General features: G+C 42.4%; 4 protein-coding genes across 9 annotated transcripts; 2 read left to right on the top strand and 2 right to left on the bottom strand.

The window, feature by feature from the left end:
- Positions 1 to 32,959: 32,959 nt before the first annotated feature.
- On the top strand, positions 32,960 to 46,612 carry nmu (neuromedin U). The gene is made up of 8 exons (XM_021598405.2): positions 32,960 to 33,114; positions 35,257 to 35,312; positions 35,463 to 35,510; positions 35,740 to 35,793; positions 35,970 to 35,996; positions 45,945 to 45,998; positions 46,093 to 46,130; positions 46,389 to 46,612. Exons 1-7 carry the CDS (start codon positions 32,967 to 32,969, stop codon positions 46,126 to 46,128), a joined length of 423 nt encoding a protein of 140 aa, XP_021454080.1. The 5' UTR covers positions 32,960 to 32,966; the 3' UTR covers positions 46,129 to 46,130; positions 46,389 to 46,612.
- Positions 46,613 to 58,664: 12,052 nt separating this feature from the next.
- clocka (clock circadian regulator a) lies at positions 58,665 to 124,221 on the top strand. 2 transcript variants are annotated; one of them, XM_021599417.2, is made up of 23 exons: positions 58,665 to 58,732; positions 74,896 to 74,985; positions 95,884 to 95,948; positions 96,196 to 96,440; positions 96,550 to 96,641; positions 102,321 to 102,383; positions 102,515 to 102,663; positions 105,949 to 106,040; positions 107,648 to 107,737; positions 107,908 to 108,028; positions 109,425 to 109,538; positions 109,688 to 109,806; positions 109,965 to 110,047; positions 110,419 to 110,525; positions 113,871 to 114,018; positions 114,154 to 114,235; positions 119,362 to 119,506; positions 119,614 to 119,708; positions 119,803 to 120,072; positions 120,176 to 120,334; positions 120,535 to 120,953; positions 121,110 to 121,356; positions 121,442 to 124,221. In XM_021599417.2, exons 5-23 carry the CDS (start codon positions 96,622 to 96,624, stop codon positions 121,715 to 121,717), a joined length of 2,799 nt encoding a protein of 932 aa, XP_021455092.2. In that variant the 5' UTR covers positions 58,665 to 58,732; positions 74,896 to 74,985; positions 95,884 to 95,948; positions 96,196 to 96,440; positions 96,550 to 96,621; the 3' UTR covers positions 121,718 to 124,221. The 2 variants fall into 2 exon arrangements, with proteins under 2 accessions (XP_021455092.2, XP_036825284.1); XM_036969389.1 differs by lacking the exons at positions 58,665 to 58,732; positions 74,896 to 74,985; positions 95,884 to 95,948; positions 96,196 to 96,440; positions 105,949 to 106,040 and having other exon boundaries at positions 96,548 to 96,641.
- A 4,134-nt stretch (positions 124,222 to 128,355) lies between these two features.
- Positions 128,356 to 133,290, bottom strand: tmem165 (transmembrane protein 165). Of its 5 annotated transcripts, none has more exons than XM_021599415.2 (7): positions 133,148 to 133,290; positions 132,867 to 132,990; positions 130,608 to 130,836; positions 130,284 to 130,459; positions 129,986 to 130,168; positions 129,578 to 129,683; positions 128,356 to 129,260 (listed from the first exon to the last, which is right to left on the bottom strand). In XM_021599415.2, exons 2-7 carry the CDS (start codon positions 132,966 to 132,968, stop codon positions 129,184 to 129,186), a joined length of 873 nt encoding a protein of 290 aa, XP_021455090.2. In that variant the 5' UTR covers positions 132,969 to 132,990; positions 133,148 to 133,290; the 3' UTR covers positions 128,356 to 129,183. The 5 variants fall into 5 exon arrangements, with proteins under 5 accessions (XP_021455090.2, XP_036825282.1, XP_036825283.1 ...); XM_036969387.1 differs by having other exon boundaries at positions 132,867 to 132,993; positions 133,265 to 133,283; XM_036969388.1 differs by having other exon boundaries at positions 133,265 to 133,283.
- A 606-nt stretch (positions 133,291 to 133,896) lies between these two features.
- On the bottom strand, positions 133,897 to 137,159 carry srd5a3 (steroid 5 alpha-reductase 3). The gene is made up of 5 exons (XM_021599413.2): positions 136,886 to 137,159; positions 136,501 to 136,655; positions 136,177 to 136,368; positions 135,118 to 135,249; positions 133,897 to 134,240 (listed from the first exon to the last, which is right to left on the bottom strand). Exons 1-5 carry the CDS (start codon positions 137,104 to 137,106, stop codon positions 133,981 to 133,983), a joined length of 960 nt encoding a protein of 319 aa, XP_021455088.1. The 5' UTR covers positions 137,107 to 137,159; the 3' UTR covers positions 133,897 to 133,980.
- Positions 137,160 to 144,049: the final 6,890 nt, after the last annotated feature.

Below are 144,049 nucleotides of genomic sequence, written 5' to 3'. Positions count from 1 at the left end.
ACATTACTCTCACCTCTCTACCTACACCTCTGATAACTCACAACAGGACCCAATTACCATCTAAGAACACCAGGTGGCAACATTCATCTGTTTCCGCACTCCTATTGGGTACAGATGTCAATTCAATGTCCATTCCACATTGGTTCAATGTATGTCATTTAATTGAAATGGAACGTGGAAACAATGTTGATTCAACCAGTGTGTGTGCCCAGTGGGTTATGTCATATTGTTAACTATCTACAATAACAAATGTCTTATTAATTATCTATAATTTCAAATAGCTGAATATGAATATTGAAATATCTCAAAAACACATTATTTTGTCTCTGTGCCCAGGATACACTAGACAAGTTATTATATATATATACCAAATCAAAGTGGGTGGTCTGCATCATCTTTAGTTTTGGGGGGGGGGATCTGTAAACCCCATCCACATACTGTACTTGTCCCTCAGAGACATCGCTTGATTCAATCAGTTGTGTGGGTTGGTCAGATAGAGAGTGTAATATAGCAAGGTAGTGCAGAGGTTGCTGCTATGTTTTATTTTCTACAGACACAATTGTGTCTTGTCTCTGTCATTGTTTCATCGGTGCCCATTATCAATATTCACCATAAGCAAGGTGGCTGAATGGGTTCATTTTGTACAAAAATACGTTTTAGATGATTTTGTCATTTGGTGTAATGCTGCTATGAGCGTGTTTTTTGCTCTTTCACAGTCATTCGTTTAGAAGTTGTATTAAACATGTCCCATCTGTCATGGCGTTGCCCTCTTTGGTTATAGCAAGCCCCATCTCCCTCTCCCTGCCTCCCCCTTGCCTCCTTCAACTAGGCTGCTGTGGTCAGAGAGAGGTCGTAAATTCCTGAGAAGACCCTGCCTGAGAAGACCCTCCCACATGGCCCCACAGTATAAGAGTACATTTTCATAGAGCACAAAGGAATTTCTTCCACCTCACAGAACTTGAGGTACGAACAAATTTCATGTTCCGGACAAAGTATAAAAGATCGGTGAAGAATTCAGCTACGAACTGGTCTGTTTGTTACAACTTGGGGAAGCTCATGTGAGACGGTGTGGCCACATTATCATAACACTGTTTATATAATAGCCTCAGATATGAGGTTTACATCTAATTGTTGTATAATATGAATGAGTGAGTATGATACTGTTTACACAATTTTACAATGTGATTTTGGACTGTTTAATGAAGGAAAACTCAAAAAGGGAATTGGAGTTAACTAAATCAGAGGACCGCCCCTGATCCCTAGGGTCAGGCATCCTCGGACAGCCCTTTTCTGCAATTCCGAATAAAACCCAACTTTGAGAAATTATCAGCAGACCATGTTTTTCTCCATTAGGAGAGGACAAAGGTTGTAGACCATTGCTGAATCTTTTAACCATACCACGTGGTTAAACTCTTAGACTATCGATACCGACAGAATAAGAACAAGTCTTTGATATTAATTACTAGTCTGCAGCTAGGAATTCGGTATCATTGAACGCGAAGAATGACAACTGCCGAAACATCCATTCTATAACAAATTAATGTCACTGAACTATCCCCTCTAACCAAGACAGAGGGAGAGAGAGAGAGCGAGAGAGAGAGAGAGAGAGAGAGAGAGAGAGAGAGAGAGAGAGAGAGAGGGGGGGGGGGGGGGAGAGAGAGAGAGAGAGAGAGAGAGAGAGAGAACTAAACTCTCCAACAGAAACAAACTTTTCAACAAAGATCCCGAGGACACACTGAGCGTAAATATATATATTGATTGCAATTGTTCCCGAATGAGTGAGTGTTCATATGCAAAGGATTAGCATTTTAATTGTTATAATGATCAACTTTGTAGTGTCTCATCTCAGTTGACCCCCACTTCCCCTTTTGTCTAACAAGCCGCGATGCCGGTTTAGCCCACTAGGACACATTCCCCTATCATTTCTTGTAACCACATTTACCTTGTTTGTTTGTTTATGCATTTCTGTGAATTACTTAGTTAGTAATACATAAATGATTTAAGACAATTGATGTATGGATGACTCATAGTGAAGACTGGGTTCGTGCAGATAACCAACAATTTACGACGTTTGGAATGAGACTAACGTGAGGTAAAGTAAATAATTCATTAATCAGAAGACTATGGATCAAATATGAAAATATCTGAAAGGTTATATTAGGAAATTATAACCTTGTAATCTGAATATTTTTCCTTGGTGCCCCGACTTCCTAGTTAATTACAGTTACATGATTAATCAGTTGATTGTGTAATACTAATTACAGAGAATCTTTGATAAAAAACTAGAAGTCTTCAATTTAATGATAGTAAAGACACAACATATCTAAAACATAGATATGTGTCCTTATAGATCCCGACAGTGATCTAAGGATTTGCACTTCTCACATGTTGACCCAGAAGGTTATGTTTACATCTGTTTCTTTGGTTACATGTACATATTACCTCAATTACATGTACATATTACCTCAATTACTAACCGGTGCCCCCGCATATTGACTCTGTACCGATACCCCCTGTAAATAGCCTCGCTACTGTTATTTTAAAGCTGCTCTTTAATTATTTGAAACTTTTATTTTGAATTTGTTTCTTATCTATTTTTTACTTAACACTTATTTTTCTTAAAATGCATTGTTGGTTAAGGGCTTGTAAGTAAGCATTTCACTGTAAGGTTGAAACCTGTTGAATTCGGCGCAAATTAGATTTTATTAGATTTAATTAGAGATACATAGACATAGGAGATAACAAGCTGATAGCCCCAAAGGACTGAAGCAGATTCAGGGAGGTGAGTAATTCAGAAGTGTGTGAGAGAGGTCAAGACTCTAGGGTAAGGGTTTTTAAAGGGAACAACCACCCTTTAAGCAGCAGTTTTTACCATGGTGCCTGTGTATACTGTGTGTTTTCTCGACAAGTCATTTTCAGCTTTCTGGCATCGTTCTGGCCCCAGGGTACCCATGACTCTCCTGGAGCCTTTAGAATGACTGTTTGAGATAACTGGATGTTAGAGTTGGCAGTGTTGGAGATTTGATTATGGGAGTGCACTGATATGTACATTCTCACATCCCACAGCAAGGCTTGGAGAACAGTTATTGCTTTAATATGAAAATAAACATTTTGTGTGATATAACATTTTCTTCCGAGAAGAAGTGAAGTAGAACAGTGTTTATACAGTAGCCTATGCGCGTTTATCATGTAAAGTGCCTTCAGAAAGTATTCAGACCCCTTTACTTTTCCACATTTTGTTACATTAAGCCATATTCTAAAATGGGTTAAATTCAACATTTTCCTCATCAATCTACAAACAATACCCCACAATGACAAAGCGAAAACAGGTTTTTAGACATTTTTGCAAATGTATAGAAAATAAAAAAAGATGTACATAAGTATTTAGACCCTTTGCTATAAGACTCGAAATTGAGCTCAGGTGCATCCTGTTTCCATTGATCATCCTTGAGATGTTTTTACAACTTGATTGGAGTCCACCTGTGGTAAATTCAATTGATTGGACATGATTTGGAAAGGCACAGTCCTGTCTATATAAGGTCCCACAGTTGACAGTTTATGTCAGAGCAAAAACCAAGCCATGATGTTGAAGGAATTGTCCGTAGAGCTCCGAGACAGGATTGTGTCAAGGCACAGATCTTGGGAAGAGTACCAAAACATTTCTGCAGCATTGAAGGTCCCCAAGAACACAGTGGCTTCCATCATTCTTAAATGGAAGAAGTTTGGAACCACAAGACTCTTCCTAGAGCTTCCAGGACAACCATCTCTGCAGCACTCTACCAATCAATCCTTAATGATAGAATGGCCAGACAGAAGCCACTCCTCAGTAAAAGGCACATGACAGCCCACTTGGAGATTGCCAAAAGGCACCTAAAGGACTCTCAGACCATGAGAAACAAGATTCTCTGGTCTAATGAAACCAAGATTGAACTCTTTGGACTGAATGCCAAGCATCACGTCTGGAGGAAGCCAGGCACCGCTCATCACCCGCTCATCACCTGGCCAATAGATGAACAGAGCAAAGTACAGAGAGATCCTTGATGAAAACCTGCTCTAGAGCGCTCAGTACCTCAGACTGGGCCAAAGGTTCACCTTCCAACAGGATAATGACCCTAAGCACACAGCCAAGACAACGTAGGAGTAACTTCGAGACAAGTCTCTGAATGTATTGAGTGGCCCAGCCAGAGCACGGACTTGAACCCGATTAAACATCTCTGGAGAGACCTGAAAATAGCTGTGCAGCGACGCTCCCCATCCAACCTGACAGGGCTTGAGAGGATCTGCAGAGAAGATGGGAGAAACTCCCCAAATACAGGTGTGCCAAGCTTGTAGCGTCATACCCAAGAAGACTTGAGGCTGTAATCACTGCCAAAGGTGCTTCAACAAAGTACTGAGTAAAGGATCTGAATACTTATTTAAATGTGATATTTAAAAAAATAAAACATTTTCAAAAGATTCTAACTACCTGTTTTTGCTTTGTCATTTGGGGTGTTGTGTGTAGATTTTAGAATAAGTCTGTAATGTAATAAAAGGTGAAGTGGTCTAAATACTTTCTGAAGGCACTGTAAATACCGCTACACAATCATTTATTGTACAAATAAATCTCCCTACAATGATGAAGAGATTGCAGTAATTGCATAAAGGACGTGTGCATGCGTCAAATGAGCAGCTGAATAGGTTGTCCTAAATATTCTGCATGCCTGATGATCATATTTGGCGGTGTCACTTTACATGGTCTTGACTGGTTCAATGTGACATGCTGACGTGTGTGTTTGGCTCAGAGCTTTCGAGGAAAATGAGCCTGTTTTAGCCCAACATGTTTAATGTGTATCCTGTGGTATTGACAGCCCACACATACACAGCCATTAGCTTTTACCAACGCACATGTCTTGTATTCCACAAACTCTGCTTGCCTTTGGTCATGATTCACTCACTGGTCCTGCTATTTTGGTGCTTAATCTCACTTGTCCACATATTTATTTATTTTGAGAAAGTCAAAGGAAGATGTTAGTGCCCACGTAGACAATCTGTCGATCTAAGTGTTGACACAAAAACAAAACCCCAGGTGGCTAGAGGTTACAATAAATGCGTAACACCAGCTAGCTCCACTCCATTTTCCCATCATTAAGAGTGTGATAAGGAACTTCCCACAGTGGGCTCGACCACCACGACTCCGGGGACAAGAGGTGTCTCTAGTAAGTGAACCTGTCAGGAGTGTACTACGGTGCTGAGGGAGCCCCCTACGACACGCACAGAAAATGACGTGCAGATGTGACCTGCAAACAAAAGAGCTTTTCACACCAGAACTGCAGCATCGAGGGAGAATGGCGGCATCTGTGTAATCTACATTGACATTCACAATGGTGATGAAATCATTGACAGCCTTTCAATATTTGATAAAGAATCAGAAAGGTCTCTAAATATGCATTTTAAGCAGGTTGACATTTTGGGTAGCCTTGTTTTAGCATGCTTAGAGACAAATCTGTTTCACCCATGTCTTGTTCTATTGCCAGGACTAACATAGGGGGTAGTAAACCAAATGATCTTAATAATTATAATTAATAACCCTAATAATATGAGTACTCTGATACTATGCTGCAGACCTAAAAGAAGAGCATTTACAATTGTTCAAGAGACCAGCACAAGATTCATTAGATGTGTGAAAGTTGTCCAAAACATGTACTTTCTGTGTAGGAAATGCAATGAGTAGAGCATAAAATCAAGTCTAAAAAAATAATTACACTCACAAAATAGGAAAGCAAGTGTAAGTACCATTGGCGCCTGTGGTCTTGGCTTCATGGGTGATTAGTAAAGATTTTTGTTGATTATATGAATCTCCACTTCACATTCTGGATGGAAAGTGATCTGGCAGATATAATAGTGGACTTGTATCTCCTCTCATCATTCATATTGAAACTGTTGCTTCTCGAACAAAATGTTCTGTTGAGGGTCTATTTGTGATCCAAAACACTGTTGAATGTTGTAGCTTCAGAATTACATTCATGTGGTGCATTTTTGACCTGATGGAGGGTTAAAAACGTGCTACTTTTGCAGCTCTGTTGACCATGGGTTCTTATTGCTCTCTTCAATCAACAGGTATATTAAAATCATAGTTGTTTGGGGAAAATTAATATTATACCAGTGCAATTACTCTATAATTAAGTGAGACCAAGATAAAGGATATTAGTCTGACCATTAACAATGATTTCAAAACAATGAATGTCTCTATCCTGGAGTCAAGAATGCCCTATGGAAAATCTTAGAGCTAAAATAATATTTAAGGTATAATATCCCCTGTTGTTAGTAGGATGAACTCGTAAATGGAGATCAGCGGGTAAAGGATGAACTAGTGTTGATATCTTATTATAGTGATAATAATCAATCATATTCTATGAGAGTGAAATCTGTTATTTCTCTGTTCTTTGGGTTCTTTGTATTGAAATCCCTCATCAGTCAAATGGCTCTTGATAACAGCCTTCTCACCCCAAAGAGACAATGAGGGCTAAATTATCAGTGTTGAACATCAGTATTTACTGGCTCACAAGGAGGGGCTTTTCCACAGATCACTAAAGACGGAAACAGACGATAATTGCAGATACTCACAGGATACTGGTACATGAGCTATGAACAGAGGTTTTCTAAGCATTGATTTTCCTGATTTGCACAATGTGAAAAAACACAGTGACTTGCCATATGCACTCTTCTTTCTATGAAGACAAGACCCGTCTGTGGCCGATTTTTTCATCGCGTGTATTTATCCTTGTATTTATTGTTTCTAATTGTAAACAAGAGGTCAGGGAAAATGGGTTGAATGGAAACATCTCTGCTTGTTGTAGAATCATTGCAGAGTAAAATTATATTTTTATTTGATTGAGAAAATCACCTTTCTGTATCCTATGATGGCAATTTACTGGCTTACTGCTTATAAAAGCAACATGTCTGCATATAAAAAGTTTTGGTTCACTTTATGACAATCTCTCCCATGTGGTTGTCCTCTTTAATACTGAGGTAAACCATGTTAAGCCCAGGCCTAAATTGAGCAAGCCTAATTACTCCAGTGATACAAGCATTTCGCTAAACCCGCAATAACATTTGGTAAATATGTGTATGCTAACCATTAAAATGTGATTTGATACGTCACAGGGACAGTAACCTTCCCACAATACCTCTGGGTCCCGTCTCAAACAAGCCAATTAGGCCTGGGCATGCAAATGCCAATCTAGATCCCCCTACCATCCCCAAACTCAGACTGCAGTGTGATCTAAAAGGTCATGACATTTCACCACTTCTTCCATGAATGGTTAGCCAAAGGCATCTGTCTCAGACAAAAACAGGTTTTACAAGTCAGGTTTGGATGAAACAAAAACTGTAGGCCTCCACATCAATATCACATCCAGATACAGTGTAAAGAAGTCTATGGTCATTGTATCAAATTTGTGCCACTGAGTGTTATTCATTTTAAAAAAGGTTAATTATATGAATTTACGAGGTAAATACTTAGTAACAACAACTAAATACGTAGAAACAATTTAATCTTAAACAGACTCACTAGGAACTAAGAAAGTAAGTACTACATACTTATTTAGTAATAATATAGGTAAGTACAAGTAAGAAGGTAAGTAGTAAGTACCAGCACAATACTATATAAATACATGGTCACTCCAGTCTCTTTTAAAGTATACCTAAGAAACACAACAACATGCATGGTCATTTATCATTAATTACCAAATAAATACCTCCAAGCCATCCTCTGGTGTTGATATTCTCTCCCATTGTTTCTATGCAATTTCCTTTTAGTTACTGTGTATGTTCATAGTAACAGGGCTATAAAATTAAGTGGTGTCTGTTTCCCCTTAGACCCCTTGACTATTTTCAAATTTTGTTCATTTACAGCCTTATTCTAAAATGGATTACATTTATTTTTTACCTCATCAACCAGAAGGGTGCAAGTTCAAACCCCCGAGCTGACAAGGTACAAATCTGTTGTTCTGCCCCTGAACAGGCAGTTAACCCACTGTTCCTAGGCCGTCATTGAAAATAAGAATTTGTTCACCTGTTGGGGCTAGGTTAATTTAAAACCTGTTGGGGCTAGGGGGGCACAAGGAGTGTTCCCTGAAGGGAACACGCCCTCCCATTCAGCTGATAAAAATGTTATTTCGAAATATTTAACTTTCACACATTAACAAGTCCAATACAGCAAATGAAAGATAAACATCTTTTAAAATGTTTTACAGCGAAAACACAACATATGTTAGATGACCACCAAATTCAAAAACACACAGAGCGGTATTTCACAGTCACAAAAGCATAAATATAGACAAAATGAATCACTAACCTTTGATTATCTCCATCAGATGACACTCATAGGACATCATGTTATACATGTATTGTGTGTTTTGTTCGATAATGTGCATATATATATATATATATATATATATATATATATATTTAGAATAAGGCTGTATATATATATATATAAAATCTCAGTTTACATTGGCGTTTTGATTCCAAAACATCCGCTGATTTTGCAGAAATACTCACAATAAACATTGATAAAAGATGCAAGTGTTATTCACAGAATTAAAGATAAATGTATCCTCTATGCAACCGCTGTGTCAGATTATTTTTTTTAACTTTACAGAAAAATAATAATCTGAGAACGGCGTTCAGAACCCAAAGAAATAGCTGCCATTTTGCCGTCAACAGAAGCTACAAAAAACACTATAAATATTAACTTACCTTTGAATATCTTCATCAGAAGGCAGTTCCAGGAATTCAGTAGGCAGTTCCACAGTTGACAGTGCATGTCAGAGAAAAAAATCAAGCCACGAGGTCGATGGAATTGTCCTTAGAGCTCTGAGACAGGATTGTGTTGAGGTATAGATGTGGGGAAGGGTACCAAAACATGTCTGCAGCATTGAAGGTCCCCAAGATCACAGGGGCCTCCATCATTCTTAAATGGAAGAAGTTTGGAACCATCAAGACCCTTTCTAGAGCTGGCAGCCCGACCAAGCTGAGCGATCGGGGGAGAAGGGCCTTGGTCACGGAGGTGACCAAGAACCCGATGGTCACTCTGATAGAGCTCCAAAGTTCCTCTGTGGAGATGGGAGAACCTTCCAGAACAACCATCTCTGCAGCACTCCACCAACCAGGCCTTTAAGGTAGAGTGGCCAAATGGAAGCCAGTCCTAAGTAAAAGGCACATAACAGTCCGCTTTGAGTTTTCCAAAAGGCACTTAAAGTCTCTCAGACCATAAGAAACACGATTCTCTGGTCTAATGAAACCAAGATTGAACTCTTTGGCCTGAATGCCAAGTGTCACGTCTGGATGAAACTTGGCATCCTCCCTTCGAAGCAGGGTGGTGGAAGCATGCTGTGGATATATTTTTCAGCGGCAGGGACTGGGAGACTAATCAGGATCCAGGGAAAGATGAACAGAGCAAAGTACAGAGAGATCATTGATGGAAACCTGCTGCAGAATGCTCAGGACCTCAGACTGGGGCAACGTTTCATCTTCCAACAGGACAATGACCATAAGCACACAGCCAAGACAATGCAGGAGTGGCTTCGGGACAAGTCTCTGAATGTCCTTGAGTGGCCCAACCAGAGCCCGGACTCAAACATCTCTGGAGAGACCTGAAAATATCTCTGCAGTGACGCTCCCCATCCAACCTGACAGAGCTTGAGAGGATTTTTACAGCTATGTCTTCAGATACAGCTATCGTGTTTCGCATTTCACAAGCTGCTCTTTGGTAGTAACACTGATCAGGAAAATGACAATCACAATGACCTCCACTGATGGACCCATTTTACACTAATAAAGCAAGGAGGAGGGAGTATAAGTTAGAGAGCGAGTTACAGATTAGCATAGGAAGTGCAGAAGGCTGTGGAAGAGTGTGGGCACTGACAGGAAATAGTACTGGTTCATCACTGCACCCCTCTGCCACGCCTCTGAGCTAAGGGTCAGTCTCAGGTTAATATGACAAAAGATAATGGGACAGCTGGACCCCAGAAAAAGGAGATGTGTTTTGGCTCAGTAAGCGGATGACTGCAACTCTTAACCAACTGTGCTATTTTCTGTGTTTTTTTTGTTGTTGTTTGTAACATATTTTGTACAGAATGTTGCTGCTACCATCTCTTATTATCGAAAAGAGCCCGCAGGAAATACTGTTTCTCAGAGACCAGGCCCAAATCCCCATCATTCGCGTAAAGAAAAGACGGAGGTACAGGGGGCGGAGATAGCCCCAAATTGTGAGAATTTGTTGGCGAGTGGGTATCCCACCTCTACCATCTGTTCTATTGGCCAACGTGCAATCACTGGAGAATTTACTGGATAAGCTCTGTTCGAGACTATCCTACCAGCGGGACATTAAAAACTGTGAAATCTTGTGTTTCACTGAGCCGTGGCTGAACAACGACACGGATAATGTTGGCTGGGTTTTCCATGCATTGGCAGGACGGAACTGCTACGTCCGGTAAGACGAGGAGTGGTGGTGTGTGTCTATTTGTCAATAACAGCTGGTGCGCAATGTCTAACATTAAGTAAGTCTCAAGGTATTGCTCGCCTGAGGTAGAGTACCTCATCAAATCAAATCAAATTTATTTATATAGCCCTTCGTACATCAGCTGATATCTCAAAGTGCTGTACAGAAACCCAGCCTAAAACCCCAAACAGCAAGCAATGCAGGTGTAGAAGCACGGTGGCTAGGAAAAACTCCATAGAAAGGCCAAAACCTAGGAAAAAACCTAGAGAGAAACCAGGCTATGTGGGGTGGCCAGTCCTCTTCTGGCTGTGCCGGGTGGAGAGTATAACAGAACATGGCCAAGATGTTCAAATGTTCATAAATGACCAGCATGGTCCAATAATAATAAGGCAGAACAGTTGAAACTGGAGCAGCAGCACGGCCAGGTGGACTGGGCACAGCAAGGAGTCATCATGTCAGGTAGTCCTGAGGCATGGTCCTAGGGCTCAGGTCCTCCGAAAGAGAGAAAGAAAGAGAGAATTAGAGAGAGCACACTTAAATTCACACAGGACACCGAATAGGACAGGAGAAGTACTCCAGATATAACAAACTGACCCTAGCCCCCCGACACATAAACTACTGCAGCATAAATACTGGAGGCTGAGACAGGAGGGGTCAGGAGACACTGTGGCCCCATCCGAGGACACCCCCGGACAGGGCCAAACAGGAAGGATATAACCCCACCCAAATTGCCAACGCACAGCCCCCACACCACTAGAGGGATATCTTCAACCACCAACTTACCATCCTGAGACAAGGCCAAGTATAGCCCACAAAGATCTCTGCCACGGCACAACCCAAGGGGGGGGGGGGGGGGGGGGGGGGGCGCCAACCCAGACAGGAAGATCACATCAGTGACTCAACCCACTCAAGTGACGCACCCCTCCCAGGGACGGTATGAAAGAGCCCCAGTAAGCCAGTGACTCAGACCCTGTAATAGGGTTAGAGGCAGAGAATCCCAGTGGAAAGAGGGGAACCGGCCAGGCAGAGACAGCAAGGGCGGTTCGTTGCTCCAGAGCCTTTCCGTTCACCTTCCCACTCCTGGGCCAGACTACACTCAATCATTTGACCCACTGAAGCGATGAGTCTTCAGTAAAGACTTAAAGGTTGAGACCGAGTTTGCCTCTCTTACATGGGTAGGCAGACCATTCCATAAAAATGGAGCTCTATAGGAGAAAGCCCTGCCTCCAGCTGTTTGCTTAGAAATTCTAGGGACAATTAGGAGGCCTGCATATTGTGACTGTAGCGTACGTGTAGGTATGTACGGCAGGACCAAATCATAGAGATAGGTAGGAGCAAGCCCATGTAATGCTTTGTAGGTTAGCAGTAAAACCTTGAAATCAGCCGTTGCCTTGACAGGAAGCCAGTGTAGGGAGGCTAGCACTGGAGTAATATGATCACATTTTTTGGTTCTAGTCAGGATTCTAGCAGCCGTATTTAGCACTAACTGAAGTTTATTTAGTACTTTATCCGGGTAGCCGGAAAGTAGAGCATTGCAGTAGTCTAACCTAGAAGTGAGAAAAGCATGGATTAAGAGCATGATAAACTGTAAACCACACTATCTACCAAGATAATTTTCATTTCTACATTTCGTGGCCATCTATTTACCACAACAAACCGATTCAGGCACTAAGGCCACACTCAACGAGCTGTAAAAGGTCATAAGCAAACAAGGAAATGCTCATCCAGAAGTGGCGCTCCTAGTAGCCGAGCTGCCTCTCTAGCCTTTAGTGGGACATTAATCTGGACGCTTATAAGAAAACCCGCTATGCCCTCAGACGCAAGGCCAGACGGATTACCAGGATGTGTACTCAGAGCATGCGTGGACCAACTAGCAAGTGTCTTCACTGACATTTTCGAACTCTCCCTGACCGAGTCTGTGATATCTACATGTTTCAAGCAGACCACCAGTCCCTGTGCCCAAGAAAGCGAAGGTAACCTGCTTAAATGACTACCGCTGTCACATTGTATAAATTATTGGAGACAGGCGCAGGAATTCATAATAGGGGGGTTTAATACTCCACCCAAAATATACAACATGCCATGGAAAGGCACGGGGAGGAAGCCCAAAACAAACACGTACACAAAAACACAGGGATGTAAGCCAAACAAAAGAGCGAGGTAAAACCTCTAATAAATACACAGGATGAGCCCCACAATACACTACACGGGGCGAAACCTGTAATAACAAATGCACAACAATATATGGGACGAGACCCGTAATAACAAGTGCACGCAGCACGAAAGCCGAAATAACAAAGCATAGGTACTCACAGGCCAATGGACATGGGAACAATAACCGACAAGACAACAGTGAACAGAGGGCACATATATACGGTTACTATCAGTGGAATTGGAATCAGTCGTGCATAATGAGACAGTTCAGTGATGCCTAGAGGCCTGTGGCATAGACCTCTGGAACTGATGCACAGAATGAGCAGCATTACCGGGGGAATCTGTGACAACCGCCCCTTAGGAAAAGAAGGGCTGAACACGCCCCCATTCACATCAACGATGCTGTAGTGGAGCGAGTCGAGAGTTTCAAGATCCTTGGTGTCCACATCAGCAGCAAACTATCATGGTCCAAACACACCAAGGGTGTCGTGAAGAGGGCATGACAACGCCTTTTCCCCCTCGGGAGATTGAAAATATATGGCATGGGTCCCCAGATCCTGAAAAAGTTCTACAGCTAAACGATGGAGAGCATCCTGACCATAAAGCGCTATAGAAGGTAATGTGTACAGCCCAGTAAATCACTGGAGCCAAGATTCCAGCCATCCAGGACCTACACTACCGTTCAAAAGTGTGGGGTCACTTAGAAATGTCCTTGTTATTGAAAGATAAACACATTTTTTGTCCATTAAAATAACATAAAATTGATCATAAATACAGTGTAGACATTGTTAATGTTGTAAATGACTATTGTAGCTGGAAACGGCAGATTTTTTAATGGAATATCTGCATAGGCGTACAGAGGCCCATTATCAGCAACCATCACTCCTGTGTTCCAATGGCACGTTGCGTTAGCTAATCCAAGTTTATAATTTTAAACGGCTAATTGACCATTAGAAAACCCTTTGCAATTAATTATGTTAGCACAGCTGGAAATTGTTGTGCTGATTAAAGAAGCAATAAATATGGCCTTCTATAGACTAGTTGAGTATCAGTATTTGTGGGTTCAATTACAGGCTCAAAATGGCTGAAACAAATAACTTTATTCTGAAACTTGTCAGTCTATTCTTGTACTGAGAAATGAAGGCTATTCCATGCGAGAAATTGGTTAGGATTTGAAGATCTCGTACAACGCTGTGTACTTGTATGGTCTTGTATGTAAACATTTCACGGTAATACTTGTTGTATTCAGCGCATGTGACATTTTTGATTTGATTTGATGTATTTGGATGGATGCTCTAGTAATCTAATGGCACGTCCAAAGTGTTCCCGTGTAATACACTCAGGTAGGCCATTTTGATTCACTTTCTATTGTTTATTTTGGGATTGAGTGCTGAAGTGTTGCAGAATAGTATATTTTTTTAAGTGCTCCTAGATGCCAGTGGGGAAGTTAGATCTTCTTAAAGAGTCATTGGTTGAAACAAACAAACAAACATTTAAATCATATTTTTCTTTGATTTTCTTTAACTACCTCTTATTCTTCTTGATCAATATCTCCTTCCTTCATCCTTATCAGTTATAAACGCAAATCATCAATGTGACCTATTACAGCTCAAGCAATAATCCTCTTTTAAGGGTTCTTCTCATATTTATTAATTCATTTGACATTTGAGCTGTATTTCCCTGTGGCTCTGAACATATTGTGTGTATCAGATATTGTTCCCACGTGTGTCAGTTACTGTATAACTGCAGTGAGACAGTGAACACACACACACAGACACACACAGACGTAAATGCCTTAATCTTGTTTGGACTCCGGGAAGAGTAGCTGCTGCCTAGGCAGCAGCGAATGGGGATCCTAAATAAATACAAAATACACACGCACACACGCACGCGCACAAACAAACAAAGGTTAGAAATGTTCGCATCATTAGTCACCTGAAATATTTAACAAGGATAGCATTGATGAGTTGTAGTTTAGTTTGACATGTGGCATCTACAGTATATGCATAGGGGTTCTTTAGACCACTGTGAGCCCAACATCCAGAAGAGATCATACTAATGCATCTGATTGCACATTTTTCCCTCATGATCTCCTGAGGCATCTGACACCAATTAAATATTAAATCACTATGCAACAGTGTTGTGAAGATGAACATTTCTGGTCTGTCCTTTTCCAGTAGTTGTAGCATACTATTCAGTTGGTCAATGACGCGCAGTGGGGTCGGTGGCTGGGTAAGCACAGGCTATTATCAAAGACAGATTTATTCACAAACAAACCTTGATGAAGCCAAAGTTCACCATACAAGCGATAGCCTCTGATGGCAGCATATTTCATATCATCCAGCAAAATGGCACACTTCTCAACTCAGCTCAGCCATAGATCGATGTAGCATCCACAGTTACAACTGATAGGTGGCACTAAAGACCAATATATGGACACATTTCATCTGAATAATTTGCTATGCAAACTCCATAGCCTTTCACAATGGATTTACAATTCTTACAGCGCAAACACACACACACACCACATAACATTAACAGCTAGCAGTGAGGGAATTGGTGGTTGCCTTGCCTGTCATGAATAATGTCATGTTTTGTATGCTGTATGCTGCTCTGTCTGGTCTTAACTTTCATTATAGTTGACGTTCCACTCTTTGAATCCTCCAAATGGTGCATTACATTATTTCAGGTGCAGTATAGTAGTGTCCATTTGTCAGATTGTTTTTGTTAGCTAGCTTTGTTCACTTCAAGGGAATGCAATGGCAAATTATGTAGACACAACATTGCCCTGGGGACTTGCTTCCATTCAGCCACAAGAGCATTAGTGAGGTCGGGAACTGATGTTGTGCAATTAGGCTTGGCTCGCAGTCGGAGTTCCAATTCATCCCAAATGTGTTTGATGGGGTTGAGATCAATGCTCTGTGTAGGCCAGTCAAGTTCTTCCACATTTATCTCGACAAACAATTTCTGTATGGGCCTTGCTTTGTGCACGGGGGGCATTGTCATGCTGAAACAGGAAAGGGTCTTCCCTAAACTGTTGTCACAAAGTTGGAAGCACAGAATAGTCTAGAATGTCATTGTATGCTGTAGCATTAAGATTTCCCTTTGATTGGAACTAAGGGTCCTAGCCCAAACCATAAAAAACAGCCCCAGACCATTATACCAACTCCACCAAACTTTACAGCGGGCACTATGCATTGGGGCAGGTAGCATTCTCCTAGTATCCACCAAAACCCGATTAATGGACGCTTCCAGATGGTGAAGCGTGCGTGATTCATCATGCCAGAGAACGAGTTGCCACTGCTCCAGAGTCCAATGACGGCGAGCTTTACACCTCTCCAGCCAACGCTTGGCATTGTGCATGGTTATCTTAGGCTTGTGTGTGTCTGCTCAGCCATGGAAACCCATTTCATGACGCTCCCAATAAACAGTTCTTATGCTGACATTGCTTCCAGAGGCAGTTTGGAACTGAGTGTTGCAACCGAGGACAGACGATTTTGACACGCTACGCTCTTCAGCACTCTGCAGTTCCGTTCTGTGAGCTTATGGCCTACCACTTCGTGGCTGAGCCATTGTTGCTCCTAGACATTTCCACTTCACAATAAAAGCACTTACATTCGACCGGATAGCTCTAGCAGGGAAGAAATTTGACAAACTGACTTCTTGGAAAGCTGGCATCCTATGACTGTGCCAGGTTGAATGTCACTGAGCTCTTCAGTAAGGCCATTCTTCTGCCAATGTTTGTCTATGATGATTACACGGCTGTGTGCTCGATTTTATACACCTGTCAGCAACAGGTGTGGCTGAAATAACCAAACCCACCAAGTGTATGTATTAAACCTAACCCTAGCCCTAAACTTAACCTTTATCCTAACCCTAAACCCTTACCCTAACCCTCTAACCTTAACCCTTACCCTTATTCTAAACCTCACCCTAACCGTAACCTTAGCATTCAGTTGCTTACTAACAGATAGTTGGACCATCTGTAGAGTAAATTTTCCAGATGGACTATCCGTGACATAAAGTTATCTTACACAGGTCAACCATAACCTCTCACATTAACTTACAGTAATATACAATACATGGCTATGTCCTGGTGACCCTTGGGTGGTGGTATGTGAGAGCAAATGCATATTAGCTTATCTACCTGTGTTTAATTACCTTCTCTGTTCACCTGGCTGCCTTGTTATTTGGGTTCCTCAGTTGGCCTGTATCTTTGCTTAGGTCTCATGTTTTATTAGTGTGCGGTTGGCTTGTTTCTGTTAAGACTCCAAGGAAATGTTCTAGATTTTCCCTTATCTCTGCTTGCTGTGTTTCTCTGCGCTTGGGGACTATATCGCACTAGCGTTATTGTTACAGTATACCGAAGCCAACAATGGACCCAGCAGAGATTGCTCAGTCATCCAAGGAACATTCCGAAAACCACCATTTATGGTCGGCTCTCACCCACCATGGATCTGTGATTAATCGCCATGAGGCGCGGCTGCAGACATTGTCAGATTATTTAAGAACTATTGTGTCCGCTCTGCAGGCAGGACAGATGGGAGCAACAGCTGCTGTGGCTGTTCCTAATCCTCCACTCCCTACCAGCTCAGTGTTTTCCTCCCTTCGGAAGCCTCATCTCCCGGCACCAGAGTGAGGGAAATCCTGGGAGGGGCATCCTGGGAGGTGTCGTGGGTTCCTGCTCCAATGCTCGCTGAAGCAATTCACGGTGAAGCAGCGCTCGGTGAAGCAACTCACCATGCCTATTCAGCTATGGGTTCTGGATTATCATGTGGAGTTTTTCCAGTTACATTTGGTAGACTCTCCTGAGCTTCCCCTGGTTCATGGATATCTGTGGCTTTCTATCCATAATCCTCAAATTGACTGGCCCTCGGGAAGAGTTCTGGGATGGAATCCTTCATGCCAGTCCACCTGCCAGCAACTCTCTCCACATCTTTCTGGCCCTGCTTGTCTGGAGGCTTCCGATTCTCCTGTTCCCCCGGCTGAGGATAACAAGCCTGATCTTTCACACGTACCTCGGGATTACTGGGATGTGGGTCAGGTCTTCAGCAAATTAAGGGCCAGCGAACGACCTCCTCACAGGTCCTACGATTGTGCCATCGACCTCCTGCCGGGCACCACTCCTCTGAGAGGAGGGCTGTATTCTCTCTCAGGTCCAGAGACTGCAGCCATGAACAGTTATATTAAGGGGGGGGGGGCTGGCGGCTGGTTTTATTCGGCTGACCACTTCACTTGCAGAAGCAAGGGTTTTTCTTTGTTGGAAATAGGGATGGGGGATTACATCCCTGTATTGATTATCGGAGTTTAAATAACATTACCATCAAGAACCGTTACCCTCTTCCTCTTATGTCGTCAGCCTTTGAGAGACTCCTGGTTTTCTCAAAATTGTATTTACAGAACACGTTTAATCTGGTGCACATCAGACAGGGAGACGAGTGGAGACAGCGTTCAACACCCCAAATGGACATTATGAGTACCATTTGGTACTCATTAACCAGGGCCTGCCATTTGGACATACAAATGCTCCAGACGTTTTCCAGACCCTGGTTAATGATGTGTTGCGCGACTTCCTTCACCAGTTTGTGTACCTGGGTGACATCATCTTCTCCGGGTCCATGGTTGAACACATCCAACATGTTTGCCAGGTTCTTCAAAGACTCCTCTCTCCCCACTTGTTCGTGAAGACCGAAAACTGTGAGTTTCACGTTCCTCAGATCTCCTTCCTGGGGTACATCGTGCCTCAGGACTGTGTACGGATGGACTCCCAAAAGGTAGAAGCGGTGGTCAACTGGCCGCGGCCCAGCACAGCCAAGCAAGTCCAGCATTTTTGGGGTTTTGCTCATTTCTACCAGAGATTTGTGAAAGACTTTAGTTCTGTGGCTGCGCCATTGACAGCGCCCACCAAGGTCTCGGCTGGGCATGTAAGCTGGGCCACTGCTACTGAGAAGGCGTTCCAGGACCTGAAACGTCTTTTTTCTTCTGCACCCATTCTAGTTCATGCGGATCCTTCTCTTTCCTTCGTGGTAGAGGTGGATGCCTCTGATATTGACGTTGGCGCTGTTCTGTCTCTGCACTCGGCTGAAGACCAAAAGCTTCATCCCTGTGCCTTCTTCTCCGGGCGTCTCACTCCAGCTGAGAGGAACAATGAAATCAATGAAATCGGGAGCTTCTTGCGGTCAAACTGACTTTGGAGGAGTGGCGGCATTGTTTGGAGGGTTCGGAATATCCCTTTACAGTTTAGACTGACCTGGCTTTTTTCCTCTTGAGGCACGGTCCAAGGTACTTCAGTGGGCTCTGTTACGGTGCGTGAATGAGGACCCAAAAGCGAATTAACGTAAACAGAGCTTCTTTAATAACAAAACAAAACGTAGGCTCAGATGGACCGGCAGGTTCCGACAGGACAGGACAAGGTTGCAGCAAACATGACGATAGTCTGGTTCCGGCATGAACAACACAAACAAGAATCCGACAAGGACAGGAGCAGGAACAGAGAGAGATATAGAGACCTAATCAGAGGGAAAAAGGGAACAGGTGGGAAAAGGGGTGACGAGGTAGTTAGGAGGAGACAAGGCACAGCTGGGGAAAAGAGGGGGAGAAAAGGTAACCTAACAACGACCAGCAGAGGGAGACAGGGTGAAGGGAAAGGACAGAAACAAGACACAACATGACAGTACATGACAGTACCCCCCCACTCACCGAGCGCCTCCTGGCGCACTCGAGGAGGAAACCTGGCGGCAACGGAGGAAATCATCGATCAGCGCACGGTCCAGCACGTCCCGAGAGGGAACCCAACTCCTCTCCTCAGGACCGTACCCCTCCCAATCTACTAGGTACTGATGACCACGGCCCCGAGGACGCATGTCCAAAATCCTACGGACCCTGTAGATGGGTGCGCCCTCGACAAGGATGGGGGGGGGGGGGGAAGACGAGCGGGGGCGCGAAGAACGGGCTTGATACAGGAGACATGGAAGACCGGGTGGACGCGACGAAGGTATCGCGGAAGAAGAAGTCGAACTGCGACAGGATTAATGACCTGAGAAATACGGAACGGACCAATGAACCGCGGGGTCAACTTGCGAGAAGTGGTCTTAAGGGGAAGGTTCTGAGTGGAGAGCCAAACTCTCTGACCGCGACAATATCTAGGACTCTTAGTTCTACGCTTATTAGCAGCCCTCACAGTCTGCGCCCTATAACGGCAAAGTGCAGACCTGACCCTCTTCCAGGTGCGCTCGCAACGTTGGACAAAAGCCTGAGCGGAGGGGACGCTGGACTCGGCGAACTGAGATGAGAACAGCGGAGGCTGGTACCCGAGGCTACTCTGAAAAGGAGATAGCCCGGTCGCAGACGAAGGAAGCGAGTTGTGGGCGTATTCTGCCCAGGGGAGCTGTTCTGACCAAGAAGCAGGGTTGCGAAAAGAAAGACTGCGTAAGATGCGACCAATAGTCTGATTGGCCCGTTCTGCTTGACCGTTAGACTGGGGGTGAAAGCCGGAAGAGAGACTGACGGAAGCCCCAATCAAACGGCAAAACTCCCTCCAAAATTGAGACGTGAATTGCGGACCTCTGTCCGAAACGACGTCTGACGGAAGGCCATGAATTCTGAAAACATTCTCGATGATGATTTGTGCCGTCTCTTTAGCAGAAGGAAGCTTAGCAAGGGGAATAAAATGAGCCGCCTTAGAGAACCTGTCGACAACCGTAAGAATAACAGTCTTCCCCGCTGACGAAGGCAGTCCGGTGACAAAATCTAAGGCGATGTGAGACCACGGTCGAGAGGGAATGGGAAGCGGCCTGAGACGGCCGGCAGGAGGAGAGTTACCGGACTTAGTCTGCGCGCAGACCGAACAAGCAGCCACGAAGCGACGCGTGTCATGCTCCCGGGTGGGCCACCAAAAGCGCTGGCGAATGGAAGCAAGCGTACCCCGAACGCCAGGGTGGCCGGCTAACTTGGCAGAGTGAGCCCACTGAAGAACGGCCAGACGAGTAGGAACGGGAACGAAAAGAAGGTTCCTGGGACAAGCGCGCGGCGACGGAGTTTGAGTGAGTGCTTGCTTTACCTGCCTCTCAATTCCCCAGACAGTCAACCCGACAACACGCCCCTCAGGGAGAATCCCCTCGGGGTCAGTGGAGGCTACTGAAGAACTGAAGAGACGAGATAAAGCATCAGGCTTGGTGTTCTTAGAGCCCGGACGATAAGAAATCACGAACTCGAAACGAGCGAAAAACAGCGCCCAGCGCGCCTGACGCGCATTAAGTCGTTTGGCAGAACGGATGTACTCAAGGTTCCTATGGTCAGTCCAAACGACAAAAGGAACGGTCGCCCCCTCCAACCACTGTCGCCATTCGCCTAGGGCTAAGCGGATGGCGAGCAGTTCGCGGTTTCCCACATCATAGTTACGTTCCGACGGCGACAGGCGATGAGAAAAATACGCGCAAGGGTGGACCTTGTCGTCAGAGAAGGAGCGCTGAGAAAGAATGGCTCCCACGCCCACCTCTGACGCGTCAACCTCGACAATGAACTGTCTAGAGACGTCAGGTGTAACAAGGATAGGTGCGGATGTAAAACGATTCTTGAGGAGATCAAAAGCTCCCTGGGCGGAAACGGACCACTTAAAGCACGTCTTGACAGAAGTAAGGGCTGTGAGAGGGGCTGCCACCTGACCGAAATTACGGATGAAACGACGATAGAAGTTCGCGAAGCCGAGAAAGCGCTGCAACTCGACGCGTGACTTAGGGACGGGCCAATCAATGACAGCTTGGACCTTAGCGGGATCCATCTTAATGCCTTCAGCGGAAATAACAGAACCGAGAAATGTGACGGAGGAAGCATGAAAAGAGCACTTCTCAGCCTTCACAAAAAGACAATTCTCTAAAAGGCGCTGGAGGACACGTCGAACGTGCTGAACATGAATCTGGAGTGACGGTGAAAAAATCAGGATATCGTCAAGGTAAACGAAAACAAAGATGTTCAGCATGTCTCTCAGGACATCATTGACTAATGCCTGAAAGACAGCTGGAGCGTTAGCGAGGCCGAAAGGAAGAACCCGGTATTCAAAGTGCCCTAACGGAGTGTTAAACGCCGTCTTCCACTCGTCCCCCTCCCTGATGCGCACGAGATGGTAAGCGTTACGAAGGTCCAACTTAGTGAAAAACCTGGCTCCCTGCAGGATCTCGAAGGCTGAAGACATAAGAGGAAGCGGATAACGATTCTTCACTGTTATGTCATTCAGCCCTCGATAATCTATGCAGGGGCGCAGGGACCCGTCCTTCTTCTTAACAAAAAAAAACCCCGCTCCGGCGGGAGAGGAGGAGGGGACTATGGTACCGGCGGCAAGAGCTACAGACAAATAATCTTCGAGAGCCTTACGTTCGGGAGCCGACAGAGAGTATAGTCTACCCCGGGGGGGAGTGGTTCCCGGAAGGAGATCAATACTACAATCATACGACCGGTGTGGAGGAAGAGAGGTGGCCCTGGACCGACTGAACACCGTGCGCAGATCGTGATATTCCTCCGGCACCCCTGTCAAATCACCAGGCTCCTCCTGTGAAGAAGAGACAGAGGAAACAGGAGGGATAGCAGACATTAAACATTTCACATGACAAGAGACGTTCCAGGAGAGGATAGAATTACTAGACCAATTAATGGAAGGATTATGACAAACTAGCCAGGGATGGCCCAAAACAACAGGTGTAAAAGGTGAACGAAACATTAAAAAAGAAATGGTTTCGCTATGATTACCAGAAACAGTGAGGGTTAAAGGTAGCGTCTCACGCTGAATCCTGGGGAGAGGACTACCATCCAGGGCGAACAAGGCCGTGGACTCCCTTAACTGTCTGAGAGGAATGTCATGTTCCCGAGCCCAGGTCTCGTCCATAAAACAGCCCTCCGCCCCAGAGTCTATTAAGGCACTGCAGGAAGCTGACGAACCGGTCCAGCGTAGATGGACCGACAAGGTAGTGCAGGATCTTGAAGGAGAGACAGGAGTAGTAGCGCTCACCAGTAGCCCTCCGCTTACTGATGAGCTCTGGCTTTTACTGGACATGAAGTGACAAAATGACCAGCAGAACCGCAATAGAGACAGAGGCGGTTGGTGATTCTCCGTTCCCTCTCCTTAGTCGAGATGCGGATACCTCCCAGCTGCATAGGCTCAGCACCCGAGCCGGCAGAGGAAGATGGTAGTGATGCGGAGAGGGGGGCAACGGAGAACGCGAGCTCCTTTCCACGAGCTCGGTGACGAAGATCAACCCGTCGCTCAATGCGAATAGCGAGTTCAATCAAGGAATCCACGCTGGAAGGAACCTCCCGGGAGAGAATCTCATCCTTTACCTCTGCGCGGAGACCCTCCAGAAAACGAGCGAGCAAAGCCGGCTCGTTCCAGCCACTGGAGGCAGCAAGAGTGCGAAACTCAATAGAGTAGTCTGTTATGGATCGATTACCCTGACATAGGGAAGACAGGGCCCTGGAAGCCTCCTCCCCAAAAACAGATCGATCAAAAACCCGTATCATCTCCTCCTTAAAGTCCTGATACTGGTTAGTACACTCAGCCCTTGCCTCCCAGATTGCCGTGCCCCACTCACGAGCCCGTCCAGTAAGGAGAGATATGACGTAGGCGACACGAGCAGTGCTCCTGGAGTAAGTGTTGGGCTGGAGAGAAAACACAATATCACACTGGGTGAGGAACGAGCGGCATTCAGTGGGCTCCCCAGAGTAACACGGCGGGTTATTGATTCTGGGCTCCGGAGATTCGAAAGCCCTGGAAGTGGCCGGTGGATCGAGGCGGAGATGGTGAACCTGTTCTGTGAGGTTGGAGACTTGGGTGGCCAGGGTCTCAACGGCATGCCGAGCAGCAGACAATTCCGGCTTGTGTCTGCCTAGCATCGCTCCCTGGATCTCGACGGCTGAGTGGAGAGGATCCGAAGTCGCTGGGTCCATTCTTGGTCGGATTCTTCTGTTACGGTGCGTGAATGAGGACCCAAAAGCGAATTAACGTAAACAGAGCTTCTTTAATAACAAAACAAAACGTAGGCTCAGATGGACCGGCAGGTTCCGACAGGACAGGACAAGGTTGCAGCAAACATGACGATAGTCTGGTTCCGGCATGAACAACACAAACAAGAATCCGACAAGGACAGGAGCAGGAACAGAGAGAGATATAGAGACCTAATCAGAGGGAAAAAGGGAACAGGTGGGAAAAGGGGTGACGAGGTAGTTAGGAGGAGACAAGGCACAGCTGGGGAAAAGAGGGGGAGAAAAGGTAACCTAACAACGACCAGCAGAGGGAGACAGGGTGAAGGGAAAGGACAGAAACAAGACACAACATGACAGTACATGACAGGCTCACTCGCCGCATCTCACCTCTCATCCGGGAGGGCAGCAAATGCTAGAGTTTCTGAGGAGGTTTTGGTGGCCCTCGGCGGAGGCGGACACTTGGACCTTTGTGGCTGCCTGTCCGACATGTGCTCGGAACAAGGCTCCCCATCAGCAGCCTCTGGGGCTTCTTCATCTGCTGCCAACACCTTCTCGACCTTCGTCTCATCTCTCTATGGATTTCATCACGGTTCTTCCATCCTCAGGGGTCCACACTGTCATCCTGGTCATTGTGGAAAGCTTTTCCAAGGCGGCACATTTCATTCCGCTGCCTAAGCTTCCATCTGCTCGTGAGACTGCTCAGCTAGTTATTCAGCATGATTTCCTCTTCAGACTTTCTCCCGGTCTCCAACCGGGACCCCCAGTATGCCTCCAGATTCTGGAGGGTGTTCTGTATTCTTCTGGGGTCATCAGCCAGTTTGTCCTTGGGCTATCACCCTCAGTCCAACAGTCAGGCGGAGCAGGTGAACCAGGATCTGCAGACTGCTTTACGGTGCTGTGTGTCCACCAACCCCGCCACTTGGAGTCAGCATCTTCCCTGGGTGGAGTACGCACACAACACTCTCCAGTGTTCCTCAACTGGCCTGTCACCATTCCAGGTTTTGTTCGGATACCAGCCTCCTCTGTTTCCAGATCAAAAGATTGAAGTGGCGGTTCTATACGCTCAACTTCTCATTTCTCGTTGCCATCGGACCTGGAAGAGGGCTTGGTCAGCACTCCTGATGTCCTCAGCTTGGGTTCAATGACAGGCCATCCGTCATCGCCATTTGAGTCCTCTCCTGTGTCCAGGCCAGATGGTCTGGTTGTCTACTAGGGATCTGCCTCTGCGCATGGAATCAAGTATGTTGAATGGCCCAACGTAACGGGGTACCAAGGATCTACGGCACATTAATCCAGTGGCCTATTGTCTTCATCTTCCCTGGTCCATGAGGGTTCATCCCACCTTCCACATCTCCAGACTCAAGCCTGTGGTGTTCAGTCCTCTGGTTCCGGACACTCGGCCTCCACCTCCGCCTCGCATGATAGTGGGACAGCCAGCCTACACTGTGCGATGCATCCTCTCTTGTCGCCAGTTCCGGCGTGGGGCTCAGTATCTCGTGGACTGGGAAGGTTACGGTCCTGAGGAGCGATCCTGGGTTCCGGCTCGGGATATTCTGGACCCCGGAGTCAACCACTCCACAAATTTCTTGTTAACAAACTATAGTTTGGCCTCCAGGGTGGCGCAGTGGTATAAGGGCGCTGCAGCGCCAGCTGTGCCACCAGAGACTCTGGGTTCGCGCCCAGGCTCTGTCGGAACCGTCCACGACCGGGAGGTCCATGGGGCGACGCACAATTGGCCTAGCGTCGTCCGGGTTAGGGAGGGTTTGGCCGGTAGGGATATCCTTGAGTCATCGCGCACCAGCGACTCCTGTGGCGGGCCGGGCGCAGTGCACGCTAACCAAGGTTGCCAGGTGCACGGTGTTTCCTCCGCCACATTGGTGCAGCTGGCTTCCGGGTTGGATGCGCACTGTGTTAAGAAGCAGTGCGGCTTGGTTTGGTTGTGTATCGGAGGACGCATGACTTTCAACCTTCGTCTCTCCCGAGCCCGTACGGGAGTTGTAGCGATGAGACAAGATAGTAGCTACTAACAATTGGATACCACAAAATTGGGGAGAAAAAGGGGTAAATTCAACTCAAACAAACAACAACAACAAAACGATATGCCAACACTATAGTTTTTTTTTTTGTTGTTGTTTGTTTTTGTTGAATTTTACCCCTTTTTCTCCCCAATTTCGTGGTATCCAATTGTTAGTAGCTACTATCTTGTCTCATTGCTACAACTCCTGTACGGGCTCGGGAGAGACGAAGGTTGAAACAATGAAGAAGTGGCGGCATTGTTTGTAGGTTGAATATCCCTTTACAGTTTAGACTGACAGATTATTTCATTTATAATTCACTGTATCAAAATTCCAGCACAATTTACATACACTAAGTTGACTGTGCCTTTGAACAGCTTGGAAAAATTCCAGAAAATGATGTCATAGCTTTAGAAGCTTCTGATGGGCTAATTGAAATCATTTCAGTCAATTAGCGGTGTACCTGTGGATGTATTTCAAGGCCTACCTTCAAACTCAGTGCTTCTTTGCTTGACATCATGGGAAAATCAAAATAAATCAGCCAAGACTTCAGAAAAAAAACTTGTAGACCTCCACAAGTCTGGTTCATCCTTGAGAGCCTCACCCAATGTGATACAGAACCGTTATTATTTTTAATTTTTAGACCTTATAGCAAGAACCACCTAGCCATCAGAAGCCAACCAGCTAATTAGCTACAAGTCATTGTTTGCCACTGCTAGCGGCCTTTACCTTCTGCACAGATACCGGCCCTTTTTTTTGCCTGGATAATACTCGCCAGCCTACCAGTATCGGACTGTCTCTCCACTACAACGCCGGATTCCTGCCATAATCCCTGGACCATTACTCCTGATCTTCACTGCTAGCTAGCACCCACCGAGTTACCCAGTACCAAAGCTATCCCTGAGGCCCACCTCCCGGCCTACTCAGTTGTTCACCCAGACTCCACCCAAACACGGCTAGAACCCACTACTCCACCGGATCCTTGCCGTAAACTCTGGACCTTGGCACCGGGTCACTGCTGCTACCGAGTGGCTATGGTGGCTAACGCCCCTGCCCCCGAAGCTAGCACCAGTTAGCCGTGAGCCAGGCGCATCCCTCCCGGCTAGCAAACTAAATTACTACAACTACAATACCTCTTTCGCCATCTGGCTTGGATCCTTTCTCGACACGGTGCCCCGCCGCACCATCACGACTGGTCTGCTGACGAATACTCCATCCGCTGTGCCTTCAACCGGCCACCTCTCTGCCCAGTCATCGACATTTTACCCGTTGTTCTTGTTTTAGCTGATTAGCTGTTGTTGTCTCACCCGTTGTTGCTAGCTCTCCCAATCAACACCTCTGATTACTTTATGCCTCGCTTTGCTGTATGTCTCTCTCAAATGTCAATATGCCTTGTATACTGTTGTTTAGGTTAGTTAACATTGTTTTAGTTTACAATGGAGCCCCTAGTTCCACTCATCATACCTTTGATACCTCCTTTGTCCCACGTCCCACACATGCGGTCACCTCACCCATTATAACCAGCAAGTCCAGAGATACAACCTCTTTTATCATCACTCAGTGCCTGGGCTTACCTCCGCTGTACCCGCACCCCACCATACCCCTGTCTGCACATTATGCCCTAAATCTATTCTACGACGCCCAGAAATTTGCTCCTGTTATTTTTTGTCCCCAACGCGCTAGGCGACCAGTTTTGATAGCCTTTAGCCGTACCCTCATCATACTCCTCCTCTGTTCCTCGGGTGATGTGGAGGTAAACCCAGACCCTGTGTGTCCCCAGGCACCCTCATTTGTTGACTTCTGTTATAGAAAAAGCCTTGGTTTCATGCATATCAACATCAGAAGCCTCTTCCCTAAGTTTGTTTTACTCAATGCTTTAGCACACTCCGCCAACCCTGATGTCAGTGCCATGTCTGAATCCTGGCTTAGGAAGGCCACCAAAAATTCGGAGATTTCCATACCCAACTACAACATTTTCCGTCAAGATAGAACTGCTAAAGGGGGAGGAGTTAGCCTGCAAAGTTCTGTCATACTTTCCAGGTCTATACCCAAACAGGTGGAACTTCTAATTTAAAAAAATAATCTCTCCAGAAATAAGTCTCTCACTGTTGCCCCCTGCTATTGACCCCCCTCCACTCCCAGCTGTGCCCTGGACACCATTTGTGAATTGATCGCCCCCCATCTAGCTTCAGAGTTCGTTCTGTTAGGTGACCTAAACTGGGATATGCTTATTAACACCCCGGCAGTCCTACAATCTAAGCTAGATGCCCTCAATCTCACACAAATCATCAAGGTACCCACCAGGTACAACCCTAAATCTGTAAACATGGGCACCCTCATAGACATTATCCTGACCAACTTGCCCTCCAAATACACCTCCGCTGTTTTCAATCAGGATCTCAGTGATCACTGCCTCATTGCCTGTATCGGTCACCACCGATAAATCCATGATAATCGAACATTTCAATAAGAATTTCTCAACGGCCGGCCATGCCTTCCTCCTGGCTACTCCAACCCCGGCCAAAATCCCCCCCTGCAGCTACTCGCCCAAGCCTCCCCAGCTTCTCCTTCACCCACATCCAGATAGATGTTCTGAAAGCTGCAAAACCTGGACCTATACAAATCAGCTGGGCTAGACAATCTGGACCCTCTCTTTCTAAAACTAACCGCCGCCATTGTTGCAACCTTTATTACCAGCCTGTTCAACCTCTCTTTCGTATCGTCCGAGATCCCTAAAGATTGGAAAGCTGCCGCGATCATCCCCCTCTTCAAAGGGGGTGACACCCTAGACCCAAACTGTTACAGACCAATATCCATCCTGCCCTGTCTATCTAAAGTCTTCGAATGCCAAGTTAATAAACAGATCACTGACCATTTCTATCCCACCGTACCTTCTCCGCTGTGCAATCCGTTTTCCGAGCCGGTCACGGGTGCACCTCAGCCACGCTCAAGGTACTAAACGATATCATAACCGCTATCGATAAAAGACAGTAATGTGCAGCCGTCTTCATCGACCTGGCCAAGGCCAGGCAGACTCAATAGCTTTGGTTTTTCTAATGACTGCCTAGCCTGGTTCACCAACTACTTTGCAGACTTTGCAGAGTTCAGTGTGTCAAATCGGAGGGCATGTTGTCCGGACCTCTGGCAGTCTCTATGGGGGTACCACAGGGTTCAATTCTCGGGCCGACTCTTTTCTCTGCATATATCGATGATATTGCTCTTGCTGCGGGCGATTCCCTGATCCACCTCTATGCAGACGACACCTTTCTGTATACTTCCGGCCCTTCCTTGGACACTGTGCTAACTAACCTCCAAACGAGTTTCAATGCCATACAACACTCCTTCCATGGCCTCCAACTGCTCTTAAACGCTAGTAAAACCAAATGCATGCTTTTCAACCGTTCGCTGCCGGCACCCGACCGCCCGACTAGCATCACCATCCTGGACGGTTCCGACCTAGAATATGTAGACAACTATAAATACCTAGATGCCTGGTTAGACTGTAAACTCTCCTTCCAGACTCATATTAAACATCTCCAATTCAAAATCAAATCTAGAATCTGCTTTCTATTTCTCAACAAAGCCTCCTTCACTCACGCCGCCAAACTTACCCTAGTAAAACTGACTATCCTACCGATCCTCGACTTTGGCTTAGTATAACGGGCCGTCATCTACAAAATTGCTCCCAATACTCTACTCAGCAAACTGGATGCAGTCTATCACAGTGCCATCCATTTTGTTACCACATCACCTTATACCACTGTCGTGACGTTTGTATTAGTTAATGTGACGACTGTTGCTCATCGAATGATTAAACATTTCTAAATTTCCCAGATTAACTCAAAGAATATCAGAATATCAATTTTACAACAGCCGCTAATTAATCAGTTACCTCTACAATCTCGTTCTGAACGTCGCATAATCCGGGAATCTGCACGGACCCGGGTCTCACCAATGAGTTCGTACCACACCAATCTTAGTTGATTATTTATTTACTAGAAAGCTAAAATTATGATAAAAGATACAAATACACAAAAACACAATCTAGGCTATTGATTAGAACTTAGTATAACGGGCCAACACACTATGGCACGTGTTACCCAAAATGGGGATTTAAAAGAGAGAGAAAAAGAGAAAGTACACGAGAGAAATATACATTTGGGTGAATTTGTCAGCTATGCTTATTGTAACCCTAGCCTTGCCCCAAACTGCCATTCTTATGGGTCAGAATACAATGATGTAATTTCGTGGGAAAGGTCTCTGTGGATTCTCGTGGACCGTCCAGGCTGCTCAATGACGCACTTCTCCGGCGCACCTCTCTGGTCGTCCTCACGATGTCAGTGTCCTTTTGGCTTAGGAGTCTGTTCCCTCGCCCTTGTTCTGGAAGGGCTCTTCTGAGGACAGACAACTCTGTAGCTCAGAGCTTACAGTGTAGGAATGAAACAGTGTAGATATCACGATTCGATGGGAGGTGGAGGCTAGGTGGTTCGACTTGAATTCACCCGCTTAGACACAGCTACTCATCCGTAGCTTGGGTAGAAAAATATTTCTTTGTCTTCAAACTTGTGTTGCGTTTTGGGGTTCGTTGACTTTTTAGACCTCGGCTGCAGCTTGGGTCACGTAGTGTAATTTGTAAATTCTTTACTCACAGGTTTTATACCCTCGTGTCAGAAGTGGGCGTAACCGCCTTTAGGGCAATTCTCTGGGCATACCAAGTTATGGGCAAGGTCTAGATTTCAACTCAAATTTTAGACAACTAACTTCACATTTCATCTTTACCAAAACATTCCCTTTGATTTTGACATTTTCCACACAGCGTACAATGTATAAACATCAAACATATACAAGGAAAACTCTTCACGTTACAATGTTTTCGAAACAACGCCATCTATTAACCTTTAATAACAAAACAAAAATGACATACATTTTCATATTCCATCTATCGTCATGACCACCATTGTGGCTGACAGAAACCATTGTTCCAAAGTCCCTTTATTGCATGTTCAATGTTCTGAGGTTGGTTCTCCATATTGAGAGGACACAGGAATGTTGTGTGGCCTAAGATTTACCAGGGGCGTGAGGGGTCATAAAAACCCACATCTTCAGACCCCTAGATCTCGCCTCCTCTGTTGAGGTTGAGATATAATCTGTAGGGTTGTGGTCTCCTGTAACCTGACCTGATCAGGACAGTCATGACACCACCCACCACTGCGACCTGTATGCTCTAGCCGGCTGGCCCTCACTACATATTCGTCGCCAGACCCACTGGCTCCAGGTCATCTATAAGTCTATGCTAGGTAAAGGTCCCCCTTATCTCAGTTCACCGGTCACGATAACACCCACCATTAGTACACGTTCCAGCAGGTATATCTCACTGATCATCCCCAAAGTCAGCACCTCCTTTGGCCACCTTTCCTTCCAGTTCTCTGCTGCCAGTGGCCAGTGACTGGAACAAATGGCAAAAATCACTGAAGTTGGAGACTTTTATTCCCCTAACCAACTTTAAACATCAACTATCTGAGCAGCTAACCAATCGCTGCAGCTGTACATAGTCCATCTGTAAATAGCCCACCCAATCTACCTACCTCATCGCCATACTGTTTTTATTTTATTTACTTTTCTGTTCTTTTGCACACCAGTATCTCTACTTGAACATCATCATCTGCTCATTTATCACTCCAGTGTTAATCTGCTAAATTGTAATTATTCGCTCCTATAGCCTATTTATTGCCTACCTCCGCATGCCTTTTGCACACACTGTATATAGACTTTTTTCTTTATTTTTTCTACTGTGTCATTGACTTGTTTATTGTGTTATTGGCTTGTTTATTGTTTACTCCATGTGTACCTCTGTGTTGTTTGTGTCACAATGCTTTGCTTTATCCTGGCCAGGTCGCAGTTGTAAATGAGAGCTTGTTCTCAACTAGCCTACCTGGTTAAATAAAGGTGAAATAAAACATAATTGAAAAAAAAATACAGCTCAGGAAGGAGATGCGTTCTGTCCCCTAGAGATGAACGTACTTTGGTGCGAAAAGTGCAAATCAATCCCAGAACAATAGCAAAGGACCTTGTGAAGATGCTGTAGGAAACAGGTACAAAAGTATCTATATGCACAGTAAAAAAGAGTCCTATATCGACATAACCTGAAAGGCCGCTCAGCAAGGAAGAAGCCACTGCTCCAAAACCACCATAAAAAGCCAGACTACGGTTTGCAATTGCACATGGGGACAAAGATCGTACTTTTTGGGGAAATGTCCTCTGGTCTGATGAAACAACAACAGAACTGGTTGGCCATAATGACCATCGTTATGTTTGGAGGAAAAAGGGGGAGGCTTGCAAGCAGAAGAACACCATTCTAACCGTGATGCACGGGGGTGGCAGCATCATGTTGTGGGGGTGCTTTGCTGCAGGAGGAACTGGTGCACTTCACAAAATAGATGGCATCATGAGGTAGGACAATTATGTGGATATATTGAAGCAACATCTCAAGACATCAGTCAGGAAGTTACAGCTTGGTTGCAAATGAATCTTCCAAATGGACAATGACCCCAAGCATACTTCCAAAGTTGTGGCAAAAGGGCTTAAGGACAACAAAGTCAAGGTATTGAAGTGGTCATCACAAAGCCCTGCCCTCAATACCATAGCAAATTTGTGGGCCGAACAGAAAAAGTGTGTGTGAGCAAGGAGGGCTACAAACCTGACTCAGTTACTCCAGCTCTGTCAGGAGGAACGAGCCAGAATTCACCCAACTTATTGTGGGAAGCTTGTGGAAGGCTACTAATTGAGTGTATGGAAACTTCTGACCCACTAGGAATGTGATGAAAGAGATAAAAGCTCTCTACTATTATTCTGACATTTCACATTCTTAAAATAAAGTGGTGATCCTAACTGACCTAAGACAGGGAATTTTCATTAAGATTAAATGTCAGGAATTGTGAAACACTGAGTTTAGATGTATTTGGCTAAGGTGTCTGTAAACTTCTGACTTCAACTGTAAGTTCATTAGGCTACAGTATCTATTTCATTATGTTGATGGCTTGGTGTTTTAAAGGCCTGGATATAGACACATTTTGTCAAACATATGCTGTCATCTCATTCCTGTATTTGTTCAGGAAGAATATTATTGATGTATAGAATCACGTTTCCTCATAACCTCAATCATCAATTAGATAGGCCACAGCCTTGTGTAGCCTATGCATGCATGTGATGTGGAATTAATGACGCAGTGTAGTGTCATTGATGTAGAGAGGGTGTGACCTCGTGTTTTAAAATTGTTCCGGTGGAATAGTATTTATCACAGATAAACAAGAACACAAGCCAATAGCAACCAGAGAGAAGTAATTATGAAGACCTCTCAGTGCCAATCCAGAGTATCTCAGAGCGGCAGCGCGAGCTACATGAGCAGCCTCAGCACCAGCGCAATGAACCCGCTCAGCAGCGCGAGCCTCATCCTCCTTGTTCTCCTCATCTCAGCGATCCCCATCTGCAAAAGTAAGTTTAATAATATATTTTGAGCATGCTTTGGTTCTTGTGCATTGATAAAGGTCCAAGTCAAGATCTTAAAACGAAAAACTTTTTAAAGCAATGGAAAATGTTTGCGGGTTTGCTGTAGCCCAATTTAATAGGTTATGAAACATGTAAAGTTGTAATCAAAGGTTTTTTCAAACCATTGAATTTGGGCAACATAAATTACTAATAGGCCTAATCAACAAGCTCAACAACAACAATATAAATGCTTAAAATAATTAGACTACAAAATAAAATTAGGTTCATCAATCATCTCACTTTGTTAGCTTTATTTAATGTGTACAATTCCTGGAAGAAAAAAAAACTGTAGACTAAAGCTAGTTGTATTTCAATCCCTTACAATATGAATAGACTCATATCAATATTTAAACTCAAGGTTTTTTCACATGCCAATCATTGTATTATTGTGCGTAATTACACATTATTGGGAACCTGCCCAAAGGAGAGAAGGTTTGAGAAATATTTAAAAACTTGACATTTACTCAAGTCTATCTTAACTGCAGATTGTCATGATAATTATTGGCAAATTAACGTCGATTGTTGCCTGTTGCATTTAATTAAACGTTTGCCATGTCATCAACACTTTCAGCACTTTCATCTGGTAAATGTACTTTGTTCTGAAGAGGGCCTGGTGTCTCCCAGGTCGTTGCTACAATAAGAGCGCTAGATTTGATCAGAGGGCGAACTTTCATTACAACGATGTTTTTCATTTAGCCTACATAACCTATTATCCAATACTGTATTTTCGTTTGTGGGATTTTCGCTGACTGGAAATGAATTGATTATAAACGGGGTTGCATAGAGCACTGGTGTAAGCCTATAAACTCCCACCACCAGTACAGCGGCTTTGCAACCTGTTGTTTTAGGGCTGCAACTCACCTGGTCTTTAACTACCAGATAGAAACAAAAACAGAAGTGTTTCGGCCCTCCAGTACTGGAATTGAACAGCCCTGGGCTGGGTTTCCTAAAAGCATCGTACAGTAGGTACAGTAGCAATAAAGCTAATCTTAATTCTATTGAAACTAACTGGAATAAATATGATTTTAGTGCTATGATGATTTTGGGAAATCCAGCCCTATTTTTGAGTATGAAATTAGGCTACACTTTTATGACTCCCCCATAGCCATGTAACATACATAAACGACAAAAGTTGGAAAGGGAATGACCTCCTAATCCACAATCAGTTAATTTAACTTTATTTTGAACCATAATGGGACGCACTATTGGAACTTGTTGTGGATGAGCCTGATCATTAGTTTCAAATTGACCCATTAGTACTGTCAAACCTTTCTGGGAATAGCATCTATTGTGACATTGTTGCAGCTAGACATTTGTTTTGGTAAAATTATGATGTTAGTGTATTTACTGCACTGGCAATTTCTCTCTATTATTTATTTCATGCATGGTCCTCTTCTCCCTCTCCCACTCCTTTCTTTGTTCTGTGACAGACAGCCCCCCCCCCGCCCCCATTGTAATGGCTCTAAACATTGGCTTGGATTCGACCCCAAACAGCAATAATATCACAAATGATCGAGACATAAATAGATTCAGAATGGCAATCGTGTCAATCACTCTTCAGTGACATGATAAATTGTATTTGTTAAGGGTTATTTGCGGTGACATTGAGCGATTGAACGCGGCTTTGATGCTCTTATGTGATAATTGGCACAGGTGTTTAGAGACATTTAAACAGCGATGGCGACAGGAAGAGAACAGAGCTATTGCTGTGTGCTGTTAGGACAATTCCTACAAAAAGAAGGACAGAAGAGGGAAAGAGGAATCTATAAGGGAAAATAGTGGTTTAAAGAAAGACCATTGTTGGATGTCAGTACACTTTTGGGATACAGAGCTGTTGGTTCATAGTTGGTCACTATGAGTTTTTGAATATGAACAAATTTGACCCCAGGATAACACAGAAAAGCTTCAATACACTCTCCAAGTTCCCATCCTCCTGTCATATTGTCAAAATGCATTAGTTTATGACTATGATCCACTCAAAATAGATTATGGTTTTTAATCACGATATACACACTTCTATTAGCTTAGTGATACAGCATCAATGTGATGATGTAATGATACTCGTGTCTGCCTGTGTTTCAATGGAAGGTTCTCCAATACAACAGCAGAGAGCAACACTAGACCAGTACCAGCTTCTCAACCAGGTAGGCCACAGAACTACAGTGTCTCTCAGAATAATGAAATGTTCATATGAAAGCACGGAAGAGACTGAGCTGTTCCTCTCCTTTGCTATGCAGAGACATGTTTACTATTCACTCCCTCTCTCATAACAACACTCGTCTTGTCTCCCATAGCTAGAAGATGTGTGCTCATCCTACCTTTCTGCAGACCTGCCATTTCGGGTGAGTAAGACTAGAATAATGAAATGTTCATATGAAAGCACGGAAGAGAATGGATGAATGTTCAATGTTTTCTTTCTCTGAACCTCTCTCATATTTTCAAGTTCAGGATCAATTCCAATTATGATGAAATTTCAAATAGTCAAAAACAGGCTTGAAATGAAAATGCTGTACAACCGTATCAGACTATTGCGCTCACCTCTTTCCCCCTGCTCTCTGGTTGCTACCCTAGATACCCAATGTTTTAGGAGAACTCTGTGTGTTGATGCTTGTACAGAAGTCTAAGGTATTCCACCATTCATGTTCCAGCATAGTAGCTCAAACAAAAATTCTATCACAAATATAAATACACACATTGTGGTTTATCCTACTGTGCGAGCACAACACAGTTGCATGTATAGTCAGATTTGCAGTGTTTAATCATTCTCGAGTAAATGTAGTTTTATTTGATTGTCATTGCAGAAAGGATGGGACAATCCTAGTAAAAGGGTAAGTGCGGCATCTGTTTCATCCGTCTATTGAAAAGTGTTCACTAAGGGTAACTAATATCAATGCAATCAACATCCAACCTTTTGACAATTTTTATTTGTGCGTGTATGTGTTTGCTTGCATATCCAGTTTTTATTTCATTATGTTAAGCAACAAGGTGCTGGCTTAACAGAGGAGGCGGTAAGTTGGGTTAAAGCTCAATTTCCCTGTGCACTGCTTTGCGGCTTGACACGAAGGCACATTGCATTTTCGTTTTATTATCTGTTACTTGTACTGTGTTTTTAGTATTGCATTACCTTTTTTATTCCATAACGTGCATTTTTATCTTGAAAAAGTGTTAGGTTTTTAGCTTAGTTTTTATTTCCGGAGTAAACCAAGTATTTAGAGTTATGAATTGCAGACACTTTGCTGCATATCACATTACCACAGCTCTCACGTTCTCAAAATGCATGCCAGCTCACACAAACGTACACTCTATAGCTGCCCAGCTTGCTAACTTCTCAAGAGTTGTCCTACAAGGAGATAGGCCCATAGGTTTCTGGTATAATAAATACCATAGTTTTCCCATCCCTGGTATGAAAAAGGTTGAAAGAAAACACTGCTCCACCTACCAGTGCTTCCCTTCCCCTTGTCTCTTGCTCTGCATGCAAGATGTACACTTTCTTAAACTCTTTTAGGTGTGGCATGTGTCCACACAGAGGCGTCATGCCCATAGGGGTCAGATTTGTCCAGTTTTTTGTTGTTGTTTCTCTATAATACTACTAGTCACCTGGCAATTGTATGAAGTTGGTTTTATCCCAGATACACTACATCACCAAAAGTATGTGGCCACCTGCTCGTCGAACATCTCATTCCAAAATCATGGGCCTTAATATGGAGTTGGTTCCCCCTTGGCTGCCTTCACTTTTCTGGGAGGTTTTTCCACTAGATGTTGGAACATTGCCCCAGGGACTTGCTTCCATTCAGCCACGAGCATTAGTGAGGTCGGGCACTGATGTTGGGCGATTAGGCCTGGCTAGCAGTCGGTGTTCCAATTCATCCCAAAGGTGTTTGATGGGATTGAGGTCAGGACCCTGTGCAGGCCAACAAGTTCTTCCATACCGATCTCGACAAACCATTTCTGTATGGATCTCGCTTTGTACACATGGGCATTGTCATGCTGAAACAGGACAGGGCCTTCCCTAAACTGTTGCCACAAAGTTGGAAGCCCAGAATCATCCAGAATGTAATTGTATGCTGTAGCGTTAAGATTTCCCTTCACTGGAACTAAGGGGCCAAGTCCGAACCATGAAAAACAGCCGCAGATTATTATTCCTCCTCCACCAAACTTTACACTTGGCACTATGCATTCCAGCAGGTAGCGTTCTCCTGGCATCCGCCAAACCCAGATTCGTCCATCGGACTGCTGGATGGTTAAGCGTGATTGATCATTTAAAAAAATGCATTTCTATTGCTCCGGAGTCCAATGGTGGCAAGCTTTACACCACTCCAGCTGACACTTGGCATTGCGCATAGTGATCTTAGGCTTGTGTGCTGCTGCTTGGCCATAGAAACCCAGTTCCTTAAAAATATGATCCAAAGTGGTCATTTCAGGCAGCGCTGATAGGGATATTTAAGGCCATCCAAAAGCTGGTTTAGCGGGTAATGGCATTATTTTGACAGTGGAAACACAGCCTATACAGCCGTGACTGACACTACCCATATGTGCATGGAACAACAGTAGCCTAATGTGCTTTTGATGCCTCTATACTTTGTATTTAGAAACAGATTTTTTTTCTTCCCATCCTTCCCTTCCTTGTTTTATTTGATGAAAAACCAAGCATAGCCTCCCCTCTCAATTAAGGCTTTTTTTGTTTGCCCAATGCAATTATGAAGTAGTCAAGACTGTCAATAAAGGGGTTGGCTCCTGAGACCGCTTGGAAATAAATCTTAATCACCAAAGCTTTATTAAAATATAAAGTTTGAGAGGAGTAAAACAGTGAGCTATCATTCCCTTTTCATCTATGCATTGTAGGCAGTCCCACATTATTTTAGCCATGCAGGTCCGGTTTTGGACGTGCGTAAAAAAAACCCTCCATGATGTAGGCTATGTGTCCATGCCCATCATGAAACGGGAGAGGAGAACTTCGGTGAATACCGGTGAACCGAGTATTTAGAAGTTGTCTGGTCTGTAACAATGGCTTGTTTTCCGTTTCATACGTTAAAAACCTACTATAACGTAGACTTTTTTTATCCTGGTGATTTTAACAACATTTATTTGTTGTTTAAAAAAAACAGATTGTTTTTCTTTTCAATTTTATTACCACAACTTATTAGAATGATTCAACTTCTTGGTTTTATGGTGACAAAGTCCGTGTCACGCTTGCAATGTAACTTCTGGAGGTGTGTGAACGCTACCTGATCTTTAAATTGGTTCTGATTATGTTCATAAAACATAGGACTATTTGGGAGCAGTATAACGGTGAGTGGACATCCTCCCTTTCTATTTCTATTGGATCAGTTTGGAGGCGCATAAACCCTGCATAGTCTGCGTTGTTTTAATATTATATGCCCACGGGGAGAAATGATGGTGCCTTTTAAGTGTAACATAGCCTATTTAAAACAAGTTGTTTTGTTTAGAATTTGATTAGACTTATTCATTCTCTTTTTAGGCCTTATCAATAAATAATTTAATCTTGCTTATTGATAATGTTTGGCATGTCCATGCTCAGCCATGATGCAATTTACAGTAGGTCTGGCCCCTATATCAGTGTGAATGCTATTGAAGCCATGTAATTACTTGGAACAATGTGGACTACAAATGGGTTCAGGTTAGCAGTTAGCAAAGATAGGTCTACATTTTGTTATTTGGCTTCCTTAAGCTATTTAACAAACTATAACAGACTAACATTGGAGTTGATTCCAAGGCAATACATAAAAAAACATAAATACACAGCTTGAAGCAACCACATATTTTGCCATGGCGCACGTTCTGATTGGCCAGTGAGGGGCCAAGCCTCGACACACCCACAACTTGTTTATTCATCAAAACCCAGCCCTTTCGCGCCAACGCCAGCAAGTGTGCCGATAATTGTGAGAGTGAAAATGGCACAAATATTTCTGACACACCCCTGAACGTATAGCACTACCGCATGCGCTTACATTTACCATTGTGTTAGGTTTGTTAAAATAGAGCCCTTAGTTTCTTTAAAAAAAATCCCCAGCCAGGAGGATACAGACAGCTGAAGAGGTATGCTTAGATATGCATTTTTTTATGATATAGAATTAAGCATAAGGATTATGCAGGAAAAAGGTGTTTGAAAAATGCTAAATTCTCTAATTTACGGACGGGGGACCTAGCCCCCCTACAGACCACCCCCTAGCTATTCTCACATAATTTGTGCCCCCTCACATTTTTGAGGTGCGTGACACACCTGTTTACACATTAGTGTATCCTGTCTTGTTTGCATGAGAATTGGAATGACTAATTTCACCCTCACTTCCGCTGTCATCAGAATAACTGACGTGGGGGAACATCATTAGTGTAAATTAGATAAACAGAAAGTACAATGAAGGGAGTAATTTTCTGCCCTGTCTGAATAATTCATGGAAGGCTGTATTTTTAAGTGCCAACCATTTTCATCTCAAGTCTCCAAGTCATTGTAATGGCATCGAAATGACATCCTCTATTTCCTGTGATGGCTTCATTAATTCATTTAGGATATAGCTCTGTTTACAGTCACAGGGCAGAGATTGGCTTTGCAAAGTTCATCCTCAGAGGATGTTAGCACAGTAAAATCAAGTTGAGTTGACAAAATGTAAAACTTGTCAACCAGATAACAATCCAAATATGATGTATTTCCTAGACATTGTGATTACGCCATGAAAATGCGTACTTAACTGATTGTAATCGGTTATCTGACATCACTTCAATTCCGTCATAATGACATCCCACACCAAACGCTGTCCAATGTTACCTACGCATGACGCTGGTACATTACATTAGTAGAGAAGGTATAGCACTTCAATGTCCTGGCATGGCCTGCATGTGGAGAGCGTGCTGTCACTATGTGATGTGTCGATCTAAACATGCAGAGTCTCAGAGTCTGCAAATGAACACAGGGTTGTACTGAGGACTGTGTGTGTACGTACAGTTGAAGTTGGAAGTTTACATACACTTAGGTTGGAGTCTTTAAAACTTGTTTTTCAACCACTCCACAAATTTCTTGTTAACAAACTATAGTTTTGGCAAGTCGGTTATGACATCTACTTTGTGCATGACACAAGTCATTTTCCAACAATTGTTTACAGACAGATTATTTCACTTATAAATCACTGTGTCACAATTCCAGTGGGTCAGAAGTTTACATACACTAAGTTGACTGTGCCTTTAAACAACTTGGAAAATTCCAGAAAATGTCATGGCTTTAGAAGCTTCTGATAGGCTAATTGACATCCTTTGAGTCAATTGGAGGTGTACCTTTGGATTTATTTCAAACTCAGTTCCTCTTTGCTTGACATCATGGGAAAATCAAAAGAAATCATCCAAGACCTCAGAAAAATAAATGTAGACCTCCAAAAGTCTGGTTCATCATTGGAGCAATTTCCAAACGCCTGAAGGTATCATTTTCATCTGTACAAACAATAGTATGCAAGTATAAACACCATGGGACCGCGCAGCCGTCATACCGCTCAGGAAGGAGACATGTTCTGTCTCCTAGAGATGAACGTACTTTGGTGCGAAAAGTCCTAATCAATCCCAGAACAACAGCAAAGGCCCTCGTGAAGATGTTGGAGGAAACAGGTACAAAAGTATCTACAGTGCCTTGCGAAAGTATTCGGCCCCCTTGAACTCTGCAACCTTTTGCCACATTTCAGGCTTCAAACATAAAGATATAAAACTGTATTTTTTTGTGAAGAATCAATCAACAACAAGTGGGACACAATCATGAAGTGGAACGACATTTATTGGATATTTCAAACTTTTTTAACAAATCAAAAACTGAAAAATTGGGTGTGCAAAATTATTCAGCCCCTTTACTTTCAGTGCAGCAAACTCTCTCCAGAAGTTCAGTGAGGATCTCTGAATGATCCAATGTTGACCTAAATGACTAATGATGATAAATACAATCCACCTGTGTGTAATCAAGTCTCCGTATAAATGCACCTGCACTGTGATAGTCTCAGAGGTCCGTTAAAAGCGCAGAGAGCATCATGAAGAACAAGGAACACACCAGGCAGGTCCGAGATAGTGTTGTGAAGAAGTTTAAAGCCGGATATGGATACAAAAAGATTTCCCAAGCTTTAAACATCCCAAGGAGCACTGTGCAAGTGATAATATTGAAATGGAAGGAGTATCAGACCACTGCAAATCTACCAAGACCTGGCCGTCCCTCTAAACTTTCAGCTCATACAAGGAGAAGACTGATCAGAGATGCAGCCAAGAGGCCCATGATCACTCTGGATGAACTGCAGAGATCTACAGCTGAGGTGGGAGACTCTGTCCATAGGACAACAATCAGTCGTATATTGCACAAATCTGGCCTTTATGGAAGAGTGGCAAGAAGAAAGCCATTTCTTAAAGATATCCATAAAAAGTGTCGTTTAAAGTTTGCCACAAGCCACCTGGGAGACACACCAAACATGTGGAAGAAGGTGCTCTGGTCAGATGAAACCAAAATTGAACTTTTTGGCAACAATGCAAAACGTTATGTTTGGCGTAAAAGCAACACAGCTGAACACACCATCCCCACTGTCAAACATGGTGGTGGCAGCATCATGGTTTGGGCCTGCTTTTCTTCAGCAGGGACAGGGAAGATGGTTAAAATTGATGGGAAGATGGATGGAGCCAAATACAGGACCATTCTGGAAGAAAACCTGATGGAGTCTGCAAAAGACCTGAGACTGGGACGGAGATTTGTCTTCCAACAAGACAATGATCCAAAACATAAAGCAAAATCTACAATGGAATGGTTCAAAAATAAACATATCCAGGTGTTAGAATGGCCAAGTCAAAGTCCAGACCTGAATCCAATCAAGAATCTGTGGAAAGAACTGAAAACTGCTGTTCACAAATGCTCTCCATCCAACCTCACTGAGCTCGAGCTGTTTTGCAAGGAGGAATGGGAAAAAAATTCAGTCTCTTGATGTGCAAAACTGATAGAGACATACCCCAAGCGATTTACAGCTGTAATCGCAGCAAAAGGTGGCGCTACAAAGTATTAACTTAAGGGGGCTGAATAATTTTGCACGCCCAATTTTTCAGTTTTTGATTTGTTAAAAAAGTTTGAAATATCCAATAAATGTCGTTCCACTTCATGATTGTGTCCCACTTGTTGTTGATTCTTCACAAAAAAATACAGTTTTATATCTTTATGTTTGAAGCCTGAAATGTGGCAAAAGGTCGCAAAGTTCAAGGGGGCCGAATACTTTCGCAAGGCACTGTATATCCACTGTAAAACAAGTCTTATATCGACATAACCTGAAAGGCAAGGAAGAAGCCACTGCTACAAAACCGCCATAAAAAAGCCAGACTACGGTTTGCAACTGCACATGGGGACAAAGATCATACTTTTTGGAGAAATGTCCTCTGGTCTGATGAAACAAAAATAGAACTGTTTGGCCATAATGACCATCGTTATGTTTGGAGGAAAAAGGGGATGCTTGCAAGCTGAAGAACACCATCCCAACCGTGAAGCACGGGGGTGGCAGCATCATGTTGTGGGGGTGCTTTGCTGCAGGAGGGACTGGTGCACTTCACAAAATAGATGGCATCATGAGGAAAGAAAATGTGGATAATTATGTGGATATATTGAAGAAAAGTATCTATATCCACAGTAAAACGAGTCCTATACCGACATAACCTGAAAGGCCGCTCAGCAAGGAAGAAGCCACTGCTCCAAAACCACCATAAAAAGCCAGACTACGGTTTGCAACTGCACATGAGGACAAAGATCGTACTTTTTGGAGAAATGTCCTCTGGTCTGATTAAACAGCAATATAACTGGTTGGCCATAATGACCATCGTTATGTTTGGAGGAAAAAGGGGGAGGCTTGCAAGCAGAAGAACACCATTCTAACCGTGATGCACAGGGGTGGCAGCATCATGTTGTGGGGGTGCTTTGCTGCAGGAGAAACTGGTGCACTTCACAAAATAGATGGCATCATGAGCTAGGACAATTATGTGGATATATTGAAGCAACATCTCAAGACATCAGTCAGGAAGTTAAAGCTTGGTTGCAATTGGGTCTTCCAAATGGACAATGACCCCAAGCATACTTTCAAAGTTGTGGCAAAATGGCTTATGGACAACAAAGTCAAGGTATTGGAGTGGCCATCACAAAGCCCTGCCCTCAATCCTATAGAAAATATGTGGGCAAAACTTTAAATGTGTGTGTGAGCAAGGAGGCCAACAAACCTGACTCAGTTACACCAGCTCTGTCTGGAGGAATGGGCCAAAATTCCCCCAACTTATTGTGGGAAGCTTGTGGAAGGTTACCCGAAGTGTTTGACCCAAGTTAAACAATTTAAAGGCAATGCTACCAAATACTAATTGAGTGTATGTAAACTTCTGACCCACTGGGAATGTGATGAAAGAAATAAAAGCTGAAATCAATCATTCTCTCTACTATTATTCTGACATTTCACATTCTTAAAATAAAGTGGTGATCCTAACTGACTTAAGACATGCAATTTTTACTAGGATGAAATGTCAGGAATTGTGAAAAACTGAGTTTAAATGTATTTGGCTAAGGTGTATGTAAACTTCTGACTTCAAATGTATGTGTGTGTGTGTGTGTCAGTGTTGCCCGATTCCGAATTGAATTGAGAATGCATCAAATTCCAATTAAATTCTGCAATTTGAATTGAGGTAGTAAACAGGATACAAAATTGCAATTTGAATATGAATGAAAGTAAATAGAATTAAATTAAATTAAATTCAAATGCCTATTCTATTCTATATGAGGTATAGTCAAATCAAAGTTTATTGTTCACATACACAGATTTGCAGATGTTATCGCTGGTGCAGTGAAATGCTTGTGTTTCACCGCTTGTGGTTCAAGCAATTCATTGCACCTGCGATAACATCTGCAAATCGAGCTCCAACAGTGCAATAATACCTAGCAAACAATTACAAAATAAGTTATCTATGATGAGACATGACTAGAATACAATGCATATAAAGTGGAAGAAACAGTATGTAAACATTATTCAAGTGACCAGTGTTCAATGACTATGTACATATGACAGCAGTCTAAGGTGCAGAGTAAAGAACCTGGTAGTCTATACAAATATACATATTGAACATAAAACATGTCATTATATACATGCATAAAATATATTGTTGAAACAATTGATTTCAGGACAAACTCTTAAAAGAACGATCAAGGAAAGCAACCTGTTTATGAATATTCATATATTCATTATATTTCATTAATCACTTACATTTTGTTCAATATGGGGAAAATACCACATTTCCCAGAATGCATTAGTTTAACCCTCAAGTTGACCCTGAGGGATTCAAAAAGAAGCCAAACAAATTAAATGTTTGGTGGAATTATAATTGGCTATTCTAAGCACTAATGTTAAAAGAGTATATGAACATTCCAGAGAAAATGGATATTTATTGTTATCTGGAAGTGTGACCAGTCAGATTCAATGAAACTCATTTTCTATGACTGATTGGACTTTATTTGAATTGCACTGAATTAACTTCTACTTTCTGTCAATCAAACTCAAATTCTACATCCTGTAGGGTGTGGCCAATTCAATTAGAATTTCAACTCATGGGTGGAAAGGGAGTCAATTCAAAAATTCTGTGGGCGCCTGCCCTCGCACGGATGTGCTCGTGCACATGGGTGCATCCACTGGAGCATGCATTCATACTTGTGTCTGTGTGGATGGGATGTTAGGGTGTGTGTGTGTGTGTGTGTGTGTGTGTGTGTGTGTGTGTGTGTGTGTATATGTATATATGGGCTCCTCTCTGCAGCCCCCAGCCCTCTGTCTCTATGTCCGGGCAGTTGTTCATGTTTCTTCATGTCTGTCTGTATGTGGATGTTTTGTGGATGTGTCAGTCCCCTGTGATGCACCCTCTCCTGCAGCTAGTTCCTCAACTCCATACCAGACGAGAGAGAGGAGAGGAGTTTGTATTCCGCGTATGTACACTCTGCATGTTCCGTTTTACATCTACTCTGCACCTGTCACTTCTTTGGAGAGGAAATCTCTCAGTAATCTCTTAGACTCGCATATAACAAAGCCACCACAATTTGCAGTGCTTTGTTATAGTGTGATACTAATCGTCGAATTAAAGATATTGTGAGCACCCTTTGATTTTATTTAATTGGGAGAGCTAAAACTCTTGATGTTCCCTTTGCAGTCAATTTAGGGCATCTGGAGGCTATTCTCTTTTCACTTAGCCAATGCATACAGGATTTGTCATTTTTCCAGTGTGTTGTCCTATTATGAGACTGTTTCATTGTGCGTATAGAGGCTACCTTTTTTACACACATATTGTCACTCTCTGTACTCGTCTACATTAGCTGTTCTTTTCCATGATTCAGGTAATTACAGTCTAAAATTAGTGCATCTGACAGGTGAACATCCACGTCGCTGTGCTTTAACTCAACATAATTAATCCTTCATTCTACCTGGGGTTGACATTCACATAGTAGCTACATCAGAATTGTGAGTGGAAAAGTGCTCAGCTTAGTGTGTGTCTGTTTACGGCAGAGACTCAATGGGAGTGACGTCTGCTCTAATGGTTTTGCCTACGAAAGAATGAAATAAGTGGAAAAGGAGCTTAGACAGATAAACAAGGATATCTAGCACACTTCTTTCTGTTCCAACTGAAATGTTGACTTTTTTCATTTTAAAGCGGTTGTCGGCTGAATAAATACTGCCTTACTCAAGTAAGACAATACCTGAATTTCTATCACCTGATCATTGATATCCTCTGTGCTTTCTGTTTAGGATCATCTCCAGGGACCTGGAGGAATTCAGAGCAGAGGGTACTTCTTATATCGGGTATGAATACACACATTCAGGGAACAGGCATTAACTCCATTACAACGTTTATTTGATTACATACATCAGTAACATTTGTATTTCTTTCTTACAGCCAAGAAATGGAAGAAGATCCCTAGAATTTGAGTAAATGTAAGGTTTGGGGTATTTCTCAATGCCATTATCATTAGTAAACACTGCTGTAACACTGATGTCCATTTACTAGTGTACCCTGAAAGGGTTGGGAATGGGGGAAAAAAACATATCAAACCCGTAATCTGACAGAGTGGGGAGGCAGGTTTCCATGAAACTCTTTGGTTATTATTACTGTGAAAACATGTTTTATCATGAGTCGTAGCCTACTGTGTTTGTACTTGCATGGCCTTGACCCTTTAAAACAACGTGTTACAGAGTCCCTACTCTACGTTGTACAGAGATGACACAGAACCAGATAACCGAACAGGCACAACCATCTTAGAGTGGTCCAGACCTCCACCAAAACGATGTTGAAAGAATGAAGAAACAAAATGAAGAACAAAGAAATGAGAGTCTAAGTAAAATAATCTTTGTTTGTCCAAAAGTCTTATTTGTGTTTTGATGATGTGTCTTTTGAATTAAAAGCATTGTTATATGGTTATCTTCGTGGTGGAATGATTTTGCAAAAAGACAGATACTGCTTATGAAACTTGCACAAAGAGGTCCTGACGCAACTGGAAAATTGTCAGTGAACACACAAGAGGAGTGTGTTTGTGTGTGTGTGTGTGTGTGAGCTGAAATACTCTTGACCATACTTAGTGTGCTCAAAAAAACGATGTCTCTCTCTGAAACATTTCCTATGACACAAGATTGAGATCTCACCCAACACTATTATGTTGCACCCGCGTTCTGGAATTAAACTCTACCTTTCAAACAGACGAAAGACCAGAAAGGCTGATTATAGTCTCAATATACCAAAACCTCATTGTTTCAGCTACCAACTATTACATTCAGGTGAAGAAGTAAACTCATTCTGATGACTTACTAATTGTATTTACCTTATAGCATTGAAGCTTTATTTATTAAATTAATATTTGTGGAGAGTCAGGTCTGGAATATGGAATAAAAATGTATACTTTGTTTTTGTGACCAAGTAACTATTATCAGACTTAACACACACAGCAGTGGCTGTATGATCGATAATGACACTACACAAATAACGTGTATCTCTTTCCTTTCTGGTTTCTCACCCACTGTGGGAGTATTTCTTGAAAGAAGTAGCTGGAAGGCTGTGGACTGATAGTGACCCATGAGCAGGCTGCTGTATCCTGGAAAGCTAGATCTGGGTAGGGGATGGAGGAGGTTGGGAGTGTGAAGCAACAAGACACCCCACAAGACAAGTCTCTGAGTGTGAGAACTCCTCCAAGCGGGAAGCATGTGTTCAGTCAACAGACAGAATGCTCTGCCAAAGGGTGAGAAGAGCTGGTAAAATATAATACCTCCCAGCTGTACATAATATTGTACCAGATAAAACAGAAGATGAACACACATTTGTATCTGATGCAGGATCAATTCACTGCTGTGTGGATCAAATATTTGACCATGGCGCTATCTAGTGGTATTAAAAAGAACATCTCAGAAAGCACAGTTGTATCTTCAGCACCAACCCCATCCCAAGGCAATGTTACATTCCTTCAAGACTGTTGAAAACCTTGAACCTAAAGGGAGATAGGTTGGTCCCTTTAATTGATCAACCTGACAATATGACAAATTCTTTGTTTTGTGGGAGCTGCAAGGGCTCTCGAGTGGGGCAGTGGTCTAAGACATTGCATAGCAGTACAAGAGGTGTCACTGCAGTACCTGGTTTGAATCCAGGCTGCATCACATCTGCCTTTGATTGGGAGTCCCATAGGGTGGTGCACAATTGGCTGGAGTAGGCTGTCATTGTAAATAAAAATTTGTTTGACTTGCCTAGTTAAATAAATAAAACAAGGAATGGAAGATAGCTGCTTCAAGGTGCAGTACTTCCTCTAAACAGTAGATGTCCCTATGCTACAACAAATACAATTTCACTTTCAGAAAATAATGTAAACTCAGTAAAAAAATAACCATCCCTTTTTCAGGACCCTGTCTTTCAAAGAAACACTGTTTCCCATGCTTGTTCAATGAACCACAAAACATTAATGAACATGCACCCGTGGAACGGCCGTTAAGACACTAATAGCTTACAGACAGTAGGCAAATCGGTATATCCGAGCATCACACCTGCGGAACAGGTACAGGATGGCAACAACAACTGCCCGAGTTACACCAGGAACGCACAATCCCTCCATCAGTGCTCAGACTGTCCACAAAAGGCTGAGAGAGGCTGGACTGAGGGCTTGTAGGCCTGTTTTAAGGCAGGTTCTCACCAGACATCACTGGCAACAATGTCTCCTATAGGCACAAAACCACCGTCGCTGGACAAGACAGGACTGGTAAAAAGTGCTCTTCACTGACGAGTCGCGGTTTTGTCTCACCAAGGGTGATGGTTGGATTCGCGTTTATTGTCGAAGGAATGAGTGTTACACCAAGGCCTGTACTAAGGCCTGTACTCTCGATTTGGAGGTGGAGGGTCCATCATGGTCTGGGGGGGTGTGTGACAGCATCATCGGACTCAGCTTGTTGTCATTGCAGGCAATCTCAATGCTGAGTGTTACAGGAAAGACATCCTCCTCCCTCATGTGGTACCCTTCCTGCAGGCTCATCCTGATATGACCCTCAAGCATGATAATGCCCCCAGTCATACTGCTCGGTCTGTGCGCGATTTCCTGCAAGACAGGAATGTCAGTGTTCTGCCATGGCCAGCGAAGAGCTCGGATCTCAATCCCATTGAGCACGTCTGGGTCCTGTTGAACCGGAGGGTGAGGGCTAGGGACATTCCCCCCAGAATTGTCCGGGAACTTGCAGGTGCCTTGGTGGAAGAGTGGGGAAACATCTCACAGCAAGAACTGGCAAATCTGGTGCAGTCCATGAGGAGGAGATGCACTGCAGTGCTTAATGCAGCTGGTGGCCACACCAGATACTAACTGTTACTTTTGATTTTGACCCCCTCAGGGACACATTATTCCATTTCTGTTAGTCACATGTTTGTGGAACTTGTTCAGTTTATGTCTCAGTTGTTGAATCTGGTTATGTTCATACAAATATTTACACATGTTAATTTTGCTGAAAATATACGCAGTTGACAGTGAAAGGATGTTTCTTTTTTTGCCTTGTAACAACACAACTGATTGGATCAAACACATTAAGAAAGAAAGAAATTCCACAAATTAACTTTTAACAAGGCACACCTGTTAATTGAAATGCATTCCAGGTGACTACCTCATGAAGCTGGTTGAGAGAATGCCAAGAATGTGCAAAGCTGTCATAAAGGCAAAGGGAGGCTACTTTGAAGAATCTCAAATATAAAATATATTTTGATTTGTTTAACACTTTTTTGGTTACTACGTGATTCCATATGTGTTAATTCATAGTGTTGATGTCTTCATTATTATTCTGCAATGTAGAAAATTGTGAAAATAATGAAAAACCCTGGAATTGGTGTGTAGTTGTCGAAACCTTTGACTGGTACTGTACATATATATTACATTTACATAAATATTCACTCATATAAATATTTACTCAGTACTTTGTTGAAGCACCTTTGGCAGCAACTACAGCCTCGAGTCTTCTTGGGTATGATGCTACAGGTTGGGCACACCTGTATTTGGAGAGTTTCCCTCATTCTTCTCTGCAGATCCTCTCAAGCTCTGTCATGTTGGATGGGGAGTGTTGCTGCATAGCTATTTTCAGGTCTCTCCAGAGATATTCGATCGGGTTCAAGTCCGTGCTCTGGGCCACTCACATACATTTAGAGACTTGTCCCAAAGCCACTCCTGTGTTGTCTTGGCTGTGTGCTTAGAGCCGTTGTCCTGTTGGAAGGTGAACCACCCCAGTCTGAGGTCCTGAGTGCTCTGGAGCAGTTTGTCATCAAGGATCTTTCTATACTTTGCTCTGTTCATCTTTCTCTCTATCCTGACTAGTCTCCCTGTGGCTGAAAAACATTCCCTCAGCATGATGCTGCCACCACCATGCTTCACCGTAGGGATGGTGCCAGGTTTCCTCCAGACGTGACGGTTGGCATTCAGGCAAAATAGTTCAATCTTGGTTTCATTAGACCAGAGAATCTTGTTTCTCTTGGTCTGAGAGTATTTAGGTACTTTTTGGCAAACTCCAAGCGGCCTGTCATGTGCCTTTTACTTAGGACTGGCTTCCGTCTGGCCACTCTACCTTAAAGGCCTGGTTGGTGGAGTGCTGCATAGATGGTTGTCCTTCTGAAAGGTTCCCCCATCTCCACAGAGGAACTCTGGAGCTGTGTCAGACTGACCATTGGGTTCTTGGTCACCTCCCTATCCAAGGCCCTTCTCCCGCGATTGCTCAGTTTGGCTGGACGGCCAGCTCTAGGAAGTGTGTTGGTGGTTCCAAACTTCTTCCATTTAAGAATGATGGAGGCCACTGTGTTCTTGGGGACCTTCAATACTGTAAACATGTTTTGGTACCCTTCCCCAGATCTGTGCCTCGACACAATCCTGTTTCGGATCTTTACGGACAATTACTGTGACCTCATGGCTTGGTTTTTGCTCTGAGATGCGCTATCAACTGTGGGACATTATTTAGACAGGTGTGTGCCTTTCCAGTCAATTGAATTTATCACAGGTGGACACCAATCAAGTTGTAGAAACATCTCGAGGATGATCAATTGAAACAGGATGCACCTGAGCTCAATTTTGAGTTGCATAGAAGAGCATCTGAATACTTATGTGAAGGGTGGTGTTTATGTTTTTTATTTTTTATAAATTTGCAAACATTTCTAAAAACCTGTTTAAGCTTTGTCATTATGGGGTATTGTGTGTAGATTGATGAGGATATATTTTTTCTGTAACGTAACAAAATGTGGAAAAAGTTAAGGGGTCTGAATATTTCCTTGAATGCACTGTATACACCTACTTATATTTTGGAAGCTAATAGATTGTATTTAGTTAAAGATAAGACATAGTTGTAATCAGAAGATACTATTTATACGTAAATACTATTGGTAACAGAATAAATAGTGGAAGAATAACTGCAGATTACATAATGCTGTAATTGAAAATTGTACACCAAATGTAGGCTCCTGCCTCTTTAAGAGCTAGAATTGATTTTGTATCCTATGTTGTGATTCTCACCAAATATGTTGTCATCTTCTCACACTATTCAAACCCCACAAGCAAATAAACAGTTTATGGACATGTCTTTATAACGCACATATTTCAAATTAATAATCTGAACTAAAAACACATTTGGAATTTCTGTGCATCCTTGACAATTGCTAAACAATATCCCAAAACCACACACATTTTTCTGACAACCTGCTCATCATTTCCCCTCTTTTGTGGCATCAATGTGAGGGTTATGGCAGGAGAAACGGTGTTGCAGTATTTTAGTGTCTGCTGCGGAAATAATGACAAGCGAATCTGGGGAGCTTTGTGTTCACATTGCCCTAAAAAAGGGAACCGTTCTGAGGAATTCTAACGAACCGAATTCAGACCACCTCTCGAGATGGTCTCAGTTCAGTTCGCTTCGGGGGTTCTTTTGAGGGGTCTGAGATACTTTGGAGGGTTCACACTGGACAAAAAAAATCAGCGAACCGCACAGAGTTCACAAATATTGTCTGAAAGGGACCAAGTCTGAAAACACCCTTAGCTACCTCCAAATGAATCGGGAAGGACTGTTTTCTCCTGCCAAGCCAATGCAATAGAGTGAAACGCAATGGGACATTTCTTAAATGAGTGAAATTTTAACTTACCAAAAGTTGCTATTCCTCAATAAAGGTATTGGAAATGTTCTTACATTTTTACCTATGTTTCTTCCTAAGAGAAAAGTTAAGAAGAAATGGGATTCTTTAAAATCATTTTCTTGGATTTCTTCTTGGAAATGTACATAGCTTTCGGGGGCTAAACCCTTGTCTTGTGCAGACTGGTCAGGAGGTGAGCATTTAAAAAAAAATACATTATAACTAAAAACATCATTGTAAACCTTGATTTATTTATTTTTTAAATCACATGTTCGACTAAATAATGGATAATAATAATAACAATAATTGTTGAAATGGTCATATAAAATCTAATGAAGACAAAACTAAATGTATTATTAGAAAATTATTAAAATAACAAGTAAAACAACTTCCATTTAATGGCAATAGTCCAAAACAGTAATAATCAAACATGAATATTTAGTGATTCAAAGCTTACGATGATACTTTGAATGATGGATGTACTTTGCACAGCGGCTAGAGAGAAGAGAACTCACAGAAGCCCCTACGGGATTGGATGGATCCTCTATATGTCCCTGACCATGTTCTACTGAGGCAATATCGACTACCACAACACTTAGCTGGCCTAAATGAAAACTTAAAAAGAAAGACCATGAGATCATGCCCTCTTCCAATCATCATTCAAATCATGATAGCCCTGAGATTCCTAGAATCGGGATCCTTTCAAGCCTTGCTTGCAGTCCTCTGTGAGTCGGGTGGTTAGTGCAGTGTGCGTGATGCACTGTGTCGTCATGTACGAAGATTTATCAAGTTCCCATCAACTGCAGCTGAACAAATAAGCTGTTGCCAAATGGTCCTGGAGCACACGACTCCTTAATTTTATCAAATTCAGCCCTGGGAGCCAAGATTGAGGAATGGCACATTCCTGGTGGATGTCTATTATGTAAAGAAATCACTAACCCTTTCTTTCCTTCACCTGATACCATTTAACTGTATAATTGTTTTGTGGTCCAAAGCACACTTAAAAAAGTGTTTCTTCTTATGATATCAATTTACTACTTAGTATTTTGGGGTTTTTAGGTGATAGTGGCTATGGACAAAAAACATGGCTCATAACACCAGTCCTACACACTAACAATGACACAACGAGAACTACAACCATGCTTTGATGAAAACAAGAAGTCTAGTAGAGAGATCTATCAGAGTCCTAAAATCCAGATTCTATCACGTTTCAGGAGAAGACAGAGATACAGACAGTGTTGAAGTAACAAAAGTTTATTACTAGAACAGGGGGCAGGCAAAACGACAGGTCAAGGGCAGGCAGAGGTCAGTAATCCAGATCAGAGTCCATGACGTACAGAACAGCAGGCAGTCTCGGGGTCAGGGTAGGCAGAGGTCAAATCAAATCAAATTTGATTTGTCACATACACATGGTTAGCAGATGTTAATGCGAGTGTAGCGAAATGCTTGTGCTTCTAGTTCCGACAATGCAGTAATAACCAACGAGTAATCTAGCTAACAATTCCAAACTGCTACCTTATACACACAAGTGTAAAGGGATAAAGAATATGTACATAAAGATATATGAATGAGTGATGGTACAGAGCGGCATAGGCAAGATGAGGTAGATGGTATCGAGTACAGTATATACATATGAGATGAGTATGTAAACAAAGTGGCATAGTTTAAAGTGGCTAGTGATACATGTATTACATAAAGATGCAGTAGATGATATAGAGTACAGTATATACGTATATATACGTATATATATGAGATAAATAATAATGTATAATGTATAATGTAAACATTATATTAAGTAGCATTGTTTAAAGTGGCTAGTGATATATTTTACATCAATTCCCATTATTAAAGTGGCTGGAGTTGAGTCAGTGTGTTGGCAGCAGCCACTCAATGTTAGTGGTGGCTGTTTAACAGTCTGATGGCCTTGAGATAGAAGCTGTTTTTCAGTCTCTCGGTCCCAGCTTTGATGCACCTGTACTGACCTCGCCTTATGGATGATAGCGGGGTGAACAGGCAGTGGCTCGGGTGGTTGTTGTCCTTGATGATCTTTATGGCCTTCCTGTGACATCGGGTGGTGTAGGTGTCCTGGAGGGCAGGTAGTTTGCCCCCGGTGATGCGTTGTGCAGACCTCACTACCCTCTGGAGAGCCTTACGGTTGTGGGCGGAGCAGTTGCCGTACCAGGCAATACAGTCCGACAGGATGCTCTCAATTGTGCAGAGGGTGGTGTGACAATGGTACAGAACGGCAGGCAGGCTCAGGTCAGGCAGAATGGTAAAAATCTGGAAAACTAGAAAACAGGAACTAGAAAAAGACAGGCATTGACCGCACTGGGGAGTTATTTTATACAGCCCAGAAAAAACATGCAAGATCATAACATTGGCATGTATCTTGCACAACATCTGCATAAAAAACAAATAAAATCAAATTGAATTTGTCACATGCGCCAAATACAACAGATGTAGGTAGACCTTACAGTGAAATGCTTACTTAAAAGCCCTTAACCAACAATGCAGTTTCAAGAAAAATAAGTGTTAAGTAAAAAATATATAAGTTAAAGAGTCTGGGTAGTCATTTGATTAGCTGTTCAGGAGTCCTATGGCTTGGGGGTAGAAGCTGTTTAGAAGCCTTTTGGACCTAGACTTGGTGCTCCAGTACGTCTTGCCGTGCGGTAGCAGAGAGAACAGTCTATGACTAGGGTGGCTGGAGTCTTTGACAATTTTTAGGGCCTTCCTCTGACACCGCCTGGTATAGAGGTCCTGAATGGCAGGAAGCTTGGCCCAGTGATTAACTGGGCCGTACGCTCTACCCACTGTAGTGCCTTGCGGTTGGAGGACTAGCAGTTGCCATACCAGGCAGTGATGCAACCAGTCATGCTCTCGATGGTGCAGCTGTAGCAGTTTTTGAGGATCTGAGGACCCATGCCAGATCTTTTCAGTCTCCTGAGGGGGAATAGGCTTTGTCCTGCTCTCTTCACAACTGTCTTGGTGTGTTTGGACCATGATAGTTTGTTGGTGATGTGGACAACAAGGAACATGGAACTCTGAACCTGCCACACTACAGCCCTGTCGATGAGAATGAGGGTGTGCTCGGTCCTCCTTTTCCTATAGTCCCCAATCATCTCCTTTGTCTTGATCACGAAGAGGGAGAGATTGTTATCCTGGCACCACACGGTCGATGATCAGGCTGTTGTGTCGTCGGTAAACTTAATGATGGTGTTGGAGTCATGACCGGCCATGCAGTCATGGGTGAACAGGGAGTACAGGAGGGGACTGAGCACACACCCCTGAAGGGCCCCTGTGTTAAGGATCAGCATGGCAGATGTGTCGTTACCTACCCTTACCACCTGTGGGTGGCCCGCCAGGAAGTCCAGGATCCAGGTGCAGAGGGAGGGTTATGGTCCCAGGGTCCTTAGCTTAGTGATGGGCTTTGAGGGCACTATGGTGTTGAACACTGAGCTGTAGTCAATGAATAGGTGGGAAAGGGCAGTGTGAAGTACAATAGAGATTTCATCATCTGTGGATCTGTTGGGGTGGTATGCAAATTTGAGTGTGTCTAGGGTTTTTTGGATAATGGTGTTGATGTGAGCCATGACCAGCCTTTCAAAGCACTTCATGGCTACAGACGTGAATGTTATGGGTCGATAGTCATTTAGGCAGGTTACCTTAGTGTTCTTGGGCACAGGGACTATGGTGGTCTGCTTGAAACATGTTGGTATTACAGACTCATTTAGGGACAGGTTGAAAATGACAGTGAAGACACTTGCCAGTTGGTCAGAGCATGCTCAGAGTACATGTCCAGATAATCCGTCTGTGAATGTTGACCTGTTTAAAGGTCTTACTCACATTGGCTACAGAGAGTGTGATCCCACAGTCGTTCGGGAAAGCTGATGCTCTCATGCATGCTTCAGTGTTACTTGCCTCGAAGTGAGCATTGAAGTAATTTAGCTTGTCTGGTATGCTTGTGTCACTGGGCAGCTCGCAGCTGTGCTTCCCTTTGTAGTCCATAATAGTTTGCAAGCCCTGCCACACCCGAGGAGCGTCAGAGCCGGTGCAGTACGATTCAATCTTAATCCTGTATTGACTCTTTGCCTGTTTGATGGTTCGTCTTAGGGCATACCGGGATTTCTTATAAGCATCCGGGTTAGAATCACTCTCATTGAAAGTGGCAGCTCTAACCTTTAGCTCAGTGGGGAGGTTCCCTGTAATCCATGGCTTCTGGTTGGGGTATGTACGTACGGTCACTGTGGGGACGACGTCATCGATGCACTTATTGATGAAGCCAGTGACTGATGTGGTGTACTCCTCAATACCATCGGAAAGTCCCAGAACATATTCCAGTCTGTGCTAGCAAAACAGTCCTGTAACTTAGCATCTGTGTCATCTGACCACTTCTTTATTGACCGAGTCACTGGTGCTTCCTGATGCCACATCCCAATATACCTGACATTCCACCAGCTGTACCTGATCAGGATGTTGCTGCTGACCACAATGCAGCTGGTAGATGCAATGCTGGCCTACATTCAATAAGGAGGAGATTCACATGACAAGAAGACGTCTGTATGATATCAAACCAGATTTATTTTAGGATATTAATATTCAAGTCTTTTTTGCTTTTTCATGGCAAACTTATCATTCTCCAGGGCTAGCTTCTACTTTTGCGCCCTACTCATGGCTGTGCCCTCCCACAGGAGCATCTTCTGTACAGCCACCATCTCCTTCACAGCAGCAAGCCTCCTTGCCCAGGGTGGCACTGGCTCGTACATTGGGGTGTCATGATGCATAACAAGGATCTGAGACAGGAATGTTCCTCAAATTATACCCACCCATATTAAATCAAATAAATAAAAATATTGATGAGGTCCAGGGTTTTTTGTGGAAGGTTGGATACGTGGTGTTGATGACCACAAAGTTTCAAAAGCTGTAGACTCGATATGATGAGAGAAGTAAACAAGTGTAACGTTAGCTGCATGACTGGATATATTTATAACCATGAACGTTTTCTTGCTGCCACTGCCACAGTTGGATACCTGACATTTAAATACGGAAAGAAAACGCGTTTAATTGCGTTTGCTTTTAACCGTAGAAACCAAGGTGGGGAGCACGGGACTGAAATTGAAATGGCTGTTTGGTTGTATGACATAAATCCTATCATTCAAGAACACAATCCAGTGATTCAACACATCAGCTGTCAAGAATTTATTTTCCCGCGTGCACAATGAAGGTTGATTGGTTCGTGAGTTCGTGACCTAATTGGCACCCTGCCAAGGAAGTGAGCGGCACATGAAGGCCAAGGATTTTGAACAGTTGTATAACAATAATTCAGAGAGCACACGAGTAGCCAAAAACCTAACCACAGAAAAACCTTGCATGTTTATTGGAATGAAGTAAATTAAATAAAGTTCGCTTCACAGCATCTAATAAGAAAAGCGAAAGGATTGCGTTTGCTCATTTTCACATAACTGAAGGCGCAAATGTTTGTAGGCTATTGTGAGAAACAGGTCTCAGTAGCAATAAATTATATAGAGGTGTCACCCTTTTAGTTCAGTCAGATAATGAACCTAATATAAACTATTAAACATGACAAATATTGGAATATATTTTAAAAAGCTATTTAACCATATTTACTTTCATAAATTCATAATTGTGTAGATTGGCCTATACACAGAGCACTCTTTTCCAAAATGTAGAGGACTACCCCCCCCCCCCCCCCCCCGAAAAAAAAAATGTTTTAACAACAAATATATGTATGGTTGTGGAGCTGTAGGCATTGTGTTATTATTCGAGTGAAATACAATTAATTAGAATGTTTATCGCAACATACTTCAAACGTCTTACAATATTTTAGGGGTAGGAGCTAGGTTGCCATCCAATTGGCGACTGATTATCATGCTAATATTCTCAAATCCGGTTAAAGAAAATATGCGCATATTCCCGCCAGTCAATCGTAGTGGGAGGACCACATATAATCTCGTGATTCCAGTGAGTCATATATGGTGGGAGGACCACTTCGTGATTCCAAATTTACTTAGATATGATAGTTATTATATCAATACCTGCGCATAAAGGCGTTTCCACCGCCATTTCAAGCATCATTAATTTTACAGATACAAAAATATCGCACAATATTGAACGAAGAAAGTAGGCCTATCTGTCGGGATTTATAAAATTGTACCGAAACTTCCCGTTTCCATCACAGCTGTCGTGATTTAAAAAAAAATTTATGCAGTTGCCTATGACTTTACTCGCATGAAAATTGTGAATGGGCACGTGGTTATATACGAGTTTGTTCGTGTCAAATGTATTGCGCGTCAAGAGATCGAGGTAGACCCTGCTGTTTATTTCAAATCCAGTTCAACCATAGAGATATATAGAGGACTTATTGTTGTACGTGTGCAATTAGAGCGTCTGTGACAGAATGGGAGACGCCATTGAGGCAATCTCCATTTTGAAGTAGTACATTTTCTTATTTACGATTGACTGATCCAACCTGATGACCCAGTTGGACATGACTTCAACAGGGTCAACAGGAGGGTCGTCCCTAGTTACCACAGTCACAAAGTCATAAACCCTGCATATTTCTAAAATGTTTCTTCTTATAATAACATGTTAAACCTAACCTTAACCACACTGCTATCCTTATGCCCAATCCTAACCCCACAATGAAGACCAAAAAGCAAATGTTTGTTTAATTAATTTCAACCATATAGCCATTCATACTTTGTGGCTGTGGTAACTGGTGGAAACCCCACCAGGAGGGATCGGCCACCCAGTTGACTACATTAAAATGGTGGAAGTACTCAATGGCTCTGCCCATGCTAATACCGCCTTTTGGCCACTAGAGGCCTCTATCATTCTCTATGAGTTCAACTCAACGCGGCCAGCTAAAGCAAAACAAGAAGCAGGGAAATCCAGATGAACAGACAAGGTAAGAATGACCTTTTAACCGACAAAATCCACTTAATTTGGAAACGCTCCTGTCATAGGTTTATGTGTAGACACAGTTATATTGAAGAGGAGTAAACCGAGGCATTTTTTTCTTAGCTATGCAAGCTTGTTTCAAAAGGCCTGGTGACCCACATTCGTAATCTAGGCTAGAAATACCGGGGAGTGTGCAGTAGATCGCCGCATAGGTTTTTGATGTTTAAATATGCTCCTGGTTTTCGTATGTTTACCATTTTCATTAGTATTGTGGATGTATCTGTCGCATAATGTGTTATAACTACGTTGCTATATTTAGCCTGGTAGCTCGCATTGACCCCTGTTTTGGAGTGATGAAACACGCAGTTGGTTTCGAGTGCGCGTTTGCAATGACAGCACAGTTGCGTCTCTTTCACTGTAATTTCTAATGATGTTCCTTTTGGGGCTGAAACTATAATGTCAGTGGGTTGAACGCTACGGTTGTGCAGTGAACAGTAGCTGTGAATGTGAGTTAGATTTTTACACTGCAATCGGAAGCTTTCGCATGGATGTGGGCTGAAACAAATCCAATTAACCCTCGACATTTTCACCCAGGATCTGAGGACGCAACCTGCAAACGTAGCTGGGTGATCCAGTGAGAAATGCAGATAGGCTACACATCAATATTATGCAGAGGAAATCCGTGTAACGGGAATACACAATTTGCATGTCATGAGCTAGCCCAAGACGTACTCTTAAGGAGCCTACCCAGTGGGCAAACCCTGGTTGAAAGACGTCATACGTCTTATTCTGGTCGCAAACTGGTTGAAAAATGACGTTTTTTAACGTATTTTTCAGACCGCCATACCACCAGTTGGATATATTTGTGATCTCTATTTGACCAGCTGGTCATAATTCTTAGCACTATTTTATGTGCTATATTATGTAGCCTACTGGTCATAGTTAAGACCTCACCATAACCTGGTAATGACTACCTAACTACAGCTTATTACTACACTCTTAGATAAAAGGGTTCCAAAATGGTTCTTCAGCTGTCTCTATAGAATAACCCTTTTTAGTTCTAGGAAGCCTTTTTGGTTCCACATAGAACCCTTTTGGTTTCCATGTAGTACCCTCTGTGGAAAGGGTCCTACATAGAACCCAAAAGGGTTCTACCTGAAACCAAAAGGGTTCTACAGTACCTGAAACGAAAAGGGTTCTACAGTACCTGAAACCAAAAGGGTTCTATCAGGAGCCAAACAGGATTCTTCAAAGGGTTCTCCTATGGGGAAAGCCAAATAACCCTTTTAGGTTCTAGACAGCACCTCTTTTTTTCTAAGAGTTTACTGTAAAATGTATTGCAGAGGACAAAGTTGGATATGAAAAACATTGTTCATTACATTTCTATTTGTTTCCATAGTCACCGATTGAAGTTAATCTGCAACATATTTTTACATTTAAAATGTATCAAGCAATGGCAAAAACAAATCTACATCACAATTTCACACATCTGTATACAGTAATTGTTTCATAATTCATCAACAGAAATGACATGCATAGAAATACTGTGAGTATATAAAGGCCCATTGTTTTATTTGATTAATGATTAATATGAGTGGTGTGATGGGGTAAATCCTCATCAAGGACCCCTGAGCACAGATGGTGATCTGGAGCGTAGTGGCCTTCTTGAAGAGTCGTGTGATGGCTCAGATCTGCAGTGAAGAGAATCAGCGCATTACAACTTTATACATTTAAGATTTTATAAGCAAACTAGGAAAGGACATTCTTGAAGAAACTTTGTGGACTCAGATGGCTAGAAGTATTTGTATGGTACTAGTTAAAGTATTTTGTGGCAGTTATAGCTTCGAGATGTCTTTAGAAAAGTGCAACTTGCTTATATACATACTTTACTTCCCTCACCAACACGGCTCAGGGGCATATTTCGGGACTTTCCAGAGGGCCCACAACACATCAATCTCCTGAGTTTTCTGGCTTTTCATGACACTTACTGTGAGCATTAAAAAAAAACAACAGTGTTGGCATGCAGGACACGACATGACAGTAACGCGCAGTAAAATATATTTTAACAGTCAGAATCTACTAAAAGTGGTAGCAAAGGCATGTTTGCTCCTCGGGCCCTACATATTGAAGTCGGACATAAATGATTTGGTCATGAATCTGAAACATTTTGAAAAAAAGAGGATATAAAAATGAGACAGTAGTTGGATAATGAAAATGTTTAACTCCTCTCTAAATGGTCACGTTTTGCTTTATCTTAAAACATGTACTATTCTAAACACTTTTTCTAAACACACCGCTGCCTAATCCTGAGGACATTGTCCCGGACAGAGGTGCCCCAATTCAGGATAGCTTGGCAGTCTTAAAAAAAGAAAGTTCAATGTAAGTATGTACAATAAAACAATAAAACAATAAAATATATTGTTCAAAAGTGATGTCTGTCATATCATTAAATGCAACAAATAGTGTTAGAAATGGGTGTAATTGGCAAATCTCGTCCTCTTCTCTGCAACTGCACACGTGTTTGAGTGAGCGACAGAGAGAAATTGGAGAAACTGTACATGACTCACCAACAATTGTACCTATAAAAAAAATTCCGCCACTGAGCAAATTTCAGGTCTGCTGAGTGCAAACTTGAATGAACTTCCAGCGTGCTTTTGCTGTGAACACTGAGGCTGTACCCATTTTAAGTTACAGTTTTAACAATGGCCAGATAGGCTACAGTGGCTATTTCATCACAATGTAGGCCTAACAGAGTGGTCTATCATAAAAAACAATAAAGAAAATGCATCCCATAACATTTTAACATTCAGCCTACAGTAGCAGCCAATGTGTGGTGTTCTAAATTATGAGACTTTTGGAAAAAAAAACATGCAGGGCTAGACATTAACCTGTTTATCCACTTGTCCTTCAGACAAGAGGTAACTGAAAATGTTGTTGTTTGATGCAAGAAAACAATTTACAAAATAAAATGCAGTATTATTCCCATACCATTATTACAAAGAATCAGACAAATTATGCTTCCCTCTGCCTATTGGCTACTTAGTTTATTCAAGCCTGTCTCAAAATACAACACTGCCCCTTTAAGACAAAAAAAGCTCTTTACCTGACCTGCCTTTCAAAGATGTCTAGAAATGCACACATTTTGAGATCTTGTAGGAAGCAATCACTCCCCCATTGCTGACTAAAAATTATGAACAAAATGTGGACACATGGCTACATGCAGCTCATGCGTTGATCTCAAAACAAGATAATCTACTCAGATCACAGCTGTCAACACAGCTCAGATAAAAGTTAACACCACAGATCCATATGGCAATTGTCTATTTGCATATAGGTCTATTGCAGCTCTGATTGGTTATGCTGCATTGGTCTGTGTATAGTACAGGCTGAGTCATGCCCAATAGAATCCTGCTCCGATGCGTTCTGCCTACAACAACATCTCATAAATAGTTTGTTTTGTTTTAGCATGTTGCATTGAAAGTTGCTAATATTGCTTTGATTCGATTACAATAGCCACAGTAACAGAAAACATTGATGGTGTTAATTAACAGGGAAAACTCTAGGAATTTGAGTGAAGTTCAATCTCGTGCTTCTCTCTGTTGGCTGATATTTCTTCTGCGCTCCCAACAGTCTCCGGGCAACAGTTTAGAGAGAACATTGCTCACCAAGGGAGGTGTCTGTTAAATCAGGACACAAGGGATTTGAAAATTGGATTTGATTTGCTTTACAATGTTATATTATTAGAAGCGGTGCTATTTCGATTGGATCTACTTACACTACACTCTTAGAAAAAAAGGGTTCCAAAATGGTTCTTCAGCAATCTGGCAGTCAGGCAGACAGACGGAGAGGCATAGACAACCAAGCATAGGCTATTTACGTTTCTTAGTCTGCAGGCTGGATAACTTCTGTACTCATTCCCTTTATTCCCTCCTCCATCCTTCCATCCAAGCTAGAAGATTCCTGCAAAAACAGAGAATAAAGAATTGACAAAGGCAGTTGATCGGTGTAACATTAGAATGCGTGTTGATGGGGAGCAGGTAATGTATGTTATTCTCAAATATAAAATATCAAAAAATACAAGGATCTCTAATGAATCAAGAAAATCTTCACATCCATATTGGGGGTAGAAGTTTCAAGAATTATCCCAGTTTACGATCTTACGCAACACAAACAATCAATGTTCTGTGTATTCATGTTCTCTCTCTTTCTCTCTCACACACACACACACACACACACAGCTAACATGACACAATGTTGACATGATGACAATCTTTTTTTTATAAGTTATTGTGATCATAATCATCCTTCCTCTCACACAGATACACACATAGTTAGCATGACAACGTTGACATGACAATGTTTTTTCTAAACTTATTGTGATCACTCACTCACTCACTCACACACTCACACACTCACACACTCACACACTCACACACTCACTCACACACACACACCAGTGGCTGTCGGTGCCATTAAAGATGAGGGAGGACAATTTTTACTTTTGATCAGCATGGCCTTATTTCTATTACAGCATATTGGATGACTGTCATTGATATTCCATTCACCCAGTTAAATGTAACAGCGTTAGGTTTAGGCTACTACACAATTCTCTAATTTTCCCTGTACCCGTCATGAGGTTGCTACAACCTAGCCTACGAATGAAAGTTTACAACGTGGGCGCACACAGGACGAGAGAGAAATTTGAGGTGACAGACAGTGGACTTCAATGTACAACACATCAGCTGTATGTGACCAGGCGAAAAAACCTTTCCAAGCCAAACCCTATCGTAACCACTACACACAGCCTACATCGTTGTCACCATATTAGCTAAAGTAACATCATAGTCAACATAGCTAATAGAACTAACACATTAGTAAACCCGCTACAATCATGCAGTAAAGTTAGTGTGCAATCAGTAAGTAGTTTAGCACTTACACTGTCGGGCCCCGGTGGCAATAAATTGTGTTGTGTTGGATAGTCATAGCCAGCTAGCTAACACATCACCCCTCTGTTTGAGCAGAGTGTTTGAGTAGGCTAAACTAGCTATCAGCTTTTCTGGGAAAAAAAACCTGCTTGCTTCTTAATTTTGGAATAAATTAATTTGTTCAAACCTGTTCAAGTATTGTCTTTCTCTCTGGCTCAAGTACTCACCACATTTTATACATTGCAGTGCTAGCTAGCTGTAGCTTATGCTTTCAGTACTAGCTAGCTGTAGCTTATGCTTTCAGTACTAGATTCATTCTCTGATTCTTTGATTGGGTGGGCAACATGTCAGTTCATGCTGCATGAGTTTTGATAGGTTGGAGGACGTCCTCAGGAACTTGTCATTATTACTGTGTAAGTATATGGAAGGGGGTGAGAATGTATTGAAGTCAATGTACCCAGAGGAGGACGGAAGCTAGCTGTCCTCCGGCTACACTGGCGCTACCATACAGAGTGCTGTTGAGGCTTCTGTAGACCTTCAACAGTGTGTTTTAATCAATTATTTGGTGATGTGAATATATTTTTTTATCAAAAAAGGATAACTTTTAAAATGTTTAACAATTTGTATTTTTATGAAACTCACTGAGGATGGTCCTCCCCTTCCTCCTCTGAGGAGCCTCCACTGACACACACACATTTACTATCATTAAAATAAATCAAAGTGTAGCAAGTTAGCTAACTACAGTAGCTAGCTCAAATCATTCCTTGATGTTCTTCTCCCCAACACACTGCTGCTTTACTTGCAAAAGTGTAACAAGAATGCAGGAGAACAGGGGACTACGACTTTAGCAGTCAAATCTTTTTTATAAGTTTCTTGTGTAAATTTCGAGAACCTGTTGTGGTATTCCAGCTGTGTTGTTGTGTAGCTTACCGGGCGCCTTGGCCCAACTGCCATATGGAATGTTGACGGCTGCTCTCAAGCAGGCTGCCTGAGTGCAGAGATCTTTTGCTGCGCGTGAGACACAGATTCCAATTCAAGTTTTAGCTTCGTTATCTTTAAGGTTTTATGGCAGACTACACCTATTGGTGTACTTCCGCCAACTACTGTACGGGTTAGTGAAAAAAAATATTTAATTGCTTTAGCTGGAACTGATATGCCTACCTCCTTATTTAGCTACTGAAATTAAAGTCAAATTACTGCATGCATTATGTTCATTTATTAAAAGCTTTAAGGATAAATATAATTGTCATATTTTCAGGGTCAAATTCAGGTGCAATAACTTTGGACTAATTATTGATGGAAATAAATGCGATTAAAAATGTAGTTTTGTAGGCTATTGAAATAAAAGACATAGGCAGGCCTATGTAATATTTGTTAAATTCTGAAAAAAATGTAGTTAGTCATAATAGAACATCAAAACAGCATTTAGTGGAACAGAAGAAAATGTGCAGCACAATAAACAGTGCAATTAGCTAACACGACAAAATATTACTATTAGAAGCCAACACACAGCAAGAAATCCAGATATCATTAATAAAACAACCATTATTTAATTGTACTGCAGTTTTGTAAAGGTATCCTGTGTTATTGTGAATGTTTATCTTACATGCTGGTAGCCTAGAACAAATGTTATGGAAGTGAATGTGCACTTTTCAGTTGGGTGGACTGCAAGTACAAAAAACACTGACATAGACTGTAGTAAACCAAAAGCATTTATAGCATCGGAGATTCCCTAAATTGGGGACCATCTCTGATAGCTATATGACCACAGAGACTGTGACAAATTTGAGCTTTTAATGACCTAGCAAATTAGATGACTTGGAGGTGAAATACACTGAACAAAAATATAAACGCAACAATGTAAAGTGTTGGTCCCATGTTTCATGAGCTGAAATAAAAGATCCCAGAAATGTTTAATATTCACAAAAAGCTTATTTCTCTCAGATTTTGTGCACAAATTTCTTTACATCCCTGTTAGTGAGCACTTCTCCTTTGCCAATGTAATCTATCCACCTGACAGGTGTGACATATCAAGAAGCTGATTAAATAGCATGATCATTACACAGGTGCACATTGTGCTAGGGACAAAAAAAGGCCACTCCTAAAATGTGCAGTTCTGTGACACAATACAATGCCACAGATGTGTCAAGTTTTGATGGCGCATGCAATTGGCATGCTGACTGCAGGGATGTCCATCAGATCTGTTGCCAGAAAATGTAATATGAATTTCTCTACCATAAGCCGCCTCCGTCGTTTTATAGAATTTGGTAGTACATCCAACCAGCCTCATAACCGCAGACCACGCGTAACCACGCCAGCCCAGGACCTCCACATCCGACTTCTTCATCTGTGGGATCGTCTGAGACCAGCCACCCGGGCCAACTGATAAAAATGTGTTTGCACAGAATTTCTGCACAAACGGTCAAAAACTGTCTCAGGGAAGCTCATGTGCGTACTCGTCATCATCACCAGGGTCATAACCTGACTGCAGTTTGGCGAATGCTTACCTTTGATGGCCACTGGGATGCTAGAGAAGTGTGCTCATCACGGATTAATCTCGGTTTCAACTGTACCGGGCAGATGGCAGACAGTATGTAAGGTGTCATGTGGGTGAGTGGTTTGCTGATGTCAACATTGTGAACAGAGTGCCCCGTGGTGGTGGGGTTATGGTATGGGCAGGTATAAGCTATTGACAACGAACACAATTGCATTTTATCAATGGCAATTTGAATGCACAGAGATATGGTGACGAGATCCTGAGGCCCGTTGTCGTGCCATTCATCTGCCGCCATCCCCTCATGTTTCAGCATGATAATGCACAGCCCCATGTCGGAAGAATCTGTACACAATTCCTGGAAGCTGAAAATGTCCAAGTTCTTCCATGGCCTGTATACTCACCAGACATGTAACCAGACATTGAGCATGTTTTATCCAGCAACTTTGCACAGCCATTGAAGAGGTGTGGGGACAACATTTCACAGGCCACAATCAACCGCCTAATTAACACTATGTGAAGGAGAGCTGTCGCCCTGCATGGGGCAAATGGTGGTCACACCAGATACTGACTGGTTTTCTGATCCACGACCCTACTTTTTTTGTATTGGTGTCTTTAACCAACAGATGCGTGTCTGTATTCCCAGTCATGTGATATACATAGATTAGGGCCCAATGACTATTTCAATTGACTCATTTCCTTATTTGAACTGTACATTTTGGTTCTGTTTAAAATCACCGATCTTAATGCAATTTACAAAAATACAGTATAAGTAAAGTTACTGCATCCAAAAGTGGATTTAAACCTTAATAAAGTGACTTAATATATATATATTTGTTTATCCAAGGTAATTACAGGTAATATTGGTTTATTAGGATGTGGATATTTGTGGTTGAAAGGTATTTTAGGTATATTTATGGATTGAATGGAATCCTATGGGCAAACAGCATAACACAATATGCCTATAAAGTATCTAAATACGTGAGATATGGACTAAAAACTGTTTTGGAATATCAAACAAGTGTGAAAACAGATATACATGTCAAAATGGGGGATATCCAGCCCATTGTGGCTTAAAGTAAATTACATTGGGTTTTATACACCCCATTTTTCATAACAAACCCTACTTAATCAAATAACTGTTTTACAAAAATATCTATACAATAGGTTTAAGAAGTGGTCCTAGTAAGTAAATAAAGTTACCAGCACAGCACACCCATTGACTGTACATTACAATTAGCTTAGTATTTTTACCGAAATTAAGGTTCTCATTACCGAAACGGACCTAAAAAATGATGTGGTAATGATAAATGTGTATTTCGGGCCATGAGGCCCAAGCTCAATCTGCAAATAATAGGAGAGCCGTTATGAGTCAACAAACAATTGACCACTTCACTAAAGCCCATTTATGCCTTAATGTTGGTAAGGTTCTGACTTTTTCCCTATTTGAACTTTTTAGCCGTTTTGGTAATGAGAACGCCAAGTGAGGTAAAGGGGGTGTTTGAGAATAAGAACCTCTTCTAAAGTCATTAAAAAAAAAACATTTTACATGTATTTTTATTTTCTATTTCACCTTTTATTTAACCAGGTAGGCTAGTTGAGAACAAGTTGTCATTTACAACTGTGACCTGGCCAAGATAAAGCAAAGCAGTGCGACACAAACAACAACACAGAGTTACACATGGAATAAACAAGCGTACAGTCAACACAATAGAAATAAAAGAAAGTCTATATACAGTGTGTGGAAATGGCGTGAGGAGGGAAGGCAATAAATAGGCCATAGTAGCGGAGTAATTACAATTTAGAAAATTAACACTGGAGTGATAGATGTGCAGATCATGATGTGCAAGTAGAAATACTGGTATGAAAAAGAGCAGAAAGTAAATAAAAACAATATGGGGATGAGGTAGGTAGCTTTGGTGGGCTATTTGCAGATGGGCTATGTACACCTGCAGCTGTTCAGATAGCTTATGTTTAAAGTTAGTGAGGGAAATATAAGTCTCCAGCTTCAGCGATTTTTCAATTCGTTCCAGTCATCTGCAGCAGAGAACTGGAAGGAAAGGCGGCCAAAGGAGGTGTTGGCTTTGGGGCTGACCAGTGAGATATACCTGCTGGAGCGCGTGCTACGGGTGGGTGTTGTTATCGTGACCAGTGAGCTGAGATAAGGCAGAGCTTTACCTAGCATAGACTTATAGATGACCTGGAGCCAGTGGGTCTGGCGACGAATATGTAGCGAGGGCCAGCCGACTAGAGCAAACAGGTCGCAGTGGTGGGTGGTATAAGGGGCTTTGGTAACAAAATGGATGGCACTGTGATAGACTGCATCCAGTTTGCTGAGTAGAGTATTGGAAGCTATTTTGTAAATGACATCGCCGAAGTCGAGGATCGGTAGGATAGTCAGTTTTACGTTTTACGGTATGTTTGGCGGTGTGAGTGAAGGAGGCTTTGTTGCGAAATATGAAGCCGAGTCTAGATTTCATTTTGGATTGGAGATGTTTAATATGAGTCTGGAAGGAGAGTTTACAGTCTAGCAAGACACCTAGGTATTTGTAGTTGTCCACATATTAAGTCAGAACCGTCCATAGTAGTGATGCTAGTCGGGCGGGCGGGTGCGGGCAACAAATGGTTGAAAAGCATGCATTTGATTTTTCTAGTGTTTAAAAGCAGGAGGTTAGTTAACACAGTGTCCAAAGAAGGGCCAGATGTATACAGAATGGTGTAGTCTGCGTAGAGGTGGATGAGGGAATCACCAGTAGCACGAGCAACATCATTGATATGTACAGAGAAAAGAGTCGGCCCGAGAATTGAACCCTGTGGTACCCCCATAGAGACAGCCAGAGGTCCGGACAACAGGCCCTCCGATTTGACACACTGAACTCTCTCTGAGAAGTAGTTGGTGAACCAGCGAATTTAAGCGAATACATTAACTTATGCTCATCGAAAGACTACTCCTCTAGATGATGCATCAAGCAATGTTGAGTAGAACTTTAGTTTTTACAGGAACTTGAAAAAGTGTTACGGTAATGAGACATGTTCACAGACAGTGTTTTTACGTAATAAATACTGAATGATAGTTTAATGTCAACTATTATTTGAAAAAAAAAAAAGATTTATAAACTAACTACAGCAACTTATTTGGTCTTTTATTCAAATTATTTTTTTTATAAAGTAAAATTGTACAGAATGACCCAATAATTTAATCCAGATGCATTTCGGTAATGAGTATTTGGGGTGAAAATGTAAGAAATTCTGGCAAAAATATAAAATGTATTTAAAGATGAACTATGCAGAAATCGCACTGCCAATTAATAGTTGCTAAAATTCTAATAGTTTGCCTAAATTATATTTTTATGTGACAAAACAAGCAAGTATAGTGTAGAGAATCATTGTACCATCTAAACTGCTGTGAAACATATTTTCCATAACCCAAAATATTGTATTTGCAGCTGTTTTGAAGCTGGTGTACACAACCGAAAGTAAAAGACACAAAGCGAAACATAGAAATAGTGCACATAGAACATATCTACTGCTTTTTAGACTTGCTTTCAATGAGAATGACAGATCTATAACACACATTTCTATGTGAATTTGGTCAGGTCACCAAAAAGTTACATATTGCACTTTGCCAAAAAACTAGACATCTTAGTCTGCAGAATGATAGTTGATTTTTGCAAATGCATCATAGGTTTTGTAACTCTATTTGCTACAGACATGTTTAAAACTGGTTTCATGAGAATCACCTGTATATGGCTTTTGATTAGGATACAATGTATCCAAATGGCATAAATCTAATAGCCACTGCTATATTCAACTAGAGCCATCTGACCATGCTCATTGTATTAATTTACAGCCTTAATGTAGGCTACACATTTTTTTTTATTTATGCACGGAATTCCTGTCTAATGCAGTTTGGTGCACTGGTTCCTGTGATGCTCAGTAGGATTGTGTTTTTGGCAGCCTTGAAACCATACCAATGTGTCTTTGTCAGCTGTTGAAGCAGTACCAATCTGTTGTTGCTAAGTTGCCCTCTGAATTCTACCGATCTGCACTGACCGACACAGCGTGTAACCAATGTTGAAACATACATTTGTCCATGGAAATGGAATAACAAATTGTTCAGTGGATCTATGGTTGAACAAGTTGTTCAGGGCAGGCCATGGTAAGTAATTCTCATCCACCCTGAACTGCATCTGTTTTGCCATGCATCTTGTGATATCTATAGTGGTGTCTGCATGCCTTGTCTGTGTCCTCATTGTTATTGTTTGTCTTTAGGAGTATTTGTGGGGAAGTTGTCCTTGAGCACTGCTCACAGCATGCACAGTAGCCTGTTGTCTGAGTTCTAGAAAATGTCCAGTGACTTTTGGTTTGACCGTGACCAAGTTAGGATGCGTGTCAGTCACTCCCCAAATAGTACACAGTTTATTCCTTAGCCTAAACCTGGTATTCGTTGAACCTGTACAGTGAGGAAATATGTATATGAGGAGATGTGTATTTTGACACCTAAGCCCCTTTTTCATTGGCATTTGAATTAAGGCCAAATTTGAGCTGGCTTGAATGTAATTCTCAAATTAGAGCTGGGTCGGAGGAAACCCTGGCCAGTGCAGCCCAGTTTCACAACTGATGCTAGCCCGATTAAGATTCAGGCCAGTGAAGTTGTTCTCAAGTTGGCAAACACAGTTGCTAAGCAACCAGTTGTCAGCTTCTTCAATCAATCAACAGATAAATGTATACTGTTGCGGCAAAGAACTAAAAAGTCGGTTCCCTGGTCCTTTGAGGAGGTCCAGACCCTTCTGTCAATCTGGGCAGACACTTCAGTACAACATTTACAGCTGTACAACTGTACATACAGTTGAAGTCGGAGGTCTAGATACACCTTAGCCAAATACATTTAAACTCAGTTTTGAACTATTCCTGACATTTAATCCTAGTAAACATTCCCTGTCTTAGGTCAGTTAGGATCCCCACTTTAAATTAAGAATGTGAAATGTCAGAATAATAGAGTGATTCATTTCAGCTTTTATTTCTCATCACATTCTCAGTGGGTTAGAAGTTTACATACACTCAATTAGTGTTTGGTACCATTGCCTTTAAATTGTTTAACTTGGGTCAAACATTTCGGATAGCCTTCCACACGCTTCCCACAATAAGTTGGGTGAATTTTGGCCCATTTGTTTCATCAGACCAGAGGACATTTCTCCAAAAAGTACTATATTTGTCCCCATGTGCAGTTGCAAACCGTAGTCTGGCTTTTTTTATGGCGGTTGTGGAGCAGTGGCTTCCTCCTTGCTGAGTGGCCTTTCAGGTTATGTCGATGTAGGACTCGTTTTTACTGTGGATATAGATACTCTTTTACCTGTTTCCTCCAGCATCTTCACAAGGTTGATTTGCACTTTTTGCACCAAAGTACGTTAATCTCTAGGAGAGCGGTATGACGGCTGCGTGGTTCCATGGTGTTTATACTTGCGTACTATTGTTTGTAAAGATGAACGTGGTACCTTCAGGCATTTGGAAATTGCTCCCAAGGGTGAACCAGACCTGTGGAGGTCTACAATTTGTTGTCTGAGGTCTTGGCTGATTGCATTTGATTTTCCCATGATGTTAAGCAAAGAGGCACTGAGTTTGAAGGTAGGCCTTGAAATACATCCACAGGTACACCTCCAATTGACACGAATGATGTCAATTAGCCTATCAGAAGCTTCTAAAGCCATGCCATCACTTTCTGGAATTTTCCAAGTTGTTTAAAGGCACAGTCAACTTAGTGTTTGTAAACTTCTGACCCACTGGAATTGTGATACAGTGAATTATAATTGAAATAATCTGTCTGTAAACAATTGTTGGAAAAATGACATGCACAAAGTAGATGTCCTAACCAACTTGCCAAAACTATAGTTTGTTAACAAGAAACTTGTGGAGTGGTTGAAAAACTTCCGACTTCAACTGTAGCTTCTCTGTTCTGCAGGTGCATTGAAAATCTGTCCAGCTTTATATTTTCCGTGTCGTCGTTCAGCCACCACTTGGCGAAACATAAGATATAATTGTTCGTTGTCAAGTAAAACGGGTGGCAGTGGGAGTTTACTCACTCGCCTACGGATTGTCAAAAGGCAGCCTGATCTGCGTCCTCTTTTCCTCTGTCTTTTCTTCACGCAAATGGCGGGGATCTGGGCCTTTTCCCTGGAGAGCAGTATATCTTTCTCGTCAGACTCGTTAAATGAAAAATCATCTTCCAGTTCGTGTTGAGTAATCCCAATTCTGATGTCCAGAAGTCATTTTCAGTCATAAGAGACGGTAGCTGCAACATTATGTACAGAATAAGTCAAAAAATAAGTTACAAACAATGCAAAAAAACGAACATAATAGCACAATTGGTATTTTATTAGGATCCCCATTAGCTGTTGCAAAAGCAGCAGCTACTCTTCCTGGGGTCTACACAAAACATGAAACATAAAACAGAATGACATAATACACAACATCATTAGATAAGAACTGCTCAAGGACAGAACTACATACATTTTTAAAAAGGCACACGTAGCCTACATACAAATGCATACACACAAACTATCTAGGTCAAAAAGGGGAGCGGCGTTGTGCCGTGAGGTGTTGCTTTATCTGTTTTTTTGAGCCCAGGCTTGGTGTTTATTTGAGCAATATGAGATGGAAGGAAGTTCCATGCAATAAGGGCTCTATATAATACTGTACGTTTTCTTGAATTTATTCTGGATTTGGGGACTATGAAAGACTCATGGTGGCATGTCTGGTGGGATAAGTGTGTGTGTCAGAGCTGTGTGTAAGTTGACTATGCAAACAATTTGGGATTTTCAACACATTAATGTTTCTTATAAAAAGAAGAAGTGATGCAGTCAGTCTCTCCTCAACCCAGATTCAGCTGAGGTCTAGCACTTAAGGAATTATTTGTACCAAATACAATGCTCTTAGTTTTAGAGATGTTCAGGAACAGTTTATTACTGGCCACCCATTCCAAAACAGACTGCAACTCTTTGTTAAGGTTTTCAGTGACTTCATTAGCTGTGGTTGCTGATGCATATATGGTTGAATCATGGGCATGTAAAGCGTCTGCCATCCTCTTCGGCGCCATCTTAACATCTGGTGTATCTCCACTCCAGTGGTGATGGAGAAGGTCAGCCTGGGCCTGTCTTTGTGCAAAGAGTATTGAAACTTATTTCGTCAGAGACAATATGCTCCCATTTAAAGGTGCTAGACAGGATTTGTTTTAGAATTTTAATTTGAGAAAATGTCCATAATATATTCGTAGTTATTGCAATGATAGTGTTTCACAATATTACTTCCCGCTGTGATATTCGCCTGTTGATTTCTCCTACCGGTGCGGCATCTGTAATCAAAATGGGAAAGCTTTTTTTGACTTTGTGGCTGTGTTATCTAGTGGGAATTGGATTAAGTGGCCATGAAGAAATCGGTCTATCATTTACTGGCTGCTAAAATTGGACACTGTTCACTCAATTTCAGTTTATGTGAGAAAACAAGCATTGAATACTGTAGGGAATCATTGTACCATCAAAATTGCTCTGAAATATATTTTCAATCACAAAAAATATAGTTTTGACGGCTGTTTGAAGCTGGTGGACCAAAACCGAAAGTAAAAGGCTCAAGCAAGTCTCCACCTAACATGGAAATTAGATGCGGGGGAGATTTGTTTTGAATGCAGCCTAGCGCTGTTGCAATTAACCTAGAAATTCTAGGTGTGGCACCTTTTTAATCCCCTTCAAGTCACTAGCCTTGTCTGTCTGTCTGTCTGTCTGTGCCAGCCAGCCATCCAGCCAGCCAGAGTTGGGCTCAATTCGTTTTGACGACAGTCAATTCAGGAAGTAAACTAAAATGACAATTTAATGACTTTTCAATAAACTGAAAAGTAAATTGAAATCAATTTGAAATGAGCCCAACCCTTCTCTCTCTCTTTCTTTCTCTATTTCTCTCTCTCGCCAGTTTCAAGACACGACACACATCTAGGATTAGTTTCATGTGGATCCAGGAGCAGATGGAAGCTTGTGTTTACATCTGTGGTACCAAACCCCCCATCCCAGCTGACTGACACAGTGCCAAGCCTTGGTTGTAAATGAGTTTAGGAGGTGTGGTTGTGTGTGTCTGAGTTTTCTGACTGGTGTGTCACTGCTTTGGAAGCTTCAGGATGTGATTAATCTCTAATCAGAACGTCTGGGAGTAGCAGAGCTGATGGCTAGAGCAGAACCTCACACGGCACCACCTTGTCCTCTGGAAACTCATAGATCACCACACAGCCAACCCCAATGAAACCTAAAGCAAGTCCCTAACTCCTTCTCTAGCTTATTCTCAACATGATTTCAGCACTTTTATTTCCATTGCTGATTGATCATGGCTCATTCTTGTCCCTTTACATCAGACATGGTGGTCAATATGTTTGGTACATCAAAACCTATTATCGAATCGCTATACATATAGAATCGTGAGAATCGCAATGCATATCGTATCGGCGCCTAAGTATCGTGATAATATTGTATTTTGAGGTCACTGGCAATTCCCAGCCCTGCCTGCTAAAGACTGCACTCTGGCACAATATATTGTGATTGTTTTTTCTGCTGGTCACAAGGAAATTTGAAAAGCTTCAGGTGGGTCACTGCACAAGAATGTTAGGTAACGACTGTTTCATATTCCTACCATATAGACTCGCCCAGACCACAGGGCAATCTTGATCAAATATATGTGTGGTTCTCAGTGGCCTTTGTTATTTTTATTTTCCAGGTTGACATTTTGAACAAAACGGCTGTGCTGAGAACATGGGCTGCAGAGGGTTGGTTGCCTTACTGGACATCGCTTAATAAAGTGTAAGAGGTAAGGAGACAAAGAAAAAGGCTGCATGGCATTTGAGGAATGTACTGCACAGTCTATGCAACGACTCCATTTGGACTGGCACCATTGGTGTGACGGGTCTATTAAGTTAATGTGGTCTAAAGCATTTTTGAATACACGCAGTGACAAATTTAGGCTATTTGTGCATGTAATTTATATTGGATGATTTAGCTATGTGTCACCTTTTGGGGTCTGAATTTTAAATTTGGGTTTCTCAAAGTGGGTATTTGGGTTTGCCCAAGTAGAGTAAAGTCATTGTTCAAATTTGTCCAGGTAATAGGTCAAAATGGTGATTAGGTAAGGGTTTTGGAATATATTAGAGCCTGACTATCTTGAGATAAATGGTTGGTTCTGATGTTGACGTCTGGTTCTGCTGTGACCGCAGTCTCCGTAATAACCGTTCGAATAGCAAAGAAAAACGTTCAGCCTCTATGGAGGCTCTAGTCTAGAGTGTCTGGGTAAATTGTGTTTGAGTGCATTTATAAACTCTCGAAATGGTTAAATGAGTGAGAAATAAATGGCATTGTTGCAATAGATTGTGAGTGGTCAACATACTCATGATACGATATTATCACGATACTTGGGTGCCGATACAAAATGTATTGCAATTCTCATGGATCTACACAGAGTATACCAAACATTACGAACACCCCCCCCCCCCCCCCCCCACACCTTTTTTTTTTGCCTCAATTTGTCGGGGCTTGGACTCTACACAATGTTCGAAAGCTTTCCACAGGGATGCTGGTCCATGTTGACTCCAATGATTCCCACAGTTGTGTTAAGTTGGTTGGATGTTCTTTGTGTGGTGGACCATTCTTGATACACACAGGAAGCTGTTGAGCATGAAAAACCCAGCAGCGTTGCAGTTCTTGACACTCAAACCGGTGCACCTGGCACCTACTACCAAAGGCACTTACATACTTTGTCTTACCCATTTACCCTCTGAATTGCACACATACACAATCCATGTCTCAACACTTAAAAATCCTTCAACCTATCTCCTCCCCTTCATCTACAATGATTGAAGTGAATTTACAGGTTAACAGGTGACATCAGTAGCTTTCACCTGGATTCGTCTGGTCAGTCTGTCAAGGAAAGAGCAGGTGTTCCTAATGTTTTGTGCACTCAGTGTATACTATCATAAATTGGCATGCTTAATTATTTTACCATATGTGTGCAGTTTACAAGGTGCTTGTTTAAAAAATACAAGTAATATGATTACTATTACTAAGTATGTGTATATAGTAAATTGTATGTTTTAGGTTTTCAATATATCAAAATGTGTTTCTGGTTATTGATTTGGACACTTTAAAACTGTTTTTTGACTTTGGGCAATTCATCAAAATGTTTTGTCAGCAGAAAGCAGCGACAGCCTAATTTTCAATTTACGTTTTTTGTAATATAAATGTAACTTTATTAACAAAATGAATTTCCAATGGCATTGTACTTAATCTGGTAAAAACTGCTGAATGCGTTAAAAAACATGAGGTGATTTATTTATTTTGATCAAATCACCAAAACGGGTTTGCCCTGACTATTAAGTAGTGATGGGGGAAAACATTGATACAGTTACACTACCGTTCCAAAGTTTGGGGTCACTTAGAAATGTCCTTGTTTTTGAAAGAAAAGCAAAATGTTTTTGTCCATTTAAAATAACATCAAATTGATCAGAAATACAGTGTAGACATTGTTAATGTTGTAAATGACTATTGTAGCTGGAAACGGCTGATTTTTCTATGGAATATCTACATAGGCATACAGAGGCCCATTATCATTTTGAGCCTGTAATCAAACCCACAAATGCTGGTGCTCCAGATACTCAACTAGTCTAAAGAAGGCCAGTTTTATTGCTTCTTTAAACAGCACAACAGTTTTCAGCTGTGCTAACATAATTGCAGAAGGGTTTTCTAATGATCAATTAGCCTTTTAAAATGATAAACTTGGATTAGTTAACACAATGTGCCATTGGAACACAGGTGTGATGGTTGCCTCTCGACGCCTATGTAGATATTCCATTAAAAATCAGCCGTTTCCAGCTACAATAGTCATTTACAACATTAACAATGTCTACACTGTATTTCTGATCAATTTGATGATATTTTAATACACAAAAAATGTGCTTTTCTTTGAAAAACAAGGACATTTTTAAGTGACCCCAAACTTTTGAACGGTAGTGTAAGCCTACGCTCATGATGCATATCGTGGTAGGCGGTGGTAGCGGGCACTGTGGGCAGTTGGCATGGCATCTTTAATATCTTCCTCTCCTGTGTTGGCCTGGCAGTGCTCATCTCTCTGTCTCTGTTTCTGTCTCTCTCTCCCTCTCTCTGTCTGAACTGGCCACTGTGGGAGAATGGGCGAGTGGCGGGGCTCCTGGCAGCCTCTCCGTCCTCCTGCTGCCATTGGAAACCGCTGCCCTACTCTGACATTCCTGTCTGTGGAGTGTGGGATTCAAACGCAAACAAAGACCCCTTTTGTGCTGTTGGGGCTGCGGATGCATGTGCTTGGGTGGAACACAACTGGTTGCCCAGCTCTGGGGGCTTCAGCAGCCCAGTGGTGGGGAGACGAGCTGGGGTGGGCAGGGAACTGAGCAGCAGCATGGATAGAGAAACAGTAGCTCAAGGTCTAAGCTTTAGCCCAGACACAGTACGGACCACTGACTGTCAGTAGTATCATCAAGCCTGCTGTTTTTGTTTGTCAGTAACTCCACTGTATTCTCCTTCTTCTTGGAATTGTCAGCCTACTAATTAGAAGCCATTAACCACAGTGTGCGCTGGTAGCAGGCACACTCTCTTATTGTCTGATTTAACAGGGAGAGGTGTAACCTGTGTCTGAGAGCGGGAGAGAGAGAGGGTGTATATGCAAAGTGTGGGTAAATGTATATTTGGTTCGTTTCCCGGCAATGAATGTGTTGATGCTCGTTGGTGGTTTCCGACTGCATTAGATTAATGAGGGATTCTCTGCCACTTAGAGCAGAAACTCTCCTCCTCCAGCTCCTTGTCTGAACGGCTGAATATCTTAAATGTCGGCCTGTTTCTATGGCGGAGACATTTTCCCATCCCCACTGTCAGTTCCCTAAAAGCAGTACTGCTGCTTTTCATATGGTGACACTCTGGCTGTCCCCCTTACTAATCGATGGTCCACAAATTATTTTGAGTTTCCGATGTCAGAATATGTCGGGATGGTACACACAGGCTTGGGCTGAGCTTAGAAAGGACCTATTCTGTATGCCAAGGTCCATACGATCCGGATCAGATTTTTTGTGTTTAATATAGGTACGTTTTACATACCTCCAGTAAGACCCTATGATCCGTGAACCGTACATGATATAGACAACATCTTGGTGTCATTATACTCCTTAGGCTATAGCGTGCTCTCATATCTGTCTAGATTCCCATTAATTTATTCAACATTAAAAATATTTATCTCACAAGTATCCTTTTTGATTTTGCTTATTTTTAGACATTGTCTGGAACCATATTCTCTTCAAACACGTCACATTTCAAGAGTATGCACTCTGGTACTTGAAAATATGACAATTTTCTGCATAGAAATTGACATTATAGTTTATTAACCAAGCACAGCCCTCCTTTTAGAGTTGCACATTCAGCAAATCACCAACAGAGTTCCCTTCAAATCCATTTTCCCATTCACTGTGGTGGTGGTGCTCATAAAATTGATCAGAATTAGCAGAGGCCACTTTGTAAATCTTATGCACTTATAGAGTAGATATTGTTCCAAACAATACGTCTTAAAAAGGGTACTTTTGAGATTGATTCATATTAATATATTCAATGTTAAATGAATTAATTCATGTGAATGTGTATTTCAGAAGGTCCATATGTTAGAGCACACTAGGAGTATAATGACACCAAGATGTTGTTCGTGCGCACACAATGTCTCTAGGCAACCTGAAGTCGATAGCCAAAGTCTACGCCCCTTCGCCGGTGATTGGTCAACAGTAGGGATTCTTCAATGAAGTGTTTGTTGTCATTCAATGAGAGATTCATTGTTTCCATGCATATTTGTTTTACTTGAGAAATACTGTACCAAACATCTTAGTTAGATGTAAAAATTTTGCGACTAAGATCTTGTTGGCAAAAATGTCAAAATGAATTACCGATTTCTTGAGTTATCTTAGATACATTCAGACTGTTTTGAGGAAGTGCATACTGGCTACAGTGTCTCAAGATGGACAAACAGTGCTATTGATGCCTTTTGTCCTAATTTTTCTAGCGAAGGTCTTAGAGGTATGGAGGTAGGTCCTCTTTCTGCAGTAGGTAGACCATCATAGGGGGCAGCTCATCCTCCAACAGAGATAAAGGCAGTCTCTCTCTCTGCTCTATAATAGAATAGGGGGATGTGCACTCATGATGGAGCAATTCTCAGCTGTAGAGGAATTCGGCGGAGCTATTTTTACCCTGCATGGCGCGGGCGGTTGCTATGGGGTTGCTATGGGGTTGCTGATGGGCACTGACGATATGATGGGCACTGACTGATGGGCACTGTCTCGATGCATGCGTTGGTGTGCGTGACGACTAGCTGCGCCAAGGATCCACTTTAGAATGAGTCATATCCTCAGAGCTCCTCTGACCTACATCTGAGTCAGTGCGTGCGCACGCACGCGCACACACACACACGCACACACAGCACATCAGCACAATGCCTGTGAGAGGGAATTGGTGAAAAAGGGTTTGGTGAGTGAGATTTTGTAAGTGGGAGAAAAATCTAATCAAATCTAATTTTATTTGTCATATGCGCCTAATACAACAAGTGTATATCTTACCCTGAATTGCTTACTTTACAAGCCCTTAACCAACAATGCAGTTCTAAGAAAATAGAGAATAAAATATTTACTAAGTTCGCTAAAGTTAAAAAATAATTGTCCAGGTGGCCATTTGATTAATTGTTCAGCAGTCTTATAGCTTGGGGGTAGAAGCTGTTAAGGAGCCCTTTGGACCTATGCTTGGCGCTCCGGTAACGAATGTGTGCGGTAGCCGAGAGAACAGTCTATGACTTGGGTGACTGGAGTCTTAACCATTTTTTGGGCCTTCCTCTGACACCGCCTAGTATATAGGTTTTGGATGGCAGGAAGCTTGGCCCCAGTGATGAACTGAGCCATATGCACTACCCTCTGTAGCGCCTTAGTGCCGAGCAGTTGCAATACCAGGCGGTGATGCGACCGGTTAGGATGCTCTCGATAGTGCATCTGAATAACTTTTTGAGGATCTGGCAACCTATGCCAGGTCTTTTCAGTCTCCTGAGCGGGAAAGGCGTTGTCGTGCCCTCTTCACAACTTTCTTGGTGTGTTTGACCATGATAGTTTGTCGGTGATGTGGGCACCAAGGAACTTAAAACTCTTGAGCCACTCTACAACAGCCCCGTCGACATAAATTGGGGCACCACACTGGCACCACACTGTCCTGGCACCACACTTCCAGGTCTCTGACCTCCTCCCTATAGGCTCTGTATTTGAGACTACTAAGAAATGATGAGGTGGCTCCTGCCTGGGAGGTGTATTAATCGGTTTCTGTGTATATGAGGGAGAAACAGGAAATTTGCGGCTTCAGTGATTGATGAGTGGCTACTTTAAAAACATTTCTCTTCCCCTTCCACCCTCTCATTTTCCATGTCCTTCCCATTATCCTTCATGCCTCCCTCTCTCTTCTTTAACTCTTGTCTCACTACTGCCCCAGAGAAGCCAGGATGCATTTGCTAACTGTGTAATTGGCTTTTGAATGTTGTGATATGCTGGTTAGGGACTTGATTGGTTGTTCAGGGCTCATGGTGACTTTCTCTGCTCAGTGGTTGGCTGCTCAGGGTTTCATGGTGACTGAAAGTGCTCTGTTATTGGCTGCCTGTGGAGCTGTGATGAAGTTAAAGGGGAAGGAAGAGGAAAATAGGTCATTGTGTCAGCGGATCAGTGAAGCACTCAGTGACCTCATAGTTATACAAGCATAGCCTTTAGCTGTAGCTACAGCTAGTGTTGCTGCTGCTACTGCAACTGTTGTTATTTTAGAGGAAATAGAAATGTCGCTGTAGCTTTTTAACCTTAATCCTACTCCCTATCATTCCTCTTCTCTCACGTCATGCTCTGTCTGCATGTTTTTCTTCGTGGCAATTCCAATGTTATGGACTTGCACGCAAAATCGCAACTTTAATGTGTCAAAGAATTTACAAAAAATATACATTTAAACTTTTACGTGTGTATAATAGCCCTAGGGGGGTGTTTATACCCAAAAAGCTAACTTCTAAATATTGGCATGTTGGAGAAATAAAGCAAATACGAAGAGTTATGGATGTTGTTGACAAGCTTTTAGAGGAGACTGAACATATTAGTGAAAGTCTGTACGTCTTAACATGGATAGCCATTTCGAAGGAAAGGCTTGGCTGAGCACAAAAACTATACTTTTTTAAAGGTTGTCATTTCCGTTATTACTTTAGAGAAGAAAAATGACTTACGGATGTTACACCCTCCGTTATGGTTGTTACAGTCTGAAATAGACAATCAAATGAGAAAAATATCCGCAAAAGGCATAGTAACTTATAGGCCCGGGTGGCATTAGTAATTTACTATACAGTATATACTGGTAATGATGCACGCACCGGTTTCGTTTTTTACTTTACAATTTGTAATGCGATACACCACTCCAGCGCATGTAACGTCTTTTTTTATACTTTACTCCGTTTCCTAATTGAGTCGTCTCTCCCGCTCCTCCTGGATGCCGCTTCCCCATACGCTTCCTATACAAAGCCCTGCACCCTATCACTCGAGCACTTGCTGTGCCGTTCACTCTGCCTCTATGGTCAGTTGCAACAAGATGTTGGTGACAATGATGTTGATTTCCACTTTGCTTCTGAATATAAATCCACAAGTGTTCTATAATTACACTATTAGTTTGTATCATACTGTCTACAAACCGCTAGTTTGTCTTTTCTTATAAAGTTGTGGCTAAACTAAATTGTGTTAGCTGCTAATGCTAATTTCTAGTTAGCTAGCTAGGTAATTAGCTTAATGTAAAAAGTCAGCTGAAACGTAGCTAGGTAATACATCAGCATGTTGTTTGGGCAACGATATCTTCTAAATCAGAGAAAAATAGTCTAAGCATGAATATGTTAGCTAGCACTGGCTAGCTAGTTTGTTAAGTAAATATTTTCTTAACTGCATTGTTGGTTAATGGCTTATAAGTCTGCATTTCACGGTAAGGTCTACACTTGTTGTATTCGGCGCATGTGACAAATAAAATGTGATTTTATTTTATTTACTTGGGGTGCGAAAGTTTAAACGAAGTTGGGATCCTTAATGCTACGAAAAATCAGCATGCAGTATGTACAATGTTGGTCCCATGTTTGATGAGCTAAAATAAAAGATCCCAAAAAGCTAATTTCTCTAATTTTTTTGGCACAAATTTGTTTACATTTCTGTTAGTGATCATTTCTCCTTTGCCATGATAATCCCATTTACCTGACAGGTGTGGCATATCAGTAAACTGATTAAACAGCATGATCATTATACAGGTGCACCTTGTGCTGGTGTAACAGTATAACTTTAGACCGTCCCCTCGCCCATACCCGGGCGCGAACCAGGGACCCTCTGCACACATCAACAACAGTTACCCACGAAGCATCGTTACCCATCGCTCCACAAAAGCCGCGGCCCTTGCAGAGCAAGGGGAACTACTACTTCAAGGTCTCAGAGCAAGTGACGTCACCAATTGAAACGCTATTTAGCACGCACCACCGCTAACTAAGCTAGCCGTTTCACATCCGTTACACTGGGGACAATAAAAGGCCACTATAATCTGCAATTTTTTCACACAACGCAATGCCACAGATGTTTCAAGTTTTGGCATGCTGACTGCAGGACTGTCCACCAGAGCTGTTGCCAGATAATTTAATGTTCATTTCTCTACCATAAGCCTCCTCCAACATCGTTTTAGAAAATTTGGCAGTACTTCCAACCGGCTTCGCAAACGCAGACCACATGTAACCCCGCCAGCCGAGCACCACCAAATCTGGCTTCTTAACCTGCGGGATCGTCTGAGATCAGCCACTCGGACTGCTGATAAAACTGTGGGTTTGTACCACTGAAGAATTTCTGCACAAACTGTTAAACTGAGTGCTCATCTGCGTGCTTGTCGTCCTCACCAGGGTCTTGGCCTGACTGCAGTTCAGCGTCGTAACTGACTTCAGTGGGTAAATGCTCACCTTTGATGGCCACTCACATGCTGGAGAAGTGTGCTCTTCACAGATGAATCCCGGTTTCAACTGTACCGGGCAGATAGCAGACATTATGTATGACGTCGTTGTGGGTGAGCGGTTTGCTGATGTCAACGTTGTGAACAGAGTGTCCCATGGTGGCGATGGGGTTATGTTATGGGCAAGCATAAGCTACGGACAATGAACACAATTGCATTTTATTGATGGCAATTTGAATGCACAGAGATACCGTGACGAGATCCTGAGGCCCATTGTTGTACCATTCGTCCGCCGCCATCACCTCATGTTTAAGCGCGATTATGCACAGCCCCATGTCGCAAGGATCTGTACACAATTCCTGGAAGCTGAAAATGTCTCAGTTCTTCCATGGAGATGTGTCGCTCTGCATGATTCAAATGGTGGTCACACCAGATACTGACTGGATTCCTGATCCACACCCCTCCCTTTTTTTAAGGTATCTGTGACCAACAGATGCATATCTGTATTCCCAGTCATGTGAAGTCTATAGATTAGGGCCTAATGAATTTGTTTCAATTGACTGATTACCATATACAGTGCATTCGGAAAGTATTCAGACCCTTTTCCACATTTTGTTACATTGCAGCCTTAATCTAAAATAAATTATATTGATTTTTTTCCTCATCAAATCGACACACACAACCCCATAATGACAAAGCGAAAACAGGATTTTGACATTCTTGCAAATGTATAAAATAAAAATAAATAATAATAATCATTATTCAGACCCTTTGCTTTGAGACTCGAAATTGAGCTCAGGTGCGTCCAGTTTTCATTGATCAAAAATCATTGAGATGTTTCTACAACTTGATTTGAGTCCACCTGTGGTAAATTCAATTGATTGGACATGACATGACCTGTCTATATATGGTCCCACAGTTGACAGTGCATCAGCATCAGCGTGGAAACCAAGCCATGAGGTCGCAGGAATTGTCCGTAAAGCGCAGAGACAGGATTGTGTCGAGGCACAGATCTGGGGAAGGGTACCAAAAACTTTCTGCAGCTTTGAAGGTCGCCAAGAACACATTGGCCTCCATTCTTAAATGGAAGAAGTTTGGAACCACCAATACTATTCCTAGAGCTGGCAGTCTGGCCAAACTGAGCAATCAGTGGAGAAGGGCCTTGGTCAGGGAAGTGAACAAAAACCCGATGGTCACTCTGACAGAGCTCCAGAGTTCCTCTGGTGTAGTAATGCAGAGATGGTAGTCCTTCTGGAAGGTTCTCCCATCTCCACAATCAGGCCTTTATGGTAGATTGGCCTGAGGGAAGCCACTCATCAGTAAAAGGCACATGACATCCCACTTGGAGTTTTCCAAAAGGCACTCAAAGGACTCTGACCATGAGAAACAAGATTCTCTGGTCTGATGAAACCAAGATTGAACTATTTGGCTTGAATGCCATGTGTCACGTCTGGACGAAACCTGGCTCCATCCATACGGTGAAGCATGGTGGTGGCCGCATCATGATGTGGAGATGTTTTTCAGCTGCAAGGACTGGGAGACTAATCAGGATCGAGGGAAAGATGAACGGAGAAAAGTACAGAGAGATCCTTGATGAAAACCTGCTTCAGAAAGCACAAGAATTCAGACTGGGGCGAAGGTTCACCTTCCAACAGGACATCGACCCTAAGCACACAGCCAAGACAATGCATGAGTGGCTTCTGAATGTCCTTGAGTGGCCCAGCCAGAGCCCAGACTTGAACCCGAACATCTCTGGAAAGACCTAAAAATAGCTGTGCAGCAACGCTCTCCATCCAACCTGAAAGCTTGAGAGGATGTGCAGAGAAGAATGGGAGAAACTCCCCAAATACAGGTGCGCCAAGCTTGTAGCGTCATACCCAAGAAGACTCGAGGCTGTAATCGCTGCCAAAGGTGCTTCAAGAAAGTGCTGAGTATGGGTTTGAATGCTTATGCAAACATTTCTAAAAACCTGTTTTTGCTTTGTCATTATGGGGTATTGTGTGTAGATTGACGAGGGGAAAAAACAATTTAATCATTTTTAGAAAAAGGCTGTAACATAATACATGTGGAAAAAGTCAAGGGATCTGAATACTTTCCTAATGCACTGTAACTCTGTAAAATCTTTGAAATTGTTGTTTATTTTTGTTCAGTGCAGAGTCACAGTGCAGTTATCACAAAATGTATACTCAGCAAAAAAAGAAACGTTCTCTCACTGCCAACTGCGTTTCTTTTCAGAAAAATGTAACACGTGTAAACATTTGTACGAACGTAACACGATTCAACAACTGAGACATAAACTGAACATGTTCCACAGACATGTGACTAACAGAAATTGAATAATGTGTCCCTGAACAAAGGGAGGGTCAAAATTAAAAGTAACAGTCAGTATCTGGTGTGGCCACCAGCTGCATTAAGTACTGCAGTGCATCTCCTCCTCATGGACTGCACCAGATTTGACAGTTCTTGCGGTGAGATGTTACCCCGCTCTTCCACCAAGGCACCTGCAAGTTCGCAGACATTTTGGGGGGGAATGTCCCTAGCCCTCACCTTCCGATCCAACAGGTACCAGACATGCTCAATGGGATTGAGATCCGGGCTCTTCGCTGGCCATGGCAGAACACTGATATTCCTGTCTTGCAAAAAATCACGCTCAGAACGAGCAGTATGGCTAGTGGCATTGTCATGCTGGAGGGTCATGTCAGGATGAGCCTGCAGGAAGAGTACCACATGAGGGAGGAGGATGTCTTCCCTGTAACGCACAGCGTTGAGATTGCCTGCAATGACACCAAGCTCAGTCCCATGGTGCTGTGACACATCGTCCCAGATCATGATGGACCCTCCACCTCCAAATCGATCCCGCTCCAGAGTACAGGCCTCAATGTAACGCTCATTCCTTCTACGATAATTGCGAATCCGACCATCACCCCTGGTGAGACAAAACCACGACTCGTCAGTGAAGAGCACTTTTTGCTTGTCCTGTCTGTTCCATCGACGGTGGGTTTGTGCCCATAGGCGACGTTGTTGCCGGTGATGTCTGGTGAGGACCTGCCTCACAACAGGCCTACAAGCCCTCAGTCCAGCCTCTCTCAGCCTATTGCAGGCAGTCTGAGCACTAATTGAGGGATTGTGCTTTCCTGGTGTAACTCTGTCAGTTGTTTTTGCCATCCTGTACCTTTCCATTAGGTGTGATGTTTGGATGTACCGATCCTGTGCAGGTGTTGTTACACGTGGTCTGCCACTGCGAGGATGATCAGCTGTCCGTCCTGTCTCCCTGTAGCGCTGTCTTAGGCGTCTCACAGCACGGACATTGCAATTTATTGCCCTGGCCACATCTGCAGTCCTCATGCCTCCTTGCAGCATGCTTAAGGCACGTTCACGCAGATGAGCAGGGACCCTGGGCATCTTTCGTTTCTTGTTTTTCAGAGTCAGTGGAAAAGCCTCTTTAGTTAGTGTCCTCAGTTTTCATAATTGTGATCTTAATTTCCTACCATCTGTAAGTTGTTAGTCTCTTTTTGAATATATTTGTTTTATTTCACCTTTATTTGACCTTGTAGGCCAGTTGAGAACAAGTTCTCATTTACAACTGTGACCTGGTCAAGATAAAGCAAAGCAGTGCGACAACAATGACATGGAGTTACACATGGGATAAACAAACGTACAGTCAATAACACAATATAAAAATCTGTATACAGTGTGTGCAAATGAAGTAAGGAGGTAAGTCAATATAGAGGGCAATAGTGGTGAAGTAATTACCACTTAGCAATTTACACTGGAGTGATATGTGCAGATGAGGATGTGCAAGTAGAAATACTGGTGTGCAAAAGAGCAGACAAAACAATATGGGGTTGAGGTAGGTAGTTGGTTGGATGTTGTCACGATCGTCGTAAGGAGCGGACCAAAATGCAGCGTGGTATGTGTTCATAATGATTTTGTAATGAAAGAAAGGACTGAACACTGAATACAAACTATACAAAACAATAAACGAATAACGACCGTGGGGCTGACTCTCGGGCTTCCATCCACGCCTCCGTGCTGCCTCCTCATACCAGCGCCTCTCCGCCTTCGCCGTCTCCAGCTCTTCTTTGGGGCGGCGATGTTCTCCTGGCTGTGCCCAGGGTCCTTTACCGCCCAATACGTCCTCCCATGTCCAGTCCTTCTTGCGCTGCTCCTGCTGCCGCTGCCTGTCACCATGCTGCTTGGTCCTGTTGTGGTGGGTGATTCTGTCACGATCGTCGTAAGGAGCGGACCAAAATGCAGCGTGGTATGTGTTCATGATGATTTTTAAATTAAAGAAAGCACTGAACACTGAATACAAACTATACAAAACAATAAACTAATAACGACCGTGAAGCTATAATGAGAACTGTGCTGACACAAGCAACTAACATAGACAATCACCCACAACCCACAATGACAAAACAGGCTACCTAAATATGGTTCCCAGTCAGAGACAATGACTAACACCTGCCTCTGATTGAGAACCATATCAGGCCAAACATAGAAATAGACAAACTAGACACACAACAGAATGCCCACTCAGATCACACCCTGACCAAACAAAACATAGAAAGATACAAAGCAAACTATGGTCAGTGTGTGACAGATGTGCTATTTACAGATGGGCTGTGTACAGCTGCAGTGATCGATAAGCTGCTCTGACAGCTGATGCTTAAAGTTAGTGAGGGAAATATAAGTCTCCAGCTTCAGCGATTTTTGCAATTCGTTCCAGTCATTGGCAGCAGAGAACTGGAAGGAAAGGCGGTCAAAGTAGGTGTTGGCTTTGGGGATGACCAGTGAGTTATACCTGCTGGAGCGCGTGCTATGGGTGGGTGTTGTTATCGTGACAAGTGAGCTGAGATAAGGCGGAGCTTTACGTAGCATGGACTTATAGATGACCTGGAGCCAGTGGGTCTGGCGACGAATATGTAGCGAGGGCCAGCCGACTAGAGCATACAGGTCACAGTTGTGGGTGGTATAAGGGGCTTTGGTGACAAAATGGATGGCACTGAGATAGACGAGTAGAGTATTTGAAGCTATTTTGTAAATGACATCGCCGAAGTCGAGGATCGGTAGGATAGTCAGTTTTACGAGGGTATGTTTGGCGGCGTGAGTGAATGAGGCATTGTTGCGAAATATGAAGCCGATTCTAGATTTCATTTTGGATTGGAGATGTTTAATATGAGTCTGGAAGGAGAGTTTACAGTCTAGCAAGACACCTAGGTATTTGTAGTTGTCCACATATTAAGTCAGAACCGTCCATAGTAGTGATGCTAGTCGGGCGGGCGGGTGCGGGCAGCGAATGGTTGAAAAGCATGCATTTGGTTTGACTAGCGTTTAAGAGCAGTTGGAGGCCACAGTAGGAGTGTTTTTATGTTATTGAAGCTTGTTTGGAGGTTAGTTAACACAGTGTCCAAAGAAGGGCCATATGTATACAGAGTGGTGTCGTCTGCGTAGAGGTTGACCGATTATGATTTTTCAACGCCGATACTGAAAAAGAAGTTGGTGCCGATTAATCGGACGATTTTTGAAAATGTATTTGTAATAATGACAATTACAACAATACTGAATGAACACTTATTTTAACTTAATATAATACATCAATAAAATCAATTTAGCCTCAAATAAATAATGAAACATGTTCAATTTGGTTTAAATAATGCAAAAACTAAGTGTTGGAGAAGAAAGTAAAAGTGCAATATGTGCCATGTAAGAAAGCTAACGTTTAAGTTCCTTGCTAAGAACATGAGAAGATACAGTGCCTTGCGAAAGTATTCGGCCCCCTTGAACTTTGCGACCTTTTGCCACATTTCAGGCTTCAAACATAAAGATATATGTATTTTTTTGTGAAGAATCAACAACAAGTGGGTCACAATCATGAAGTGGAACGACATTTATTGGATATTTCAAACTTTTTTAACAAATCAAAAACTGAAAAATTGGGCGTGCAAAATTATTCAGCCCCTTTACTTTCAGTGCAGCAAACTCTCTCCAGAAGTTCAGTGAGGATCTCTGAATGAGCCAATGTTGACCTAAATGACTAATGATGATAAATACAATCCACCTGTGTAATCAAGTCTCCGTATAAATGCACCTGCACTGTGATAGTCTCAGAGGTCTGTTAAAAGCGCAGAGAGCATCATGAAGAACAAGGAACACACCAGGCAGGTCCGAGATACTGGTGTGAAGAAGTTTAAAGCCGGATTTGGATACAAAAAGATTTCCCAAGCTTTAAACATCCCAAGGAGCACTGTGCAAGCGATAAAATTGAAATGGAAGGAGTAGCAGACCACTGCAAATCTACCAAGACCTGGCCGTCCCTCTAAACTTTCAGCTCATACAAGGAGAAGACTGATCAGAGATGCAGCCAAGAGGCCCATGATCACTCTGGATGAACTGCAGAGATCTACAGCTGAGGTGGGAGACTCTGTCCATAGGACAACAATCAGTCATATATTGCACAAATCTGGCCTTTATGGAAGAGTGGCAAGAAGAAAGCCATTTCTTAAAGATATCCATAAAAAGTGTTGTTTAAAGTTTGCCACAAGCCACCTGGGAGACACACCAAACATGTGGAAGAAGGTGCTCTGGTCAGATGAAACCAAAATTGAACTTTTTGGCAACAATACAAAATGTTATGTTTGGCGTAAAAGCAACACAGCTCATCACCCTGAACACACCATCCCCACTGTCAAACATGGTGGTGGCAGCATCATGGTTTGAGCCTGCTTTTCTTCAGCAGGGACAGGGAAGATGGTTAAAATTGATGGGAAGATGGATGGAGCCAAATACAGGACCATTCTGGAAGAAAACCTGATGGAGTCTGCAAAAGACCTGAGACTGGGACGGAGATTTGTCTTCCAACAAGACAATGATCCAAAACATAAAGCAAAATCTACAATGAAATGGTTCAAAAATAAACATATCCAGGTGTTAGAATGGCCAAGTCAAAGTCCAGACCTGAATCCAATCGAGAATCTGTGGAAAGAACTGAAAACTGCTGTTCACAAATGCTCTCCATCCATCCTCACTGAGCTCGAGCTGTTTTGCAAGGAGGAATGGAAAAAAATTTCAGTCTCTCGATGTGCAAAACTGATAGAGACATACCCCAAGCGACTTACAGCTGTAATCGCAGAAAAAGGTGGCGCTACAAAGTATTAACTTAAGGGGGCTGAATAATTTTGCACACCCAATTTTTCAGTTTTTGATTTGTTAAAAAAGTTTGAAATATCCAATAAATGTCGTTCCACTTCATGATTGTGTCCCACGTGTTGTTGATTCTTCACAAAAAAATACAGTTTTATATCTTTATGTTTGAAGCCTGAAATGTGGCAAAAGGTCGCAAAGTTCAAGGGGGCCGAATACTTTCGCAAGGCACTGTATGAAAGCTGGTGGTTCCTTTTAAGCTGGTAGTTCCTTTTAACGACAATATTCCCAGGTAATAAGTTTTAGGTTGTAGTTATTATAGGAATTATAGGAGTATTTCTCTCTATACAATTTGTATTTCATATACCTTTGACTATTGGATGTTCTTATAGGCACTTTAGTATTGCCAGTGTAACAGTATAGCTTCCGTCCCTCTCCTCGCTCCTACCTGGGCTCGAACCAGGAACACATCGACAACAGCCACCCTTGAAGCAGCGTTAACCATGCAGAGCAGGGGGAACAACTACTCGAAGTCTCAGAGCGAGTGACGTTTGAAACGCTATTAGCGCGCACCCCGCTAGCTAGCTAGCCATTTCACATCGGTTACACCAGCCTAATCGGGAGTTGATAGGCTTGAAGTCATAAACAGCGCAATGCTTGAAGCATTGCGAAGAGCTGCTGGCAAAACGCATGAAAGTGCTGTTTGAATGAATGTTTACGAGCCTGCTGGGGCCTACCATCGCTCAGTCAGACTTCTCTATCAAATCATAGACTTTATTATAACATAATAACACACAGAAATACAAGTCTTAGTTTACGGATTTGACCATATTAATAACCTATCATCTCGAAAACAAAACGTTTATTCTTTCAGTGAAATTCGGAACCGTTCTATATTTTATCTAACGGGTGGCATCCATAAGTCTAAATATTCCTGTTACATTGCACAACCTTCAATGTTATTATCATAATTACAGTGCCTTGCGAAAGTATTCGGCCCCCTTGAACTTTGCGACCTTTTGCCACATTTCAGGCTTCAAACATAAAGATATAAAACTGTATTTTTTTGTGAAGAATCAACAACAAGTGGGACACAATCATGAAGTGGAACGACATTTATTGGATATTTCAAACTTTTTTTAACAAATCAAAAACTGAAAAATTGGGCGTGCAAAATGATTCAGCCCCCTTAAGTTAATACTTTGTAGCGCCACCTTTTGCTGCGATTACAGCTGTAAGTCGCTTGGGGTATGTCTCTATCAGTTTTGCACATCGAGAGACTGAAATTTTTTCCCATTCCTTCTTGCAAAACAGCTCAAGCTCAGTGAGGTTGGATGGAGAGCATTTGTGAACAGCAGTTTTCAGGACTTTCCACAGATTCTCGATTGGATTCAGGTCTGGACTTTGACTTGGCCATTCTAACACCTGGATATGTTTATTTTTGAACCATTCCATTGTAGATTTTGATTTATGTTTTGGATCATTGTCTTGTTGGAAGACAAATCTCCGTCCCAGTCTCAGGTCTTTTGCAGACTCCATCAGGTTTTCTTCCAGAATGGTCCTGTATTTGGCTCCATCCATCTTCCCATCAATTTTAACCATCTTCCCTGTGCCTGCTGAAGAAAAGCAGGCCCAAACCATGATGCTGCCACCACCATGTTTGACAGTGGGGATGGTGTGTTCAGCTGTGTTGCTTTTACGCCAAACATAACGTTTTGCATTGTTGCCAAAAAGTTCAATTTTGGTTTCATCTGACCAGAGCACCTTCTTCCACATGTTTGGTGTGTCTCCCAGGTGGCTTGTGGCAAACTTTAAACGACACTTTTTATGGATATCTTTAAGAAATGGCTTTCTTCTTGCCACTCTTCCATAAAGGCCAGATTTGTGCAATATACGACTGAAAGTTGTCCTATGGACAGAGTCTCCCACCTCAGCTGTAGATCTCTGCAGTTCATCCAGAGTGATCATGGGCCTCTTGGCTGCATCTCTGATCAGTCTTCTCCTTGTATGAGCTGAAAGTTTAGAGGGACGGCCAGGTCTTGGTAGATTTGCAGTGGTCTGATACTCCTTCCATTTCAATATTATCGCTTGCACAGTGCTCCTTGGGATGTTTAAAGCTTGGGAAATCTTTTTGTATCCAAATCCGGCTTTAAACTTCTTCACACCAGTATCTCGGACCTGCCTGGTGTGTTCCTTGTTCTTCATGATGCTCTCTGCGCTTTTGACGGACCTCTGAGACTATCACAGTGCAGGTGCATTTATACGGAGACTTGATTACACACAGGTGGATTGTATTTATCATCATTAGTCATTTAGGTCAACATTGGATCATTCAGAGATCCTCACTGAACTTCTGGAGAGAGTTTGCTGCACTGAAAGTAAAGGGGCTGAATAATTTTGCACACCCAATTTTTCAGTTTTTGATTTGTTAAAAAAGTTTGAAATATCCAATAAATGTCGTTCCACTTCATGATTGTGTCCCACTTGTTGTTGATTCTTCACAAAAAATACAGTTTTATATCTTTATGTTTGAAGCCTGAAATGTGGCAAAAGGTCGCAAAGTTCAAGGGGGCCGAATACTTTCGCAAGGCACTGTATGTAAAATTCTGGCAAATTAGTTCGCAACGAGCCAGGTGGCCCAAACTGTTGCATATACCATGACTCTGCGTGCAATGAACGCAAGAGAAGTGACATAATTTCACCTGGTTAAAATTGCCTGCTAACCTGGATTTCTTTTAGCTAAATATGCAGGTTTAAAAATATATACTTCTGTGTATTGATTTTAAGAAAGGCATTGATGTTTATGGTTAGGTAGATTCGTGCAACGATTGTGCTTTTTTTCTCAAATGCGCTTTTGTTAAATCATCCCCCGTTTGGCGAAGTTGGCTGTCTTTGTTAGGAAGAAATAGTCTTCACACAGTTCGTAACAAGCCAGGCGGCCCAAACTGCTGCATATACCCTGACTCTGTTGCAAGAGAAGGGACCCATTTTTCCTAGTTAAAAGAAATTCATGTTAGCAGGCAATATTAACTAAATATGCAGGTTTAAAAATATATACTTGTGTATTGATTTTAAGAAAGGCATTGATGTTTATGGTTAGGTACACAAAGTAAGGCAGGTGGTTAGAGCGTTGGACTAGTTAACCGTAAGGCTGCAAGATTGAATCCCTGAGCTGACAAGGTAAAAATATGTCGTTCTGCCCCTGAACAAGGCAGTTAACCCACCGTTCCTAGGCCGTCATTGAAAATAAGAATCCATTCTTAAATGACTTGCCTAGTTAAATAAAGGTGTAAAAAAAAAAGAAGGCCTAATCGGTGTCCAAAAATACAGATTTCCAATTGTTATGAAAACTTGAAATCGGCCATAATTAATCGTCCGACCTCTAGTTAACACAGTGTCCATAGAAGGGCCAGATGTATACAGAATGGAGTTGTCTGCGTAGAGGTGGATCAGGGAATCACCCGCAGTAAGAGTGGCGTCGTTGTAATCAGGAGAACAGTTTTCAGTTGTGCTAACTAACATACTTGCAAAAGGGTTTTCTAATGATCAATTATCCTTTTAAAATTATTAACTTAGATTAGCTAACACAACGTGCCATTGAAACACAGGAGTGATGGTTGCTGATAATTGGCCTCTGTACGCCTATGTAGATATTCCACAAAAAAATCAGCAGTTTCCAGCTACAATAGTCATTTACAACATTAACTATGTCTACACTGTATTTCTTACTGCATCTGATCAATGTGATGTTCTTTAAAAAAATGTGCTTTTCTTTAAAAACAAGGACATTTCTAAGTGACCACCCCAAACTTTTGAACGGTAGTGTATGTCTCATTTGCATATCTTGTTACATTATGTGTCTATATTCAACAGGTAAAGGTTACTTTTGATATAGGCCTATATAAAGATAAATAATTACCTATTAAGGTGTGGTGCCTGGCCTTGTATACTATTCACACTACCTGTAAATATGCAATCCTAAGGAACTAGAGCTGGGCGATATCACAATATTTTTCATATGACGTTTTTAGATGTTTTTTAAATATTAAAAAAAATATATATAAAGTTCTAAATATGTTTGCCGTGATAAAGCTATAAGCATTTCTCTGCACCTTTTAAACTTGCTGTAAATTGTGTACGTGACAAATACATTTGATTTGAACGGATTCTGTTTGAAGAATATTTTCTGCTGGGTATTTTGCAATGATCTGTGTCAGGTCTTGTGGAACCTCCGTTAGGTTTCATGCCTGTAATCGTTAATTGAAGAGGGGAAAATGGCTTAACATTGTCAGGGCTGCCTGGTGGGCTAAATGTGCAGCAGTAGCTCAACGCACCGTCATAAAAACTACATTAAAAAGTTAGATGTTTTATTAAGTTAAGAATTTCGAATGCCATGGTATATCCTTGTATGTAACAATGTCACATGGATAATTGAATTGAATTTAGACAGCTTTTTCATTGTTAAAATAAGCCCATGTTTTTTCTCTCTCAAATTAACACACAACAAGTGATTGAATACTGTTTGTATTTTCGATAAACTGTTGCCATCCCTCGCTTATACCTCTGTACGTGAACACTTACGTGTGACATTTTTTCTATATTTTTTCCCACTGGAGAATGACCATATCTTTCCAATTCTGTGCACGTTATTTTATAGTTTTGACAGATGAAATGTATATTTAACGACATCACCAGCTGTGTCAATGCGCCCTTGTTGCAAGGCTACATAATGTGGACAGAAACTTGCTGCTGCTTACATACATGGTCACGTTGAGAGTTCATTAAACCTGTAACCTTATGTTATGGACAGAGACCTTATTCTCTGTGTGTTATGTGATGTGTTTGTGTGCGAGAGCCTGTGTGTCATTCTGCCTGTGTAGGTCAAATGTATCTGTCACATGCAGAGAGCAGCAAAATGGGCATAGCTGAAAGTCAACGGCCTGTGACACTGGCCCGCCCCCCTTCTATCAGGCACTCCCCTCATTCACCTAGACACAGCCACCACACCCCAATGTCTCTGTTTCGCTCTATCTATCCTAAAATGTGTTCGTAGTTAAAAAACGTGTCAAACACCAACCCTGATGGTTTGTTCTATCCAGGTATTGCAGTCTGTTGGGTCAGAATGGGAGGAATCCTGATACTGGTCATTTTAGGAAAGCTCGCCATTGGTGATTTTCTATTGGTCAGTCAAGCTCTACTGTAGACGTCCTTGCATTGGCAGAAGTAGGTATCATTAGGACCGCTTACCAGTTTAAAGACTAGGGCCGGTGTCTAAACAAGGATTTTATCATGTCAGTTTTTGGTTGCGTACGTGAGGCTGTGGCTGTTGGGACCCATCTGTCTCTTTGAATCAGCTGTTCCATCATCATGTGTCATCTCTAAGGGTATAAGGTTATATGTGCGTCTGTATGTAAGGTTATTTGTGTGTCTGTTTTCAGGGGTATAATGTTGTGTGTGTGTGTGTGTGTGTGTGTGTGTGTGTGTGTGTGTGTGTTTGTGTATGTTTCAGGGGTATAATGTCATGTGCCTTTTCTTATTTTAGATCTGAGAAGAAAAAGGTATCTTCTACTCCAGTGCTTTAGCGACTCCAGACCAACCATGTGATCGGTAAGTGCTTACCTCTGTACTAATCAGTGTGATTTACAGCCAGTCCCAAGTTGACCCCTAAACCCTTCCACTCCTAGGCACATGAGAAATATAGCACCACTAATAGGCTAGGTGGAATTTTCTCCATGTAACATTTCTCCAATCATTCATTTCAGACAGACACCTAGGGTACACAAGTACCTTTGGAATTGAATAAATAGAAAACTCCAAAGGTTTACTAATGTAATGTCTTCTGTTTTGTAACCAGTTAGAGCATCCGATGTAGCTGTCATGAGGTACGTCCACAACCGAACCCGGCGGAAAGCTCAGCTCAGAAAGGACCCGTTGACAACCGCTGGCCTTTGACACAGGATCCTCTCCGTGACACTCGCAACAACCCCTCTCCCCTAGTGGGCACACAGACCTCTGCCATCACCACAGTGTCTCCTCACAGAGTGGACCTTCATCCTACACCACACTCCTCATCCTCCCACATAGTCGGCTAGACAGGAGGTAAGGTTGGGCTGTGTGCTGCTGCGCTTCAGGGATGGAGGCTGTGGACAATTTTTTTGTTTCAAGCCATGTACTGTAATTTCACTGCTAATCTAGTTTTATCTGGCAGGTTAATTCACAAATGTCTACCTCACGATTAAAAGGCCCCTCTCCACCACTGCGACCCTGAACAGGCTACAAGATGACTTCCAGCATAGGCGGGTGAGTCAGTCCTACCTTACCTGCTCATCAAACTGGTAACCTAGACGCTGTCTCTGAAATCACCTGTGGTTAAAAATCCTTAACCGAGGAGTATTTTTTAAAATCTTCATCTGTACTTCACCTTGGCTGCACAGAGTCCCCATGGTGATTTCAAGCAACATTTTGGTGGACCTTTAGGTGTGTGACTGACCTGTGTGTGGGTGGACTCTGTGGCTCGGCACCTGTTTTAACTGGCTGGCTAGCTGAGTGACAGCGGAAGTGTCCCTGTATCCTACCAGCACGGGATCTCCCGCCTTAACCCCAGGATTAGTATACCACTCAGCCCTGCTCCATTCTGAGTGGGTGGTGTTTTTCTCTTCCCTGTGTGTGTGTGTGCGTGTGTGCGTGTGTGCGTGTGTGTGTGTGTGTGTGTGTGTGTGTGTGTGTGTGTGTGTGTGTGTGTGCCGTCTTATGCAAGGGAGGGGCCTCTCTGTTGGGCACCACTGAACTCCCCCTCTACTGTCATGTGGGTTGTCTAATAATTCGACTTAAAGTTTTTAGATATCAGGAAAAGTATGTTGCTGTAAATGAGAATGTGTTCTCAGTCAACTTACCTGGTAAAATAAGGGTAAAAAAATGAAGTAGTGAGTGGAGTTACAAACTATACTAAACAAGATAAATGTCTTACCTGTGCTGTTTTCCACACACATAGCTACGTTTAGCCTACTTGGACACCGGCTTCCCCACATTTCCCACTCTCCCACTCTGAAAAGCCTGAACCCCCAGGGCTCTTCTCGCAGGCTCTATTTCCCTATGTGAGAGCATTGCAAACCGTAGGGTTGGGATTTTTTATCTGGTAACATCTACATTGAACAACACAGCAGCTTTTCGTCATGCTTTGTTATTTCTGTATAGCTAAAAATGTATGATGAAGTTGGCTCTTTTACACTGGGGTCAATGGCAAGGAATGTTTGTTTTTGTGAAGTTGTGGTTGAGGGGAACCCCTTATTATTACGTGAATATTGACTCTGAGTGTTCTTTGCATTATTTATGAGGCATATCCTTTTGATAGAAGATTTTTTCGAATGAATGAGACTTTCATGTTTCACGTCTCAGTTGAATTGATTTGAATTGCTTTGAATTAAAATTATACTTCCTTAAAATGAAAATTCATTTCAAATTCTGCTTCCTATGAGATGTGTCCAATTCAAATTCATTGTTTGAAAATAATTAAATTCAGATATTCCAAATTGACCCCAACCCTGGTATACTGTCCCACCAGGCAGGGATATACTATACCTTGCCAGGTTGTCATTGTAAATGAGAAATGGTTCTTAATGAACTTGCCTTGTTAAATACAGTGCCTTCAGAAAGTATTGACATCCCTTTACTTTTGCCACATTTTGTTGTGTTACAGCCTGAATTTAAAACGGATTACATTTAGATGTTTTTGTCACTGGCCTACTAACAATAAGCCCATAATGTCTTTTGAAATGTTTATATTTATTTATAAAAAATAACAAGCTGAAATGCGTATAAAATAAGTATTCAACCCTTTTGTTATGGCAAATCTAAATACGTTCAGGAGTAAAAATGTGCATGACAAGTCACATAATACATTTATTGGGCTCAATCCTTGTGCAATAATAGATTTTTGAATGACTACCTCATCTCTGTACCGCACACCTGTAAGGTCCCTCAGTCGAGCACTGAATTTCACAGATTCAACCACAAAGACCAGGGAGGTTTTCCAATGCCTTGCAAGAAGGGAAGCTATTGGTAGATGGGTTTAAAAAAAACATAGAATGTCTCTTTGAGCATGGTGAAGTTATTAAATACACTTTGGATGGTTATCAATACACCCAGTCGCTACAAAGATACAGCCGTCCTTCCTAACTCAGCTGCAGGAGAGGAAGGAAACCGCTCCGAGATTTCACCATGAGGCCAAAGTTTACTTTAAAACAGTTACAGAGTTTAATGGCTGTACTAACCTAATTGACAAAGTGAAAAGAATGAAGCCTGTGTCATGTCTTTGGCATCATTAAAAGTGAACTGTTATTTTATCAAATCAATTTTCTGTAATTTTTTTAGGTGATTAAACTAATCATGTAAATGTAATTAACTAGGAAGTCGGGACACCAAGGAAGATCTTCCGATTACAAAGTTATAATTTTCCTAATATAACGCTTCAGATATTTTAATATCTGATTAATTTGTCTACTAATTATAGAATTATTCTTTACCTAACGTTAGTCTCATTGCAAACGTCGTACATTGTTGGTTATCTGCACGAACCCAGCCTTTACTATGAATCATCCATACACCAATTGTCTTAATCATTTATTTACTAACTAACTAAATAGTCACAGAAATGCATAAACAAACAGTTATGGTTACAAGTGGGCTAAGCCGGTATGACGGCTTGGTGGACAAAGAGAAGTGGGTGTGGACTGAGAACAGGTGGAAAAGAACAGAGGGCTCACTACACACAGTACTACTATAATTATATTAATTGAAATGCTAATCCTTTGCACATGAACGCTCACTCATTCGGGAATAATTGTAATCAATATATATATATTTACACCCAGTGTGTCATCGTGATCTCTGTTGGAATCGTCAGTTCTTTTGTTGGAGAGTCAGTTCATCATCGTCTCTCTCTCTACATCCCTGAATATCAAAATCTATTGTGGTTAGCATGGATACTCCAGAGTACCATTCAGAAATGTTCTCATAGACTAGATGTTTCGGCGGTTGTCGGTCTTCGCATCCCAGGTTGACATAATTTCTAGCTGCAGACTAGTAATTATTATCCAAGATTTGCTCTTAGTCTGTAGGGATCGATAGTCTCAGAGTTTAACCATTTCCAGCCGTGTAGCCAATGCTGCACGTGGTATGGTTAGGAATTCGGCAACCATTACAACCTTACCTTATACTGAGATTTTTGTGGTCTGAAGAGGATTTCCTCAGGAGGGGTTTTTATTCGTAACAATAGAAAAGTAGGTTCTATGACGCCAGATAATGTCTGTGCTCACAGGGGCGGGCCAATGACTTAGTTCAACTTTAAAGGGAATACAATTCTCTCACATTAAAGGTTTAACATCACATTACATCATTTCACAAATAGTTTCATCATTACTCATTCATTTTATACAAGAATTAGATGCAAACCCCATAATTGAGAAATGTACACATTCAGAGAGAGTTATGTGTGTTTCCTGTCCTCTCTGAGGTCACCAAATGAAACACACTCGTCATACCCGTCCCTTAAGTGTCCACGGAACATTCCCACCTTCTCACAAGTGGATATTTTGTTTCAAATTTCCATTTTGGGGATTTAGGAGTTTGCCATGTGAAATCCTTTGTTCTCTCTCTGTGTCTCTCTTTCTGCATGGCCAGGGGGAGAGAGTCTCCACCAGGAATTTGAGAGAGAGAAAGAGAGAGGTCATGACACCTGTACAGAATAAAAAATAGTCCAAAACATGCATCCTGTTTGCAACAAGACACTAAAGTAATACTGCAAATACTGGCAAAGCTATTAACTTTTTGTCCTGAATAAGTTTTCAGTTTGGGGCAAATCCATTACAATGCATTACTGAGTACCACTCTCCACATTTTCAAGCATAGTGGTGGGGATGCTTGTAGTCATTAAGGACGGGGGAGTTTTTCAGAATAAAAAAAATATACGGAATGGAGCTAAGCACAGGCAAAACCTTAGAGGAAAACCTGGTTCAGTCTGCTTTCCACCAGACACTGGGAGATTAATTCACTTTTCAGCAGGACAATAACCTAAAACACAAGGCCAAATATACACTGGCGTTGCTTACCAAGAAGACAGTGAATGTTCCTGAGTGGTCGAGTTACAGTTTTGACTTAAATCTACTTGAAAATCTATTCACACTTTGACCCTCTTTGGCTGCTACTTAAAGAAATAAATGTTAAGGATTTGTGAGGATCGAAAACACAAAGACCAGCACAACTGCTATAAAAATACCTTTTGTCAAAAGTCTGTCGTTAGTTTGTGAAAGGTATGTTGATAATTTGTCTCAAGTATTTTGACGGTGGTTGTGTTTGTAAGTATCATTTTTGTGAGCATCCATCTTACTCATTGTCCCTTGGTTTCAGAGGAGAATAGTGTTTTGCTGCCACACGGTCCTCTGTAGCTCCGCCTCCTGTAAAGGCAGAGGTTAGAGCTGGCCACACACTATTAACACCAGCTTAAATACACAATCCTCACGTTTTACATGGCACCACAATAAAACACTGCCAGCTTTAGGTGGCTAATTTAAAAGTGCACTATGGGTGGAGTTTCATTTATTCATGTGGCATCTTTATGGGCAATTTGTTATTGATCTGATGCCTCCAGCAAGTTGGAATGTAAATATCAGTTCGCATTTCTTCGGAGTCCCATTCATTCTCATATGAGAGCAAACACCATTAGGGTTCATGATAAGCCAGAGCCTGGCTGTACTTATCTGTCAGTGGATGTGTGCTTGTTTTTACTGTATCTTTATTGCAGCATTTGTTGTTTTGATATTAAACCATCAGGTTTCTACATTGTTGATGTTAATGGCTTCATCTAAAAATATCTTTGGTGAGTGTAATTTGAAGCTAATTTGATCGTAGCAATTCTGGGGTTAAAAACACACACACTCACACAAAACATTAATCTCATACTCACACAGCATGCACCAAAATGCATAAGGGCACATATTGGGATAGATGCACACATACAGAAAGCGTGCCAGTGTACCTCATTCCACAGAATGGCACATGCTTAGATCAGCACGCATTTGCATTAGCATGATTTTCCCTGTCCAAGGAATCTTGGTCAGTGATTTAATGAATGATTGTTGAATGGGAGGAAGTGTGGAGTGACAATATACCTCAGAAGTGACTCCGGTTGGCCAATAAACCTTTATGGTACTGGCTGGAAGGACTGAGGAGCACAGTGACCCCTCATCTGGACCATATCCACGCATGCTATGCATGTAGACGGACAGTCAAGCACTTTAAAATATTTTCTTGGAGGTGTACATATTAACATCTACTGCATGTACACACACACACAGCTACATGCATATTGGCACGTATACACAGCTACATGCATATTGGCACAAATACACAGCGCCATAGGCTTCAATAGGTCTCATCCATGCTGACACACTATACTTATGATTATTTTCTAACTGCAGGCAGAACATTGCCAATGCTACTTGTCAAGGTCCTAATAATGACAATTTGACATACTTTAGGGATATCAGTCTTAGTCGGCTGAGTAAGCGAAAGGTTCTCCCTTCCAAGGCAAATGAGTCACATCCCCGGACATTGTTCCTCAATACCAGCTGAGTCAAAGAGCACAAGTCTCTGTCTAAATATAGACTGAGCCTGGCACTGCCCTCTACTGCTTGGGCTGAGGTAGCAGTCTGGCCAATGATATCTGCACCTCTTATATTTGGCCCAAAATAATTATTTTGTAATGCCATTGTCAAGTTTTTTTTTTGTTCTGGTCTGTAATTGAATAAATGTTTATATTATTCATCTGACATTATTTAAGTGTAAGTAATTGTAAAGTTAGTTTAAATAAATGGATTTTAAATTGTTTTGGGGCCGTGGTATGTGATTGGCTGGTCTTTATTGAGTAGAGGTTTAGGATTGGAGGATCTTGTTTGACCGGTTGATTGCTTGTTTGTTTTGCAGGGATGACGCAAGCAGTATCTTTGATGGGTTAATGGAAGAAGATGAAAAGGACAAAGCAAAACGGTGAGGTCTTAATAAGCTCAAGCACTCCATTAAAGGGAACTCTGAACAAAGGCTTAGTTTGATCATTGTGTTGTTTTTGTTAGCATCTTAGTATGTGTATTCTTATCTTTCTCATGTCCAACCCCGTCCAGAGTATCCCGTAACAAGTCTGAGAAGAAGCGCAGAGACCAGTTCAATGTCCTCATCAAGGAGCTGGCTACCATGTTGCCAGGCAACACTCGGAAGATGGACAAGTCTACCATCTTACAGAAGAGCATCGATTTCCTGCGCAAGCATAAAGGTATGGACCTCTCCTCCTTCTAGCCCTTGGACATCAACATGTCTGGAAAAATAGGAACATTTCAGTGTTTTAACCTTTCTGATCTCCCCATCCCGGATCCGGGTTCGTGAATACAGACTCAAGCTCATTACCATAACGCAACGTTAACTATTCATGAAAATCGCAAATGAAATGAAATAAATATGCTAGCTCTCAAGCTTAGCCTTTTGTTAACAACACTGTCATCTCAGATTTTCAAAATATGCTTCTCAACCATTGCAAAACAAGCATTTGTGTAACAGTATTGATGGCTAACGTAGCATTTAGCATTAGCATTCAGCTGGCAACATTTACACAAAAAAACAGAAAAGCATTCAAAAAAATCATTTACCTTTGAAGAACTTCAGATGTTTTCAATGAGGAGACTCTCAGATAGCAAATGTTCAGTTTTTCCTGAAAGATTATTTGTTTAGGACAAATCGCTCCGTTTTCTGCGTCACGTTTAGCTATGAAAAAACCCCTGTATCCAGGATTGTGTAAATCTATCAGCAAGCTCATTAGCATAACACAACGTTAACTATTTATGAAAATCGCAAATGAAATGAAATAAATATGCCATCTCTCAAGCTTAGCCTTTTGTAAACAACACTGTCATCTCAGATTTTCAAAATATGCTTCTCAACCATAGGAAAACAATCATTTGTGTAAAAGTAGCTAGCTAGAGTTAGCATTTCGCGTTAGCATTTAGCGTTAGCATTAGCGTTAGCATCCAGCACGCAACATTAACAAAAACATAAAAGCCTTCAAATAAAATCATTTACCTTTGAAGAACTTCTGATGTTTTCAATGAGGATACTCTCAGTTAGATAGCAGATGCTCAGTTTTTCCAAAAAGATTCCTTGTGTATTAGAAATAGCTCCGTTTTATACATCACATTTGGCTACCAAAAAAAATCCATAAATTCAGTCCTCAAAACGCAAACTTTTTTCCAAATTAACTCCATAATATCGACTGAAAACATGGCAAACGTTGTTTAGAATCAATCATCAAGGTGTTTTTCACATATCTCTTCATTGATACATCGTTCTTGGACACATGCTTTCTCCCCTGAATCAAATGGTAAAGTAGAAGCAGCTGGCAATTGCGCACCGAATTCGACGCAGGACACCAGGCGGACACTTGGAAAATGTAGTCTCTTATGGTCAATCTTCCAATGATATGCCTACAAATACGTCACAATGCTGCTAAGACCTTGGGCGAACGACAGAAAGTGTTGGCTCATTCGTTGCGCAATCACAGCCATATAAGGAGAGAATGGAAAACAGAGCTTCAGAAATTCTGCTAATTCCTGGGTGATGCATCATCTTGGTTTCGCCTGTAGAATGAGTTCTGGGGCACTTACAGACAAAATCTTTGCAGATTCTGAAACTTCAGAGTGTTTTCTTTCCAAAACTGTCAAGAATATGCATAGTCGAGCATCTTTTCGTGACAAAATATCGCGCTTAAAACGGGAACGTTTTTTATGGTTAACCAGGAACCAAAATTATTTTCCATTTAGTTTTGTTCTGAACAGAATCTTAATTTTTAAAAATTCCATTCCACTGTTCCCGAACAGCAAAATAAAGATCTGAACTGGTTCGAACACCAAAAAATGAACTGTTTATATTGTTCCTTTTTAAACATCAGATTTTAGAATTTTTTTTTTTACATTTAGTTTGACAAAAAATCACTTCACAAATGGATAGAGCAGCTTGCTATGGAGCGGGCAAGCAATGTGCATACATTGGACAGACAAGTGTAGTGTAGAGTGCAACATGCGACTGAAATTTGGCGGGTGAGGAGAGCGCTGGGCATCTTGTAATTATGACGTATAATATCTGAATTAAGCCCAAATAGTTATACCTACGGAGGAGCGACTTCTATGAAAGAACTTTGAATGTCTTTGATCTAGGGAGTATCAGAGATTTGGTTTAATTGACGGTGGACCAGAGCTAGCTCTTGATCATGACTCTCAGTTCCATTACATTACTCATAATGCCTCCTGGAGTTTAAGAGCTAGACCAGAGCTAGACCAGAGCTAGACCAGAGCTAGACCAGAACTAGACCAGAACTAGCCCTTGATCATGACTCTCAGTTCCATTACATTACTCATAATGCCGTCTAGAGTTTTCAAGAGCTAGACCAGAGCTAGCTAGCTAACAAGCTTGTGTGTGCACCAGAATTAAAATTCAAATGTAACTTTTTTGTAGTTAATAAATCCAATGTGAAACATGATGCTGTAACTATAGTATCCTTAAATCGCATGTGAAAAAAGTTAATTTGTTGTTCTGTAATTAAAAATCTCTCTCCCTAATTTCTAAATCACGGCTGTAACGTCCGCAACTACAGTAGACTATGCATGCTTTAGAAGGAGGGGGAGGGGCCGGTAGCTTACACACACTGGCAAAGATTTTCAGACAGACACTAGAATAAGTTTCTTTGCATGGGCGCTTTGTTGTGTTTTGCGTGGGACTGGAGAACAGTTCCCATGCTTTTAAAAGAATGGTTCTGTTCCGGAACAGTATTCATGGGTTGTACCTCCGTCACTTGGTCGCGTCATTGCCATTGCTATCAAGGTTCTACAGATGCTGCAGCATATTGATATCCTACTGATGGTTATTGCTTAGTCTTCCTGAACGGGGGCGAATGACTGTTTCGTCAAAATTACACCATAGTGGCCTGGAAATACGATGACATTGCTAAAGTAGACAAATCATTTGTAGAAAACAACATTAGCATTATGATGTCATCAAGTTTACTTTATAGAAATGGCAATGTTGGCATGAGCCTGCAAAGTTGGTCAGAAATAGCTAGCAATGCTAACTTTAAGCTGGCTAAAATGTCGGTGCTCTCCCCTCAATCGTAGCTAGCTAGCTAAAGTTATGCTACATCTAAAGTCAATCTGGCGACATTACAATGATGACAAAAAATGTCCTACTAATTATTTGCCTCCTTTTGAAATGCCATCGGCACAGTAATGCACTTTAGACGAGATCGTCATCCCCACCTGTTAAGACTGCATAGAGTAGAATGCTCATCTGGGCGTTTGTTCTAAAACGAACGTGCAAAACAATATTGTGATGAAACGTGCAGATTCAGATCATGGAAACATCACTTTCGTTCTCGGGTTCTGGTTCTGTTCTTCGGAAAAACATTTTTGTCCAGTTTTCGGGACTGTTCCCTGAACCGGTTCCAACCCCTAGTATTAACCAAGCTGTCAGGGGAATCACTGATGTGAATTACTCAATCTGTGTCTCTCCCTGTCAGAAATCGCTGCGCAGTCAGAGTCAAGTGAGATCCGACAGGACTGGAAACCTCCTTTTCTTAGTAATGAAGAGTTCACTCAGCTGATGCTGGAGGTGAGAGTGGCAGTCAACACACTCAAAGTGTAGTAGATTGCACATCCTTTCACTAAGTAGGATCTATACTGAACAAAAATATAAATGCAACAATTGTGAAGATTATATTGATTTACAGCTCATATAAGGAAATCAGTTAATTGAAATAAATTCATTAGGCCCTAATCTATGGATTTCACATGACTGGGAATACAGATATGCATCCCTTAAAAAGGTAGGGGCGTGGATCAGAAAACCAGTCAGTATCTGATGTGACCACCATTTTCATCATGCAGCATGACATCTCCTTCACATAGAGTTAATCAGGCTGTTGATTGTGGCCTGTGGAATGTTGTCCCACTCCTCTTCAATGGCGGTGCGAAGTTGCTGGATATTGGCAGGAACTGGAACACGCTGTCGTACACGTCGATCCAGATCATCCCACACACGCTCAATGGGTGACATGTCTGGCGAGTATGCAGGCCGTGGAAGAACTGGGACATTCCAGGAATTGTGTACAGATCCTTGTGACATGGGGCTGTGCATTATCATGCTGAAACATGAGGTGATGGCGGCAGATGAATGGCACAACAATGGGCCTCCAGAATCTCGTCACGGTATCTCTGTGCATTCAAATTGCCATTGATAAAATGCCATTGTGTTTGTTGTCCCTAGCTTATGCCTGTCCATACCATAACCCCACCTCCACCATGGGGCACTCTGTTCACAATGTTGACATCAGCAAACCACTCGCCCACACGACACCATACAAATGGTCTGCGGTTGTGAGGCCGGTTGGATGTACTGCCAAATTCTCTAAAACAACGTTGGAGGCGGCTTATGGTAGAGATATGAACATTAAATTATCTGGCAACTACTCTGGTGGACATTCCTGCAGTCAGCATGCCAATTGCTCGCTCCCTCAACTTGAAACATCTGTGGAATTGTGTGACAAAACTGTACATTTTTCAAGTGGCCTTTTATTGTTCCCAGTACAAGGTGCACCTGTGTAATGATCGTGCTGTTTAATCAGCTTCTTGATATGCCACACCTGTCAGGTGGATGGATTATCTTGGCAAAGGAGATATGCTCACTGACAGAGATGTAAACAAATTTGTGCACCAAATTTGAGAGAAATACGCTTTTTGTGCATATGGAACAGTTCTGGGATCTTTTATTTCAGGTCATGAAACATGGGACCAACACTACATGTTGCATTTATATTTTTGTTCAGTGTACAAATAAAGTATGTCAGTCAAAAAGGATGTCAAGTAGCAGTAACAACATTCTGAACATGTTTTTGTTCATAGTTTACTGAAGAAGGTTGACAATGAAACGTCTGTGTGAATTTTTTCCCCTGTCTGCTGTGTAAGCAAGATAAAAAAGTGTGTGGGTTAAAACAGGTCCACTGTATAGGTAAAAAAAAAAAACGAAGGAATATTTGTATAAATGCTTGTATGCAAACCACCCTTCGTTTTTTGGACGTCATTGTTGATTGGTTTAACACACCAAGGACTATTCAAGTTTAAAGTTAACCGCAATGGTACCATTTTTTTCTACATAGTTTACTTAGTAATACTCTATACTGCAAGTAGATGGTGCTTTAATAACTGTTTTGTATCTGCTAGGCTTTAGACGGCTTCTTCCTAGCAATTATGACTGATGGGAACATAATCTATGTCTCAGAGAGTGTTACATCTCTACTGGAACATCTTCCTGTGAGTATTAATTCTGTCCATACACATTACTTAATGCCTATGTAAGGTTGTTGTTATGCATTACTAAAGGTTGGCATGCGTGACGACGGTTGACATGCATGACGACAGTTGACATACATGACCAAGGTTGACATACATGACTTAGGTTGACATCCATGTGTGTGTTTCAGTCTGACCTGGTGGATCAGAACCTATTGAACTTCCTGCCCCTGGGGGAACATTCAGACGTGTATAAAGCCCTGTCGTCTCACATACAGGAGGGCGAGACGCTAACGCCTGAGTATCTCAAGAGTAAGTACTGGAGCTGTTTTAGTGTTTTTTCAGTTTCAGATTTTAATGTCACATGCACAAGTGCAGTTAAATGCTTTTCTAGCAAACTCAAAACCCAACAATGCAATAATCAATAACAATGTAATACTAGAAAAAACACATGAGAAATATGAAGAACACAATAAGTAAGTAAGTAAGTAAGCATACTATATACAGGGTCAGCTCCAATACCATATTTACAATGTGTAGGGATACAGGTTTGATGGAGCTAGAGGATATAAGATAAACAGAGTAGCTGTAGTGGGTGTGCGTGTGTGTAGAGTCAGTATAAATGTATGTGCATATCAGTGGCGGTCGGTGCCGTTTATGAAGAGGGAGGATGAAGGAGTTCCCACATATCTTCAGCACTACTTGGCTGCTTTTCCTTCACTCTGCTGTCCAACTGCTGCTGGGTTGAGGTCAGGTGATTGTGGAGGCCAACTCTTACACAACCTGGAGGTGTGGGTCATTTTGAGTCATTGTCCTGTTGACAACTAATGATAGTCCCACTAAGTGCAAACTGTGTCCCCAGAAAAAGCACCCCCACACCATCACACCTCCTCCTCCATGCTTCACGGTTGGAACCACACATGCGGAGTTAATCCCGTTCACCTACTCTGCGTCTCACAAAGACACAGCAGTTGGAACCTAAAATATAAAATTTGGACTCAGCAGACCAAAGGACAGATTTCCACCGGTCTAATGTCCATTGCTCGTGTTTCTTTGCCCATGCAAGTCTCTTCTTCTTATTGGTGCCCTTTAGTAGTAGTTTATTTGCAGCAATTCGACCTGTGAATGAAAGTTTACAACGTAGGTGCATACAGGTCGAGATATTTTTAGGTGACAGACAGTAACACACGGACAGATAGTGACACATTCAATACCACCTTGCACACTCTTGCTTGCATCTAGCTGATCTAGAGTAATTGTTAGTCCAACAGTTGCAAACGAGAGTTTCTATTAGACAAATTGAGGTATGTTTAACTCTACTCATTCCGCTTGCTGCCATTTTAAGAAATGTTTTTCAACTGAATCGGCAGAATGTATACACTCCTGATCACATGTAAACACAGTTCACTTTAAGAGCAGCCAGGTTGTATTCCTTCTCGCAACCATGCGCTCTCTTCCTCTCACCTTTTCTCTTTGTTTGTGGACTTCAATGAACATCAGCTATATGTTACCTGGTGTAAAAAAATCTTTCCAAGCCAAACCAGATTATAACCGCTACACACAGCCTATATCGCTGTCACCATATTAGCTAAAGTAACGTCATAGTCAAGTTTCTTTGGCCACAGCATAAGCAGATAATTTTTTTCAGAGTTAGATGTACCCATGAGTTTATTTGTACTGTTTTATTGTATAATTAATTTGTTTTCAGCTAAAAACCAGTTAGAATTCTGTTGCCACATGCTCAGAGGAACGATTGACCCTAAAGCTCCCCCTGTGTACGAGTACGTCAAGTTCATCGGAAACTTCAAGGCCCTGAATAATGGTAAGTTTTATTTTATATTGATTTATGGGAAAATAGGCTTGGAATGTGTACACAAGTAGTTGCTCTGTATTTAGTTTGTGACCATAAATGCACTTAGTCACTGTTGCCTTTTGGTCTGTCCCGATCTTTATTTTCACTTTCTCCCAAAGTACCTAACTCAACTCGAAACGGCTTGGAAGGGGTGATCCAGCGTTCACTCCGGCCCGCTTTTGAGGACCGAGTCTGTTTCATAGCAACTGTGAGATTAGCTAAACCACAGTTTATTAAGGTAAGACACTTATACAGTATATCACAGACTGCATATGTAGGTAGCTAGGTAACCAGGTATGTCAAATGCTGTACTGTAAAGTTTCCTAAGTGACAGCCTTGTAAATTATTTCCTTTGTATAAGAAGTAAACATCTAGTTTTTCCTCACTCACCCACAGGAGATGTGCACTGTGGAAGAACCCAATGAAGAATTCACCTCCAGACACAGCTTAGAATGGAAGTTCCTCTTCTTGGACCACAGGTAATGTGTGCTGTCTATAGCCATGTCTGTGTGTTTACTTGCCTAATGTCATGTTCGAGTGAGTTAGCCTCTACCTGTTTGAAACTAGAGTGTTAGGTTCATCTCAAATCAAATTAGCTGGCTGCTGTGTTCTCTCTGGGCCAGTCAGTCTCAACTGTTTTTGAGCAAGAACACTAGAAAGAGTACGTAGTGTTTCACTGCCACTGAAAACCTTTATTATACTGTCCTCTGTAGATACCAGGTCCAGAGGGTAATGCATTGTTTTGTGTGTTTTTGATGTGTTATTATAACTACTTTACAGGGTGATAAACTGTATATTATTGTCTTTGAATGGGTTGTGCTATCATTAAATGACATTGTTACCTCCCCAGGGCTCCGCCCATAATAGGTTATCTGCCGTTTGAGGTTCTGGGTACATCTGGATATGACTACTACCACGTGGATGACCTGGAGTCACTGGCCAAATGCCACGAACACTGTAAGTACATTTCTGTCACATTTGTGTATTTCAAATCAAATTGTATTGGTCACATACACATATTTAGCAGATGTTGTAGCGAAATGCTTGTGTTCCTAGCTCAAACAGTGCAGTTGTATCCAACAATATACACAAATCTAAAAGTAAAAGAATGGAATTAAGAAATATATAATTATTAGAATGAGCAATGTCGGAGTGGCATTGACTAAAATACAGTAAAATAGCATACATTATATACATATGAGATTAGTAAAGCAGTATGTAAACATTTAATTAAACATTATTAAAGTGACTAGTGTTCCATTATTAAAGTGGGCAGTGATTCCATGTCTGTGTAAATAGGGCAGCAGCCTCTAAGGTGCAGGGTTGCGTAACCGAGTGGAAGCCAGCTAGTGATGGTTATTTAACAGTCTGATGGCCTTCAGATAGAAGCTTTTTTTTCAGTCTATTGTTCCCAGTTTTGATGTACCTGTACTGACCTCGCCTTCTTGATGATAGAGGGGTGAACAGGCAGTGGCTCACGTAGTTGTCCTTGATGATGTTTTTGGCCTTCCTGTGACATTGGGTGCTGTAGGTGTCCTGGAGGGCAGGTAGTTTGCCCCCAGTGACACGGTGGGAAAACTGCACCACCCTCTGGAGAGCCCTGCGGTTGCGGGCGATGCAGTTGCCATACCAGGCGGTGATATAGCCCGACAGGATGCTCTCATTTGTGTATCTATTAAAATATGTGAGGGTTTTAGGTGCCAAGCCAAATTCCTTTAGCATCCTGAGGTTGAAGAAGCGCTGTTGTGCCTTCTTCACCACAATGTCTATGTGAGTGGACCCTTTCAGATCGTCAGTGATGTGTACGCCGAGGAACTTGAAGCTTTCCATCTTCTCCAATGCGGTCCCGTCGATGTGGATAGGGGCGTGTTTCCTCAAGTCCATGATCAGCTCCTTTGTTTTGTTGACGTTGAGTAAGAGGAGGCGTTGGAGGCGTGCATGGCAATGCAGTCATGGGTGAACGGGAAGTACAGGAGGGGGCAGAGCACGCACCCTTGTGGGGCTCCTGTGTTGAGGATCAGCGAAGTGGAGATGTTGTTTACTACCTTCACCACCTGGGTGCGGCCCGTCAAGAAGTCCAGGACCCAGTTGCACATGGCGGGTTCAGACCCAGGGCCTTGAGCTTAATGATGAGCTTGGAGGGTACTATGGTGTTGAATGCTGAGCTATTGCCAATGAACAGCATTCTTACGTAGGTATTCCTCTTGTCCAGATGGGATAGAACAGTGTGCAGTGCGATGGCGATTGCATCGTCTGTGAATCTATCGGGGCGGTAAGCAAATTGAAGTGGGTCTAGGGTGTAAGGTTGAGGTGATATGGTCCTTGACTAGTCTCTCAAAGCACTTCATGATGACAGAAGTGAGTACTACGGGGCGGTAGTCGTTTAGCTCTGTTACCTTAACTTTCTTGGGAACAGGAACAATGGTGGCCCTCTTGAAGCATGTGGGGACTGCAAACTGGGATAAGGATTGATTGAATATGTCCGTAAACACACCAGCCAGCTGGTCTGCGCATGCTCTGAGGACGCGGCTGGGGATGCCGTCTGGGCCTGCAGCCTTGCGAGGGTTAACACGTTTAAATGTTTTACTCACGTCGGCTGCAGTGAAGGAGAGTCCGCAGGTTTTGGTAGCGGGCAGTGTCAGTGGCACTGTATTGTCCTCAAAGCGAGCAAAGAAGTTATTTAGTCTGTCTGGGAGCAAGACATCCTGGTCCGCGACGGGGCTGGTTGTCTTTTTGTAATCCGTGATAGACTGTAGACCCTGCCACATATCTCTTGTGTCTGAGCCGTTGAATTGCGACTCTACTTTGTCTCTATACTGACGCTTAGCTTGTTTGATTGCCTTGCGGGGGGAATAGCTACACTGTTTGTATTCGGTCATGTTTCCGGTCACCTTGCCCTGGTTAAAGGCAGTGGTTCGCGCTTTCAGTTTCGCGCGAATGCTGCCATCAATCCACGGTTTCTGGTTTGGGAATGTTTTAATAGTTGCTGTGGGTACGACATCGCCGATGCACTTGCTAATGAAATCGCTCACCTAATCAGCGTATTCGTCAATGTTGTTGTTGGATGCAATGCGGAACATATCCCAATCCACGTGATCGAAGCAGTCTTGAAGCGTGGAATCAGATTGGTCGGACCAGCGTTGAGCAGACCTGAGCGCGGGAGCTTCCTGTTTTAGTCTCTGGATAAAGGCTGGGAGCAACAAAATGGAGTCGTGGTCAGCTTTTTCGAAAGGAGGGCAGGGGAGGGCCTTATATGCGTTGCGGAAGTTAGAATAACAATGATCCAGGGTTTTACCAGCCCTGGTTGCACAATCGATATGCTGATAGAATTTAGGGAGTCTTGTTTTCAGATTAGCCTTGTTAAAATCCCCAGCTACAATGAATGCAGCCTCAGGATATGTGGTTTCCAGTTTACATAGAGTCAAATAAAGTTTGTTCAGGGCCATCGATGTGTCTGCTTGGGCGGGAATATATACTGATGTGATTATAATCGAAGAGAATTCTCTAGGTAGATATTGCGGTCGACATTTGACTGTGATTCAGGTGAACAGAAGGACTTGAGTTCCTGTATGTTGTTATGATCACACCACGTCTCGTTAATCATAAGGCATACCCCCCCGCCCCTCTTCTTACCAGAAAGATGCTTGTTTCTGTCGACGCGATGCGTGAAGAAACCAGCTGGCTGTACCGACTCTGATAGCGTGTCTCGAGTGAGCCATGTTTCCGTGAGGCAAAGAACGTTACAGTCTCTGATGTCTCTCTGGAATGCTACCCTTGCTCGGATTTCATCAACCTTGTTGTCAAGAGACTGGACATTGGCGAGTAGTATGCTAGGGAATGGTGCGCGATGTGCCCGTCTCCGGAGCCTGACCAGAAGACCGCTTTGTTTGCCCCTTTTACGGCGACGTTGTATTGGGTCGTCGGCTGGGATCCGATCCATTGTCCTGGGTGGTGGGCAAAACACAGGATACACTTCGGGAAAGTCGTATTCCTGGTCGTAATGATGGTGAGTTGACGTTGCTCTTATATTCAGTAGTTCCTCCCGACTGTATGTAATGAAACCTAAGATTACCTGGGGTACCAATGTAAGAAATAACACGTAAAAAAACAAAATACTGCATAGTTTCCTAGGAACGCGAAGCGAGGCAGCCATCTCTGTCGGCGCCGGAAGTTGCAAACGGTTTCTGGTTAGGGTAGGTTTTAATAGTCACAGTGGGTACACATTTTATGAGTGTGTTTGTGTTTTCCTGTCCCATGTCCATATCTGTGACATCAGTTCACTCCTCTCTCTCTCTTCTTCAGTAATGCAGTATGGGAAAGGGAAGTCGTGCTACTACAGGTTTCTCACCAAAGGGCAGCAGTGGATCTGGCTCCAGACTCATTACTACATCACCTACCACCAGTGGAACTCAAGGCCCGAGTTCATTGTCTGCACGCACACTGTCGTCAGGTATAAATCGGCCAATCAATAATAATGATATTCGTATGTATATTTCACAAGAAGTATGTCTGTCATACTATGGATAACCAGTAGTATTGCATTGTGTTAGGATGTTCATAAACCTCTTTCACTGTTGTGTTGCAGCTATGCTGAGGTAAGGGCTGAACAGCGCAGGGAGCTGGGGATTGTTGAGTCACCGCCGCCAGAAATCTTTGCGGTAGATAAGGTGAGACATTTATGAGACTGACATGAAAGCTTGTCTCGCCAACTCCTGAGCATGAGCAATCAGAATTCGGTTTAGGGGATAAAGACGGGGCTGAGTTTTGTTAATGATGAGGGTGTTTTCCACAGGCACATGGAGAAGCCAGCCAAGTAGAAAATAGCCAACCAGGCTCCCCCGGGCTGGGATGGGGGTGTTACAAGCTCTAGTTTGGTGGCCTCTGGTACATTTTAATGCTAGATAGTTGCTGGTTGAAAAAACAATCAGGAAATAAGATTGATAAAAAGAAAAATGTATATATATATACATGTATATATATACATACAGTCGCGGCCAAAAGTTTTGAGAATGACACAAATATTAATTTTCATAAAGTTTGCTGCCTCAGTGTCTTCAGATATTTTTGTCAGATGTTACTATGGAATACTGAAGTATAATTACAAGCATTTCATAAGTGTCAAATGCTTTTATTGACAATTACATGAAGTTGATGCAAAGAGTCAATATTTGCAGTGTTGACCCTTCTTTTTCAAGACCTCTGCAATCCGCTCTGGCATGCTGTCAATTAACTTCTTGGCCACATCCTGACTGATGGCAGCCCATTCTTGCATAATCAATGCTTGGAGTTTGTCAGAATTTGTGTTTTTTTGTTTGTCCACCCGCCTCTTGAGGATTGACCACAAGTTCTCAATGGGATTAAGGTCTGGGGAGTTTCCTGGCCATGGACCCAAAATATCGATGTTTTGTTCCCCGAGCCACTTAGTTATCACTTTTGCCTTATGGCAAGGTGCTCCATCATGTTGGAAAAGGCATTGTTCATCACCAAACTGTTCCTGGATGGTTGGGAGAAATTGCTCTCGGAGGATGTGTTGGTACCATTCTTTATTCATGGCTGTGTTCATAAGCAAAATTGTGAGTGAGCCCACTCCTTTTTTCCTTATGCCCCAAACAATCAGAAAGGGGATTCATCAGAGAAAATGACTTTACACCAGTCCTCAGCAGTCCAATCCCTTTTGCAGACTATCAGTCTGTCCCTGATGTTTTTCCTAGAAAGAAGTGGTTTCTTAGCTGCCCTTCTTGACACCAGGCCAGCAGATGCACTCACACCTGCCTGCTGCCATTACTGGTGGTGCCCCGATCCCGCAGCTGAATCAACTTTAGGAGACGGTCCTGGCGCATGCTGGACGTTCTTGGGCGCCCTGAAGCCTTCTTCACAACAACTGAACCGCTCTCCTTGAAGTTCTTGATGATCCGATAAATTATTGATTTAGGTGCAATCTTACTTGCAGCAATATCCTTGCCTGTGAAGCCCTTTTTGTGCAAAGCAATGATGACGACACGTGTTTCCTTGCAGGTAACCATGTCTGACAGAGGAAGAACAATGATTCCAAGCACCACCCTCCTTTTGAAGCTTCCAGTCTGTTATTCAAACTTAATCAGCATGACAGAGTGATCTCCAGCCCTGTCATCGTCAACACTCACACCTGTGTAACGAGAGAATCACTGACATGATGTCAGCTGGTCCTTTTGTGGCAGGGCTGAAATGCAGTGGAACTGTTTTTGGGGGGGATTCAGTGGCAAAGAGGGACTTTGCAATTAATTGCAATTCATCTGATCACTCTTCATAACATTCTGGAGTATATGCAAATTGCCATCATACATACTGAGGCAGCAGACTTTTTAATTTTTTTTATATTTGTGTCATTCTCAAATCTTTTGGCCACGACTGTACCTACATACAGTGGGGCAAAAAAGTATTTAGTCAGCCACCAATTGTGCAAGTTCTCCCACTTAAAACGATGAGAGAGGCCTGTACTTTTCATCATAGGTACACTTCAACTATGACAGACAAAATGAGAAGAAAAAATCCAGAAAATCACATTGCACATTTTTTATGAATTTATTTGCAAATTATGGTGGAAAATAAGTATAAGTTAAAGCTTGGTCGCAAATGGGTCTTCCAAATGGACAATGACCCCAAGCATACTTCCAAAGTTGTGGCAAAATGGCTTAAGGACAACAAAGTCAAGGTATTGGAGTGGCCATCACAAAGACCTGACCTCAATACTATAGAACATTTTTGGGCAGATCTGAAAAAGGAGGCCTACAAATCGGACTCAGTTACGCCAGCTCTGTCAGGAGGAATAGGCCAAAATTCACCCAACTTATTGTGGGAAGCTTGTGGAAGGCTACCTGAAACGTTTGACCCGAGTTAAACAATTTAAAGGCAATGCTGCCAAATAAATTGTTTTATTTTACATATACAAATTGAGTGTATGTAAACTTCTGATCCATTGGCAATGTGATGGAAGAAATAAAAGCTGAAATAAATCATTCTCTCTACTATTATTCTGACATTTCACATTCTTAAATTAAAGTGGTGATCCTAACTGACCTAAGATATGGACTTTTTACTAGGATGAAATGTCAGTAATTGTGAAAAACTGAGTTTAAATGTACTTGGCTAAGGTTTATGTAAACCTCCGACTGCAACTGTACATACGTACACAAGTACATGCATACACACACACGCACACACACAGTACCAGTCAAACGTTTGGACACACCTACTCATTCAAGTTTTTATTTTTTATTTGTTTTACTGTTTTCTACATTGTGGAATAATGGTGAAGATATATAAACTCTGAAATAACACATGGAATCATGTAATAACCAAAAGAGTATTAAACAAATTTAAATATATTTTATTAACTCAACAAAAAAAGAAACGTCCCTTTTTCAGGACCCTGTCTTTCAAAGATAATTTGTAGAAATCCAAGTAACTTTAAGACACTAACTTCTTACAGACGATAGGCAATTAAGGTCACAGTTATGAAAACTGAGGACACTAAAAGAGGCCTTTCTACTGACTCTGGTAAAACACAGAAAGAAAGATGCCCAGGGTCCCTGCTCATCTTCGTGAATGTGCCTTAGGCATGCTGCAAGGAGGCATGAGGACTGCAAATATGGCCAGGGCAATACATTGCAAAGTCCGTACTGTGAGACGCCTAAGACAGCCCTACAGGGAGACAGGATGGAAAGCTGATCGTCCTCGCAGTGGCAGACCACGTGTAACAACACCTTTACAGGATCGGTACATGCGAACATCACACCTGTGGGACTGGTACAGGATGGCAACAACAACTGCCTGAGTTACACCAGGAATGCACAATCAGTGCTCAGAATGTCCGCAATAGGCTGAGAGAGGCTGGACTGAGAGCTTCTAGGCCTATTGTAAAGGCAGGTCCTCACCAGACATCACTGGCAACAACGTCGCCTATGGCACAAATCCACAGTCGCTGGACCAGACAGGACTGGCAAAAAGTGCGCTTCACTGACGAGTCGCGGTTTTGTCTCACCAGGGGTGATGGTCGAATTCGCGTTTATCGTCGAAGGAATGAGCGTTACACCGAGGCCTGTACTCTGGAGCGGGACCTATTTGGAGGTTGAGGCTCCATCGTGGTCTGGGGCGGTGTGTCACAGCATCATCGGACTGAGCTTGTTGTCATTGCAGGCAATCTCAACGCTATGCGTTACAGGGAAGACATCCTCCTCCATCATGTGGTACCCTTCCTGCAGGCTCATCCTGACATGACCCTCCAGTGTGACAATGCCACTAGCCATACTGCTCGTTCTTTGTGTGATTTCCTGCAAGACAGGAATGTTACGTGTTCTGCCATGGCCAGCGAAGAGCCCGGATCTCAATCCCATTGATCACATTTGGGACCTGTTGGATTGGAGGGTGAGGGCTAGTGCCATTCCCCCCAGGAATGTCCGGGAACTTGCAGGTGCCTTGGTGGAAGAGTGGGGTAACATCTCACAGCAAGTACTGGCAAATCTGGTGCAGTCTGAGGAGGAGATGCACTGCAGTACTTAATGCAGCTGGTGGCCACACCAGATACTGACTGTTACTTTTGATTTTTACCCCCCCCCTTGTTCAGGGACACGTTATTCCATTTCTGTTAGTCACATTTCTGTGGGACTTGCTCAGTTTATGTCTCAGTTGTTGAATCTCGTTAATGTCATACAAATATTTACACATGTTAAGTTTGCTGAAAATAAACGCAGTTGACAGTGAGAGGACATGTCTTTTTTTGCTGAGTTTACATTTTGAGATTCTTCAAAGTAGCCACACTTTGCCTTGATGACAGCTTTGCACACTCTTGGCATTCTCTGCTGTTGCTGTTGATGATGTTGCTGTTTTTGTTGTTAAAATATGGATAGGGCCATGTTCTGCCAAGTTGGCCAAAAATCGAGTGTCCCAAAAATAATTTATACTGGCCCGGACATGGTTTGGTTCTTAAATACATTGGCCTAAAGTTTGCCATGCTTTCTCTCTATATTCAGCTGTTAATTGCCTATATTTGGTTATTATGATATGTATTTAAAAGCTGTGTCATATAATTTAGCAATGCAAGTCATTACTCTATTCTTTAGAATTGCATTGCATTCATTTGTTTCTAAACTATGTCATTTTGAGAAGATTTGAAAATAGGACGCTGTCCCTTTAAGACTCCAAAAGAGAGATCAAAATGGCTACAGTAGGCTAGCAAGATGAATGCTAGTGTCTTTTTGTAGCTTTCTTTTTGCATACTGTCAACACTAGCCAGCATATTGCTAGAATGTTCACTATTGAAGGTGTACTTTTGTAAATCGCTTTCCCTAAAATAAATAAGCTCAGAGTAGATTGTTTGGCACTTCATTTTGCTTTGGACAGCTCAAGTGTGCTGTGTGAAGGCATCAACTCCTACTGCTGGAGAGGTTGTGAACAATGATTTATATATTCACTATATGACTGTTAGGGGGCGCTGTGTTGAATCCACCGTGTCTCCATCTTGGCACTCCCCCACTGTTGTAGCTATGGAAATGCATTTATTAATGTCTACATTCGTTTTTGCCAAATGTATTATTTATTACAGACACCGTAATGCATACTTTTAAAATATTTTATGTGAGCTAAATGTGCAAATGGAAAAACTATATAAAAACATTTTGTTTTCACCTATCGAACTGTGTTAGATCAGTGATTACCTCATGCGAGGAAGGAGGGATGTATTTCCAAAGTCTCCTAACAACGTTTGGGAGTTGTTGTAGTGAGTCTGACTGTTCTCTCTCTGCTCTCTCCATCTCAGGACTCTGGCTCTGAGTCTCAACACCAGCTCAACACCTCCAGCCTGAAGGAGGCCCTGGAACGATTTGACCGCAGCCGCACGCCCTCCACCTCCTCACGCAGCTCCCGCAAGTCCTCGTCCCAAACCGCCGTCTCCAATCCAGCCTGTAAGCACTGACCACATGACATCACTACATCCATCTTGTCTATGTTCACATCCTTTCTGAGAGCTACTTTGATCCTAAGAGTAAGTTGTTTGTTTTTTCCTCCTCAGCGCCTAAGCTAAAGACAGACAGGGGTACACCAGGATGCCAGTCCGTCTCTGCTATTGAGATGACATCACAGCGAAGGTCGTCTGTCAGCAGTCAGGTCAGTGTGGGCTTTCTTCCGCTTGCGGTCACCGCATCTTTATTTTTGATAGTAATCTGGTTCATAATGTAGTTCCTGTTTTTGTCTCCAACAGCAATCAATGAGCTCCCAGCACACCCAGAATACAGGGCAGAACATGGCCCCTTCCATTGTTTCACAACAACATCATCAACAGCAGAGGCAGCAGCAACCACAACCCCCACGGCAACAGCAGCAACCACCACCACAACAGCAGCAACCACCACCACAACAGCAGCAACCACCACCACAACAGCAGCAACCACCACCACAACAGCAGCAGCAACCGCCACAAGAGCAGCAACTGCCACAACAGCAGCATCTGCCGATCCTGTCCAGTGTCCAGGTGAGAAATCTCTCGCAGGACTGTAATTTCGCAGTGTCAGTGACAGAAATGTTCAATTATAATGAGCCATCCACAAACATCCCTTATTTTTCATATTTGCTAGCCCATGGTACCGTTCTCCACCCAGCTGGATGCCATGCAGCACCTGAAGGATCAGCTAGAGCAGAGGACCAGGAGGATTGAGGCCAACATCCAGAGGCAGCAGCAAGAGCTCAGGCAGATCCAGGAGGAGCTCCAGAAGGTGCAGGGCCAGGGCCTACAGGTTAGCACTGCCCCCTGCTGTCTGTCTCGGGAACAGCACTATAAGGGCCCCATATATTGACCATGGCCCTCTTATGTAGAGCTGGGAAAGGGTACTTGAACCAAAATGTCTGCTTACATTTGTGTGGATGCATGCATGTGTCATGCCTGTGTTTTTCTATGTAAGAAGAGTCTTACCATGTGGTATTTTCTCTGGTGCAGATGTTCCTCCAACAGGGTGCAGGTGGGCTGAGCCTGAGCTCTGTGCAGCTGGCCCAGGGGACCACCATGCAGCCAGGTGGCGCTCTCAACATGCAGGGTCAGGTGGTGTCTGCAGGCAACCTGCAGGGCAGTACTCAGCAGCAGCACACGGTTCAACGGCAACCTCAGCAGCAGGCCCAGCCTCAACAACAGAACCTGCTACAAGACACCAGCTCTGTCCTCTCACAGTCTTCTGTGAGGTCGACTCACTCTCTGCCGCCCCAGCAGAGTGCCCTGCCGGCCTCCCTCTACAACACCATGATGATCTCTCAACCCAACCAGGCCAATGTGGTCCAGATAGCCAACAGCCTGGCCCAGAACAGCAGCAACAACACTGCTACTGTGGCAACCTTTGCCCAGGACCGCTCGGGACAGATCAGGTACATGATGCCATTAACAGGGTTTATTCTCCTCTCACTCAGCAGCTGATTGTTGCTGAGAACTATAATGATTATCCAAGGGATTTGCATACATTTTTTGTGTGTGGTTCTTATGTTGCTAATTTATTGCCACCCTCTCTCCCTCATCTCTCTCAGGTTCCCAGCTGGCTCTCAGTTGCTGACTAAGCTGGTGACTGGTCCGATGGCGTGTGGAGCGGTCATGGTCCCTACGACCATGTTCATGGGCCAGGTGGTGACAGCGTTCGCTCCTCAGCAGGGCCAGACTCAGACAATCAGCATCGCCCAGCAGCAGCCTCAGCAGCAGGAGCAGCAGACGCAGGCGCAGTCTCAGGCCTTAGCCACACAGCATGGACAGGCCCAGCAACAAACCCAGTTCCTCCAGGTGAGGTGACCAATAGGGAGCACCGTCTGTAGAGGTAGATCAAGTACTTTTCCCTCCCACCCACCTCTCTGTTCTCCCTCTCTAGGGCCCTCGGCTGCTCCATGGAAACCAGTCCACTCAGTTGATCCTGCAGGCGGCGTTCCCACTGCAGCATCAAGGCGCTTTCGCCACCACGCAACTGCAGCAGCAGCAGCAACAACAACAACAGTTACAACAGCAACATCAGCAGCAGCAGCAACAGCTCCAGCAGCAGCAACAACAACAGCAACAGCAACTCCAACAACAGCAGCAACAGGAGCAGCAGCTGGCCTCTCACAGGGCAGGTAGCATGTCAGGTCGCTCCAGCACACAGCCCCAGTAACCTGGCAACAGCCAATTAGACATGTGGACTGAACCAAGACACGGTCTGTGTGTTTGTGTGAAGGGGTGAAGAGGTATAGTGGATGGATGAATCAATAGAACTTGGGAACGATTGGCGCTTCAGAGAGAAAACAATGCTGTGCTGACAGTGAGCACAGGGTCGCTCTGCCTCACGGCCATGCTCAGAACTCTTACCTCACAGAGACCTCCACTCTGTCCAGGTCCCCTCACCACGGTGGCAGGAAGAGGAAACCCTGGTCCCGCCAGTGTTTGTCCCCTCCTCTGTCCTCGTCTTGTGTGTTCAGTGTGTGCTCCGGTCACCCTCACAGGATTCATTTATGCAGGATGATCCAGTCGACACACTGGAGTCAATCCAGGCTTCAAAGAAGTCCTACGGAACAGACAGCAGACAGATTCCTTGTGTGTATTGTTTTTCCTCCTATTTTTCTTTTCATGTGAAAGTAATTATGGGTCAGAAAATATTTTTAAGAATGTCATGTGGATTGTACTTTTATTGTACAGAACACATGTAAAATAATATGTAAATATATGGACAAAAAAGATAACTAATATTTTATATGATGCATGAAATGAAAAGCGTAGTCTGTTATTTGTAGCTTTGAATATATATATTTTTTATCTAGTACTCTATGAAAGAAAGCAAACCTAACACGCTTAATGGCAGATCTTTTCACAGACTTCCTTCTCAGGGAGGGGGGGGGGGGGGGGTCTGCTTAGCGGACACCGCTGATGCTGCTCGTCATGTCACAGTTTGTTTCATCCTCTTCCTCACTTTCAATGTCTTGGTAAAGGAAAAAAAAATGTTTTAAAGTTACAATATCTTTTTAGAATATACATTGTGGTCCAAAGCAACATGTTGAGGACTCTAAATAGACACAATCTTAGTCAAAACAATATTTTAAATAGTTAATAAAGCAAAGACCCAAAGTTGACCAAATAGACTTTAAATGCATCCTATGGAAACCCTATGAGTTCATTCTTTACTCGGCCATAATGACTCATGCCAAAAGCATTTTTTTGTTTATTCAAACCTGTGGCATTATGACTGTTTTAAGGAGTGGTCACATAACACTCATAGTGATGCATGAATAGTACCTCTAGATACAGGCTATACTAGGGCCAAGTCATAATGCTTTACAATACTGTAGTTATTTTAGCCCCGAAGGCTTAATGTGTAGAAAATATAAGTATTCTCATAGAAAAAGTATCTAATCAATGCCGTTTTAAATGGTCAAAAACACTACCTTAAACTAAGAAATGCAATATACGCTTGTGATTTTTCCGCACAATATCACATATTAGCTCTGTTAGAAATTGTATGAATACTGAATTATTTTAGTGTCTGTTCTATGAATGAAATGCATCCCCTTATGTCCATACTTTCTCCTGTCACTTACAACCAACAACTACAGCATGTTTATGACCTTGATCTCCAATTAAGCTTTTTCTGGGTCAGAACAAACAAATGATTGATATTTGTCCTCTTTAGAGGAGAAATATAATGAAGGTGGATCTCATCAAATAGGTGTTAGGACAGAATGCCACCAGCGATTGTTGCGATCCGAGTTCATCTTCATGTGTTCGTGAAGTAAGCTTGTATGTTTGTCTGAATCCAGTGACGTAGGTATTACACTGTGGGGGGATGCGGTCTTAATCAAGACATTAAACTGCTAATCTGACCTACTGGGGTCATTCATTAAAGTAAACGTATAGCACCTATTGAAACTCTGGCTACTGACGACTCTAACATTAAGAACCCCCTACAGACAGTACTCTTTACTTCTTCTCAGTTGTTCGATTGCGAGAAGACAAACTACACTACTGGAAATGTTTCCTAAGGCTAGGCCCAGTCCAGACAAGAACAGAGAAAATGCTGAGGCTATTTGATCCTAGAACGCAAATTACCTCAGAAACAAGTGAAACTGGTGTTTGTTGGACCTGCCAAAAGAATGGATTGAAACAATTATCATACGGTTAACAGATGTTGTCTGTTTGAAGTTTTTCTTCTCCTGCTGCTCTGCTCCTCCTGTCAGGCAGTACATATCACCATGTAACTGTGTTGTAAGGCTATAAGGTGATGGTTATATTGTCGTGCCATGGCAAATTTAAAACGACTGTTGTTGAGTGGGGTCCTATGGACTGGTTGTACTATATGTTGCCATATTAACTTCCATAGTGGATTTCCAGGTTTCTATGGTGAATGTTGTCAAGTGAGGTTCTTGGGGATTGAGCCTCTGGTTTTCCCAGTTGCTCGTTTGTTGTCAGGGGCTTCTGCAGAATGGCACTTTAGTAGTAGTCGTTATGAATCTTCACTTACAGTAGAATGGTCAGGGAGCAGGTCAGCTAATTTAATCTCTATAAAAAATGTATTATATACTGAACAAAAATATAAACGCAACATTTCGGGAACGGTGTCCCTTCCACGGGACGGTTGAGCTAACGTAGGCTAATGTGATTAGCATGAGGTTGTAAGTAACAAGAATATTTCCCAGGACATAGACATATCTGATATTGGCTGAAATCTTAAATTCTTCTTAATCTAACTGCACTGTCCAATTTACAGTAGCTATTACAGTGAAAAAATACCATGCTATTGTTTGAGGTGAGTGCACAATTTTGAACATGAAAAGTTATAAATAAACAAATTAGGCACATTTGGGCAGTCTTGATACAAACTTTTTAACAGAAATACAATGGATTCATTGGATCAGTCTAAAACTTTGCACATAGACTGATGCCATCTAGTGGCCAAAATCTAAATTGCACCTGGGCTGGAATAATACATGATGGCCTTTCTCTTGCATTTCAAAGATGATGCTACAAAAAAAATACAAAATAACTTCTTTTTTTTCTTTGTATTATCTTTTACCAGATCTATTGTGTTATTCTACTACATTCCTTTGACATTTTCATAAACTTCAAAGTGTTTCCTTTCAAATGGTACCAAGAATATGCATATCCTTGCTTCAGGGCCTGAGCTACAGGCAGTTAGATTTGGATATGTCATTTTTGGCGAAAATTGAAAAAAGGGGGCTAATCCTTAGTGTTGGTCCCATGTTTCATGAGCTGAAATAAAATATCCCATAAATGTTCTATACGCACAAAAGCTTCTCTCTCAAATGTTGTGCACAAAGTTGTTTACATCCCTGTTAGTGAGCATTTGTTCTTAGCCAAGATAGTCCATCCACGTGACAGGTGACACAACAAGAAGCTGATTAAATAGCATGATCATTACACAGTTACAATAAAAGGCCACTCTAAAATATGCAGTTTTTTCACACAACACAATGCCACAGATGTCTCAAGTTTTGAGGGAGTGTGCAATTGGCATGCTGACTGCAGGAATGTTCACCAGAGCTATTTCCAGAGAATTGAATGTTAATTTCTCTACCATAAGCCGCCTCCAATGTTGTTTTTTTGAATTTGGCAGTACGTCCAACCGGCCTCAGATCACGCCAGCCCAGGACCTCCACATGCGACTTCTTCATCTGCGGGATCATCTGAGACCAGCCACCCGGACAGCTGATGAAACTGTGGGTTTGTACAACCGAAGAAATTCTGCACAAACTGTCAGAAACCTTTTCAGGGAAGCTCATCTGCACGCTCGTCATCCTTACCAGGGTCTTGACCTGACTGCAGTTCGGCATCGTAACTGACTTCAGTGAGCAAATGCTTACTTTCGATGGCTACTGGGACGCTGGGGAAACGTCATGTGGGCGAGCGGTTTGCTGACGTCAATGTTGTGAACAGTGCCCATGGTGGCGGTGGGGTTATGGTTATGGGCAAGCATAAGCTATGGACAATGAACACGATTGCATTTTATCGATGGTAATTGAAATGCACAGAGATACCGTGACGAGATCCTGTGGCCCATTGACGTGCCATTCATCCGCCGCCATAATCTCATGTTTCAGCATGATAATATACAGCCCCGTGTCGCAAGGATCTGTACACAATTCCTGGAAGCTGAAGATATCTCAGTTCTTCCATGGCCTACATACTCACCAGACATGTCACCCACTGAGCATTTTTGGGAGGCCCTGGATCGACGTGTACGACATGTTCCAGTTCCCACCAATATCCAGCAACTTCACACAGCCTTTGAAGAGAGAAATGGGACAATATTCCACAGGCCACAATCAACAGCCTGATCAACTCTACGTGAAGGAGTTGCGTGGTGGTGTATGAGGCAAATGGTGGTCACACCAGATACTGACTGGTTTTCTGATCCACACCCCTCCCTTTTTTTAAGGTATCTGTGACCAACAGATGCATATCTGTATTCCCAGTCATGTGAAATCCATAGATTAGGGCCTAATGAATTTATTTCAATTGAATGATTTCCTTGAATGAACTGTAACTCAATAAAATCTGTGAAATTGTTGCATGTTGCATTTATATTTTTGTTCAGTGTAGAATAATTAATATTCTTGATCGTTTGCTATCTTTTAGTTGAGAAGGATTGTGTGAAACCTGCATTAAGTTTCACTTTTTTTATTGGTGGAAGTTGACAAATAACATATTTTCTATCAAACCTCTAATCACAGCATAACATTGTAGAACGTCTGGGCCTTCTAGGGGTAATTTCCTGCTCTGGTCTCTCACAAGGCTGGCTGGTCTATTCCATGTTCATGTTGCAGTTCATGGCAAAACTGTCCCAAGCCCTTCTGTTCACATGTACAATAAGTCACACAAAGCCTGCTAGTCTCTGCTTATTAAAATTCACGCTATGTGTGAATGGTGGTCCCTGTTGCTAGGCTATTGGTGGTGCATTGCCCTGTACAGTACAACAAGGCTGGTACTTCTTATAACCTCAAAGTTATTGTATTGCCAGTAATGCATATTGACACAGATTATTCAACAAGTTGTATAGAAACGGTATATGTGGCTCTTAATAGTTGGTTGGTCACTGATTTTATTCTGTTTTTTTATTAACACAAATTAAAGTTGCTCCATCTAGTGATAAACCTTTTCAGCTACCATCAGTGGGTCAGGCAGTGCAATACTTGAATGAATGTAATTTAATATCGAACACCAACATAGCTGTGTAAAAACTGGTATGCATAAAGAAATGAATAACCAAGTGTTTTAACAGAACACACACCTCAGATTTTAAGATTATTTTTCTATGGCCAAGCTAGACCTCAAAAGATAGCTATAGTAGATATTGTCATACACTGTAATATACTGCTATCACGGTGTAGAAAGGGAAAGCAAAATAGTAAATAAATCTATCTAATGATTTACCTCAAATGAGAAAGGAATTAAACAAACTGTGACATGCGTAAAAACTATTGATCTAATTTCCCCAAAACAGGATCGGCTACTTTGAGCTCCTCGATAAGGACTCATGAGCTCATGGTTATGCAAAGGTGTATTGAAATGTTGAAAGGAATCCTTATTCAATAACATATACTGTGTCTCCCCCCCCCCCCTCCATGTAATTGGTTTCAATTGCCAAATAAATCTTATGAATTCTCTCAATGTGATTTGAGGGGAATGCTATATTAATATATTGGATCATCTCTAGGATGACCACATATTGATGTTCCTTTTTCACATGTTTACCAGAAGTTTCAAAGTAGGAATCTCCTATGTTGTATCTCAAAAGGCATATATACAAGGTAATTCAACCCAGACTATATGCTAGATGTGGGGTGTGGGAAAGATGTTTTTAATGCCCAATGTAGAGGGTGGTGAATCATGTTTAATGTTCTGTAGTTCTGATGTACACGCTAGAAGTTCTGAATGTTTATCAGTGTTCTATCATTTAATCTTTGTATGTGTGGCGTTCTTTGCAGTACACTTGTTTGGCTCATGAAATTAATCTGTTCAGTACAATTTCCAAAAAACACCTGGAAGTGGAAAATGGTTTATCTTGGCACAATTGAGTCATAACCTAGGGCTGTGTTCCACTTTCTACATCAGTTCTTGACCCATAATTACATTTAACCATAGATTTAGAACAAGTAGAATGGACAGTTTGTAGTTAAATGCATTCTCAGCATTTTATTCAAGCAATGAATTCCACAACCTCTGTCTAGTTCTGTGACATCAGTTGAACTCAAAGTTCGAACACATCGATCGTTGAGGGTGCTCAGAAATCAGTGGAATGGACCAATATGATATTGATATATTTGTTTGGGAGTTTCATCCCTTGGACCCCGGAGTAGACTTAAAGGAAAAATGCATTTTAATGTCCGTTCTACCCCTTCTATTTCAATGGTGCTAACCATGCTCTGCAGCATAGGTAAATCAGGTTGTGTGATAACCCTGAGACATTCTGAAGGCATTTTGCATTTTAATGGTGCTGTAATATCACTAAGGAGTTTGCTGCTATAAATTAATTTCTAGAGCCAGATCATTCCTACATAAACTAAACATAATGGAACCTTTTAAAGCAAGCAGTGCTGCTTGCGCCCCTTATTACATTTTAAAATGAATAAAATGTTTTTAATTGAGAAATCCCTCGTTTCGGACATTCACTCATGATGGACAAACCAGAAGGCAGGCGTTAATTGCTTCTCGCAATTTTTCGGCAATCACTCATATCCAGGATAACTTAATCATTGCATAAAATGTAGGGGCTAGACAATAATTTATAAGGTAAGAAACCAGTCTTGGCATGACAGGTTTTATTGAGTATTTACATTAATCAGGCTTTAACAATGAAGTGAATATCTCAAACAGCGTACATGTACACGCTTGGTCGGTCATCACAGGGTACAACTTGTCAAATATTGACAATGTAGTGACATTTCCCTGTGCACTTTTTAAAAAAGTATAGTGTCTACAGTACTTCAGCTAAAAAAATAAAAAGTTAACAATACCAATCTCTGCTCAAAAGTTGTAAATAAATACCATAACCAACCACTTTCAGGAAAGGTGTAGTAGACAATGGCTCAGGTCTCAAAACATGGCAGTGAAGCTATGAAGTATTTTGTTCCATGATTTCTTCATCAGTAGGCCTCACACAACCTCTTCATAAACCGTTGTAGTAATTTGAGTGGTAGATAACAGACAGACTGGCCCTCCATGGGATTTCCCTGAAGTCAGCGTTCAACAACACTGAGCTCATGCTGAAGAGGGGAGGAGAGATTCCATGCACTCAGTCAATGAATGAGCTGCTCTTAAATCATAATATAATAACCAGAGGATGGGGAACGAATTAATAAAACAGACCCAAGATCAGTACCGACAGGCCTGCGGGAGACGTAAGTCTTGTCCTGTGTGTAAGCCACAGGATTCAGACCGGTGAGGGATCACAGACTCAGTAAGACAAGAGGGCAACATTCACACAGACACACTCACCCATTAGAGTCCCATTATAGAATATTCTCCATATCTCACCCACACCATGAGTACAGTACAACTGTCGTACACACAGAGTCAAGAGTACAGCCTCTCCAAATACACATAGTTGAGCTTTACAGGTATGTACTCCAATCAGATTCCAGCATCTGGCTTGACGACGAGGGCAGAGAATGCAAAGGCCAGGAACATTATCCCACCAATGATTGTAACTGAGGAGGAGAAAACAGAGGTCCATAACACAATTCCAATGACTACTAGCTACATTCATTACAGTATAGGCCAGGGCTCTCCAACCCTGTTCCTTGAGAGCTACCCTTCTGTAGGATCTCGCTCCAACCCCAGTTGTAACTTCTGATTAATCGAATCAACCTGCTAATTATTAGAGTCAGATGCGTTCGATTAGGTTTGAAGCGAAAACCTACAGGACGGTAGCTCTCCAGGAACAGGGTTGGAGAGCCCTGGTGTAGGCTATGACCACAACCAGGAACACTTTAAAAAAAAAATCAAGTTAGGAAAAATATATCACCAGTTCTGACAGAGATCTTCTGTGCAATCATCCTTCCTCCAACCACAGCCAGTCCTGTGCACAGACAGTGTCCCAGAGTACCACCCACTGCCACTCCAAAAGGATCCTGAGACAGAGCATTTGTTTATGATACGTTTAAGCCTCACAGAACCAACAAGTATCACAGTGCAGTAGAAATAAATGCACAACAATAATTCCCTAACAATATAATTCCTTTTGAGTATATTACACGTACACAGCAACCCTATATCCTGATCTTAATCATGAACTCGGACTTTAGATCCACAATGAATGCTTTGCAGCCACATCTCAGCATTTTAGCTTGAGATCAGTGTAACATTTGCCAGCGTGTGCCATTTTTACTAGGCAAGCAGACTCAGACTCCATAGTGGGTCTGTCAGGACTCACCTCCCGGGCAGCCAAGATGATGGTGGTCAGCTGAGAGCGGTCTCCCCACTCTGCAAGGAAGGTGAGGGTGAAGGCCTGGATGAACACAGGCGAGATGAAGCTGTGCCATCTCCCCTGAGGATGGCTTGACCCTGAGCCCAACTCCACATCTGAAGCCCCATTCACCAGCTTAGACCGCTGGAGCTATAGGAAATATGAATACAAACCAAACAATGAAACCCTAGACCAAGAGTTACAGCAGGGTAATATGAAAATTCCTAACATGCAAATGTAGGTGTGGGAAGTGTGTTTTACAGACCTCCTCATCCTTCTTTTTAATCTCAGCCTGCACCTCCTCCAGCTCCTCCTGACCCTCGTCTGGACTCATTTTCAGCCCCTCTCTCAGCATGCGAACACCAAAGATGGCAAACAGAGCTGTGGACACATAGTATGTGTAGATCCTGGGGATGATGGTGGTGGCATAGCCAAACATCACTGAGAAAACATAAGAGGGACTTAGTAGGATAAAGGACGTACTGTACAGAACCAAATACTCAGAGGGACATTCAGACACACCCAGGATGGATCCGCACCTCCACTAATTGGGATACATGAACAAAATCCCAACAATCCATCCACTAACCTGAAAGGCAGGTCATAATGCCAAGCGCTAGCATTGCCCCTAACAGCACAGTGAGGCGGTTGTAGCGCATAGCCATGATGGCAGCGATGAAGAAAGTCTTGTCTCCCAGCTCAGAGACAATGATGACAGAGATGGCAGCAACAAAGGCATGGATGAAGCCCAGGTCACCAGATTTGCTGGAATCATTTTCACTGACCTCTGGGCCAATAGCATGAGCAGTTGGTGTTTTCTGTTGAAGGGGGAAACAAATATCAGTTCAGTTCCACAACAGGTTAGCCATGGAAACCATGTTTTAATTTGTCTTTTTGTACACATACAGTATTAGTCAAAAGTTCTTTATTTTTTACAATTTTCTACATTGTAGAATAATAGTGAAGACATCAAAACTATGAAATAACACACATGGAATCATGTAGTAACCAAAAAACGAATCTAAATATATCTTCAAAGTAGCCACCCTTTGCCTCGAAAGCTTTGCACAATTTGGCACTCTCTCAACCAGCTTCACCTAGAATTATTTTCCAACAGTCTTGAAGGAGTTCCCACATATGCTGAGAATTTGTTGGCTGATATCCCTTCACTCTGTGGTCCAATTCATCCCAAAACATCTCAATTGAGTTGAGGTCAGGTGATTGTGGAAGCCAGGTCATCTGATGCAGCACTCGAACACTCTCCTTCTTGGTCAAATAGCCCTTACGCAGCCTGGAGGTGTGTTGGGTCATTGTCCTGTTGATAAACAAATGATAGTCCCACTAAGCGCAAACCAGCTGGGATGGCGTATCGCTGCAGTGGTAGCCATGCTGGGTAAGTGTGCCTTGAATTCTAAATAAATCACAGACAATGTCACCAGCAAAGCACCATCACACCACCTCCTCCATATTCACGGTGGGAACCACACATGCAGAGATAATCCGTTCACCTACTCTGCGTCTCAAAGACACGGCGGTTGGAACCAAAAATCTCAAACTTGGACTCCTCAAACCAAACTAATGTCCAGTGTTTCTCTCTTCTTCTTATTGGTGTCATTTAGTAGTGGTGTTGTTGCAGAAATTCAACCATGAGGGCCTGATTCACGCAGTCTCCTCTGAACAATTGATGTTGAGATGTTACTTGAACTCTGAAGCATTTATTTGGGCTGCAATTTCTGAGGCTGGTAACGAACTTATCCTCTGCAGCAGAGGAAACTCTGGGTCTTCCTTTCCTGTGGTGGTCCTCATGAGAGCCTTTGCACTTGATGGGTTTGTATCAAGTCAGTTAAGAACAAATACTTATTTACAATGACAGCCTAGGAACAGTGGGTTAACTGCCCTGTTCAGGGTCAGAATGACAGATTTTTACCTTGTTAGCTTGGGGATTTGATCTTGCAACCTTCCGGTTACTGGCCCAACGCTCTAACCACTAGGCTACCTGCCGCCCCAACCTGCCGCACTTGAAGAAAACGTTAAAAGTTCTTACATTTTTCCAGATTGACTAACCTTCATGTCTTAAAGTAATGATGTACTGTCATTTCTCTTTGCTTATTTGAGCTGTTCTTGCCATAATATGGACTTGATCTTTTACCGAATAGGGCTATCTTCTGTATACCACACTGAACTTGTCACAACAACTGATTGGCTCAAATGCATTACGGAAAGACATTACACAAATTCACTATTAACAAGGCACAACTGTTAATTGAAATGCATCATGACTACCTCATGAAGCTGGTTGAGAGAATACCAAGCTGTCATCAATGCAAAGGGTGGCTACTTTGAAGAACCTAAAATATTTGTTTAACACTTTTTTGGTTACTAGAAAATTCCATGTGTTATTTTATAGTTAATGTCTTTACTATTATTCTACAATGTAGAAAATAGTAAAAAATAAACTAAAACCCTGGAATGAGTAGGTGTGTCAAAACGTTTGACTGATACTGTATATTGGAAAGTGTACAGCCTGTCTCATTGAAGGAGGTAGTCAAAGTCACGTAGACTGTGGGTATAATACAACTTGGTAGTTATTAGAGTTCAACTTCCAGACTAGGGCTAGTGACGACCAGGACAATAACCCGGCTAACCATGTTTTCCACCTATGGCATGTCCCCAAAGCATGAACCAAGAAAGAGGTCAAAGTAACCGAGTGAAATAGATACTGGTGGTGACTTCACACATCATCTTGCTCTGGCTATGCGAACGTAACGACGCTCGCTAGTTAGCATTATTAGCTATGTGGAATGTTTTCGAGTTGCTAGTTAAGATAGCTAGCTAACTAGTTAACTACCTCTTGTTGCGGTTGTTCTTGGACTGGTTTGTGTTCCTCCTGTATTCCAGAAACTCCAGCTGACAACACCGCGACAACCAGGGGCAGCAGGACACGCATCATACTTATGTTAGCCCTTCCATTCCTTCTGCCGGCCAGTAGATACATTTTAACAAAGGGAAGCAATCAGATTGTGTTAAAAATGCTGATAATAAAGGCAGTTTACATAAGCGTATGGGTTAAATGATAAAAATCACTGCCCCTGACTGCGTAAACCACTCGATAAAATTAGCTAGACGTACACTACATAGCTAGTTGGTGTTGGTAGAAAAGCTTGCCAATTGAACCATTGAGGATATAACCATTTCTGCTTTGGATAGAACTCATACGGGATTTTTTTTAAATTGTGAACGTGCTACCTGAAAGACAGTAAACCACTAATGTGATTGGATCGCTAAAAGGAGGACGCGTATGTAATCTGCTAATTTAACTTCTGTGCAGTACTGTCATTGGCTACTTCAACTGCCAATTTGTAGATGTCATGGAAAATGTCAAGTTAGAGAGACTTGCAAATGCCAACCAATAGTGGGAGGGAAGAAAATGCAGCGAGAGCAAGATGCTCTATGAAACTATACTATATAGTAGCTACACTTTAATGTAGAGTAATACAGGTGGTCAAATAAAAGCAATTCAAATACTGTGATCATTTAAAAAATGCTGGAAGACTTTTCTAAATATTGATGTCATTACTGCAATTTTAAATTGGGGCCAATCTCAGGATATGGACACCGAAATGGACACCAATGCCATTCATTATCTAGTGGAGCTGCTGCTGCTGTCAGTCACAGCATAAACTGGGCTAGGGCCTGGCGTAAACCCTGCACCTTAATTAAATCACCTTAAGTACGGAAGCCAAGGCACTCCCTTATCAGTCCTTGCCAATGTACACAAACGATTTCTGCTGCTAACAGTGTCCTTATCAATCTTGTCCTGTTAATTTGTTTAATCTTTAAATGTATTCTATTAAAAAAATAGATATTCAATGCAATCATTTCAACAAACAATGTCTTTAGATTTATTTTTCTGGAAAATTAAGTTGTACAAAATAAATCACATTATTCATATCAGGCTTCAGTTACAATAAATAAGGCAGGAATGCTTTGCGATGCTGTGGGTAAGACTGAAACTTGCTTGTGTAAAACTCATGACAGAGCTGGGCAGCCAACGCCTGGTTGAAGAGCACATAGAGGACAACGAGCCACCAGGTGAGAGCGTGACTTCCAGACACAATCCCCAGAGACACATAGATCAGCAGCTCAGCTAAGTAATGAGGACAGGAGACCAGCTCAAACCAGCCTCCACTGGGAACCCTGTGGGCTAGAGTCTCCACTGTCCCTGAAAAAGAGGAGAACAAAACACAAGACAAAATGTATACAAATTATACAAAACATATTCATGAGGGGAAGCTAAAAAGATGTTAACCAAATGAGTCCCACTGTATCACTGGCACATTTTGGACTTCTAACCCCTTTTAAACAGTGTGTTTGAGCTAGAGACTACTGGGTTTTACCATTGGATTCATCTATTTCTTCTGCATCCGTAGTCCGTAATTAACCGGGGCTGAGATAGAGCAGTGTTTGTGGATTCCAAAGGGGCCCGGGGCCTTTATACAAAAACATATACAGAGTCCGAATGGTTTGAGCTACAAAACTATTAAAAGCTTTCCATGAAAAGTCGAGACTCTCACAAACACGCACATGTTTTGCCCTATGATGCTCACAAGCCACACAAGAGTCGTTAGAATGTATGATGTTCTTCTACAAAGATCATAGGAAATCCCAGGACAAAGTGTCTATACTGTAATAAGCTCACATAGTTGCTGTCAGAAACACCACACAGTTGTCACTGACAATTTGGATATTAATTTCCCAGTGAACAAAACATTTCTGTACTTACAGCGTTCATTAAAAAGAAAAAACAGGTTTTTGCTTTGGGTGACCTTGTTTTTTTATTGACATTTGTCAATACAACTCGTGAATGCAAATGATTGTGTCAAAGTGTTTTGTGTGCTACTTGTAGCCCTCGTTGTCTTGAAAAGAAAATGGTAAAACACTTAATTGTGAGGATAAATATAAGGCATGGACAAAAAAAGCAGATTTTTGCTGGGGTCTCGGGACTGATAGGGTTAATGTGATCAAACATTTACTTCCCGAGTGTCCTCTCAGAGTCATTTTGAGCTAATAATTGAGACATCTGATCTGCATGACCTCACCTGATCCTCCAGTGCGCAGTCTGGCCAGCAAGACCAGGGAGCGGTGCTGCAGCAGAGAGGCCCAGGAGAAGAGTACAGCTCCAGCCACATAGTACCACCTCAGCTGGGAGAGCAATGGGAAAGCAGGGCTCCCTACCAAAACAACACCATCAGTCTGGCATCAACAGCATAACAAATATCACAATTACATATAATACACTGAAATATATATATATATATATATATATGCAACATGCAACAATTTCACCAATTTTACTGAGTTACAGTTCATATAAGGAAATCAGTTAATTGAAATTAATAAATTAGGCCCTAATCTATAGATTTCACATGACTGGGCAGAGGCGCAGCCATGGGTGGGCATGGAAGGGCATAGGCCCACCCACTGGGGAGCCAGACACACCCACTGGGAGCCAGATCCAGCCAATCAGAATGATTTTTTCTCCCACAAAAGCACTTTATTACAGACAGATATACTCCTCCGTTTCATCCGCTGTCCGGGTGGCTGGTCTCAGACAATCTGCAGGTAAAGAAGCTGGATCTGGAGGTCCTGGGCTGGCATGGTTACATGTGGCCTGCAGTTGCGAGGCTGTTTGGACGTTCTGTCAAATTCTCTAAAATGACGTTGGAGGCGGCTTATGGTAGAGAAATTAACATTCAATTCTCTGGCAACAGCTCTGGTGGACATTCCTGCAGTCAGCATGCCAATTGCATGCTCCCTCAAAACTTGAGACATCTGTGGCACTGCACATTTTAGAGTTGCCTTTTATTGTCCCCAGCACAATGTGAACATTCTGTTCCATCTGCTTCTTGATATACCACACCTGTCTGGTGGATGGATTATCTTGGTAAATGAGGAATGCTCACTAACAGGGATGTAAACACATTTGTGTACACAATTTGAGAGAAATAAGCTTTTTGTGCATATGGAACATTTCTGAGATATTTCATTTCAGCTCATGAAACATGGGACCAACACTTTACATGTTGCGTTTATATTTTTGTTCTTTAAAGATCATCAAGCAGTATGTGAATTGTGAAGCAATACAATACAAAGCTCACCTCCTTCAATTATCAAAGAATCCGAGCACAGCACTGTCAGCCCCAGTAAAATGTAGTAGGCCAAGCCAAATATATACTGAACAATGTGAATGACCCCATCAGAGAACACGCTGACCAAGTGGCACTCCAGTAGTCGTCTAAGAGAATGAACCCATAACAGGACCTGCACCAGCACAGCTGACACCTGTGGAACTAAAGTAAACACGAGTCAGTGTTCTACAGGCACATACAACCTAATATGATGAGTTGGTCTTACCAGGTGCCAACACAGCAAATGAAAACAAATGAGGTAACCATAAAATATCCCAAATCTGGAAAAGTTACCTTGCCTGACTGCCACTGGTCCACCAGTAGTCAGGAATCCCAATATGTCAGTCAACCATGATGGGAATTTCTGGCCCCATACAATCATGTTAAGTGACAGGACAATAAGAAAACCATTCCAGCCAACAGATATTGCATAGAAGTGCCAGAACCATCTACAAAGAAGAGGTTTAATTCAAATCAGTGGCCTACAGTCAGTCAAGTGTCATCATCATCAATCGGGGCTCTAGTCTTGCAAAACCATTCGAAATCTGGACTTCCGATCAGCTGTTACATTACGTTGTGCTGATAATCGTCCACCCAATAAAGTAAATATATGGAAGTGGGTAATTTAAAATATAGTTGAAATATGTTTTCCCATTTCCTCAAAAGGGCCGAGCATTACCTTTTTGGGATATCAAAAACACGCAGCCAGTGGTCTCGTTTCAGTGGTCCCTTGGTTTTACCGTATCGGATTAGATCCTGGAATAATATATACAGTTTTGAATGCTCACATCCAGTCGGCAGGTAACGTGAAAGTCTGTGGACACAAAAAGCTAAGAGAAAGCATAAAGCCAAGGATAACCACAGGAAATCAATAACACAAAATCCTAAAAGTGTTAGCATTGTTCGGTCAGGCACTCAAAAACTTCCGTCTGGAAACACCATTGGAGCATTCAAGTTCCGATGCACAACTGCTGCAAAGGGACTTGTCTCGATAACTCGACCCGTAACCCGAAACTTGACAACGTTGCCTAGGGTCGGGGTTTGAAGACTACACAGGGACAGTCGTGTATTAGTTAGTTCATCAGATAAATAACCACCATACTGTATGATACATTACGGATGTAACTGATCCAATCAATAGATGATTAAAAAAACACAACGAATCATTAATGTGCTGTTGATGTTACAGGTGTAAACAGCAGGTGGCAGCAAGAGTTTGGCCAGAAGACCTCTGAAAATGTATTTTTTTTACGGTCTCTGCCTCTGACAGCCTCTGACTTGACTGTTCGAGCCACTGCCTGAGAAAACAGCTCAGAAAAATCCACAATGCAAAATATCCAAACTGTCATTAACCAGTGGCTGAGGTGGTTACATTCATTGAACACATTCACTTATTGCTGTCCTGTAGACATTTTTATTTCAGCTTTGGTACAGCAAATGTGGGCAGAACCGCGTTAACTGTTTCTATACCATTTATTTCCTTTAAGGGCCTCCTGTTGGAGGCGGTATGAGAGGTACAGCAGCTCCAGCAGTCAAGACCCAGTCAGAACTCTAGATATCAAAGTGCGTGAGGGCCTGTGGTTATGTAGAGGACAATGAGCCACCAGGTGAGAGTGTGATTGCCAGACACAATCCCCAGAGATACATAGATCAGCAGCTCAGGAAAGTAATGACAGGAGACCAGCTCAAACCAGCCTTCACTGGTAAACCTGTGGGTTAGTCTCCACTGTCCCTGCAAAAGAGAACAACAAAACACAAGAAAAAATGTACACAAATTACACAAAACATATCCATGAGAGGAAGCTAAAAAGATGTTAACCCAATGAGTCACACCGTATTGCAGACACGTTTTGTACTTCTTACCCCCTTTTAAACATAGTGTGTTTGAGCTACAGACTTCTGGTTTGTACCATTGGATTTGTTTATTTCTTCTGCATGTATGTAGAGTCTGAATGGTTTGAGCTACAAACTATTAAAAGCTATCTATGAAAGCTGAGACTCTGACAAACACGCACATGTAACATGCTCTATGACGCCCACAAGCCTTGGCTTCTGACAATCCTAAATGAGAACAGGAGAGGGATGGTTGACAATGGCTTTGTTGGCAGATGGTTGCCTCCCTACTGGAAAATCAGGGCACGTTGTTCAAAGAGCATAATAACAAAATAGCAACAGAATTTACAGAATCGTGGTGTTGTTGTTACTCAACTGTGTTGAGTTAACTCCCGTTAACCCTGAGTGAAAAAGACATGGGAGGGGCCTCATTATCATATTTCCCTGCATGTTTTGTTGCAGGTTGATTTTAAGAATAGTTTGTTTTAATATTTATGTTTCTGTACGCACATTGATTGATTAATTGATCTTATACTGCACAAAGATAAATAACATACATTTTTCTAAACTATTCCAATCTGTAAATGGTTGGACTTATTCACAAATTATTGAGATGGTGGTTCAAATTTAGATGGTTTAGGTAGTCTCCTTTATCAATCTTCCTTACCTTGGCAGTCATTCTAACTGCAGTGAACGAACCTTCACCCCATTTTGTTCCATGCTGGCTGAAGACCTAGCTAGCCAGTAACTAGTTAAAACAAAACACATATGAAAGGGCAAACAAGCTTACCCTATATATGATTAGGGTAAACGTGTTATTATATTTGCTGACACCCTACAGTCAAATTTTGGGATCAGTAGAGTAGCTATCTAAATCAAATCAAATGTATTGGTCACATACACGTTTAGCAGATGTTATTGCGGGTGTAGCAAAATGCTTGTGTTTCTAGCTCCAACAGTGCAGTAATATCTAACAATTTCACAATAATACACACAATACACACAAATCTAAAGTAAAGGAAAATATAAATATTTGGACGAGCAATGTCGGTGGAGCATAGACTAAAATACAGTAGAATAGAATAGAATACAGTATATACGTATGAGATGAGTAATACAAAATATGTAAACATTATTAAAGTGACTAGTGTTCCATTATTAAGGTGAACAGTGATTTCAAGTCTATGTCTATAGGGCAGCAGCCTCTAAGGTGCTAGTGATGGCTATTTAACAGTCTGATGGCCTTGAGATAGAAGCTGTTTTTCAGTCTCTCAGTCCCAGCTTTGATGTACCTGTACTGACCTCGCATTCTGGATGATAGCGGTGAACAGGCAGTGGCTTGGGTGGTTGTTGTCCTTGATGATCTTTTTGGCCTTCCTGTGACATCGGGTGCTTTAGGTGTCCTGGAGGGCAGGTAGTTTGCCCCCAGGGATGCGTTGGGCAGACCGCACCACCCTCTGCAGAGTCCTGCAATTGCGGGAGGTGCAGTTGCCGTACCAGGCGGTGATACAGCCTGATAGGGTGCTCTCAATTGTGCATCTGTAAAAGTTTGTCAGGGTTTTAGATGCCAAGCCAATTTTCTTCAGTCTCCTGTGGTTGAAGAGGCACTGTTGCGCCTTCTTCACCACACTGTCTGTGTAGGTGGACCATTTCAGTTTGTCAGTGATGTGTACGCCGAGGAACTTGAAACTTTCCACCTTCTCCACTGCGGTCCTGTCGATGTGGATAGGGGGGTGTTCTCTCTGCTGTTTCCTGAAGTGCACAATCAGTTGTTGACGTTGAGTGAGAGGTTATTTTCCTGGCACCACACTCCCAGGGCCCTCACCTTCTCCCTGTAGGCTGTCTCGTTATTGTTGGTAAACAGGTGTCGTCTGCAAACTTGATGATTGAGTTGGAGGCATGCGTGGCCACGGAGTCATGGGTGAACAGGGAGTACAGGAGGAGGCTGAGCACGCACCCTTGTGGGGCCCCTGTGTTGGGGATCAGCGAAGTGGAGGTGTTGTTTCCTACATTCACTACCTGGGGGCGGACTGTCAGGAAGTCCAGGATCCAGTTGCACAGGGCGGGGTTCAGGGCCCCGAGCTTAATGATGAGCTTGGAGGGTACTATGGTGTTGAATGCTGAGCTATTGTCAATGAACAGCATTCTTACATAGGTGTATTCCTCTTTGGAGTCCAGACGGGATGGGCAGTGTGCAGTGCAATGGCGATTTCATCGTCTGTGGATCTATTGGGGCAAATTGAAGTGGGTCTTTTGTGACTCCACTTTGTCTCTGTACTGATGTTTTGCCTGTTTGATTGCCTTATGGAGGGAATAACAACACTGTTTATATTAAGCCATATTCCTAGTCACCTTACCATGGTTAAATACGGTGGTTCGCGCTTTCAGTTTTGCGCGAATGCTGGTTTCTGGTTTGGGTAGGTTTTAATAGTCACAGTGGGTATAACATCTCCTGATAATCTCAGTCACTGTATCCGTGTATTCGTCAATGTCATTCTCAGAGGCTACCTGGAACATATCCCAGACCGCGTGATCAAAAAACACTTGAAGTATGGATTCCGATTGGTCAGACCAGCGTTGAATAGTCCGTAGCACAGGTACTTCCTGTTTGAGTATCTGCCTATAAGAAGGGAGTAGCAAAATGGAGTCTTGATCAGATTTTTCGAAGGGAGGGCGGGGGAGGGCTTTGTAGGCATTTTGAAATGCTGAGTAGCAGTGGTCCAATGTTTTCTCAGAGCGAGTGCTACAGTCAATGTGTTGGCAGAACTTCGGTAGCGTTTTCCTCAGATTAGCTTTGTTAACAATAAATGCGGACTCGGGATATGTGGTGTCCAGTTTGCATACAGTCCAGTGTAGTTCTTTGAGGGCCGTCGTGGTATCGTCTTGAGGGGAAATATACACGGCTGTGACTATAACCGAAGAGAATTCTCTTGAGGGGCAATGCGGTCTGCATTTTATTGTGAGGTATTCTAGTTCGGGTGAACAAAAGGACTTGAGTTTCTGTGTCGTCACAATCACACCATGAGTAGTTAATCATGAAACATACACTCCCGCCCTTCTTCGCGGGAAGAGATCTTTATTCCTGTCTGCACGATGAACTGAGAACCCAACTGGCAGTATAGACTCAGACAGTATATACAGAGATTTCCATGTTTCCGTGAAGCAAGTATTTTACAATCTCTGATGTCTCTCTGGAAGGAGATCCTCACCCTGAGCTCATCAACTTTATTATCCAGAGACTGAACATTAGCGAGTAATATACTCGGAAGCGGTGGGTGGTGTGTGCGCCTCTTGAGTCGGACTAGAAGTCCACTCCGTATACATCTTCTCTGCTGGCGGTGTTTTGGATCAGCCTCTGTTATCAGTTCGATTGCCCTGGGGGGTACGAACAAAGGATCCAATTCTGGAAAGTCGAATTCCCATGTCGTAATGTTGGTATTGCCGGTGAGTTACTGTCGCTCTGATATCCAAACGTTCCCCCCAGAAATTCTGGGCTAATAATGTAAGAAATATTCCACACCCCTCTACAAACACGCCTTCTCCGATGTTGGTTACAAGGTGGTACTTATTTAAATTGGGTAACAGAATATCATGTTACCATTGGTGTATTAAAATGAGAGAGTTATCCCTATCCCCTTAATAGTCCCGCCTTCTGAATTTAAGTGTTTGACATTGGGAAGGGGACCAGTAACTTTATGATCAAACTTCATCAATGTAGAAGCAACAATTTTGTTTCATACTATGATCTGGTTTCATCCAAATATCATCCAATTTCATAAAAATTATGATTTGGAATGGTCATGATCTTTAATTTAAGTTTGAATTTGCAACACCCATGGTGTTATGGACTCAACACTTTTGGGGTGTTAGTTTATCAACACTTAGTGTTAGTTTAAGACTTTGAGATGGTCACATATCATTTCTAAGAAAATTTTACATTTAACAGTATGGGTGTTAAGATTCCGATGGCAAACTTGTTGTGTACAGGACAGACAAAATCTTTGTTACTAACGGAAAAGAGACTGAGCTCCATAGTGTCTAAAATAATTGGTAAAAATATTGATTGATTACAGTGAGCTGTGTTCATAAAAGTACTGTAAGCCTACGATGGGGAGCAAGACCAAATAATGTTTTAATTGACCTAATAGCAGTAATTCTTTAGCCAACCAGGTTCAGTTATAGTTCCTTTGATTTAATGGTAGTAGCTTTGGTCTACTCTGTTCTTATCTGTCTCAAGGATAAAGCCACTTCCTGGACATGATATATATGACAATTGAAATTCATTACGAGGCTATAAATTCAGTCCTCCTCTTCCTCTATAGTAATTATTCTGTGTCTGCAGTACAACAGCCACTTAATTAGGAATCAATTTTCCCACAGGAGACAGAATGGTCTACATTAGTCTAAGCATGTACTGTATGTTATTTTGAGTGCATGGATGAGAGAGAGAGAGAGAGAGAGAGAGAGGGGTGTTTGTGTTTACTGTGTATATTGGCTTTGTGTGTGTGTGATAGATATGGAAAGTGTTTTGTTTATTTGATTGATTGGTTTATTCTTGGTATGCACTATCACTGTCAGGTTTGACAGGGTTCAGCTTACTCAGTGCTTTCTATGTGTGACTGTGTGTGAGTGTGCATGCGTGTTTGTGTGTGTGTGTGCGCGTGTTTGTGTGTGTGTGTGTGTGTGTGTGTGTGTGTGTGTGTGTGTGTGTGTGTGTGTGTGTGTGTGTGTGTGTGTGTGTGTGTGTGTGTGTGTGAGAGTAACGTATATGTATGTATCAAATGCTGCTCCCTTGTGTACAGTGTGACACGTGTTTTGGGCTTGTGTGTGTGTTTCTGTGTAAAAGACAGTCCTGCTTTTGAGGCGTTTGATTCCAGGATGCCTCTTAGAGGAGCGCAGTATCCTGTCTGGGGAAGCGTGGACTGTTTCCTGTCCCCTTCCCCTCCCTGCCGTCCACCTTCCCTTCGCTCACTGTGGCCAGAGTTGGACCCTCCTTAGGCCCCAAGTCCACGGCTGCCCCATCTGTCCTGTGCCCTCATAGACCACCACCATCAGCTTTGAGAGAGACATCCCTAATTACACATGACACTGGGATAAAACTGAACTGAGAACCACAAACTGGGGATCAACAGTCCTGCTGAATGACTGAGGAAAGACTTGAGGATACGAAGCTGAGAGTAAGAGTATTGGAGATCGGGTCTATTTTTCTCTCCCTCTCTCACAATTGCCTATCTTTTTCATAATGGAATAGCAGGCTCTCTTGGCACTGATCGGGAGTATATTGTGGTGAAAAGAGCCATCAGCAGTCAGACAGAAAATTTGTTCGAGTAGTTTGAGAAGACTGTAACATTTAGAGTTTTTCTGCGGAGAAGTAATGTTTGAAGGCTAAGAATTGCCTGTGAGAACCTCTGGTAATGTACAGACCCAACTATTGAATATCAATCCCTGAACCCATGTTAGATGTTTGATTATTACATTGTCTTTCAAATCAAAGAATCTGATCGAGGCAACAAGGTGACCTCAGCCTTAAGAGAAAGGTTGTTAGAAAACATCCATCTCAATGAATCCTTCTAAGACACTTAGATTACTACATATACGTGTATATATAAAAAAAATGAAAAGGTAGGCAATATCCTACCATCACCGAGAAACTAGGAACTGTTTCATTTCCTGTGTAGACATAGTTTGGATTAGCCTATTCACTGGCTTAATAACTCTACCTAGTCTAGTCCGAACACCCTCACCCAAAAACCTAGCAGGAATGTCACAGACAGCACTAACCGTGCTCAGAGGTCTGACCTCAGAATGGGGAGTACTACAGATCCGCATATCCGGAGCCAGCACACTTTCAGTTACAGACTCAACACTAGTAGTGTCAGACTACTGATCAGAATCCGGATAGATTGTCACAGACCACACTGACGAAGCATCTTCAACCAAGGTAACATTATCTGTCACAGCATCATCCACACGGAATGGAGTTTCGCAATCAGAACTCTTGTAGGCTTCG

Source organism: Oncorhynchus mykiss, chromosome 30 (assembly GCF_013265735.2).
Source record: "Oncorhynchus mykiss isolate Arlee chromosome 30, USDA_OmykA_1.1, whole genome shotgun sequence".
In the NCBI taxonomy this organism is placed as follows: domain Eukaryota; kingdom Metazoa; phylum Chordata; class Actinopteri; order Salmoniformes; family Salmonidae; genus Oncorhynchus; species Oncorhynchus mykiss.
Note: the sequence above shows the minus strand (reverse complement) of the source record. Positions and strands in the feature narration are given on the sequence as shown.

Excerpts from the sequence above, each read along its gene's own strand:
- nmu (XM_021598405.2), top strand. The coding sequence starts at position 32,967 with ATGAAGACCTCTCAGTGCCAATCCAGAGTATCTCAGAGCGGCAGCGCG. Across the intron at positions 33,115-35,256 it reads AGCGATCCCCATCTGCAAAA|GTTCTCCAATACAACAGCAG; the intron begins GTAAGTTTAATA and ends TTTCAATGGAAG. Across the intron at positions 35,794-35,969 it reads TGCTTGTACAGAAGTCTAAG|AAAGGATGGGACAATCCTAG; the intron begins GTATTCCACCAT and ends TTGTCATTGCAG.
- clocka (XM_021599417.2), top strand. The coding sequence starts at position 96,622 with ATGACTTCCAGCATAGGCGG. Across the intron at positions 110,526-113,870 it reads GGCCAAATGCCACGAACACT|TAATGCAGTATGGGAAAGGG; the intron begins GTAAGTACATTT and ends TCTCTTCTTCAG. Across the intron at positions 121,357-121,441 it reads AACAAACCCAGTTCCTCCAG|GGCCCTCGGCTGCTCCATGG; the intron begins GTGAGGTGACCA and ends CTCCCTCTCTAG.
- tmem165 (XM_021599414.2), bottom strand. The coding sequence starts at position 133,013 with ATGTATCTACTGGCCGGCAGAAGGAATGGAAGGGCTAACATAAGTATG. Across the intron at positions 129,684-129,985 it reads TCATCTTGGCTGCCCGGGAG|GATCCTTTTGGAGTGGCAGT; the intron begins GTGAGTCCTGAC and ends GCTCTGTCTCAG. Across the intron at positions 129,261-129,577 it reads GAAGATCTCTGTCAGAACTG|TTACAATCATTGGTGGGATA; the intron begins GTGATATATTTT and ends TCTCCTCCTCAG.
- srd5a3 (XM_021599413.2), bottom strand. The coding sequence starts at position 137,106 with ATGCTAACACTTTTAGGATTTTGTGTTATTGATTTCCTGTGGTTATCC. Across the intron at positions 136,369-136,500 it reads ACCAGTGGCAGTCAGGCAAG|TTCCACAGGTGTCAGCTGTG; the intron begins GTAACTTTTCCA and ends TGTTTACTTTAG. Across the intron at positions 135,250-136,176 it reads TTCTTTGATAATTGAAGGAG|GGAGCCCTGCTTTCCCATTG; the intron begins GTGAGCTTTGTA and ends TTGTTTTGGTAG.